Raw genomic sequence first — 105,000 nt, forward strand, 5'->3', positions numbered from 1 at the left:
ATATGGAATTATTGATTAACAGTCGATCAATCCAATTATAATTGACAATGCAAACTAATTAGCAGGTGTTAAACCCGCGTGGTATTAATATTCATTTCGGTTTCGTTAACGTTTTGAAGAATCCGCTATTGTTTGATTTATTTAATGTTCGGCATCTTGGATAGTAACGACATCAAAAAGTAGTCGCTCTTACTCATAGTTGCGGTTAACAAAGAATTCCAAACTGCGAAATGATGTTGCATCATGTGCGCCAACTATAAAACCGGCTCTCATTATATTATTAGCAGACGAAAATGTTGATTCTGATTGAAGATGATTAAAATTCACTTTACTGTTTACCGCATTACCGAAGTGATCGGTGACTGATAAGATAATTGATTGCACTTTTTTATCGGATTATAAACAAGACACGTTGTAGAAAAACACATGGTCAGGTGTTTATCTACGTATTGTCTGTCAAATAAAAAGGGCTACCGCTCTTATAGATTATAGAGCCCGGCGGGCGTCAGCTGGAAAATTTCAGTAGCCCGATTGAAAAAATTCGGTAGCCCCGGGCTCCGGGCAATTGATTTGTCGGACACTGCTATATAAATTGTACGCTGAAGTTTCTTTAGTAATATTTTCTTATGTTGACAGACCATTGACATTGCTGGGGTGTGTGAGATAAATACTTATTATCATCAGGGCACGGAAGACATTTAGACAAAACAGCGTTATCATTACGTAGACAACAGTTGCAAAAACTGATGCGTAAAAGGTAACTCAGTATATAATAATTATGTTGACAACTAGCTTACGTAGCAACGTCCGAAAATATGAAATATCCGACATCTATTTCAATATTTAAAATTCAAGATATAATGAATATGAACTGTTTTACTTTAAGGAAAAAACAGTAAAAGTATGTTTTTAATGAAAATGAAACACAAACAAACAATTTCTATATATTGATAACGGCTAAACGACTTATTATCCCATATACACTGTCATGAATCGCACATTTCAATTTTAAAATTATTCCCCTTGAAGTTATGCATCTGATATAACGAATTCATCAAACGTTATCAAACATGAGTAATTTGCATGCATCGGATCCCACAATATTGTGGATGTAAATCGGATCCGGTTGTTGTTTAGTGTCAAGCTCATTTTGCCAGTGAGTTACTTAAATTACTTGCGTAGTAAAATCGGTAGATTGAACTTTACCGTACGGAGTTGTTCCACTATCAAATCTACTGTAAAACACAAAGATACTTACATAATTCTGCCGTATCTGTCTGAATAAACATCCGCTGCACAAAATATAGACATTTGTATTAATGATTATTAAACACAATCATATTTTTCTGTGTTTATTGAATTAATGACACTGAGTTTCTTTGTTGCGTTACAAGATGGCGGATCTCTAGCGCTGTTTGTGAAGTGACGTCACAATGTTTATTGAGCGCGTGCCCGTTCCCACAAAAAAAGTTTAAACACAAAATACTCGAAAACTTGATTTTTGCCAGGTATAACGCCTACGCCAACAGGTAGATCGCATTCTGGTCCATATACATGTCAAATTTCAGCAAACGTGTTCGGCCAGTTTTCAAGACTCCCAAATCGCGGCTATATGCGCCAGCTTAACGAAACTTAGCCCCCTTAATCATTCGTTCGAATGAACGTCATCAATGATGACGTCCAATACATCACTCATTCCATACTAGACTTGCGACACCTTAAGGGTTTCGCGGGATGGAATGAGTGGGGAGATCATATACAATTTTCAGCTTTCCGGAAGCAAGGACACTCTGGACGTGAAACATCAGCTTTCCAACACTATATGATTCCAGTTCCAAAGCACATATTGCATTAGTTCAATGGGAAGAACATAAAACGTCATATTTACAAATCTCTGAAAAACAAACAGTGCTAAAAAATATTTAAAGTAGTCATTTACTATTTAATTGATTATTTCCTCTGATTGTTGCATTTTAATTTAAATATGTGTTCCTATATGCATTTATTGTTGTATTGACTTAAAAAACTAAAATGGATGCCAATTCTTAGTTTGCTGTCTAAGTCTACCCTAAAATTATACATGTTTCTTGCATAATTGAATTATCAAAAACTGCATACTTGTAAAGGCATTGTCAGAGTTATTTGGTTAAGTTAGAGACAAAGTAAAGCAAATATATTCATTTTTCTTAAAATGAATCATCCTCTGAAGCCCCCACTGGGATTCAAACCCAGATCTCTTTCCTCTGGGAAGGAAAGTATTCTATCTTGAAATACAAGGGCAAGTAAGAGGAAAATTTGCAATTTTAAACCTATAAACATATAAACTTAATTTTTCACATGAACTTAGAAACAACACAGACATCTCTGAATCTGAAATACATTACAGTTACAATTCAGGTTTTTAGTATTGTGCATTGTACATGAATGTTTAAATATTGTATTTATCCTTGGTACACAGAACTGCCTAAAGATGCGTAAAATACCAGTATTCAAATCTGAAAAATATCCCATTTGTTTGTTTCACTCTGTAAGTATCCCTATTTTATTTCAATAAAGAAGTTTTTCCTTCTCCTGAAAATTTAACTAAATGTCAGTTATGCTACTTTTTCATTCAGCAAATGACATGTGTCCGTAATGTCAATTTTGAAAATTTGGTAAAAACAATATTTTTTACCAAAAAGGTAGACTTAATATTATAAACAGTTGATGTATGTCACCTTAATAAAAAAAACAAAAATGGGAAAGAAATAAAATGTTTAAAAATGTCAGTTACATGACTTATAACATTAAGTAGACGATATAGCTTTGATACTTAGGATACGAGTAGACCTTAACACAAATAGGATAAGAGTAGACCTGAACACAAAATTTACCCAAATTTTCAATTTTCTAACTATAAAAAGGGGGCATTATTCTGTCAAAAAAACAGAAAAAAATGGGTACGAAAAAAATGTGTGTACGAAAACAATTGGGTAAGAAAAAATTATGCCAAAAAAATATATGCTAAAATAGCTTGGGGTCTTGACCACCAAAACGGCTTGAATTTTAATTATGCTGAAATAACTCGGGGGTCATGACCACCAAACTGGCTTAGAATTAAATTATGCTGAAATAGCTCAGGATCTTGACCACCAACCTGGCTTGGATTTTTATTATGCTGAAAAAGCTTGGGATCTTTACCACCAAACTGGCTTGGATTTGAATTATGCTCATAGTTCGGGTTCTTGACCACCAAACTGGCTTGCATTTTAATTATGCTGAAATAGCTCAGGATCTTGACCATCAAACTGGCTTTGATTTTAATTATGCCGAAATAGTTCAGGATCTTCACCACCAACTGGCTTGGATTTTAAATATGCGGAAATAGCTCGAGGTCTCGGCCATGAAACTGGCTAGGATTTTAATTATGCTAAAAAGCTCGGGTTCTTGACCACCAAACTGGCCTTGATTTTAATAATACCGAAATAGTCAGGATCTTGACCACTAAACTGACTTGGATTTAAATATGCTGAAATACCTCAGGGTCTCCCCCACAAAACTGGCTAGGATTTAATTATGCTGAAAAAGCTTGGGGTCTTGATCACCAACTGGCCTGGATTTTAATTATAATTTATACCGAAATAGTTCAGGATCTTGACCACTAAACTGACTTGGATTTTTATTATGCTGAAATAGCTCGGGGTCTCCGCAACCAAACTGGCTTGGATTTTAATTATGGTTAGAAAGCTCGGGGTCTTTACCACAAAAATTGACCACCAAACTGGCTTGGATTTTAATTATACCGAAAAAGTTCAGGAACTTGACCACTAACCTGACTTGGATTTTAATTATGCTGAAATAGCTCGGGGTCTCTGCCACCAAACTGGCTTGGATTTTAATTATGGTGAGAAAGCTCGGTGCTTGACCACAAAAATGGCTTGGATTTTAATTATGCTGAAATAGCTTGGGATCTTTACCACCAAAGTGGGCGGGGCCCTGGGGTGGGTAATGTGAACATGGATGGTCGAGACACTGTGTTGTCATAAGAAATCTTAAGTATTAATTTGAAGTCAATTGGTGAAAAATGGTGCGGCAGAGGCCGACGCGTATTCCCATGCCGCATGTTTGACCCAGGGGGCGCCCCAGGGTTGGTAATGCGGCCATGCATGGTTGAGATTGACCGTAACTATTGTCTTAAGAGATTTCATGTGCTTGACAGGTTAATGTAAGCCATCATGGAGACGGGTGGTTTATGTGGGTTGGTGGTAATTTAAAAGATGAAGTTTCAAAAATAATTATAAAAATAAAATTGGGGGGGGGGGGGGATTCTGGGGTGGGGCATGGGGGATAGTTTGGGTGCAGTGCATTGTGGTATGTCAGGTAAGTGTTGTTTTGTCAAAGTATGAATCAAATGTGATCATAAATAAAGAAGTTATGGCAATTTAAGCAAAATGTTCAATTATCTAAGTATAAAAGGGGCAATAATTCTGTCAAATGCTTGATACAGTTTTCTGCTCTTGTTTATAGATTGGGATCATGTTGGTAAAGAAGTATGCAAAATATGAAAGCAATATGGCAAAGGACATAGAAAATATTTGAGGTGGTATGCAAACTTTAACATAGATTTATCAATAATATGCATATTCTAAGTATAAAAGGTTAATAATTCTGTCAAAATGCTTGATTCAGTTGTCTGCTCTTGTTTATAGATTGGGATCATGTTGGTAATGAAGTATGCAAAATATGAAAACAATAAGTCAAAGGACATAGAAAATATTCAAGGTGGTATGCAAACTTTAACATAGATTTATCAATAATATGCATATTCTAAGTATAAAAGGGGCAATAATTCTGTCAAAATGCTTGATACAGTTGTCTGCTCTTGTTTATAGATAAGGGTCATGTTGGTAAAGAAGTACATGTATGCAAAGTATAAAAGTAATTTGTAAAAGGACAAAGAAAATATATGGGGTAGTACACAAACTTTAACATGTGCACGCTAACGGTAACGCCGACGTGATCAGGATAGCTCCATTATATATATTTCATATATATTAGTCAAGCTAAAAATGAGTGAAAATCTCTGACCTGTCTCCACCCCATCCCCTTTAACTTTTGACCCAGGGGTCAGATCAAAATTCCATATAGTGCAGGGTCGCACATAATGCTCATAGCTACCATGTGTTTAAGTTTAAAGGTTCTAGTGCTAATGGTGTAGGAGATAGTGGCTAGGACAGACGGACAGACTGATGGTGGAGATAACCACAATGAACCTGTTAACAGCCAACTAACGCTGCCAACAAAGCACAAGCTTTACGTGTCAGGATGCGGCACTATCTATACAAACTGCATAAGGAATTACAAGACGCTTAGGGTTTGAGGGACACCAAACCTGATTATGAGTCTTCCACACCTTAAGCATCTTAATAACCCTTTGCATGCTGGAAAATTTGTCGTCTGCTAAAATGTCGTCTGCTGAATTTCTAAAATAAGCATTTTCTTCAAAAAATTTTCAAAGAATACTATCAGAATAGCAAACAGTTTGGATCCTGATGAGACGCCACGTTCTGTGGCGTCTCATCTGGATCCAAACTGTTTTCAAAGGCCTTTAAAATTCGGTTCCCGCACTGAAAGGGTTAAATATACTTATTTGCTTGTGTACATGTACCTGATAATAAATTATTATTATTACCTGTTTTGGCATCAACAAGCTTTATCAATTGGCCCACAAATTTTGCACATAAACGCTACACGATCAACCAATATGCCTTTTCATTTCAAGTCGGAAAGCAATTTAGCCCTTATTCGGCCATAATAGGGTGGAGGATCTATTTAAAATACAACTATTCCAGATACAAAAATATGAATTCATTTATTTAATGCACTTATTTTCTTCTCTTTTGCTACGAAATGACCATAAACCAGCTTTCCCAGTCATATTTTGCACTAGCAGATGATATTTCTTTTTTACATATGAAAGGTAAAAAGAAATTCAAGCAGCATTTTATAATATAAATTTTAAAATGCACTCAATCATGCACTTCCAAACAAAATTATTGTAATTCTGTTATTTATAATCATATTAATAATGCCTCATTTTTCTCAAGTTTATGGTTTACTATCTTTTTTTCCCAATTTTATGGTTTATCTTGATTATTTTCTGAATTCAAAAGGCACTGGCTTAAAAAAACTGTCTATGCATGTAACTGTATATTGAAATCTCTTTATGAGTGATTATAAATGCATGATAAAATTCTAACATGTTATGTAATAGATAAATCTATATTGTTTGTATTTTTTCGTAAACATTATTAGCCACCGTTGTTGTCAAACATATATTTTTGTTTTATTAATGACGTTGTTTCACAGATTACTGTAACAGAGCTACAGATAAGGTGGGCATTTGTGCAAATACCCAATGTAAAATTGCCGATTACGCATAGAAAAATAAAACCATGCGTTCCGAAACCCCATTGAAATTGCCGATTACGCATATCATATTTTTCCTTTGCATAACGAGTAAATTTGTCCCGGAAATACCCTGGTCCGAAATACCCGGATTCTTTCCGCTTTGTTCAAGCGCTTTCAGTATAACCTTCAGTACAATAATATGTACGGAAAAAAAGTGTCTTTGTGACTACGTGTTATTGTTGTGAAAATGTCGAAATCGTGAGGCCTTAAAAATGGAAACATCGTATCCTAGGCACAAAGAAACTCAATTTTAAGATATTTAACCGCAGGCAACACAAAATCAGAAGCGGAAAATATAGTGAAACTAATTCTTGACGATATTATGTCGGAGGCAATTGCTGTCAGTGCTTACATTGTAAGAAAACTGGTGGAAAAAATCGTTGAACTTTTTTTTTTAATCAAGACTGTATATTATGGATACATCTACATAATTACACAAAATCTCTGAAACTAATCAATTAAGAGTGGAACTACAACCAGCTTATTCAGATAAGCAGGTGAGAATTTAATACAATGAACATACCCAATTTTAAAACAAAGGTACCCAATTGTCAATTAAAGTACCCGTTGTGGGTACCGACTTTTTTGTACCCAATTGAATATGAAAATACCCAATTGAACTCAAAAGTAGTGGGTATTAACCCAATTACTCAGAAAAGTTATCTGGAGCTCTGCTGTAACGTACAATCTTTATACGGAATTAAGGAGTTTTTATTTACAAGTACACTTTTTGTATTTTTTTGATAGTCTACTTAATTTTTGTTTTACTGTTAAATAAAATAACGCCGCACGCGTCAGACTAATGTCGTTAAAATCTAGAGTTTAAATGAAATTATGTCACACGATATACGTATAAAAATATTTAACTGCATGTCCGACTTGTCGTCATTAAATTCAAGTCGTCATTAAATTCAAGATTTAAAATGAAAATACGTCACAAGATATATGTACTTCATACCATACGAGTTTTTTAGGATATTTTCAGATCTGAATACTGGTATTTTACGTGTTAAACTTTAACTGTAATGTATCGCAGATTCAGAGATGTATGTTTTGTTGTAAAGGTCATTTAACCCAACATATCTCAGACACAAAGAGTGTCCAAATTTGTGCAAACAATTAAATTAAAACTAAGACATTTATCGATTGTCATTACCTGCTGTATAATTTATTTGTGTACTGACATATATTCAATTGTGGTGAAATCAACCGGGATCACCTTGGTGAGAATCTGGTGGAAAAATCACTGCACTAACCTGAGACATCAGTCTGTCATGATTGATTGCTCAGTTGTACATATTTTTCTAATTCTGGCTACCATAACTTTAAATGTCGCTTTTTATGATTTTTGACTGGCGCGACTTATAGTTATGGACCAACCCCATTAGGAAAGTCAACCAGAAAATGCCGAAAAGTCGACAGTTAAAAAAGACCGGTCCAAAACAGCTTTTAATATCACTTGATTGGAAAGATTGACATTTTTCACATTTAACTGATACATTCTTTCACAAAATACTATCTTAAACATTTAAAATTTATCTATTCTGCTCTTACATATCGAGAAAAACAGCGATGTGACAGACTTTCTTGAAATGCGAATCTCCCGAGATTTCACGGTCATATGATGGTATTTCTACTTTTAGTAACATACCATGTGCTCAAGTGTTTTCAAATTCAGAATGACATTTTCCCGGTATTTTAGAATATTCTGGCTTGTTTTGTGAACAAATTGTAGTGTAAATACAAACTCAAAGTAAATATTTAAAACTACCCGATTCACACTGAAATCATTTTTATAATCCACCAGACTTGTTGTTAATCACAAATAATAGATTTCAGAAAACGAAAGTAATGTTTACAATTTCAGCAAAAAATGTCAAGGTCGTTCGAAAGTATCCAAATTAAAACTAGTCTTGGACAAAGCGACAATGGCGTCAAAATTGTGAATTTCAGACTGATGAGAGTTATTTTCATCTATTGTAAGATGCATTTGAAACATTTGAACCTTAAAATATTCCTCGGTGCAGTAATTTAGGGATACAATTCACCAATATATGTAGAAATGTATCCAAGAAAATGAGTATTCTTTGATTTATAGCATGACATAAATATGTTACGACTCTGGTTGACTTTTGATACGGGGTTGGCTTCATCATACAGGTATGTCAATACTATATCAGTGTCCGACAAATTTCTTATTGCATGTTATAGATATTACATGTATGTGCACATGTATGTGTACTTAAATTCGGACAGCACGTTAAGTTGGAAACGTAAATAAAGCGTTTAGATGATCAATACGACTGACTCGTATGGTGTTAATCAATGCAATTGCTCTTTTTAACAACAAATACCGAGTTTCAAGAAATCAAGAGTATTAAATCATTTATTTACTTGTGTCCGACTTTAAGTTCTGTCCGAATTTACGTATTGCATCCGTATGTTACGACACTAGTGTGCAGTCAGTATACAATACAATAATTGTTTCAATAATGAAGGAACTGATACAGTGTAACGGTAACGATACAGCGTGTTTACATTATATTTTATTAAGAGGAAATGTCAATGCCAAATAATTCGCGAGATACCCCGGTACTTTAGTTGAAATTCACAACGAAACTTTTAATGGAAACTAAATGATCTCAATGATGTACCCGCTACGAAATTTTTATTTACAAATAAATACACCCATGCCAATTTGTGCGCCCTTTTTATCTGGACCAGGGGCCTATACGTTTGTATAGGTCCCTGTCTGGACAAAGAAATTCATTTATTAAATGTAGAATTTTGTAACCTAAAATAGCTGTACACAACGTGTGCAAACCGTCGCAGGTGATTTACGCAAGTTGCAATTGAACGGTCCTGATTGGGAGCTTATTTCATCATATCTTTAAATAGAATCATATGCCGAAATTCAATTGACACTTTAGAAAATTTCAAACGTTTGTGTTTATGACTCTCATCGTCTATATTACCCTCCCATAATTTGGTTTAAAAAAAATTAAATTGGGCATATATGGGATTATTGATTAACAGTCGATCAATCCAATTATTAATTGACAATGCAAACTAATTAGCAGGTGTTAACCGCGTTGTTATTAATATTCATTTTCGGATTCGTTACCGTTTTGAAGAATCCGCTATTGTTTAGATTTATTTAATGTTCGGCATCCTTGGATATTTAACGACATCAAAAACGTAGTCGCTCTTACTCATTGTTGCGGTTAACAAAGAATTCCAAACTGCGAAATGATGTTGCATCATGTGCGCCAACTATCCAACCGGCTCTCATTATATTATTAGCAGACGACAAATGTTGATTCTGATTGAATGATTAAAATGCACTCTTACTGTTTACGACATTACCGCAAGTGATCGGTGATTGATAAGATAATTGATTGCACTTTGTTATCGGATTATAAACAAGACACGGTGTAGAAACACATGGTCAGCGTGTTTATTCTACGTATGTCTGTCAATAAAACGGGCTACCGCTCTTATAGATTTATAGTAGCCCGGCGGGCGTCAGCTGAAACATTTCAGTAGCCCGATGAAAAAATTCTGTAGCCCCCGGGCTCCGGGCAATGGATTTGTCGGACACTGCTATATAAATTGTACACTGAAGTTTCTTTAGCTAATATTTTTCTTATGTTGACAGACCATTGACATTGCTGGGGTTTGTTGAGATAAATACTTATTATCATCAGGGGCAGGAAGACATTATAGACATTAAACAGCGTATCATTACGTAGACAACAGTTGCACAACTGTATGCGTAAAAGGTAAATCAGTATATTAATAATTATGTTGACAACTAGCTTACGTAGCAACGTCCGAAAATATGAAATATCCGACATCTATTTCAATATTTAAAATTCAAGATATAATGACTACTGAACTGTTTTACTTTAAGGAAAAAAACAGTAAAAGTATGTTTTTTATGAAAATGAAACACAACAAACAATATACTTATCATGATAACGGCTAAACGACTTATTATCCCAATATAACACTGTCATTGAATCGCACATTTCAATTAAAAATTATTCCCCTTGAATGTTAATGCATATTGATATAACGAATTCATCAAACGTTATCAAACATGAGTAATTTGCATTGCATCGGATTCCCACAATATTATGTGGATGTAAATCGGATCCGGTTGTTGTTTATGTGTCAAGCTCATTTTGCCAGTGAGATACTTAAATTTCTTGCGTAGTAAAATCGGCTAGATTGAACTTTACCGGTACGCAGTTGTTTACCACTATCAAATCTACTGTAAAGTACACAAAGATACTTACATAATTCTGCCGTATCTGTCTGAATAAACATCCGCTGCACAAAATATAGACATTTGTATTAATGATTATTAAACACAATCATATTTTTCTGTGTTTATTGAATTAATGACACTGAGTTTCTTTGTCGCGTTACAAGATGGCGGATGTCTAACGCTGTTTGTGAAGTGACGACACAATGTTTATTTGAGCGCGTGCCCGTTCCCACAAAAAAAGTTTAAACACAAAATACTCGAAAACTTGATTTTTGCCAGGTATAACCCCTACGCCAACAGGTAGATCGCATTCTGGTCCATATACATGTCAAATTTCAGCAAACGTGTTCGGCCAGTTTTCAAGCGCCTCAAATCGCGGCTATATGCCTCAACTTAACGAAACTTAGCCCCCTTTATCATTCGTTCGATTGAACGTCATCAATGATGACGTCCAATACATCACTCATTCCATACTAGAGTTGCGACACCTTAAGGATTTCGCGGGATGGAATGAGTGGGGAGATGAAATAAAATTGAAAACCTATTTCTTTTCGTGCATTTAATGATGGTGACCAAAGTTCTCGCAAAAAAGAATATGCATATCACATGATAGTAACCATAATACTCGCAGACATGTTTATTTTTTCCAGGCCGTTCGATTAGCTAACTTAAAAAGTAGCACTTCAATTCCCATGACTATAATATTAAAAACGTGAAAAGAGCAAACAAATGCAGTGTGTCGGACATCCCCATCTTAAACACTATCGACTAGCATTAAGCCTTTTTCTGTGTCTATAAAATTCTGTGTATTTTATTGAGACATCATTATAGCTTTGCGTTCAAGATAGTGTTGAATTCATTATGCAATGCAATCAGCGCTTTGATTTTATATTACGAAATGTACTACGCAGTACATTGTGTGACGTCATTTCGGTGACGAAACACACTAGTTTTATTTACACTCTCTGGAATTTAAGGACATGTCGCGGACGTGGTGTTTTTTATCTGTAAACTATTTGTTTAAAGCATCGAACGAATGCAAAACGTATTTCGGATTGTGTGTTCATCATGCATAAATGTAAACATAGATAGGTATACAATACGATTGTGTGGTTTGAACTAAGTTTTGATAAGACATGGATTAATAAAGGTGAAAGTGCATATCGTTTCAAATTGTTTGTTATAAACTTTGGATTAAAGTAGTCAACTTCTTGTTACAAACATTGGATTAACGATGTCCTTTAGGTAAGCGTGACGTTTATACTAAATTAAGTTTTTTTATAACTCTTGTTAAAGCTGAAATTGAGTCATCAAATTTCGCTACAAAACGGTGTCAGTTGCAATAGATATTTTAATGTGCTACGTGAAATTATAATTATGTTTGATTATTTTGTTTATTTGTTACGCACTTAATGCTGCTTATGATGTGTTGCTCACGACAAGCCTCGCCGTGTAAACCTTTCTTCAACTCGTCGGACAAATTCAAGTACACGTGATACTTACATTGTATTTTATTTTGTCTGTGTATTTGATGAAGGTAACCAAAGATATCACAGAGATTTTAATATACATGAAACTATTTCAATAAATGCTATTTTGAGAAGTCCGTCAACACTCTATCGTTTGTTATTGTTTATATCTTACTATTTTGCTCCACTATATAAACATTTCTCAAAACCGGCTTTCCGTACTTTATTTTGCATGCAACTGATTGCGCAATTTATGACGTATGTTGTGTGACGTAATTTATTTGTCAAAACAAACAATTGTAAGTTAAATTCTCTGGATGTTTTTAACAGTTATTTATTTGTTTAAAGGATCGAACGAATGCAAAAACGTATTTCGGATTGTGTGTTTATCATACATAATTGTAATTGTTATATTATATTGGATTATTGTCGTCATTAAGGTAAGCGTGTTGTTTATACTCAATTGATTAACTGCTCACGTTTATTTATTGATTCAATAATTAAACCCTAAATTAATAATGTATTTGTCTCATGATTATCATGTATATTAAAGATATTATCGGATAAATAGAATACCATGTTAATACCAGTGTGTACTTACATTTATCCGACACGTCTCGGAAAGCCTCGCCGTGTAAACCTTTCTTCAACTCGTCGCACACAATTACATAGATTTATGTCATGAATATCTAAACAACCACACTCGATCTGCACAAAAGACATGCATGTGTACTTCGTATTGATATTTAAACACAATTATTACGTCGTTGTTTATAGATTTAACGCCTAACTGTATATTATATTGAATTAATAACGTGTAACTTAGTTTCTTTGTTTCTTAACAAGATGGAAGCTAGCCTAAGCGCTTTTCATGACGTTACGTCACAATGTTTATCTACGCGCGTTGTGTTTCGCAGAAAAAAATTTAAACACAAAATACTCGAAAACTTGATTTTTCCCAGGTATAACGCCTACGCCAACAGGTAGATCGCATTCTGGTCCATATACATGTCAAATTTCAGCAAACGTGTTCGGCCAGTTTTCAAGCGCCACAAATCGCGGCTATATGCACCAACTTAACGAAACTTAGCCCCCTTTATCATTCGTTCGAATGAACGTCATCAATGATGACGTCCAATACATCACTCATTCCATACCAGAGTTGCGACACCTTAAGGGTTTCGCGGGATGGAATGAGTGGGGAGATCAAATCAAATTGAAAGCCGATTATTTCGCCAAAAAAAATTGGGTACGAAAAAAATAAATGGGTACGAATAAAAAAATTTGGGTACGAAAACAGTTGGGTACGAAAAAAATTTTGGTACGAAGAAAAATGGCAATAAAATGATTGGGTACGAAAAAATTTGGGTACGAAAAAAAATTGGGTAGAAAAAAAATGGGTACGAAAAAAATTTGGGTACGGAAAAAAATTGGGTACAAAAAAATTTGGGTACAAAAAAAGTGGTTACGAAAAAAGTGGGTACAAAAAAAAAATTGGGTACGAAAACATGTGGGTACGAAAACAATTTGGGTACGATAAATAAAAATTGGGTACGAAAAAAAATTTGGGTACGAAAAAAGAAAATTGGGTATGAAAAAAATTTGGTACGAAAAAAATGGGTACAAAAAACATTTGGGTACGAAAAACATTTGGGTACGAAAAATATTTGGGTACAAACAAATGGGTAGGAAAAAAAATTGTGGGTACAATGGGTTCATGTTAAGGTTTTAGCATGGCAGACGCCGGATGGCGAAAAGACACGACATGACACAATGAGCTGGCTATGACAAAACCTGAGGTTTTTTCCGAAAACAGCCGAGCTCATAATGCATAAATCAGTGAGTAATAGTACTTATACTCAATAGGCACAGGGTATAAAATCAGAACCACTGGGCCGAATCTGCTGAAACTTGGTCGCATTATAGATTATGGTCCAAACAAGCTACAGAATGAGCGCTTCTGGACCTGACAGCGTAAAACATTAACCGATAATGGACAGCACAAAATGGGTCATTTTGTACAAAAAAATACAAACTTAAAGTGGCATTTAAGACATTTTAGACATCAGAAAGTTGCAAATGTTTAATATTCTGCACTCTTCGACTGGTTTGTTTTTTTACAAATTTAGAAGCATTTATCCTTGAGGTGTATATAAACCCTGTTATTCAATGTCAAAAATAGCTAAGCAGCAATGCCCCTTTAACATTATTCCTTATATTTAATTGTATTGTTTAAAGAAAGAACTGTGTATATTTAATGATAATGGCTCCGTATTTCACACTTGATAGGCCACTGCTGGGGCTTGAACCCAGAACTCATCTCACATTGTAAGATGCATTTTTCAATTAAACTACAATGACTGTATCGTGTTAAGTGGAGCCAACATACACCCACATAAGTGAAACGAGAGCGCCGATGGCGTTAAAAGCATAGGTGCAAGATACAGGGAAGAATGGCGTCACGTGGTATAATGTAGTTCGATATGGCCATCCGCGAATTTCTCAAATCAATAATTTCAAACAATTACCGACTATTTAAATAGATAATCTTTCCATTTACATCAGTGTTTGAAACGCTTATGAAAAATAATTACCCAAGCCTTTCAAAATTTAAGCACGGACAGATCTGTATCGAACTATTGTTTTCACAAATGAAAATAGACGCTACCCTATTCGTCTGCGTCAAGAATTTGTCGTAAAACTTGTGGTAAGCGTTAGATGCAGACGTGCACAACAGATTGAGTTCTGAATACAGATTTCTGGATGCAGATTTTTATAGAAACTCCTCATAGCAGTTACTTCCCTTGCTTCGCCCGGTCAGTAACTTCTAGTATAAGGGAGGCCACTGCGTAGGAGATTGAGATTTATAATGCAGATAGAATTGTTTTACGAACGAAATTTGTTTTAGGTTATTAGAAGATTTTTTGACATAAAACGGTCTTAGAAAAATTCACTAAAAACGGTGTCAGCAATATTCTTGGAAGAAAACGTTAGAAAAACGTTTCCAAAAAAAATTTGTAAGAATGACCATATACTAAATTAAATAGATATTTCGTCTGATTTTTGATCAGGTAAGGCTTCATAAAGAGCAACCGATTGATGTGGATTTTCGAAATGTGGTATATACCATAAGCATAGGTGCGTAAACGCACCTATGCTAAAAATCATTATGTCGATATATTTGTCCTGGGCGTTTTCTGACATGTTGCATAACTGTTTACCACAAAAAATGTCTACATAGATAAATATACATACATGTAAATGGGAAAAAAATGAACTGTCTATTTTTAATATTTGCTTCTTATATACACATTTCCTAGCCTGCCATGATTTATAATTATATCATGTTGAAATCATTTATAGACAGAATATTACTGAAACTGCAATAAACAATAAGATAGATAGATAATAATAATGTTTAATTCTATCTAATGCAATGAACAAATGTTCTTCCGATGCCATTTTCACTAAGGTATAGGTATTGAATCCTGATATACGACTAAAACTGAACATCTAAACAGCAGTATTTTACATGAAGATTACTCACAAAACCACAACAATAAAATTATAATACTCGATGAATGAACTGTCCGAAATCCGAAAAATATGTACACTACAATAACAAGACGTTAATAAAAATATGCACGTTAACATTATTCAAGATATGAAAGCAATATTTCAAGGGATATAGGAAATATTTGGGGTGTTACGCACAATTTAACATAAAGTCAGTGTGCGAATTTCACTTTTTAAACCACTAGCCCGTTCGGGCTACCAGATGGATTTTTTCACTATCCCGAACCAAAGTTTACTAGCCCGAACTGTTTATCACAAGTTTTTAAAATAAGTTTATATTTTTGACGGTTCTGGATAGTTTTTATTGCAGGTAGGGTGTAATGATGAGGATTGCAACTAACAGTTGATCCCAATTAGCAGGAAATGTTATTATAATATTTCAATGACACAATACGATTATAATATTTATGTATGACGATATTCGTCAATCAATACCTTACATGCAGTCAAGAAGCAACGTTTTTTTTTATCCAATCTGTAAATAATTTTAGATGTCACTTGTCCCAAATTAGAAATCCGAAACATTAAGCCTAAAGTCTGAGGCCGTTTGATAAAGCGAATAGAGGGCAGTGTCTCCTCCCCCTAGCTTATTGTTCTTTTTTATAGTCTTTCTAGGTCCAATTCTGGTGAGTACAATGTGAAAAAATATCAACCAGACCATCCGTAAAATCGCATGTGTATTCATCATTCTAGATATTTTTTTATCAAGAAAGTCGAAAATAAATTAAAATCGACAGATAAAACCGTATCCGGAAACAACTGTCCGAAAACATATCAATATAAGTCTTTGCACGTGAAATAAAATATGCATATCGTTTAACTGCCTAAACTGAAAACCAGTAAAAAGTAACCAAGCAACTATGCAATCAATATATAATTTGGTTGACATATTCTATTAAAATATGATAGTTCAATGCGTTGATTTGTCAATAGATCATTACAAATCCAAGATGGCGGACATTAAAAACATTTGTAGACTTGTATGGTTTGCTGAAAGTACAGCAAATTGAACAACCTGGGTAGATCCGCATTTTATTCGCACAGTATCAAAAAAAAATTTGTCATTCAAACTCTCGTCATGTCAACATAATCGGAAGGGTGAGGAAACGCGATACGACGCTAAATAAACGCTAGATATGGTTCAAGCGATGGATGAAAATAATATTTTTGAGCATTTTTTATTTCAAAAGTTTGAAAAATCAATAGCCCAATCGGGCTAGTACCCATGGAAATTCAGTAGCCCAAAACGAGATCAACAAGCCCCGGGCTAGTGCAAATTTCGAACACTGTAGAGTTATAAATAATATGCATATTCTACGTGGAAAAAGGGTCATAATTCTTACAAAATGCAAGTGATACAGTTGTCTGCTCTTGTTTTTAGGTTGGGGTCATGTTGGTTAACACGTATGCAAAATATGGAAGCAATATGTCAAGGGACATAGGAAATATTTGGGATGGTATGCAAACTATAACATTTGCACGCTAATGCCGATGCCGGGGTGAGTAGGATAGCTCCTCTATATATATTTCATATATAATAGTCGAGCTAAAAAGTAAATTTACTATAAACAACAAGCTTACCTAAATCACAACTTTAATGCAATGCTTATAACAATTAAGTTACAAAGATATTTCATTGATTAAAACTAACTTATTACTATTGGTTGCCCGCACTGACAACCATCTTTAGTATGTTGGTTGCCCAGATAAAGAATAACAAGCCCAGAATTATGTACATGTGTATATTATACTTTCTTTTAATAAAATAATAGATAATCAAATAAATTTGCTGACATTGCACTTCTCAATGAATGATGTTTTATTATGAGTCTGAGTTTAATCATTTCCTATTCCTTAATAATGAATGTTATTTAACTAGTATTGATCCATGGTGGTCAATTGTTATTCAATTTTTATTGCACTGAATTGTTTTAAGCTTAAAAAAACAAAAACAAGTTGCCCGGCCAGACTATCAACTTTGGAAATTGAGTTGTCCAGGCCAAAACTACTTGCCCCGGGCTCACGGGAAACCACTAATTTTCATCCCTGTATACCCTTTCATTTTCTGTTCTTCCATCCCATTCTCAAAATGAATTTTAAGCCACAATATTTTTTAATAACATTTGTATGAATTGCTAACCATTATCACCCCAAAAACAATTTTACAAAGCTGTAATCCTGTCGTAGAGATTTAGTTTACTATTATCAGTGTTCTCTTAACTTAAATACCGGCAGCCAGTGATTTTGCCGGTTACATTTACTCTTGATGCCGGCTACTTTTCCCAAATATATCAAGTAAATGTCACAAATGCTTTCGTTTTACTGCATAGTTGCCGGCCATATAACTGGCTACTCAATTTTTTCTGGAAAACACATAATTATGCATGACAAACACACAATACTTACATGTACATACATCTTAGATTCGTTTTTAAAATAAATTGACACTTCCAGCTTGTCGTCATTAAAATCCAAAGATTCAAATAATTTTCCACGAGATACGTCAACAATTGTGTAATCAAATGAATAAAAAAATAAACGTAAAGAAAGCCGGAATTTACATAAATTTCAGGTTGATAAACACAACAAGGTAAAGGTAGTCGGTGAGATATAATAATAATACAGTTAGTAAGGCCCAAACCCTGGGTACGGTAAATATAATAAAACATACCGGGGAATTTTAACACTAAATCGGTTGTTGTCGGCTATGTTGTAAAAATGAATTATGTTCACATTTATGTCAATTTTCTGTTAAATGGCATTTATATTATCAAAACTAATTGTTAAAATCATTAATGTGATTTAATTTAAATCTTAAATTGTTCAAAGTCGCATCATTGTATGACGTGGTCAAGTATAATATTTTCTGCGACGTTGCACGTTCACTTTTTAACGCCATAGATTTTTTTAAAGAAACATTATTTGGTTTGCGAGGTCCGTTAAATGGGGAACACCATATTCTGTATTTATATTATGTTTTAACAATTAATTCATGCTGTGTAATAAATATTGTATAAGATATTTCTATATTTATTGAAAATGTTTCAAAATGTTATTTATGAAAGATCTTATTCTAATGAGTGTATGCTATTATATTATACTTTGAAAAGCATATCTGTTGTACTATAATCTTATTATTCATTTTTTATTGTTAATTTCATTTATTGTAGAGAATCGTCAATGTTACATCTAGTCGCCAATGCTTGTTGTCAGTGTTAGTCATAAATGCTTGTGATCATTGTCGTCAATGTTAGTCGTCAATCCTTATCGTCATTATACATGAAGGAAATAAAAGCAGAAACAGAGACGTATTCTTGATTACTTGCTTATTCCTACGGCGTCCTCTCAACACTCATACTAAAAAGCATGTTGATGCAGATTTAAAAAAAAAAGGTTGTTTAAGGTAAACAATATTGTTTTATGTTAATCTGTAGCATGTTTAACATCGGATTTTTGGCGGATATACAACTCGGATACAATCTAATATTTGCGGGTATGTTTAAGTTTATTTACCGTACCCGGGGTACATGTAAGTAAAGTTAAGAGTACCCGGGGTACATGTACCTGTAAGAAGTACCTGAGCCGAGAATGACCAATCGAGCCTTAGTACCAATCGAGCCTTAGTAAGTGAGTGATGGTGTATGGGATAACATGCACTGAGGGTGTATATTTTTCATGAACAAGTCAATTGAAGGTGTTAGAGAGGTATTGATCCATAAGATTAAAAAAGGTAATTAACCACGGGCTTATTAAAATTAAAACGATGACATTACATCGTACCAGCTGTTTATTGTTGTATACTGTAAGCTGGCAATATTTTAAATAATGTAAACAACTTACCTTGTATTAAGTTGGCACATTGTTGTCAGGTGTAGAAACTTTTTATACTTATTTCTGTTAAGTTGCACTGGCTGAAACAAAAGAATTATGTAGTCGTTTCTGAATAATCACGAAACAACCTACTAATGCATATATGCTTGCCAGTTACTGAGTTTGTGCATTTCCATTCATTATACTATCGTCATTGGCAAACATCGTAGACCCAGATAAAACGCCGTGTGATGTCTGCTTTTTCGTTACGCTAAAGATTTCCATATCCACGGGTGTTTTTGTGTCAAATGTTATGGATTTTCAATAGATCGTATACTTATCTACAAAACAGCGAATTAGCGTTCACTTTACATCATTTCTGATGATCTTATTTTGTAAATAATTTATGAGCGTTTATTCCTACGTTGCTATGTCGTCAGCCATTTTGACGGTTGATTTGTTTACTTTCGGTTTCCACTACAAACGAAATTAATTGATTTGCTGCTTGCGTTTTTTTTTTGATTAAATAATAAATTATTAAACCCTAATAATGTAATTGTCTGAATATCATTTATATTCAAGATATTATCGGATAAACAGAATACCATTCTAATACCAGTGTGTACTTACATTTATCTTGGAAAGCCTAGCCGTGTAAACCTTTCTTTAACTCGTCGCACTCAATACGTTGAATAACACATAGATTTATGTCATGTTCATTAAAAAACCACAATGTGCACAAAAGACATGCATGTGTACTACCGATTGATATTCAAACACAATTATTACGCCTTTGTTTATCGATTAAACGCCTCACTGAATTAATAACGCGTAACGTCAGTTTCTTTGTTTCGTAGCAAGATGGAAGCTAGCCTAAGCGCTTTTCATGACGTCACGCGCGCGTGCCCTTTCCCATAAAAATATTTAAACGCAAAATACTCGAAAACTTGATTTTTCCCAGGTATAACGCCTACGCCAACAGGTAGATCGCATTCTTTTTCATATACATGTCAAATTTCAGCAAAATTTACCGACCAGTTTTCAAGCGCCTCAAATCGCAGTGATTTGCCTCAGCTTAACGAAACTTAGCCCCCTTTATCATTCGTTCGATTGAACGTCATCAATGATGACGTCCAATACATCACTCATTCCATACTAGAGTTGCGACACCTTAAGGGTTTCGCGGGATGGAATGAGTGGGAACTAAAAAAATGTGGGTTCGAAAATTTTGGGTAAGAAAATGTGGGAACACAAATTTTGGGTACTAAACAAATGTGGGTACTAGAGTTGCGACACCTTAAGGGTTTCGCGGGATGGAATGAGTGGAGAGTTCAAATCAAATTGAAAATCGATTATTTCAAAATAAAAAATTGGTACGAAAAAATATGTGGGCAGTGGGTACGAAAAAAAAAATAATTTGGGTACGAAAACAAATTTGAGTACGAAAAAAAAAGGGTACGAACAAAATAAAGGTACGAAAAACTATTTGGGTACGAAAAAAATGGGTACGAATAAAAAATTAGGTACGAACAAATTTGTGTACGAAAAAAATTTGAGTACGACATATGGGTACGAAAAAATTTGGGTATGAACAAATTTGTGTACGAAGAAATAATGGGTACGAACATAATATGGGCAGGAAAAAAAACTAATTTGCTTACGAAAACAAATTAGAGTACGAAAAAATAAAGGAAACAAAAAAATTAGGGTACGAAAATTATTTGGGTTCGAAAAAAATTTGTACAAATAAAAATTTGGGTACGAAACAAATTTGGGTACTAAAAAAATGGGTACGATTTTTTTTTATTTGGGTACGAAAAAAATGGGTATGAAAAAAAATTGGGTACGAACAAATTTGGGTACGAAAAAGATTGGTACGGAAAAAAAAATGGGTACGAACAAATTTTGGTACGAAAAACATACGGGTACGAAAAAAATGGGTACGAAAAAAAAATTGGGTACGAAAACAATTGGGAACAAAAAACATTTGGGTACGAAATAATGGGTACGAAAAAAAAAATTGTTACGAAAAAAAATTGGTACGAACAAAAATTTAGGTACGAAAAAAATGGGTACGAAAAAAATTGGGCACGAAAAAAAAGGGGTACGAAAAAAATTGGGTACGAAAAATTTGGATACGAAAAACATTTGGGTACGAAACTAATGGGTACGAATTTTTTTTTAGGTACGAACAAATTGGGTACGAAAAACATTTGGGTACGACAAAAATGATTACGAAAATCGAAAAATTGGGGTATGAAAAATCTAATTTGAATTGTCTAGCCCGTGAATTGTCTCCTGGGGGTGAATTGTCTTGGGGTTGCTATTAAGGCTACGTGTACTTCCGGCCAAGCCACGTGTTTATAGCGATTGCGCACTAAAAAACACCACTTTTTCGTGATTTTAATCAAAAATTAGATTTTTCCCAGTAATAACGAATACGCCAACAGGTAGATCGCGTTATATGTACAGTTAATGGAAAATTTCATAGGGCCATACATTGTAACTCTGTGAAAAATCATCTGACCAGAACCGGCTGATAATATGCATGTCTCCTCTTGGTAGTGAAGCTTCCCATTAAGTTAAATTGAATTCCAGTCATTAGTTGCTGAGAAATAGCCCGACAAAAATTATGCACGGACGGACAGACGAAGCGGCGACTATATGCTACCCCCTTAAAAAATTTGAGGACAGCATAATAAAAAAGTTGTGGCAATTTAAAGGTGGTACGCAAACTTTAAAATAGATTTATCAATTATATGCTTATTCTTAGTGAAAAAAAGGCCATAATTGTTACAAAATGCTTGATACAGTTATCTGCTTTTGTTTATACATTGGGGTCATGTTGGTTAAGAAGCAAAATACATGTATGAAAGCAATATGTCAATGGACATAGGAAATATATTCGAGGTGGTACGCAAACATTCCAATGCGCGCACCTACGCCGGGGTGAGTAGGATAGCTACACTATATATATTTCATATATAATAGTCGAGCTAAAAAGTAAATATACTATAAACAACAAGCTTACCTCAATCACAATTTTCAGCGATTTTCCTCCTTCTTTATAAAGTACCGGTAAACGGTACTTTCCCAATCGAACGAAAATTCCCAAATTCCCAAAACGGTACTTTCCCAATCGAGCGAAAATTCCCAAATTCCCAATCGGCATCTGGAAAAATCCCAATCAGCGTCCGAATTTTTTCTCAAAACCATAGAAAGTTTTGTAAAAAAACCAACTTTCGGCGAGCGAACAAAGAAAATCGTAGTTGTGTGTAACCACGCGCTCGATTAATTTCGGGTTTTATTATTCAGCGCATTCAATCAATAGAGTTGTTACTGTTTCCGGTTCTTTTGCCAGGCAGCCAGCGTACTGTTTTACGTCGGTTTGTAACCTTATCGTAGTTTGAAATGAGTCATAATAGCAAATATTATGCCAAAAAACCAATCGGAACCATCAATCACAGGACACATTGACAGCAATAATGATGCTGTGCAGGGAGGGATGCAAGCAACTGAGTGATGATTAAACATCAAAGATTGTTGAAATTTCACAAAAATGAAAGAGAGAGACATTGCTTTAAAAGAGATTAAAACAACTAGTAATTGATTTGGTGTGTTCTTTATAATATTTTGTTATTTATATAAACTTTATAACTTAATGGTCATTAAGGCATGCCTGCAAATGATTATTTAAATGGGTATGTTCAATTAAGTATGAACTGTATGATGTATTCAATAAGACCCAAACTTCACGACGCGATTTTCCCAATTTCAGGATTTCACGACTCGATTTTTCCCAATTTTGAGGTTTTCACGACTCAATTTTTCCCAATCGGACCGGTACGGGTACTTTTCCCAATTGGACAAGGAAAATCGCTGATTTTAATGCAATGCAGTTAAACAATAAAGTTACAATGATATGCCAGGGATTGAAACTAACTTTTTACTATTGTGGGCAACCATCTTTAGTATTTTGGTTGCCCAGATAAAGAATAACGAGCCCAGAAATATGAACATGTGAATATTATTATACATTTTTTAAATAAAATAATAGATAATTATATACATTTGCTGACAATACACATGTTCAATGCATGAGGTATTATTATGAGCCTGAATTGAATCATGTCCTATTCCTATATAATGAATGGTATTTAACTAGTATTGATCCATGGTGATCAATTGTTTTTCAATTTTTATTGCACTGAATTGTTTTAAGATTTAAAAAAAAACAAGTTTACCAACTTTTGAAATTGAGTTGCCCAGGCCAAAATCTACTTGCCCCGGGCTCATGGGAAACCACTTATTTCCATCCCTGTATGCTCTTCATTTTCTGTTCTTCCATCCCATTCTCAAAATTAATTTTAAAGCACAATATTTTTTAATAACATTTGTATGAATTACTAACCATTATCACCCAAAACACAATTTTACAACGCTGTAATCGTGTCGTAGAGATTTAGTTTACTATTATCAGTGTTCTCTTTAAATACCGGCAGCCAGCGATTCTGCCCGTTACATTTACTCTTACATTTACATGACGGCTTTTTTTCCCAAATATATCAAGTAAATATCATAAATGCTTTTGTTTTACTGCATAGTTGCCGGCCATATAACTGGTACTCAATTTTCTGGAAAACACTGAATTATGCATGAAAAACACACAATACTTAAAATCTTAGATTCGTTTTAAAAATAAATTGACACTTATAGCTTGTCGCCATTAAAATCCAAAGATTCAAATAATTTTCCACGAGGTACGTCAACAATTGCGTAATCAAATGAATGAAAAATAAAAGTAAACAAAGCCGGATTTTACATAAATTCCAGATTGATAAACACAACAAGGTAAAGGTACCTTGTAGTCGGTGAGATATAATAATAATACAGTTAGTAAGGCTCGTACCCTGGGTACGGTAAATATACTAAAACGTACCCGGGAATTTTAACACTAAATCTGTTGTTGTCGGGTATTTTGTAAAAATTAATTATGTTTACATTTATGTCAATTTTCTGTTCAATGGCATTTATATTATCAAAACTCATTGTTAAAATCAATGATGTGATTTAATTTTAAATCTTAAATTGTTTAAAGTCGCGTCATTGTATGACGTCGTCAAGTATAATATTTTCCGCGACATCGCACGCTCACTTTTTACCGTCATAGATTTTTTTAAAGAAACATTATTTGGTTTGCAAGGTCCGTTAAATGGGGAATGGTTAAATGGTATTTATATTATGTTTTAACAATTAATTCATGCTGTGTAATAAATATTGAATAAGATATTTCGATATTGATTGAACATGTTTCAAATTGTTATTTATGAAACCTCTTATTCTAATGAGTGTATGCTATTATATTATACTTTGAAAAGCATATCTGTTGTACTATAATCTTATTATTCATTCTTTATTGTTAATTTCATTTATTGTAGAGAATCGTCAATGTTACATCTAGTTGCCAATGCTTGTCGTTAGTGTTAGTTTTCAATGCTTGTTATCATGGTTGTCAATTTTAGTCGTCAATCCTTATCGTCATTATACATGAAGGAAATAAAAGCAGAAACAGAGACGTATTCTTGATTACTTGATTATTCCTACGGCGTCCTCTCAACACTCATACTAAAAAGCATGTTGATGCAGATTTTTTAAAAGAGAAGTTTCTTTAAGGTAAACAATATTGTTTTACGTTAATCGGTAGCATGTTTAACAATATCGGGTTTTGGGCGGATATACAACTCGGATACAATCTAATATTTGCGGGTATGTTTAAGTTTATTTACCGTACCCGGGGTACATGTAAGTAAAGTTAAGAGTACCCGGGGTACATGTACTGGTAAGTAGTACCCGAGCCGAGAATGACCAATCGAGCCTTAGTAAGTGAGTGATGGTGTATGGGATAACATGCACTGAGGGTGTATATTTTTCATGAACAAGTCAATTGAAGGTGTTAGAGATGCATTGATCCATAAGATTAAAAAGGGTAATTAACCACGGGCTTATTAAAATTAAAATGATGACATTACATTGTACCAGCTGTTTATTGTTGCAATATTTTAAATAATGTAAACAACTTACCTTGTATTAAGTTGGCACATTGTTGTCAGGTGTAGAAACTTTTTATACTTATTTCTCTTAAGTTGCACTGGCTGAACCAAAAGAATTATGTAGTCGTTTCTAAATAATCACGAAACAACCTACTAATGCATATATGCTTGCCAGTTACTGAGTTTGTGCATTTCCATTCATTATAGTATCGGCCTTGGCAAACAGCGTAGAATCAGATGAGACGCTGTGTGGTGTCTGCTATTTCGTTACGCTGAAGATTTCCATATCGGATTATCCGCGGGTGTTTTTATGTCAAATGTTATGGTTTTTCAATAGATCGTATACTTATCGTCAAAACAGCGAATTAGCGTTCACTTTATATCATTTCTGATGATCTTATTTTGTAAATATTTTCTGAGTGTTAATTCCTACGTTGCTATGTCGTCAGCCATTTTGACGGTTGCTTTGTTTACTTTCGGTTTCCACTATAAACGAAATTAATTGATTTGCTGCTCGCGTTTATTTATTGATTAAATAATAAATTATTAAACCCTAATAATGTAATTGTCTGAATATCATTTATATTCAAGATATTATCGGATAAATAGAATACCATTCTAATACCAGTGTGTACTTACATATATCTCGGAAAGCCTAGCCGTGTAAACCTCTCTTCAACTCGTCGCACACAATACGTTGAATAACACATAGATTTATGTCATGTTTATTAAAAAACCACACTGTGCACAAAAGACATGCATGTGTACTTCCGATTGATATTCAAACACAATTATTACGTCTTTGTTTATCGATTAAACGCCTAACTTTATATTAAATTAATAACGCGTAACGTCAGTTTCTTTGTTTCGTAGCAAGATGGAAGCTAGCCTAAGCGCTTTTCATGACGTCATGCGCGCGTGCTCTTTCCCATAAAAATATTTAAACGCAAAATACTCGAAAACTTGATTTTTCCCAGGTATAACGCCTACGCCAACAGGTAGATCGCATTCTTGTCCATATACATGTCAAATTTCAGCAAACGTGCTCGGCCAGTATTCAAGCGCCACAAATCGCGACTATATGCACCAACTTAACGAAACTTAGCCCCCTTTATCATTCGTTCGAATGAACGTCATCAATGATGACGTCCAATACATCACTCATTCCATACGAACATTTTGGTTACGAAAAAAAATGTGGGTACGAAAATTGTGGGTACAATGGGTCAATGTTAAGGTTTTAGCATGGCGGACGCCGGACGGCGAAAAGACACGACACGACACGATGAGCTAGCTATGACAATACCTCAGGTATTCTCCGAAAACAGCCGATCGCATATGCATAAGTCAGTGAGTAATACTCAACAAGACTATTGTCAAGCAAATTATTTTGTCCCCTACCGGCTCCACCATTGTCAGAATTTATTTTATTTTTTTATTTATTGCCATAGAAACCAGAATTTTTTACATAGGAGCAAAATGAAATCACGTGCATAATGTCCTTATTGCCATCTATCCATGTTTCAAGTTTCATGAAAAAATATTAAGAACTTTTAAAGTTATCGCAGGATTCAGAAAAGTGTGACAGACTGACTGACTGACTGACGGACACACAGAGCACAAACCATAAATCCCCTCCGGTAAAACCGGTAGTGGACTAATAAAAGCTAGGCACGGCGTATAAAATCAGAACCACTGGGTCGAATCTGCTGAAACTTGGCCACATTATAGATTATAGTCCAAACAAGCTACAGAATGAGCGTTTTTGGACCTGACAGCGTAAAACATTAACCAATAATGGACAGCACAAAATGGGTCATTTTGTACAAAAAATGTAAACTTTGAGTGGCATTTAATGACCTTTAGACATCAGAAAGTTGCAAATTTTTAATATTCTGCACACTTCGACTTGTTTTTTTTTACAAATTTAGAAGCATTTATGCTTGGGATGTATATAAACCCTGTTATTCAGTGTCAAATTTGGCAAAAAATCACAATACAATCCCAAAAATGGCTAAGCAGCAATGCCCCTTTAACATTATTCCTTATATTTAATTGTATTGTTTAAAAAGATAACTGTGTATATTTAATCATAATGGCTCTGTATATCACACATGATAGGGCACTGCTGGGGCTTGAACCCAGAACTCATCTCACATTGTAAGATGCGTTTTTCAATTAAACTACAATGTCTGTATCTTGTGAAGTGGAGCCAACATACACCCACATACCGGTAAGTGAAAAAATCATTCTGTCCATATATTTGTACTGGGCGTTAGTGAAAGTCTTTTTCCAGGTTTTCCCTGATTTCCAGGTTGGCTGGAAACCATGTTTAACTATGATAAAATGTTCTTTAGATGCCATGTGTATTAATATATAGGTCTATTTTTCTGAGATATTAATGAAAATGCCTTTGGGTATGTGGCGAATATTTAAAAAATCTGCAACTTGATATATGGTGCTAACACGGTAAAATTGTATGAGCCCAAATTATAATAGATGAATGCGTATTATGCTTCTCTGCTTATACTATGACGACATGTTCATACAATGTCATTTTTATTAATATACATGTATATGCCAAATTTAATGAAAAGACTTGAAAATGTGTGTCGCAAGATACCAAGTACGAAAAAAATCAGCATTTTTATGTAGGGTCATCACACGGTAAAATTATTTGTGCCCAAAATAATAATAGATGAATGCATATTAGGCTTCAATGTTGCTTATACTATGACTACTGGTTCATACGATGCCATTTTTATAAATATCTATGCCAAATTTAATGAAATAGACATGAAAATGTGTGTCGCCAGGTACCAAGTAAGAAAAAAATCAGCATTTTTATCTACGGTCTTCACACGGTTAAATTATTTGTGCACAAATAATAATAGATGAATGCATATTAGGCTTCAATGTTGCTTATACTATGACTACTGGTTCATACGATGCCATTTTTATAAATATCTATGCCAAATTTAATGAAAAAGACTTGAAAATGTGTGTCGCCAGGTTCCAAATAAGAAAAAAATCAGCATTTTTATATAGGGTCTTCACACAGTAAAATTATTTGTGCCCAAGTAATAATAGATGAATGCATATTAGGCTTCAATGTTGCTTATACTATGACTACTGGTTCATACGATGCCAATTTTATAAATATCTATGCCAAATTTAATGCAATAGAATTGAAAATGTGATTCGCCAGGTACCAAGTAAGAAAAAAAATCCGCATTTTTATGTAGGGTCTTCACACAGTAAAATTATTTGTGCCCAAATAAGAATAGATGAATGCATATTAGGCTTCAATGTTGCTTATACTATGACTAATGGTTCATACGATACCATTTTTATAAATATCTATGCCAAATTTAATGAAATAGACTTGAAAATGTGATTCGCCAGGTACCAAGTAAGAAAAAAATCCGCATTTTTATGTAGGGTCTTCACACGGTAAAATTATTTGTTCCCAAATAATAATAGATGAATACATATTAGGCTTCAATGTTGCTTATACTATGACGATATGTTCATACAATGCCATTTTTAAAAATATCTATGCCAAATTTAATGAAATAGAATTAAAAATGTGTGTCGCCAGGTACCAAGTAAGAAAAAAATCAGCATTTTTATGTAGGGTCTTCACATGGTAAAATTATTTGTGCCAAAAATAATAACAGATGAATGCATATTAGGCTTCAATGTTGCTTATACTATGACTACTGGTTCATACAATGCCATTTTTAAAAATATCTATGCAAAATTTAATGAAATAGACTTGAAAATGTGTGTCGCGAGGTACCAAGTAAGAAAAAATCAGCATTTTTATGTAGGGTCTTCACACGGTAAAATTATTTGTGCCCAAATAATAATAGATGAATGCATATTAGGCTTCAATGTTGCTTATACTATTGACTACTGGTTCATACGATGCCAGTTTTATAAATATCTATGCCAAATTTAATGAAATAGACTTGAAAATGTGTGTCGCCAGGTACCAAATAAGAAAAAAATCAGCATTTTTATGTAGGATCTTCACACGGTAAAATTGTTTGTGCCCAAATAATAATACATGTAGATGAATGCATATTAGGCTTCAATGTTGCTTATACTATGACTACTGGTTCATACGATGCCATTTTTTAAAATATCTATGCCAAATTTAATGAAAAAGACTTGAAAATGTGTGTCGCCAGGTACCAGGTGAGAAAAAAATCAGCATTTTTATGTAGGGTCTTCACACAGTAAAATTATTTGTGCCCAATTAATAATAGATGAATGCATATTAGGCTTCAATGTTGCTTATACTATGACTACTGGTTCATACGATGCCAATTTTATAAATATCTATGCCAAATTTAATGAAATAGACATGAAAATGTGTATTGCCAGGTACCAAGTAAGAAAAAAATCAGCATTTTTATCTAGGGTCTTCACACGGTTAAATTATTTGTGCACAAATAATAATAGATGAATGCATATTAGGCTTCAATGTTGCTTATACTATGACTACTGGTTCATACGATGCCATTTTTATAAATATCTATGCCAAATTTAATGAAATAGACTTGAAAATGTGTGTCGCCAGGTACCAAATAAGAAAAAAATCAGCATTTTTATATAGGGTCTTCACACAGTAAAATTATTTGTGCCCAAGTAATAATAGATGAATGCATATTAGGCTTCAATGTTGCTTATACTATGACTACTGGTTCATACGATGCCAATTTTATAAATATCTATGCCAAATTTAATGAAATAGACTTGAAAATGTGTGTCGCCATGCACCAAGTAAGAAAAAAATCAGCATTTTTATGTAGGGTCTTCACATGGTAAAATTATTTGTGCCCAAATAATAATAGATGAATGCATATTAGGCTTCAATGTTGCTTATACTATGACTACTGGTTCATACGATCCCAATTTTATAAATATCTATGCCAAATTAAATGAAATAGACTTGAAAATGTGTGTCGCCAGGTACCAAGTAAGAAAAAAATCAGCATTTTTATGTAGGGTCTTCACACAGTAAAATTATTTGTGCCCAAATAATAATAGATAAATGCATATAAGGCTTCAATGCAGGGTTGGCATATTGACCGGTCAATTGAGTATTGACCGGGCCGGCGGTCAATACCTGGTTAAAACCGGTCAATACTGGTCATTACTGGTCGATTGAAAATTGTAGCATTTAAACATTACAAAGGAGCCATTTTATATAAAATCAATAATTATTCTGTAATTGATAAACTTTTTTCTGAGTTATTTATTTTTAAAAAATCTTTAAAGCTGTAAAAAGTTACTTCTTAATTATTTATGGAAACAGCCTCAAATACATAAGGACTAAGGCAATATCTTTATCTCAGTGTATCACATCTGTTACTAATTAGCCGGATTTTACATAAATTCCAGGTTGATAAACACAACAAGGTAAAGGTACTTTGTAGTCGGTGAGATATAATAATAATACAGTTAGTAAGGCTCGTACCCTGGGTACGGTAAATATACTAAAACGTACGCGGGAATTTTAACACTAAATCGGTTGTTGTCGGCTATTTTGTAAAAATTAATTATGTTTACATTTATGTAAATTTTCTGTTAAATGGCATTTATATTATCAAAACTCATTGTTAAAATCAATAATGTGATTTAATTTTAAATCTTAAATTGTTTAAAGTCGCGTCATTGTATGACGTCGTCAAGTATAATATTTTCCGCGACATCGCACGTTCACTTTTTACCGTCATAGATTTTTTAAAAGAAACATTATTTGGTTACCAAGGTCCGTTAAATGGGGAACACCATATTCGGTATTTATATTATGTTTTAACAATTAATTAATGCTGTGTAATAAATATTGTTTAAGATATTTTGATATTTATTGAAAATGTTTCAAATTGTTATTTATGAAACCTCTTATTCTAATGAGTGTATGCTATTATATTATACTTTGAAAAGCATATCTGTTGTACTATAATCTTATTATTCATTTATTACTGTTAATTTCATTTATTGTAGAGAATCGTCAATGTTACATCTAGTTGCCAATGCTTGTTGTCAGTGTTAGTCGTAAATGCTTGTGATCATTGTCGTCGATGTTAGTCGTCAATCCTTATCGTCATTATACATGAAGGAAATAAAAGCAGAAACAGAGACGTATTCTTGATTACTTGCTTATTCCTACGGCGTCCTCTCAACACTCATACTAAAAAGCATGTTGATGCAGATTTTTTAAAAGAGAAGTTTGTTTAAGGTAAACAATATTGTTTTACGTTAATCGGTAGCATGTTTAACGACATCGGATTTTTGGCGGATATACAACTCGGATATAATCTAATATTTGCGGGTATGTTTAAGTTTATTTACCGTACCCAGGGTACATGTAAGTAAAATTAAGAGTACTTACCGGTACATGTACCGGTAAGTAGTACCCGAGCCGAGAATGATCAATCGAGCCTTAGTAAGTGAGTGATGGTGTATAGGATAACATGCACTGAGGGTGTATATTTTTCACGAACAAGTCAATTGAAGGTGTTAGAGATGCATTGATCCATAAGATTTAAAAGGGTAATTAACCACGGGCTTATTAAAATTAAAATGATGACATTACATTGTACCGGCTGTTTATTGTTGTATACTGTACATTGTTGTCATGTGTAGAAACTTTTTATACTTATTTCTGTTAAGTTGCACTGGCTGAACCAAAAGAATTATGTAGTCGTTTCTAAATAATCACGAAACAACCTACTAATGCATATATGCTTGCCAGTTACTGAGTTTGTGCATTTCCATTCATTATCGGCCTTGGCAAACAGCGTAGAATCAGAGACGCCGTGTGATGTCTGCTATTTCGTTACACTGAAGATTTTCATATCCGCGGGTGTTTTTATGTCAAATGTTATGGTTTTTCAATAGATCGTATACTTATCTACAAAACAGCGAATGAGCATTCACTTTACATCATTTCTGATGATCTTATTTTGTAAATAATTTCTGAGCGTTAGTTCCTACGTTGCTATGTCGTCAGCCATTTTGACGGTTGTTTTGTTTACTTTCGGTTTCCACTACAAACGAAATTAATTGATTTGCTGCTTGCGTTTTTTTATTGATTAAATAATAAATTATTAAACCCTAATAATGTAATTGTCTGAATATCATTTATATTCAAGACATTATCGGATAAATAGAATACCATTCTAATACCAGTGTGTACTTACATTTATCTCGGAAAGCCTAGCCGTGTAAACCTTTCTTTAACTCGTCGCACTCAATACGTTGAATAACACATAGATTTATGTCATGTTCATTAAAAAACCACAATGTGCACAAAAGACATGCATGTGTACTACCGATTGATATTCAAACACAATTATTACGCCTTTGTTTATCGATTAAACGCCTAACTGAATTAATAACGCGTAACGTCAGTTTCTTTGTTTCGTAGCAAGATGGAAGCTAGCCTAAGCGCTTTTCATGACGTCACGCGCGCGTGCCCTTTCCCATAAAAATATTTAAACGCAAAATACTCGAAAACTAGTTTTTTCCTAGGTATAACGCCTACGCCAACAGGTAGATCGCATTCTTGTCCATATACATGTCAAATTTCAGCAAAAGTAACCGACTAGTTTTCAAGCGCCACAAATCGCGACTATATGCGCCAGCTTAACGAAACTTAGCCCCCTTTATCATTCGTTCGAATGAACGTCATCAATGATGACGTCCAATACATCACTCATTCCATAATATAGTCCAAACAAGCTACAGAATTAGCGTTTTTGGACCTGACGGCGTCAAACATTAACCAATAATGGACAGCACAAAATGGGTCATTTTGTACAAAAAATGTAAACTTTAAGTGGCATTTAATGACCTTTAGACATCAGAAAATTGCAAATTTTTAATATTCTGCACACTTCGACTTGTTTTTTTTTTAAAAATTTAGAAGCATTTATGCTTGGGATGTATATAAACCCTGTTATTCAGTGTCAAATTTGGCCAAAAATCACAATACAATCCCAAAAATGGCTAAGCAGCAATGCCCCTTTAACATTATTCCTTATATTTAATTGTATTGTTTAAAAAGATAACTGTGTATATTTAATCATAATGGCTCTGTATATCACACATGATAGGGCACTGCTGGGGCTTGAACCCAGAACTCATCTCACATTGTAAGATGCTTTTTTCAATTAAACTACAATGACTGTATCTTGTGAAGTGGAGCCAACATACACCCACATACCGGTAAGTGAAAAAATCATTCTGTCCACATATTTGTACTGGGCGTTAGTGAAAGTGAAAGTCTTTTTCCAGGTTTTCCCTGATTTCCAGGTTGGCTGGGAACCATGTTTAACTATGATAAAATGTTCTTTAGATGCCATGTGTATTAATATATAGGTCTATTTTTCTGAGATATTAATGAAAATGCCTTTGGGTATGTGGCGAATATTTAAAAAATCTGCAACTTGATATATGGTGCTAACACGGTAAAATTGTATGAGCCCAAATTATAATAGATGAATGCCTATTATGCTTCTCTGCTTATACTATGACGACATGTTCATACAATGCCATTTTTATTAATATACATGTATATGCCAAATTTAATGAAAAAGACTTGAAAATGTGTCGCAAGATACCAAGTAAGAAAAAAATCAGCATTTTTATGTAGGGTCTTCACACGGTAAAATTATTTGTGCCCAAAATAATAATAGATGAATGCATATTAGGCCTCAATGTTGCTTAAACTATGACGACTGGTTCATACGATGCCATTTTTATAAATATCTATGCCAAACTTAATGAAATAGACATGAAAATGTGTATCGCCAGGTACCAAGTAAGAAAAAAATCAGCATTTTTATCTAGGGTCTTCACACGGTTAAATTATTTGTGCACAAATAATAATAGATGAATGCATATTAGGCTTCAATGTTGCTTATACTATGACTACTGGTTCATACGATGCCATTTTTATAAATATCTATGCCAAATTTAATGAAATAGACTTGAAAATGTGTGTCGCCAGGTACCAAATAAGAAAAAAATCAGCATTGTTATGTAGGGTCTTCACACAGTAAAATTATTTGTGCCCAAATAATAATAGATGAATGCATATTAGGCTTCAATGTTGCGTATACTATGACTACTGGTTCATACGATGCCAATTTTATAAATATCTATGCCAAATTTAATGAAATAGACTTGAAAATGTGTGTCGCCAGGTACCAAGTAAGAAATAAATCAGCATTTTTATGTAGGGTCTTCACACAGTAAAATTATTTGTGCCCAAATAAGAATAGATGAATGCATATTAGGCTTCAATGTTGCTTATACTATGACTAATGGTTCACATGATACCATTTTTATAAATATCTATGACAAATTTAATGAAATAGACTTGAAAATGTGATTCCCCAGGTACCAAGTAAGAAAAAAATCCGCATTTTTATGTAGGGTCTTCACACGGTAAAATTATTTGTTCCCAAATAATAATAGATGAATGCATATTAGGCTTCAATGTTGCTTATACTATGACGATATGTTCATACAATGCCATTTTTATTAACATATATGCCAAATTTAATGAAACAGAATTGAAAATGTGTGTCGCCAGGTACCAAGTAAGAAAAAAATCAGCATTTTTATGTAGGGTCTTCACACGGTAAAATTATTTGTGCCCAAATAATAATAGATGAATGCATATTAGGCTTCAATGTTGCTTATACTATGACTACTGGTTCATACGAAGCCATTTTTATAAATATCTATGCCAAATTTAATGAAATAGACTTGAAAATGTGTGTCGCCAGGTAACAAATAAGAAAAAAATCAGCATTTTTATGTAGGATCTTCACACGGTAAAATTGTTTGTGCCCAAATAATAATAGATGAATGCATATTAGGCTTCAATGTTGCTTATACTATGACTACTGGTTCATACGATGCCATTTATTAAAATATCTATGCCAAATTTAATGAAAAAGACTTGAAAATGTGTGTCGCCAGGTACCAAGTAAGAAAGAAATCAGCATTTTTATGTAGGGTCTTCACACAGTAAAATTATTTGTGCCCAATTAATAATAGATGAATGCATATTAGGCTTCAATGTTGCTTATACTATGACTACTGGTTCATATGATGCCATTTTTATAAATATCTATGCCAAATTTAATGAAATAGACTTGAAAATGTGTGTCGCCAGGTACCAAGTAAGAAAAAAATCAGCATTTTTATGTAGGGTCTTCACACAGTAAAATTATTTGTCCCCAAATAATAATAGATAAATGCATATTAGGTTTCAATGCAGGGTTGGCATATTGACCGGTCAATTGAGTATTGACCGGGCCGGCAGTCAATACCCGGTTAAAACCGGTCAATACTGGTCATTACTGGTCTTTACTGGTCGATTAAAAATTGTAGCATTTAAACATTACAAAGGAGCCATTTTATATTAAATCAATAATTATTCTGTAATTGATAAACTTTTTTCTTTGTTATTTATTTTTAAAAAAATCTTTAAAAAGCTGTAAAAAGTTACTTCTTAATTATTTATGGAAACAGCCTCAAATACATAAGGACTAAGGCAATATCTTTATCTCAGTGTATCACATCTGTTACTAATTAGCCGGATTTTACATAAATTCCAGGTTGATAAACACAACAAGGTAAAGGTACGGTACCTTGTAGTCGGTGAGATATAATAATAATACAGTTAGTAAGGCTCATTCCCTGGGTACGGTAAATATACTAAAACGTACGCGGGAATTTTTTAACACTAAATCGGTTGTTGTCGGCTATTTTGTCAAAATTAATTATGTTTACATTTATGTCAATTTTCTGTTAAATGGCATTTATATTATCAAAACTCATTGTTAAAATCAATAATGTGATTTAATTTTAAATCTTAAATTGTTTAAAGTCGCGTCATTGTATGACGTCGTCAAGTATAATATTTTCCGCGACATCGCACGTTCACTTTTTACCGTCATAGATTTTTTAAAAGAAACATTATTTGGTTTGCAAGGTCCGTTAAATGGGGAACACCATATTCTGTCTTTATATTATGTTTTAACAATTAATTAATGCTGTGTAATAAATATTGTATAAGATATTTCGATATTTATTGAAAATGTTTCAAATTGTTATGTCAATTTTCTGTTAAATGGCATTTATATTATCAAAACTCATTGTTAAAATCAATAATGTGATTTAATTTTAAATCTTAAATTGTTTAAAGTCGCGTCATTGTATGATGTCGTCAAGTATAATATTTTCCGCAACATTGCACGTTCACTTTTTACCGTCATAGATTTTTTAAAAGAAACATTATTTGGTTTGCAAGGTCCGTTAAATGGGGAACACCATATTCTGTCTTTATATTATGTTTTAACAATTAATTAATGCTGTGTAATAAATATTGTATAAGATATTTCGATATTTATTGAAAATGTTTCAAATTGTTATTTATGAAACCTTTTATTCTAATGAGTGTATGCTATTATATTATACTTTGAATAGCATATCTGTTGTACTATAATCTTATTACTCATTTTTTATTTTTAATTTCATTTATTGTAGAGAATGGTCAATGTTACATCTAGTTGCCAATGCTTGTCGTCAACGTTAGTCGTCAATGCTTGTAATCATTGTCGTCAATGTTAGTCGTCAATCCTTATCGTCATTATACATGAAGGAAATAAAAGCAGAAACAGAGACGTATTCTTGATTACTTGCTTATTCCTACGGCGTCCTCTCAACACTCATACTAAAAAGCATGTTGATGCTGATTTTTTAAAAGAGAAGTTTGTTTAAGGTAAACAATATTGTTTTACGTTAATCGGTAGCATGTTTAACGCAGTGTTCTCCAGAAACATCTGAGAAGCCAGTTATATTTTCAAAGTAGCCGGCGATTAAGCAATAAAACATGTGCATTTGCACCATTTCAATTGATATTTTGGGGAAAAGTAGCCTGCATCTAGATTGAATGTAACCGGTGAAATCGCCGGCTGCCGGTGCTTCCAGAGACCACTGTTAACGACATCGGATTTTTGGCGGATATACAAATCAGATACAATCTAATATTTGCGGGTATGTTTAAGTTTATTTACCGTACCCGGGGTACATGTAAGTAAAATTAAGAGTACCCTGGGTACATGTACCGGTAAGTAGTACCCAAGCCGAGTATGATCAATCGAGCCTTAGTAAGTGAGTGATGGTGTATGGGATAACATGCACTGAGGGTGTTTATTTTTCACGAACAAGTCAATTGAAGGTGTTAGAGATGCATTGATCCATAAGATTAAAAAGGGTAATTAACCACGAGCTTATTAAAATTAAAATGATGACATTACATTGTACCAGCTGTTTATTGTTGTATACTGTAAGCTTGCAATATTTTAAATAATGTAAACAACTTACCTTGTATTAAGTTGGCACATTGTTGTCAGGTGTAGAAACTTTTTATACTTATTTCTGTTAAGTTGCACTGGCTGAACCAAAAGAATTATGTAGTCGTTTCTAAATAATCACGAAACAACCTACTAATGCTTATATGCTTGCCAGTTACTGAGTTTGTGCATTTCCATTCATTATCGGCCTTGGCAAACAGCGTAGAATCAGATGAGACACCGTGTGATGTCTGCTATTTCGTTACGCTGAAGATTTTCATATCCGCGGGTGTTTTTATGTCAAATGTTATGGTTTTTCAATAGATCGTATACTTATCTACAAAACAGCGAATGAGCATTCACTTTACATCATTTCTGATGATCTTATTTTGTAAATAATTTCTGAGCGTTAGTTCCTACGTTGCTATGTCGTCAGCCATTTTGACGGTTGTTTTGTTTACTTTCGGTTTCCACTACAAACGAAATTAATTGATTTGCTGCTTGCGTTTTTTTATTGATTAAATAATAAATTATTAAACCCTAATAATGTAATTGTCTGAATATCATTTATATTCAAGATATTATCGGATAAATAGAATACCATTCTAATACCAGTGTGTACTTACATTTATCTCGAAAAGCCTAGCCGTGTAAACCTTTCTTTAACTCGTCGCACTCAATACGTTGAATAACACATAGATTTATGTCATGTTCATTAAAAAACCACAATGTGCACAAAAGACATGCATGTGTACTACCGATTGATATTCAAACACAATTATTACGCCTTTGTTTATCGATTAAACGCCTAACTGAATTAATAACGCGTAACGTCAGTTTCTTTGTTTCGTAGCAAGATGGAAGCTAGCCTAAGCGCTTTTCATGACGTCACGCGCGCGTGCCCTTTCCCATAAAAATATTTAAACGCAAAATACTCGAAAACTAGTTTTTTCCTAGGTATAACGCCTACGCCAACAGGTAGATCGCATTCTTGTCCATATACATGTCAAATTTCAGCAAAAGTAACCGACTAGTTTTCAAGCGCCACAAATCGCGACTATATGCGCCAGCTTAACGAAACTTAGCCCCCTTTATCATTCGTTCGAATGAACGTCATCAATGATGACGTCCAATACATCACTCATTCCATACGGAGAAATTTAAGAAGAGAATGACTTTCACAATGTTTGTCTTTAATAGGCATCGCAAATTATAATATGATTATAGGTGCTACCTAATTTACGGGCAAAAGCTTTTTAAGTTTTTTTGATAACCATGTATTTTTAATAAATATATGGACATGATTGTGTTCAAAATATGATAATTGTTGCAATAATTGAGTAATGCATCCAAAAAAATCAATCTTAAAACGAGTTACATGTTCCAAGCTTAAAGATCTAGCGACTTATTTTTTTTCTAGCCACAGGAATTTATAGCTGGTTCGGTGTCTGTGGTATAGTGGATGGGGTGTCTACTAACTGGCTTAGTCACTGGGAGGTCTCTGTATTGATCCTTTAAGTGGGATCATTTTTTAGATAACCCTAAAGACATACTATGGCGTACCATTTGGGTTGAAAGTCAAGAAGACCTACACGTTAAAAAGAGAAATGTATGTCAAAGTACAATAATTGTACGTCGACATGAATATAAAATACACTTCGAAGTATATATGAGTACATCAAAGTACAATTTGTACTTCGATATACATGTTTGTACTTCTACGTACACATTTTCTGAACAGCCAATCAAAACACTAGTCTCTTGAGCCGCTTTTCCTTCAGATTTATTCATAATAAATGTTTAAAATCTCTTTTTTAGTTGAGGACAAAATGATTAAAAATATCAGAATGGCACAAAAAAAAAACACATAGAAGTTTCAAGTATTTAATGCATTGAAATAGATTATATACAAATTTGAAGAAGATTCAATTGTTACCTTTTTAAAATTAAAATTATTCAGCATATTGTGTGTATGAAATGATCATGCAGGGCCAGTGATTTTTTTTGCTCAAATTTACAGCCGATTTTCGGCTGCTTCCCAATCGCAAAAATACACTTTTGTCCCCAAAAATCTGTCCAAAATTTCACCAAAAAAGCCCAATTTCCAAAAAAAAAAAAATTTTTTTTTTTTTTTTTTTGGAAAGAAGTCTCATATAACTTAATAATGATTTCTTAAATCTAGATCTCAACTTTATTTTATAAACATCTTACAAAATATATAACTTGAATTTAGTCATTTTTGTCCATAAATCATTCCCAAACATGCCACTTTTATTGATTAAAAAAAAATCCCAATTCGACCAGACTCCTTTTCTAGAAAACCCCTTGAACATGCACTTAAAAACAATATCACTTCTGTTACTTATAATCCTATTTATAATGCTTAATTTTTCCCAATTTCATGGTTTATCGCGCTATTTTTCCCAATTTCACGGTTTATCGCACTAATTTTCCCAATTCAAATGGCACAGGCAAATTAAGAAATTAAAGCAAAAAAAATTACTAGGGGCGGAGTATCACGACCGTCCAGCGCATTACTGTGTAGGAAATTCCCAACGGTAACCAGTTACCAAGCATTAATGGGATAAATAATGTATTATAAACTCCCCGTTGGTCGTATTTTGTGATAACCATAACTAGCATAAGTCAGAGGTTAATTCCGCCACGCCAGGTCAATAAATACGCACAATATCTATGAGTTAGCGGTCGATAGTCGCATAATTTGGTATAAATTATAATAATAATAATGTTTAATAAATACGCACAATATCTATGAGTAAGCGGTCGATAGTCGCATAATTCGGTATAAATAATAATAATAATAATGTTCAATGTCAAAAATCTCTAAAAGCAACAGACGTAAGGTGTCTTCTGATTGGCTAACACTCAAAGGTCGGTGAAAATTGTACGTCGAAGTACATTTCTCGTTCTACTTAGCAGGTCTTGTACTCTTTCGACGTCATGGTACGTCATATAGACACTAAGTACTGGTCCTACCCAGGAAACAGTTTGTTTCATCAAATGTCTCAATTCAACTTGACAGCTTGCTAAAGCAGTTGCATTTAGCATACAGTACACTGATTTAACATAATCAAAATCATGTGATGTGTCGAATCAATTTTGATTGACAAATTTGACAGGATTTTTTTTTTAATCCAATAAGTTTTAGACTGTCAAATAAACACACACTACGTATTGAAAGCCATACCTGGAGCTTTCGTCTGTATATCACTGACTTCATCAGAAGAATGATTTCTACTGTTGGGAAACGTTAACACCACTAATTGTCTTCTTATTTATTATCAATGTATAATTATGTGTAACAGCATAACAACATACTTGATTCGCAATTAAAATATTTAATAAATACAGGTATCTTGCAGGTTTCTAATTTTCTTTCCCAAACTATTGTTGAATAGTTTAAATTTTGTCGCCACTAAAAAACTAGCCATTTTGTAGCAATTCTAAAATCACAGTCTAAACTGCATACACTTAGATACAAAACACTTCACATCATTTATTTGCACATAAAATAATAGTTACAAAATAAGTAAAACTAAAACACTGTCATCAACCTACATTTCAAGAATATTTACGTATATGAAATTACAAAGTGGTGTTATTGTATTACCTTTTACTAAATTAATAGGCATCGCAAATTATATAAAACCGTTAATTTCCTTAATGAGTTCATGAAAGCCCCACATTTGTCTTTGATATTTTCGGCAATTAGTAGATTAATTGCGAGTCACTTAAATACAAAGGCAAATTTTTACACTTTTGACAAACTGTCAAATGCAAAAAAGAAGCAGGCGACTACCAATTAGCAATGCATGTTAAATAAACAAACAACTGCTATCGAGTGCAATAAACTGTCACTTGCCAATATCTCCATAGCGACCGACGAGTCCACTGGTAAGATGTGTATCACGTGACTACGCAGCGTCCTGGCGGCCATTTTGTTATTTGAAAGTTGCGAAATCGTTGATTATTATGATTGCAGTGGTCGTTGTAAGCTATCAAAATGGAGAATGTAAAAGGGTGGTCGTTGGTCTTTGTTCACAGGTGGGCTTTATTCGCAGGTTCAATATATAGTGAAATCGTTCGGGAGGAAATCGGTGTGGTCGTTATTGACTGTTGGTCGCTATTAACAGGCGGTCGCTCGGGCAGGTTGGACTGTAGTTTCTAATATTGACTGGTAGATATATATCAAACGAATGATCTCATCCACTAGGTTCTGGAATGAACTTACTAATTATGCATGTGTTCTATGCTATGCTTTTATGTTATATTAACAATACAGAATCATATATTTTCATTCAACGTCTTATCACATTAAATTGAAAATATTCGATTTAATATCGAAGTAAACAAATCATATTTGTATTTTAAATACAATGTATTCGTGAATGCATTCGATTTAGTTATCCAACAACGGACGGATCGTGTTCCATTTCTTTCAAAAGAAACCCTGAGAAGAACGAGTAATGGCCTCCACTAAGGTATTCTCCCGGATCCACATTTTGTATGGATACTGTGTCGCCTTTCTCTAGGTACAGGACAAAGCTTCCAGCGCTGGTTGCCCACGTTCCACCAGCAACATTACCAACAACGAACAGCTTACAAACCATATTCCCATTGTGGGCCACTTGAAAATGACCGTTGTGGTCAAAAAACGACATTAAGGTATACATGAACACGTATGTACCGGACACTGGAGCAATGCATGCGCCTGCATGGACGTTGTATGCTGAGCCGTGGTTGGTTATAACGTGATCAAATCTTATGTTTTGACCTACACCAAGATTCAGTGCGTTGCTCGTTAGTGCTGCGAAGAATGCAACAATGTCTTTTCCAGCATGACGTCTGTCTATAATATGAATACTCATAATAATAATAATAATAATAATAATAATAATAATAATAATAATAATAATAATAATAATAACAATAATAATAATAATAATAATTATAATAAATAATAATAATAACAATAACAAATAATAAAACATATTTAAATATACAATTATTATTTGTTTAACCCTCAAAGTTCAAACTTTTTTATTACTCTTATGAGCTTTTAATTAATTAAATAACATGCATACAAATGAAGTTTGAAAAAAAAATTGTTTTGAAAAAAAAAAAACATTACCCTTTTCATTCTTTACGAATGCATCGCGTATGTTGCGGCTGACGTTTATCGCGGATGTAGATTTGCTAAAACAATGGTCAATGTTATCATCAACAGCCAGTGCCTCGTCATTGACATTGTATGATGTTTTTTCTAGGCGAACCGTTTGTGATTGTTTAATCCCCTGCATTTCATTCTTCATTACAGCCTGTAACGACTTCATTCTTCTTTCGCATTTTAGATAAGATTTCCGTAATTGCTCATTTTCAAATTGCAGTTTTGCCACAGCTTGTTGAAGTTCGTTCAAGGTTTTATATTGGCGTTTTTGATTTTGATCCATTTCACTGATCGCAGAATCCTTATCGTTTAATTTCTTTCGAAGTTCGTTGATATCGACGTCGTGTTCACCAATCTGCATCATAAGCTTGTTTATATTTGCCTCCTGTCGTATTTGATGTCCACGTAACTCTTTTATTTCATCATCCTTCGCATCTAGACGCTTCAATAGTTCGCTCACTAGGTCATTCCCAATAATGCCATCTTTCCGTTCAGCTTGAAACGAATAGGTATGCGTAGAACATAAGTTATACGCAAGAAGTAGAACTAGTGCACAAAACATCGTATGTTCAATGAGATTCGACTCAAGCTCGCATTGCAATATATACAGCGATGAAGATAAGTAAAGGTCTTTATCGGGATAGCCCGATTCACAAGTATGGAAAATTTATGAGACACGTTCGCTCCTATCCATACTGCAAGAAGACAATTAGAGCATACTGGTTGTAATGGCCCTGATCGCTCATACGGTAAGGACAATTGCGTAGATACACGAGAAGTATACGGTGTATCCCAGTTTGATCAACAAAGCTTAAAAGCATGTGTATTAAGGCCACAACATGTTAATCTGTCTTAACAGTAAACTTATTTGCAAACACGCTGAAGACAGAAATCGGAGGACGGGATGATGCTTGGAGAGAACGCCACACTTTATGTTCAGTTGTGCTGTTCAGTGGACTGATGATTTGATTGAAGCTAATAAGAATGATTTGCGAATCACGGTTAATGTTTAGAAACACAAATGTCACTATTAGACATGTGTATTAAATATTTGTATTTACAGATTGCTTTCTACCGTTCTAAAGTGAAGGCATCAGTTATATTCATTTGTGGTGTGTATTAATAATGTGGTTCTGAATTATATTACGTTCAGCGGAGTTTAATCAACATAAATGTTTGACACCTGTTCTAATCTTATATGCGATGGTATCCGTGTAGTCTACATCGTCTATCTCGGCACGCTCTTCCTTTGATATTTTGTTGGTGTCAATGACGACTCTACTTAGCATTAATATACTGTTAATATTTACTAAGGTATTTGTTTTGCTGAACAAGTTTGTTATAAATCATTTAACTCAAACATGATGATGAATCGCCAATATTTTTTTTATTGGGCTATTTTACTGCGCAATGACATTTCGGATGTTTTTCTCACATCAACGCTCTGAAATTCAAATAAGCAGAGCGCCTTTAATTGCTTAAATGTAATACAAAATAATTAAAAGAGCTTCGAAACTGAGCAGAACTATATATGGGTGAAGACGTGTTTAGACCTTTTGTTTGGATTTGTCGAGAATCGTGTATAGAATTTATTATTTAACTGCTTTGCATTTTCATCGAATTGACTTCGTCATCCACGATGTTTATTTTTCCTGTAGGAAATACTTTGTTTTGGGATAGGAGAGTGTACAGCAACCGGAAGGAGCCGCATGAAAAAATCTTATTATTAAACGTACCAGTCGTTTAACCGCAATAAGTTTGTATTCCAAATCATTTACCCGCAATAATGGTGCCTTCTTAATTTTTCCAACGCTGTAAGTGTGTATACGAATCGTTCATAATATCTACATTTAATTTCCGAATCATTCAAACGCTATTTATAGTTTCTTTTCTAACCGTTCAACCGCGATAAATTTGTATTTCGAACCTTGCAAATGCTATTAATGTTTATTCCAAATAGTTCAAATACTGTATGTTTTCAATTAAAACGCATCAACGAATCAAGTGTTTTTTAATAGACCTATCATTGTTGTGGCTAAAACGTATTTTGTATTTGACAACTCAATACGGACATCCGTATACTATATTAGCGTCTTCCCGAACAAATACTGCAGTTCGTAAACTAAAAGATGGCCTGTAAAACAAGGCACTCACGACAATGTCTGGTAGTAATACTTGTTTTGCATTAACGGCTAGATATCTTTGCTTCTTGTTGGATGATTTATCATGTTATACTTAATTTTTTTTTTTTGATATTTAAGATAGTCCCTTATCAGACTTTTGAGAAACCAACAGGAAATATATTATCCGATATTTTTTTTGGATAATGTATCGTTACACATTAAATAGACTGTCGGAGTATGTTTAGCATGCTCGTAACCTGAAGGATATAGAAAGATAATAAGAACATTGTTAGAGTTCGTTATTTTAATTTTGCTGAAATAACGATAAATGCTTCTTCTAAATACATGAACACACCTGCATTTTGTGATTTGCGTTACTTTATATTAATCTACTGTAATAGTTCATTTATGACGTGAATGAAAGCCGCAAGCACGAAAACCTGCCACAACGACAAAATGTACGACAAGGTTTATAATTGTCGTTTTAGCATACTTCGTGTAGTTCTGGTGGTATATTTGGCGTTCTCTCGTGTTGGCGTGTTTGCCTCTACACGGTCGAATACACTGCACAACCACAGAACGAATGGCCAACGCCCTTATGGTCATAATGGCACCATTTCGTCGTTATTAGATGTATACATGATGTACTCTCCATTAGGCATTTTGGCGGGTTTGAAAGTCGGCAACACGACAAGAGGCCAGAACAACAAATTTGTATGCAATTTGATAAACACTTCTGAACGACGAAAAGAGCGAAACATTTGCATGCACATTCTTAAACCCTGATGAAAGTTAAAAAAGGGCGACAATTTTCACACCGGCTTTCTTTAAAAAAAAATCATTTTTTCGCTTCTATCGTTCATTGCGTCGTGTTGGCGTTTTGACGAGTCTGACAGTCGACAGCACGCATAGACGCCATAACGAAAAGTATACCCGCCAAAACGACAATTATGATTCGGGTTGGTAAATGTGTCATGGTTTCGTATTTTCGTGTTTGCGATCTTTTTCAAACCGGTCAACATTCATAGCTCTTTGCAGACATCGGCGAAGTAAGTCTAGTATTCTTTTTACATTATCTACTTTTCCGATCGATCATTAAATAGTGCAGTATCCAGAAACTGCAAATGAGCTAATTAATATCCATAATTGTGTTTTATTTATCTCATAGGAAAGTTCATCAACATGCTAATTGTTAACATTAAGAATAAATACAGTAGAAATGTAGACGGATAAATAATCTGGATTGTATTGTAGTGTGTTATTGATGAGAAATAATGTCAGGCCATTTTCATCTCAATGTAGTAGCATAGGCAGTAGGGCTTCCGCCAGGGATGTCAGTTCTCTGCTTACACTTTTCTTTTACCATATAATGCAAGAGACCCTAAAAAACTCACACTCCATATCTTTCGGTGGTTGGCCCATCTCTAAATTGAGATTCACTGATGACATTTACCTTAAGGGTGGCACCTGCAGTTTACTCCAAGACCTCAACATAAAAGGGCGGGAGCATACATGATCAATGTCAGCATAGAAAAGTCGAAGATCATGATGAACAGCAAGACTAACACCAGTAGAGACATCACCATGAACGGCGAGAAGCTCGAATAGTTTACCAGCTTCAAGTACTTGGGAGCAAACCTGTCAAAGGATGACTGCCCTAAGAACAATTACGATGGCGATCACAGGAATGGCCAGACTAAGGAAGTTGTGGACAAGCAGATACATCAGCTTCCCCAGCGAGACCTGGCGCTTAAAGCGGACACATAACGAACACAAGTCCCTCGATATAATCTCGGAATAATCCTGCTCATTGTCTACCTAGAGCACAATATCAATTTGTACGTCCGGACCAAAAAAACAGCAATTGTTGTTCCAAAAGAGCCCTTACTAGGGACCATCAAAAGAAGAAAGGTGGCTTCGTTTGGAAACTTAATTAGGCATAGTATTTAGCGAATTGCGAAACATATGAGTATACGAGTCGAAGATCCAACGTACACATATTGTATTCGATATTACAGAAAAGTGTACATGCCGACAATAGCAGATAATATTAATCAGCTTAATAACATGTACGTCGTGTCAAAATGCAGATGAGTAGCAACCTAAACACAATGAAACGGTGGTAATGAGTATGGCTCAGAGATGAATCAGAAAGCAATGTATGATATTAATAGACTATACACATGCGGTGATTTAGCTTGTATTTGTCTCAGGATGTACAAGTACATGGTAATTGATAGTTAGACATTAGTTTAATACCACTTCTCTTAGACCATTGTTTGGATAGAAGGCCCAAATATGAAATATCAGACTACACGTTTGCTTATGCCAACCGATGCCCATGATATTTTATTTAACTTATTAGTTAATGTTGCAATATTTTGTACAAGTATTGTTAGTTGTAACAATTTTGTTAGCGATCGTTTAAGAACGTACAATTTGCCGTTCCGACAACCGCCCGGCGTTTCAGTATATAAAGCAGACTAAAATCTGTAAGTACATACAATACACACAGATTACACACCAAATTAGCAATTGGGATCGGATTTGTATCTAATAGTGACGAGACTCCCTTACGGGAGTCGTTTATGTATTCGTTATACTGATACAACTTTTGCCACTAAGAATACTGTGTGGACTTGCAAACCGGTGTGTTAAAAAGAAAATACATTTAAAAGAACATCTTTTCGAGTTGTGTGCATCTTATTCAACCGAATTAAGAAGTGGGTATTATTGAAGAATAAGCTACGCTTGATTTCGTTATGTGTATAGTGTCGTGTTATAACTTAATATGTAAAAAATAAATCACAGTTTAATTGGTTTAAAACGCTACGATAAATCATGGTGTATCTTAGAATTAAAAAAAAACTGAATGTTCTGAAAAAACTGAGAAGTGGTTTTCCTTTTTTGTAGGATTCGTTCTTTTATTGCAATTTTAAATGAATGACTACTTATGCATTTTTCTTACATGTGGTATATACACCTTTTAATATTTTGGTAAATTATATGTACGCTGTATTGAACGGGCGCTAACATTAAAGTTTATTTGCAGTTTTAAACTTTGATACGTGTTGCAAAACATAAAAGTCGCAGAAATATGCTGAGAGTGTAACGATAATAGTGATACGTATCAGTAATGTATTGCATGCTATACCATGCTTACCTGTGTAACACAACCATTACGAATGTTCGTATTTATATGTTTGAAACATTTTTGGGGTATTCTATAGGCTTCTTTTTCTTTGAATTACAAGTCCGATTATGGTATTGTGTCGCATAAGCTAGAAAATTAAGTCATTAACAAATTGTTTGTAGAAGCTAAGTGTGCTCTTAGTCAAAATGGTAGTTGGAAAAATCTCAAGGATAGATTTAGAGTATTGTTATAATTAAATTAAGTCACATCCTTCTGGAGCAACCTAATTGACCAGTCGCCAAATTATCGATCGCTCCGCCCACATAGTCACGTGGTCTAGTGATTAGAAAACTCCGACAAGCAGATCGCAATTATAGCGGATTACGTGAGGGAAATTCTATATTTGTAATGATGTATTATGCTCTTTTCTATAAAATGAATCATTAAAGCCGCACACTAACCTAAACTGCTTTGTTAAACGTTAATACAATCATAAAAACTTCAGAGAGAAATGGCGTAATCAAAATAAATGAGTTAACGGCAGACTGACTATCAGAAATGTTTCTTATACATATTATATAGGGAGGTGATGAAAAATCCGTTGTAAAAATGAGCATTTATTTCATATTGATTTTGAACTTGTATTCAACCGTCTGACAGTGAACCCGGTGGCTATTCATATATAATTTTGAAAATATTTTTATTAAATGCAAATGACATATCCATATCATGATGGGTTTTTTGTTTATTAAAAATGTTTAGATCTTTGTTTTATTGTGTTATTTTTAAAAAGACACCGATTTTTTTTATTTGGATATAAATTAAATTTTGATTGTAACCATAATTTAATACAGGTCTAATTTCGTGGTTTCATTAACAGATAGTCTAATATGCATTTTATTTCATGTATGTTTAATGCGAACCTGTTACATTTCACTATCAAAAAATGAAATGTTGGTATTACGGTGCTGTTCACGAACATTCGAATTGAATACATTTAGCATATTATGCATTTGCTTATTTATAACAAGATGGCCCTTATATGTTAATTGCAATGTTCACATTTCTCCCCGTACCAATATATGTTGTATTAGAAATGTTGTTGTTGTATTATAAGCCGTACATTTTACACTTGAAGTCGCTTTAAGCTGGCTAATTTAAGCCGCGTTGAAATCACCTTTGTGTTGTTTTTACTTTAGTTAAAACAATATTTAAGTTAACAATTTATAATGATTTCCCTTGTTTATGATCCACAGAAAATAAATATATAATTGGAAATCATTTAAGTAATTAAATAGTTTTCTTTTCTTGTGTACAGTACCTAACAGTGCCTAAATGTTCCTTCATTCTGAGATCCACGCAACATACTGTTATTTATTAATCATCGACAATTACGCTGAGATTAATAAGCACGTGTGGCAATTATTATGTTGCCCAAACTGCTTAATAATATTGTGCATCAAACGGTATAACACGTTTTATAGAACACACACCTGGTGTGGTTAAACTATTTATTGTGTGTTGTTTTCTCATTACTCGTTCATATGTTCAAGAAATAAAGATAAAATAATAACCTTCTATAAAGTATGTATAGCACCGACAATTTTGAATAATGATCGAACAGTAATGATCATGCATTTGATATAAAATCTGTGTAAACTCTTAAAAATTACGTCCATTCCATATGTACAACACGCTTTGTTTGTCGGACCAAATGGCGGCCAGATAAGCGTTGCTGAGGGGTGTGTGAAAAATCGATATCTGATTGGCTGATCGACAAAATGTGGGCGGAGTTGGCGACTGGTCAATTGTTTTGAGCTAACGCTGGTATTTGGTGTTAGGTGTAAACACGAATAGGTAAACACGGGGCGTTGATAGAGCTACTACTTTGTCAGTGTAGTTACACCGATTTTCTCGGCAGATATTTTCTTTCTTCGTGTTAGTGCTGAGACACGGTGTACAGTCAGTTGAACCCGTTTGGGAAAAGCAAGCCTCCATATCATACAATTATGACGCACCGAGCTTAATCACAATCCCGTTCATCATAGACGGCCGTTTTACCCCGGGTATCCACCGGTCGAATCCTGTGCCGGTATAAATTATCTAGATTGCTGTGCTCTGAGCAAGCCGGGTATAGGCTAGAATTAATAATGCATATATATCCGAACGAACAAAGTACCGATATGATATAGCACCTATTAGGGACATGTAATTTCAAATGTTTATTGTTTAATTATTACACATTACACATCAATACACACACAATATTTCGGTTGCATCAATACACGTTATGGCGCCTTTGATTTAAACATTTATATTAAGAATTAAAGCTGTGACGATCTGAATGAAAAAATGTTTTTTTATTATACTAATTGAATCTGTAGAAAGAATTGGCCGTCGTCGTCGTTAACAAACGTCACATACTCTTGATGTTAATATCATGTAATGAAAGTCGTGATTCAATAATAATGAATTTTAATAAAAATGTTTATATTAAACTGAAACAAAACCGACATTTGTGAAATGAGGTTTCAAATATTTATTTCGCGATTCCCATTCTTGTTCTTTGCTCGATTTGTTCTGACAATTTAACAAGGTTACATACTTTATCAAGATAATTAATATAAAGGTTTACATGAAGCATTTCTAAATACAAACGTGAACAAGCGAATTCGAATGTTTGAAGGCTATGTTAATATTCAGTATGGTACCAGACGTGTGTGGTGTTCTATCCTGGCGATATATTATATCATCAGTTATATTTATATTGTATCGCGTATCCAATTTTGTAGGAATTTCTTTGCATGTGTTTTTATGTGTTTGTTTAACGCATACAATGTGTTAACAATATATTTGTCCTAGTCACTTTTTTCTGATTGCACAATGTATGTTTTAACGGGGCCGTCTAACATACTTTGTATTGAAGCTTTTCATTAAATGCTTTAAATGCTTTATATTGATAAATATAAACATTTGAACTAAAAATCTCCAGTAAAAAACAAGAATACAACTTTAAAAAAGGAAAAAAGTAACCATCAACAGGGCTCGAACCAATGACCCCTGGATTCCTGGAGTCCTTGAGTAAAAAGCCTCCAGCCTAGACCACTCGATCATTCATGCTCATGTTGAGAACGGATGTATGTTTTAGCTATATAAGCAATCCTCGTAGTTTCCCAAAATATCGTTTCGCGTCGATACGACTTTATCTGTTGGACGGCCCCTTTAATATATCTTGTTTAAATGTCAGTCAGTCAGATAAAAACGTCAGTCAATTAGTCAGCCAGCTATTAAGAATCACATCCAACCGACCGATCGAGAAATACATTAATAAATGAAGTTTAAACCAAACCTGCTTATAAAGGGAACGCATCAAGTAAGACGCAATTAAGAAACATATTGTTTCTTTCCCTTAACTTACATCCGCCGCAGGCTGGAGTGATTGACTCCGGGAAGGAAAGCATTACGTCGTTTAAAGTTTAACATACTTGTTATCGTTGGAACCGATATCATGTCGTCTAAAAGTTAACACCAAAGTTATTGCTGTGTCCAAACATAATGTAGTTTAAAGTTTAACATAAAGGTTATATTTGCAACCGAGCCTACTTATATGTATTTATGTTCAAAATAAAAGAGTTTAGCATCGTAAAAAATACGACATATGTTTGCAATCAGTCAATGAAACCGCATATACATGTACATTGTTCGGCGGACGAGATTGCTTATGCTATCTGGAAGAACGCGATTCGAGTCTAGAAATCTTGACGACACGTACGCTTAATTTAATTTAAATGTATATGTTTACAAATTGACGAACTAATAAATACATAATGATGCGTATACTGTGATGAAGCGTTCGGATTAAGTGCAAACTTTCAATCAACTCCTTCCAATAAGAAATGGTATTATCAGCATTTATTACTGGTTTGTTTCAAGTCGATATTTGTTGTGATGCATCTGAGTATTCGTGCATAGTTACTAGAATTAAAACCCTCAATATTGTATATACAATACCAGAACTGTACTTAATAGAATTTCCTTTATTAATAATCTTCTGTTTATAAGAAGAGCTTTCCATAATTATTGAACAATGTGAATATCATGAACTTTCTATTTTGCGTCACACATTTTCGAAGTTAAATTGTTTACCGACTAAAATACATATTCAACGGGGCATTTTGTTTTTGAACGGAAGTGCAGTAAGTTTGATTGAAACAGTGTGTTTTCTCTCTTTTACAGATAGTTGTGCATAATAAGCAGGTCGATCTTAATTTGGAATCGTTACAGCATGTTCATGACAATACCACCCGATTGTTTTGTGTTTAAAAGGAATATCATTACTTCCACAATTAAATGCACTCTCCTTACCATTGATGCGATTTTTTTTGTCTCAACATTTTTTCGATGCATAGTGCCACTTTATCCCATTTAAATGTATTTTATTTTCAAGAATATCATATGCAGGTAAATCGCAATGAGCATGAAGTTCTGTGTGTCTAAATAATAGTTGGTCATGTTTTGAGGAATCACATGTTGAACACGTGTACGCAAGTATACCAGATATGGTAAAGTGTCAATACTTATAGGATATTTGCTTTTGAAACAAACATTAGCAACTATGTAATTGAATATTTTATGTATATATACTTATGTAAATTCCTGAAAAATGTGCAACCTATCACTATTCATTAAAATGCACACATTAACTTTAAGCACCATGGATTTATATTGGACTATGGATGTTCGCATATATTTTCAATATTTGTTGTCCCATATTAACGCTGCAATTGTTCGGATTAAGCACGAAAAGAAATAAAACGTTTCGAAAGAAACAGTTCATGGGAGTAGGCTAAGAAAGACTTAAGCTAAGGTGTATTTGTCAATAAAATAAAATTAATGCTGTTTAATAGTGTTGTACATAACTAATGCTGTTCATTAATGCTGTAACATAATCGAAAGCTTAAACGCTGGAGATGCCGTGCATAGTGGTTTATCATGACTTCACGTTCTCTCGCTATTCGTTTAAACCATGTTCGTGCCTGGGCCTCTTTTTAAATATTCGCACCATGGTGGTCCGGATGCATCGTCTTCCGGAATATGTTTCCTCTTGGAACTTTCAAGGTTCCTTTCGGAAGGTAAAACGTTAAAGCACGTAAAACGATCTAAAATTATTGCTTAAATTAAAGCCAATACACACGAATGACACTGTTATACAGAAACGGTAAAAGAAGTAATCTACATAAAAGCCATATACACAATAAAGTGCATGTTGTTTCATTTACTACAGAATTAAGGCGCACAATGACGCCAATGCAAAGAGGTTTACACATGTGTTATTACGGATGTCATAATACTATATGTAAGAAGAAATATCGCGTGACTGAAACTGGTATTCAGATGGTGAATTTAAAAATCAATTTGAAAGTTAACTAACAAATCAGTGTTAAATTTATATTAGTTTAGTAGCATGAGTGATTTTAGTTAGGTTCCTATCATTAAACATAAGTATGGTTTTTACTGAACATGAAGACAGTATACAAAGCATTTAAACAATATCTATGTCATTCCGCCACATCAGATTCTGTTGTATACACTTATTACAATAGTATGCATTACCCGCCTTAGGGGATGGTTTTTATTGCATTTCAAGCGTATTAATTTTCAACTTTATAACTAAACTGTAACGAATACAACCATGCGTAGTGATATAGAATGTCTTTGTTCTCGTACGCAAAATAGTCTTTAAAAAATTCACACAAAAACTGTAAAACGAGAAAAAAATATGACCATATGCCTCGATTCAATTTTACGCAGCATGCCAATTGTAACACATTACGACCGAGAAAAGAAGATTTTGCTTTAATATTATTCATTTAACTTTCGGAAGAAAATGATCAAAATCAAATATGCGGCGATTGCTCCTGGCAAAATGATGTCAATGTCAACACACATGTACATGTAGATTTACACACATAATCGTTCTGAACATAAATAATAAAAACAAAAAATATACTCGCCTATTTTTGTCATTGACGCTGCAGATTTTGATGGCGTCTATATCTAGCCTTCACATCCTGTAGTTTGTGACCGAAACACATGATAATCCGTAATAATTCTGTTAAGCTTTGAAAAACTTGTTGCAAACGGGTTATTCTTACTGAATAGTCTTTCTTTGATGAATGTTATTTCCCTAACGTTTACTTACATCAAAATGCAAAACAATTCGAATAGACTACTGAACCAAAATGCACGCACATCAGTATGTTCTACACACACAATTTCACATCCGAATAGGCACGCAATCAATAACACGAATAAGCTAGATCTACACGTAGATCTAAATCCTTTGTCTCACCGGTTCCATCCAAGGTAAGTAATCCATAGAATATGCATTTTTTTCATATTAACATCCAGGATACATTTACACGAAGAAAATGCGCGTCTTCAATGTTTTATTTCCAGACATCGGCCATCGCATACTAGTTTCGTGTACACCAAAAGATGACATCACATATTATTGGAAAATGACGCAATAAGTATGTCATTTTATGACGCAGTCAATCAGCTGATTCATTATACGGATGGCGAAAAAATATGTCCCTTGACTAGATCTAAAGGTAGAAGGTCGTATAATTTTAAAGCTAAAGTTTTCACGACTCACTCTAGAGATGTCTTCTTATAAAAAATCATTCAGTGGTAGAATAAAAAGTAGTCAGTTCCCGCGACAGGTATATTCAACAAGGTGGGATACAGGCTAGTTTATTCCATGGGGTGTTATACCGTCAATGTCGCAGTGAAGATGGGATACAGAAAATCCATAATGGCAGTATTTACAACTCAAGCAGCATTTTCAATTCGTCTGTAATTAGTACATTAAAAGTTGTGCTGAATGTTAACATCAGTACTTAACACGATTTTGTAGATATACAGGAGCAACTCCTAAAATAGGTTGTTATGTTGTTTAACTTGCGTCTTCTAAATTGACTGATCTTTTCATGGCAATATTATGCAAGAGTGACAATAACGAACTTATAGCTTTGATAGCACATGTGCAGTCTGCATCAGCATGGTATGTACATCGAATGTCAAGGTAAGGGTCACACAAACTGACGAACTCTTTAAAATAAAAGAATCAACATGAAAACATGGGTTTTCGGATAAGCAGTTTATATATACAACATGCAAAATGACAATACTTTTGGGACGCAATTTCGCACACAGGAATCTTTAGTATAACGGCATAGGGCTAGGTACCAATTTAAGGTCAATCATGAAAGCACAATCTTGATAATTTTGCACATATCGTATCCTTGTCAATCAGTAGCAACTTTGTGTAGGTTTCATACTTAAGGAATGCATATTTTGCCTTTATTCGTCACTTCGACCTTTAAAATAAGAAATATGAAAATGTAAATAAAAACGAAACGCGTTAAAAACAATAGGCGATGGAATGAATACTGATGCAATAAGTTTTACGTAATATACAACAAGCCCGAATGTTTGAATTATAGTATTCACGGGCGTCCTTTTTTCACTCGCTATGTGCAAGACGAATTTATGACACCGAGACACATTATTTATTAACCTTTGTATTGTGAATAATCCATTAATTATGTGTCGAAAATATTCATCACTGCAATTAAGCTCATACTAAGATAAATTTTGTAAATATATTTGATTTATGAATTTGCAAATTAAAAATAAAATATTAAAAAAATAAATAATGAGTAAAGTTAAAATCGTACAACATACCCGTTCTTTATTTAAAGTTGTATTAAGTAATATACTACAAGCATCAGTCGTATTTAAATGGTGTTAAATGTGAATAAGATGAATAAATTTCGACGCATAACATTTCTTTCATTAGAATTGTTCTTAAAGAAAACTATACTAAGGTACTACACAATAACTTCGAGATTGAGTAACTTGTACTTATGAAGTCATTATAAAATCATATATATTAATCTGTCTTTATAAGTCGTACAGCGACAACACCGATGACCCATACATTTACACAAAGCGCAGATGTATACTTAATTCCCGATGTATTCATTATTTTGAGATAGAGATTCTTCAGTACGCGAAATTGAATGCAGTCGCTCCAGGTTAGACTATATGGAACGATTGTTTACGTGTACATTCTTTTAGACATGAACTGCTGCATATTGTTATCGCAAAAGACTAGGTCAAACCTGTCTTGGACAGCTACGTCGAAAAACAAACTCAAAATATTTAAATGTCTGTGAACTGTAACAACACTTACTTTAATATACGCTTCCCTGATGTTACATAAATACTGATCATCGTAACTGATTTTGTAACAATTGTTGTTCTACTAGATTCCTTTAAAATCAAATGTAATCACAACTATGCACTTTCGTTGGTTGAAAAGAAACACAGACTTAAATCACAGACATTCCAAAAACACATAAAGTGAAACTTCAGCTGCACCATCAGTAGATAATTATTTTTATACAATGCGGTGCTTTATTCATGGCAAGCAACATATTTAAGAAATAATTCGTGTACATTATAGTTTGTTGTCGAATAACCCACGGCCGGAAGTTTAGATGCGTAGGGATTAAATCACGAGTGCGAAGCACGAGTGATTTGAAACCACGCATCTAAACTTCCGGCCGTGGGTTATTCGACAACAAACTATAACGTACACGAATTATTTCGATTCTAACACGATTTTTACTAAAGATTTATAGAATGTATCTTATTTTTCTTGCATACTATTTTATTTGAAGCTCCGCCCATAAAAATAGCTTTCGGCTGTTCTGTCGATCAGATCTCCGCCCTCAATAACAGCCAAACTGGATGGAAAAAACCCCATTTCATTTCTCATGTTTGGTTAAATAAGAACAACAACAACGTGAGTAAACTAACATGTTTTCATTGTACACTTTAAATTAACGCAAGAGTGTTACATCTACAAGAAAACAACACTGTATATGTGATAATAAATTGGAATAAACTGACGATACTGTACAGAACAAATAACAAATAGTTTTAATTCAACGTCAGCCATTTTAGTATCGAAGCAGCAGACGAACACCGTGGGAAATTAGGTCAATTTTACGCATTTCTGTTCATAGCGTAGTATTTTGTCACGTGACTTTCATTCATAAAATACCGGATTATTACGCTGGTGGAAAATGTATCGGCATGTTTTGTTTAGCTACAGCGCGTTCTTCAGAGTATAAGCTCCGCCCATAATTTGTTGCAGAATAACCCATGGACGATTTTCTTCTTTGTTTATATGAAATTTGGCACGTGCCGTGTTAGAATGCTAAATAACGAATGTTTATTCGCTTCAGAATAAACCATTTTATCCAACGCAAGCTATTTTACTATATTGATATATATATATATATATATATATAAATAAATAAATAAATAAATAAATAAATATATATATATATATATATATATATATATATATATATATATATATATATATATATATATATATATATATATATATATGTATATATAAGTATTATCCGTCATACAAGAGTTATCTTTCATGAAAATTATTCTCCCGCGCGCGTAAGGGCGCTAAACCATAACATATAATAGTCTCCAATTCCACGTGCGTTCTTTTACCCTGTTGTCTCTCTGCTGAGTAAGTTGCATTTCATTATTTATTTCAAAATTTATTTTAAAAAAAACCCACCCACCTCCCTGTGACGTATTAGAATGAACATCGATACTCGCCATTCCTTCATATATTTTCAGCCATTGTTTCCATGACTTCGTGTTCCCTTCGCCTGTCGTCGTCAAGGCTGATCAGAGACTGATTGAATATATTATTGACTTCCGGTGCCAGAGTGCTGTGTTAAGAACTATATCAGTGACTCCCGGTATCGGGGTCTTGATTGTTTTCACAAAACTGTCTTAACGTGACACTGTGTTATTATGTTAAATGGCATGATCCTATTAGGCATGATCCTATTATAACACATCCTTCCGGGGTCGGGGGATATAAGCTATCATAATTGTATTGTATAATTTTTGTTAATGTTTTATTTCTTACAAAAGATAACTATGCATTTGTTGTTTAAACTCAGTCTTGACATATATTTTGCCAAACTTATATAATAAATTAATTCCAAACTTATTGTGCTTGTCGCTGGATAATGAACGTTTTATGTATAGGAGTGCTGCCAAAATAATAAGAACTTTACGTCAAAATTATAAAGTCATGGTGCAAAAACGAGGGGAATACAGACGTTGCCATTATTCACGCATTGTCTTCTTGATGTATTTACACCATACAATGTGTTTCCGTTAAAGTCCATGCTTAGATAAGAAAACTGGCTATCATGATAAGGGCCGTTTGCTGTATATATTGCGAAGTGAAAGTGAGCAGAGTGTAATTGTACACACGATGTTACCTTCGTTAATTCTTATTCTTGTTAAACTTATGTTTTAGTAATGCCTATTCGTTCCATCCGGAACGAAGGGATGCTATTATTGGACATGACTTGCTGCTCGACCTATTGAAGCGTATTGATGCAAAGGATGAGGAAATTAAAGAGTTACGTGGAATTCAAATGTTTCAGGAGGCAAACATAAAGAAGCTGATGATTCAGATTGGTGCACATGATACCAACATCAACGAACTTCGAAAGGAATTAAACAAAAAAGATAATGCGATAAGGGTGATGTATCAAAATCAGAAACAACAGGATGAAAAGCTCAACGAACTTCAGCAGGTTATGTCAATAATCAGCGATTTTCCTCCTTCTTTATAAAGTACCGATAAACGGTACTTTACCAATCGAACGAAAATTCCCAAAGTCCCAAAACGGTACTTTCCCAATCGAGCGAAAATTCCCAAATTCCCAATCGGCATCTGGAAAAATCCCAATCAGCGTCCGAATTTTTTCTCAAAACGATCGAAAGTTTCGTAAAAAAACCAACTTTCGGCGAGCGAACAAAGAAAATCGTATAGTTGTGTGTAACCACGCGCTCGATTAATTTCGGGTTTTATTATTCAGCGCATTCAATCAATAGAGTTGTTACTGTTTCCGGTTCTTTTGCCAGGCAGTCAGCGTACTGTTTTACGTCGGTTTGTAACCTTATCGTAGTTTGAAATGAGTCATAATAGCAAATATTATGCCAAAAAACCAATCGGAACCATCTATCACAGGACACATTGACAGCACTAATGATGCTGTGCAGGGAGGGATGCAAGCAACTGAGTGATGATCAAACATCAAAGATTGTTGAAATTTTCACAAAAATGAAAGAGAGAGACATTGCTTTAAAAGAGATTAAAACAACTAGTAATTGATTTGGTGTGTTCTTTATAATATTTTGTTATTTATATAAACTTTATAACTTAATGGTCATTAAGGCATGCCTGCAAATGATTATTTAAATGGGTATGTTCAATTAAGTATGAACTGTATGATGTATTCAATAAGACCCAAACTTCACGACGCGATTTTCCCAATTTCAGGATTTCACGACTCGATTTTTCCCAATTTTGAGGTTTTCACGACTTAATTTTTCCCAATCGGTCCGGTACGGGTACTTTTCCCAATTGGACAAGGAAAATCGCTGATAATGAAAAACAAAAATGACCTGTTACAGAAATCCTGCTCGGAATGCACAAGAAGAACAGATTCGTTACATGTTGTCAAGAGGAAGTACATCAGGTCAAATGAAAACTCTGAGACTCTTAGTCTAGAAAACACATCACGCTCTGTCTTCGACGAGGCAAATGCTATTGGTGATAAGGTGGAACGAAATAATATCAATTCTACATCAGCGATAACGGTCACCCAAAGCCGAATCAATGCAGTCGGGAAGAATCAAAAGGGTAATTATTTTTAACGTAACATCTTATTGAAAAAACTTCTTTACGATGTATATACTTTAATAAATTATAATTTTACAAAAGATTTAAACAATGACGCATGTAGGAACATGTATTTGCACAGAGTGTAATTTCGATAATTTGGTCGCGGGACTGGAATCATGTTTTTATTAAGGATAAACTTATTAACTTATCATACCAAAAAAATAAATGATGATGACAAGGACGCTAATAAAAATAATAATTTAATAGTAATAATAACATAAGTAATAATGTGGTAGTAACAACAGCAGTAACAGTAGTAGTAGATTTTGTTGTTGTATTTTAAATATAGTAGTAGTAGTAGTAGAAGCATCATCAGTAGAAGTAGTAGTAAAAATAAGAGTAGCAGAAGCGGTAATATTATAAGTAGAAGTAAAAGTAGAAGTAAAAGTAGAAGTAGTAGTAGTAAAAGTAGTAGTAGTAGTAGTAGTAGTAGTAGTAGTAGTAGTAGTAGTAGTAGTAGTAGTAGTAGTAGTAGTAGTAGTAGTAGTAGTAGTAGTAGTAGTAGTAGTAGTAGTACCAGTAGTAAAAGTAGTAGTAGTAGAAGCAGTAGTAGTAGTAGTAATAGCAGGAGTAGTAGTAATAGTAGTAGTATTAGTAGTAGTAGTAGTAGTAGTAGTAGTAGTAGTAGTAGTAGTAGTAGTAGTAGTAGAAGTAGTAGTAGTAGTGGTTGTAGAAGTAGTAGTTATAGTAAAAATAGTAGTAGTAGTAGTAGTAGTAGTAGTAGTAGTAGTAGTAGTAGTAGTAGTAGTAGTAATAGTAGTAGTTGTTGTTGTAGTAGTAGTAGTAGTAGTAGTAGTAGTAGTAGTAGTAGTAGTAGTAGTAGTAGTAGTAGTAATAGTAGTAGTAGTAGTAGGAAGTAGTAGTAGTAGTAGTAGTAGAGTAGTAGTAGTAGTAGTAGTAGTAGTAGTAGTAGTAGTAGTAGAAGTAATAGTTGTAGTAGTAGGAGGAGGAGGAGGAGGAGGATGAGGAGAAGCAGTAGCATTAGCAGAAGCAGTAGTAATAGTCGGAGGAGGAGGAGCTTTAGCAGTTGCAGTAGTAAAAGCAGTAGAAGTAGCAGTAGCATAAGCAGAAGCAGTAGTAGTAGTAGGAGGAGGAGGAGCAGTAGCAGCAGCAGCAGAAGAAGTACTAGCAGTGGCAGTAGCAGTAGCAGTAGCAGTAGTAGAAGTAGTAGTTGCAGTAGTAGAAGTAGTAGTAGTAGTATTTATTGGAATTTATTATTAGTTTTACTATTAATAATAATATTATTATTATCATTATCATTATCATTATTTTAATTATTATTATAAGCAGTAGTAGTATTATTTATTTTTAAGACAGACGTCATTCTGGGACAGATATCGTGGCATTCTTTGCAGCGCTAACCAATGACGTTCGAAATCTTGGTGTAGGTCAGAACGTAAAATTTGATCACGTAATAACCAACATCGGCGCAGAATATAACCCTCATGCTGGCGCATTCTTTGCTCCAGTGTCTGGTACTTACGTATTCATGGCAACATTATTGTCATAATCATGGACACAACGGCGATTTTCAAGTGGTCCACAATGGGAATATGGTATGTAAGCTGTATGTTGCTGGTGCTGCGGGTACAACATGGGATACCAGCGCTGGAAGCTTTGTCCTGTATCTAGAAAAAGGCGACATGGTAATCATACAGAATTCGCACTCAGTCGAAGGACTTTCGGGAGACCATTGTTCATTCTTCTCAGGATTTCTCTTGAAAGAAATGGAACACAATCCATCAGTTGTTGGATAACTGTGTTGTATGAATTAACAAATAAAATCTATGATAAGATAATGTGTCGTTTTAATTTTGTATGATTTTAAATAGAATTCATAGAGAATACTATGTTAGTGTGGTTGTTTACTTAAATTTATCCCACGAGTGAAGAAATGTTTACATGGCGAGGCTTGTCGAGCCTTGTATACCTTTCTGAGACGAGTGGGATAAATTTAAGTACACAATCACACTTACATAATATTCTATGTATCCTACACTATGTTTTTTATTTAATTTATTGATGATGCATTCAAAACAGTAGTATTTAATTGATAAAATAAAAGCAAAAACACATTACATTAACTGAATCTAATATTAAGTAGTAATATAAATTGGGTGGTCTTTCTCGTTTACGGAGCTCGAAATAATACTTACGAATTCCACGCAAAAGAAGAGTAACGAGTCTAAATATCGCTACACGCCTCGATTCAAATGTAATCAGCGTCCCAAATGTTACACACTCAAGTAGAACACAGACGGTTGTGTTCAAAATACAATTATTGTAATATTTCACCACTATTTAATACCAAAAACAAAAATGGTTGCAATTTTGAAATTTACAAAATGTGTAGAAATCTACATGAAGCATGAATCAGCCTTTATCCCCGCCGATATTGTTATTTTTTGTCTATAAACAACTCTTCTTTTTAAACACATTTTACTTACTAACATAAACAAGTAAAATATCTACTGGTTATTGTTTTACTCACCGAAGTTGTGAAATAACCATGTTCATTTTCGTAACGTTTAATTTGCTTTCATGACGAGTTAAAATTCTGGACACATTTCTTTATCGCCAAGGTCATCTTTTCCATTGTGAAGCACTGGATGTAAGCAGGCAATTCTATGTGAATATACATGGTTTGATCGACTGACAAAGGAACGACTCTTTCATCAAAGAAATTACACTTTTAATTCAACACCGAACTCCTTCGAAAAGTCTCAATAATAATTCACTGACACTTTTCTTAAATCTAATCCATTAATTGTTCAACAAAACATCGCGTTATTCGAGTTCATTCGACATTTTAACGAAATCGAAAATGCAGTCTCACCAGTTTCAAACCAGTTTTGTATCCCAACACTGTTATTCACATTCATAATATTATAATAATCCATCGTAAACAGACACACACTCGTTAACTCGTTCAACGACTGCGTACCCAATGACCTGAATGACGCAATCATGTGATTTCGCCAGCTGTGTCGTAAAATATGATCTTGCCAATTCAAAATACGTCGTTTGACGTGTTAATAATGACGACATGAGCATGCGCGCTTAATATTTGTAAAACATGTTTTTTATTTCTAAGAACACGTTTATTTAAGGTAAGTTGTGACATAATAAACGTTTCTCTTTGATGAAATGTTATTTGCCGGATACAATGCACTAATAAACCCATAACAATTAAAAACAATTACGTCGAAATAAAATGAATATGTTTGAAAATCTGGAAAAAGTAAATGAAATTGTCGAATTTTAGGCCAAAACAATTATAATCGAATGTTTTTAATGTTTTAATGCTTGGACTTATGTATTTACCTTTCATATATGTATGGAATAAATTTGATTGGCGTAAATGCTCGAAAACGCAATATATTCGTATATGTTTGGGGCAAGAATATACAAATTGGATAATGACCTAACTAGTGTATGGATTATTCCAAACTAAATGTAAAGATAAAGATCTATGTAAAATGAACACTTGTAAACTATTTCGATATTTATTCAATTGCTGACAACAAAAGCATTTTAGCACATTGTTAAACAATTATCATTAAAAAATGATTTTGTTTTCTTTTCAGGTAAATCAGAAGATAATGGAAAACTACAGATGTTAACTAATATTGTACAGAGTCCCTAAAATGCCTGAAAGAAATACTAATCCATAACACAACTAACCTTTACGAACATGAATTAAAAATTAGAGAACTTACCTTAGATGAAACAAAGGGCAAATTAGGTTATCGGAAAAAATATATGCTGATATTACTCCACAAAACATGGATGTACAACATCATTAACTCTCTTTTGAAAATGGCGTAATCAAAGTGCCCGTGTGAAGAATTGGACTCGAAATAAGAGCTTTGCGTGTATTGTAGTGACGATAAAAACAAAGCGCTGAAGGCACTGACTTTGTTCGCTGTTGTATAATCTTAGACGCAACTCAGTTTTCAAAATTTTGTTATAGCTTTTTATATCGCAAGTTTGAAATGACCACAACCCATTCAAATTTATAAAGAGTGTGTCTTAAAACAGAGGTCGAGATTTTTTTTTCAAATCATTGATACAGCTAATCAGTGTGCACAGGCTAATCTTATTTGACATGCATTAAGCCACGTTTTCACTGAAAGCAGCCAATACGTACAGATTTCAATGATTAACACTAGACTGACCAACGTTGTCTTACAGGCTGTTCAATACACACTATGTACTGTACCAGTGATAACAGGCAGATGCGGTGGTTAAAAAAGACGCTTTTTGAATTCTCTCGTCTGCTAACTTTTACTGGAGTTATCCACACAAGTAGTGACGGGTTACGGTTCCTAGCGTAGCTAAGGCATACTGATTTGCAAACTTCGGTCTGCATTATTTGTGAGCTAACGCTCACAAATAAAAACCATGAGTGAGATAATAAAACACTGCATAGAGCAACATGGTGACAATCCCTTGAAATTCTGTCGTCTGCTAAATTTAACTGGAGTTATCCACACAGGCAGTCACGGTTTACGGTTCATTGCGTAGCTAAGGCATACTGATTTGCAACATTCGGTCTTCATTATGAGTGAGATAATAAAACACTGCATAGAGCAACATGGTGACAAGCCCTTGAAATACAGGGAGTTTGCATTTGATCCCGTGCTAAACAAATACGATGTAATGTTCATACTGTCTCTGCTGATTATAGAATTATTGTGTATTAATAATGTGTATGTTTATATAAAACTCCACTAATTGTATTATGCGAAAGTATTTATCATAACTGGAAAAATAAACACACAACATTTTTAAATACCGATACATGCATTTCGTGATGTATACAATCCTTAGCGAGGGCAAACGCTCAACAATTGAAACAAAATTAATCACATTATTGGGTGAATAAAAACTTCAAAGAATGTAAACAGCTTAGTATCACAATATAATATTGGCCATTGTCATGTATTGTTAATAATAAACTATTATTTCTCGTGCATACCTGTTTTAATTGCCAAAAAAACAAAAAACAAAATCAATCAGCGGTGCAGGTGCCACTTAAACATTCAGCTTCGAATCGAATCCCTTTAACTCAAGTAAATAATAAGTAGGTACATGTTCAAATTTCTATGCTTGTCATGCTATCAAAAATGACATGGAACACGTGTTATGGTATCTCTGTGTACTTGGAATGCAAATTGCACATGCTTTTTTGCTTCTTATCTCAGTTGTATATATATATATATATATATATATATATATATATATATATATATATATATATATATATATATATATATATATATATATATATGTAAGTTCCGTAAAAATTGCTTTCACTAATAACAAATAAATGAATGTTGATGTTCGTTGAAAGTATTTTTTATATTCCGTTATACATATCGCGTGAGGTTTTGGTTATAAATACTTGTTTTCAAAGAATAATATCCAACCTTTTTTTGGAAAACATGTTCAATACATCGCAGTTTGTGCATTACCCATTTTGAGTTTGGTTATTACCCACAGAAATTTTCATATCAGTTTTTATTTATCCATAAACGTGTATACCCGTCCTGCAAACTAATGATTTTAACACAAAAACACACTAGGTGTTAAAAGTAAAATCTTTAGGACAATTATGATATAATTTGGCATATCTCTGTTACAGTTTCGTTCGCTCTTTTGTCAATTAACGTGTAAATAATTCAACACATAGGTCGCATTTCATGAAAATTAGCATTTTCCGATGACAAATTTATCGTTTTACTAGAAAACTATTAAATCATGGCAAACTCAAAACGCATGTGTGTGTCAGAAATTCGTTATCACACGTGTAGAACAATTACATCCTTATAGTTACTAATTAAGCCGAAATGATAAAATAATCACCTACGTTTCAGTTTCAGTTTCGGTCGACATTTTTTCCTCAGTTTGAATTATCCAACTAAGTTTTGATTATCGACGTTCAGGGGGTGTAGCTGTAGGATAAACTAAATTTAGGCGTTCGATGGGGATTGACAAAATGTAACACTATAATTTATACCGATATTTTTAAAATATGAATTCAATGCTTAACATCTAATTTCGTTTCCATTGTCAAATGTAAAAACGTACACGTAGAAACAAATACCTATACATGAAATCCTAGTGATGGTATTAAGATTTTTGCTATGCTGACTGTTTTAGCATTATGCTGTATTGATGTTATTAAACAAATAAATATATCTTGTGCTATCATTTACGTTGCCTCAAAATAATACTATTTTACAAATAACATTGTTCAATTATATCAACCTTGCAACAGTTTAGTAACTTTGTAAAACATAAACAATAACAGCTATTCGTGTAAATATAAATGCATCACGGGTCAAACGTGTTTTGTTGTGTTAGTTCAATATCGATATTTCTATATGTTGACTGTTTCTGGCATTATGCTGTATGCTTTTTAACAAATAAAAATAGCTTGTTCTATAATTTACGTTGTCTCAAAATAATGATATGTTACATTTAACATCGGGCATTTCGATCAAACATGCCACAGTTTAGTGTCTTTGTGAAACATGAACAATCCACCTAACAACTTTGCATGTAAATATAACTGCATCACAGGTCCAAAGTGTTTAATTGTGTTAGTTAAATATCGATATTTCCAAACAAGCAACGAATAAGTAATGGTCATTGTGCTGCTTCTCCTTTGAGCTAACGAGTATCTTGACTGTCCTTTTTACACGAATGCACCATTTGCAGTTTCTTTGCGCACAGACCAAAGCCAAACACGACGTACTTATCTTAAAAAGCGTTATTAAATGCCATTTGCGCAAGGGAATAAACAATCAAATTCCACAAAGGACTAAGGCGTAAGTGTACATCGATATGAAAGTCTTCTGCAAAACGGCTTCAATACAAATCCGTACTGGCTCTATTTTAGGAATGAATGAATGTGATAACACAGATAGCTACAGTCTTTGATCGTCAAATACATGTATATTATTACATGTATGCATGAAGAGTATTTCTTAAATAAATTTAACCAGTTTATCATGATTGCCGCTTTCAGTATTGTTTTAACACACAATAGACGTGGTATACATTTTCCAATCTTCAACTGTGTCTGTTCTTCGAATGTACCCAACCACCTTTTTTTGGTTAAGGTCGTCAATGTATATCATGTTCTAGAGATAAGGAAATACAATTACCAGTGTATGCAAACAATAACGCTTCAAAACTTGTATACACGCCTATTTTTTCAACATGCGCTGTGTTGTTGCGAATTTAAAAACATAAAGCAACAGCACGTTCAAATGAGGAAAGAAGTAACACAGCGGTTTTTGCTGCATATACACAATGAAATGTGCCGCATTTAGATACACTTTATTTACAATTGCTATTTGTTCTATTTGGAATTGCCTAAACCTGTTTCTCTGAATACGCACAGCATTTACACGGATTCGTTTCCTATGTTTCCGAATCTTTATAGTCACATCTTAAATTCTTTAAAAAATACACACACCTTTTTCCGGTTTATTGTCATGTTGAAAACGCTTCCTAAGGGTGGTATTTTATAGAGATGAAATAGGCTTACGTATCAGAAAAATTACTATCAAGCGAAAGTTTATAGAAATATAAGCGAGCATCATGTATAACACATTTAACATTGGTCGTTACGGGTTTTGGTAAAACCGATGACGGGGATGTCGCTGGCATTCAGACTTTGCCAGTGCGCAGATGTTTTAATGCAGAAACCAAACTGTTTTAGTTATGAAACACAATATAGGCGCACTTAATGCGCATTACACGCAGAAAAATGCGAATTAAGGACACTTTTTCGAACAATGAATGATGGTGCTTTTGTTTGCAGCAAAACAGCTTAATTGTAATTATCATTTTTGTGCCCTTATTCTGACCATTATCGCCAATAGCATCTGATCATGACGGGGCATAGGCGGTACTAGATGGCATAGCATTATGGGAACTAGACTACAGATTCGCAGTTGACATCAAGTCGGTCTTTATCGCAAATTCATAACACCGCTGCAGGATCACGGTTACGGGGCATATAGGGCACTTTGAGCATAATTATTTGTTTGCAATTTGGACTTCCAGGACAATAACGGTTTACCGTCCTCAGATACTCACCCGTTTATTGTCTGACCCAGAAAAAAGGCTTAGTCGGAAATGTGTTCGCCCATTAACATGACTTTAAAGAGTGCACGTTATCGAGTAATCGCTAAAAACCCATTGTCTAAAAGGTATGTTAGTCAAAATCGGTAACAATAAACGGTGTGTGGCCTATAAAGCCTTATTATGGTATTGTTTAAAAAAACACAAAACTCTTTTGTTGTTATCTTTGCTGCAGGGTCAATGATAACATTATGGTTATATTATCTTTTACATAAACAGAACATTGCTACAAAGAATCCAGGTGTTAAACGGATAATATGTTTTTGGAACTGTTAAGAGTGTCACTACGGGAATTTATTCATGAATTGTAAAATCCGATCATCGTTTTCTTCTTGTGAATTTCTACCATACTGAGTAAGTATTTACAGTTTAAGAACGTACGAAATTGTAAGCAATAAAACACACGGCCGTTAATAACAGGCCTCTTTTTAGCGAAGCTTTGATAACTGAGCCAATGCTACTTCCGAGGTGGCGCTAAGGAGAACATGTTTTGAAATTTCGCGAATAATACGTCAGGGTTAGTCGGTTTTATATGTTTTGCTTCCACATATTTAGCATTATTTTAAAAATCGGGAACTAAAGTGCGATTCAGTGGAGATTTATTCATCCACAAATGTACCGAAACATACAATCACAACTCATTTGGAAACGTGAGGACCTGTATAAGTTGTGGCATGGTTAAGTTCGATGCAAAATCGATGTAATGTGCCTGTATGACGAGCAAACATCCAACCACCGAAATCGCTCACGACATCAAAACGTCGCTCTGAACATGTACAATGTGTTGCATGCACACACAAAAAACTGGCTTCTTGTCGATCTGATAAATTAGTTTGCATATTTGCAAAAAAGATGGCGTCAATGTAAAGGAGATGGCGCTAATGATAGTAGATTACGCCAATGCACATTTTCAGCTATTTTAATTGTTGGTTGAGACCATACACTGTGTGTGTGGTGTACCAGGTGGAGTGTTCGATCTGTTTTCTTAATTCGATCATAACGAAATATAATTGAAAAGGAAACTCTACAAAATTATGCAGAAAAGCGTGTTGCAAAAATATTTTGAAGACTTCTGGCATTGAATATACAATACACTGGAAAGTAGCATGAATCTAAAAAGGGGTAAACGATTAAAGACGGAGCTATCCTACTTTTTGCAGACGTTAGGGGAAACAAACGACATATTTTAGCCTAATTAAGATTCGTTGACATGTACCTTCAAGTTATTTTAGCATCTGGATAAGAAGATAAAACTGGTGGTTTCCAACAGAAGTAACAGCTTTTAATTACTTCGTGAATTATCATACCGCATTAACACATTTGTTCTAGAAGAATTATTTTAAGAATGCTGGGAATTTAATTATTAGATTAATTGAGTATTACATTCTGTGGGTTCAGATGTGTTTTTGTTTTCTGTTTGCTGACTTTTTAATTGAATTGGTTACATATACATTTACATATGTACTTCCTGTTCATTATTGATTACATATAGGTTCTGTATAGATTTTGTTGAACGTATTTACGGTGAACAAATTCAAAAAAGGAACATCATCTATCAAACGTAAGTCATTTGATGATTCGTATATCGTGCAATTGCGTCACCTCCTGTTCTTAGCATTGGCTCCATCTCTTTGGAAAATACAAAAATATCTATTAGATCTGCAAGAAACTAATGTGTTTGTGTATGCAGCAACTTGTGCACATTGAACGCGATCGTTTGATGTCGCTAACGAATAGCTTGGGTGAAAATTTGCTCGTTATACAACAAAATACAACGATTTGCATTCGAAAACTTAACCATTCCACAACTTATTGAGGTACTCACGTTTCTAAATGGGTTGTGGCGGTATGTTTCTGTACATTTGTGGATGAATGAACTTTGATGAATCATTTCACCGCCCGATTTTTAAAATAATGCGAAATATGTGGAAAAACCCATATAACACCGATTCACACTGAATAATTATCCGTGAAATTTAAAAACACCCGGTTCTTAGCGCCACCTCCGAAGTAGCATTAGGTCAATGATCAATGCATCACAATAAAGAGGTTGCACCCGTGATTAACGGCCAGGCAACATTTCCCGACTTGTTACGAACATTTTGACATATTGTACTATTTTTAATCATATAAAAATAAACTCGCGTCTCTACGCCCCTCGTTTAAGACTGTGTCAGCAACTGTTAATTTTCACGCATGGGGTCTATGTCCAGGTGAGTTTTTTTCAAGACTGAACATAGACGGGTTAGCTTTTGCCCGTGGTAGGTAATAGACTGAACGTAGACGGGTTAGATTTTGCCCGTGGTAGTTAATAGACTGAACGTAGACGGGTAAGCTTTTGTCCGTGGTGGTAAATTTACGGGTCAGCTTTCTTCCGCCATCAAACTTGACTGATCAGCAAATACACTACGAGTTAAGCATTTATCCCGCTGCCGTTCGTTTGAGTTAAGGAAGAAATATATGTAAAAATCCAGTGGTTGCAGCTAAAGTGAATTACTAATATTTGACACGAATTTGCAATTAGAAATTTGCAAAACACGCAAGTCGTTAAACCCGAATTTTCATGTGTTTAATATATTAGTTTGCGACTGCGTAGTATGACTGGCGTTATCGCATCCGGCAGTCAGTAGTTTTGTCACTTCAAACGAAAGCTGCATATTAACGAAACGGTTTTGAAAGAATTATTATATGACATTCGTCAATTTGAAAGTATCAGCATGCGTGATACAGTGCATGATGCACGGGCTTTTTATAAAACAATCAAGATAACATTTAATGATGTACATTAAAATGTATAAGCATGAGTTTTGCACAACGTTGTTTGTTAGTGGTTCCGATTGCAACGATATAAGAAGCTCGGTCCTTGCGAAAATTTAGGTATTAAAAATAAATTTTTATAACTTCGTCGCGATTTCTAGGCCGATACTTCCGATTCCGTCAGTAACGATTCCATACATCTTGCAATTGCGCGACATTTTTTGCGGAGCTATCTATCCCAGGTTTTTACCTGCACTGACCATAAGAACAAGCCGATAAAATGTTGTAAAAAGTACCCAAAATAATACCAGAATAAATAATCAGATTTGTGCATTTGTTAAAAATACCTTTACAAAGCTAAATAGAAACAGTTCTGCATTGACTTTGAAAAGTGCTACTCACAGTAGATAGTTCATGGTATTCACATAAATGATAAACTATATAAGGCGTTTCTTTAAAACAGATAATTGAAATACAAAAGATATTCCACTGTGAATGGATCCGGTATGCAATCATTGGGAATTAATAGCGAGCGATTAGTCGTAAAGATCACATACATTTTGTATGGTTTTAATTCTATAAACAATGCTCGACCAGTTCAGGGCATGGCAACACAATTAAAATATAGCGCGCAACAGTCATACATGTTCATTCTACCAATTCAAAGTGGTAGGAGTTTAAAGACTGTTTGCATTTACGTATATACGATTCTTAGAATTCGTTTGAACTAAAATATCCACCATTATTAAAATTCCAAGTATCTGTACTCTGTACAATCCTGCCGCGTTATTTCAAATGTCATGAAACAATTCAGTTTGTCAATCTGTAAACTCGTAAGTCGTAAAATTAGTAGAAGTACAAGAAAGCATAGCTCGTCAGCTGACCAGTGGAATTGCGATATCAATGCACAAATTGTATACAGCGATTGTATTTATTTACAATGGTACTTGTCTATGAAAAAATTGTATCCTTAAGAAAGAGAGCTTGCAAATGTTACCTTAATGTAAATATTGACCGCACATAATTGTTTTGTTGCAATAATAATGATAATTTAAATGTAACAAGACATGATAAAAAATAACAATAATTTTAAACTTTACACGACGTAATTGTTTGGTTGCAGTCATAATTTTATTTTAAATATTACGACATGATAATCGGTTACACCGATAATAATTATGTTAACCTTTACACGACAAAATGCTTTCTTTGACGTAGTCAATCACTCCAGCCTGCAGCGGATGTTGGTCACCACGTGGCGTCATTGCGGACACGGCAGCCAAGATGCGCAGCTCGACTTCCGGTCGTGTACACCAGCCGACCGTCCATCGGGACGCCTCTAAATCCCCTGTTTCAAAACGATATTAAAAGGAAACTATGTTGATATCACCAAGAGAGAAACCTTCATTAATGTTTGATTATGTTTTGTTAGAGGCATAGTCTCTACAAGACCGTTCAATTAGCACAACACACAACAAAACATTCAAATCAATATTTTCTTAAGTGCGGACGGCTAATGTTAACCAGTTAAAGTTAAAACTCGAACTATGTCATCAGGTTAGAAGTCTGCTATGCATTGTATATTGGTTTCGCAATACAATTATGTTTCAACAGACGGATGCCATGCGATTAAAGAGTTAAGGGTATTTGAGAATTTCAAGGCATTATAACACAACGTCGTCAGAATATTGAAGTATTTAACAGTGAAATGATGATATTTATCAATAATAGCAAATGGTATTTTAACTGTATGACACTGTGAGTTACCAATTTTAGCTAGTAATTAAGCGTTGCAATGATGGAATGATCTGTTTAGTTTTGCCGTCGGTAGTAGTTATTATTATACAATTTGTCTGTTAAGTTTATTCTTTTTCAAACGCGCATTTTACAATTGTGTTAATATCCGAAATGAGGCATATCTTTCGTTCCGAATTATGTTTTGATTAGACTATTCATTTTGAAAATCATGATATTAATTGATAATTCCAAAACATGAAGTTGTTCACAGTTTTTTTGTTTCAATACGCAGCAGCGACCGTTCTAGGAACATTTTTATATAAACGTTATAAACAAGGGATTTTATCCATCAACAATCATTTGTCTTCTATGTTGGCTGTATCAGCCATAGCCCGATACAGTGTAAACAGTAACCAATACAATAGTTAAAGCTTATATAATTTTTACAATAAAAGTATGGTCCAAGATATCATTCAATGGATATGACAGTTATGGAGCAGATACGGTTGAATTACAACCTTGACTATGTGCCGGTATGTGTAATTCATGTCTTCTGCGCATAGTCTGTATTCCTTTCACATTTGAGGCTAGTTTTGTGAAAATCCGCAAAGTAATATACGAGGCAGGCACAGAAATTGTTGCTAAAACATGCATTGTGAGTACAAAATTGACCTTAAACCTGCATATCTGACTCATGCATTCTGCATTTTTTTCTTAATTTCCTTACCATTTGGGGCTAGTTTCATGAACAATTGTCAATGGGTATTTGACATATAGAGCGGTAACAAACGTGTAGTGGACAGACTGACAGACCGATGAATTGCCTGACGGATTAATGTATTTTCCGTCTCGTTGTCAAATACACAGTCAAATCAAAAAGTGGAATAGGCAGAGTAGTGTTTTGTTAATATTTTCTCAATAAGAAGATAGTAAACTCAATTATGAATTATAGCGTATCCCTTTAACTTTCCAGCAACAATGTTTGCTTTTTGTTTAACTTGTCAATAGACGCGCTCCGAGAAAAAGGGGTTAAATGCATATGCGTAATGTGTCGTCCCAGATTAGTCTGTGCAGTCCGCAAGCTAACCAGGGAAAACATTTCCGCGTTGATTGTATTTTTGATTAAAGGAAGACTTTTCTTGACGAAAACACAGTTTAGGCGGAAAGTATCGTCCCTGATTAGCTTGTGCGGACTGCACATCTTGGACGACAGATTACGCACATGCATTAAACCACCTTTTTACAGAGCGCGACTCAATTTCATTTACGTTTAGAAATGTGTCAAACAATTGAAACCAATATGTTTCTTGATTATTTATTTCACGCATCGGTATAAATTAATTTATTATATTTGCCTCTAATTATTTATAAAAGGCATCGACGTAATCCCCTGCGGTCTACTATGAACGTCTTAGTTGTGTATGTATTCTGCGCAATACAATTTTATGAGACAAAAATGCCAATTCACATTGAACGCCTAATGAAATGAATGTAATATTATCAATTTGTTATGGAAGGAAATGAAAACGACACATAATACAATTTTAAATTGTATTTTTGAATTCATGCTATATAGTTATCCAACAACTGAAGGAATGTTGTCCGTTTCTTTCAAGAGAAACCCTGAGAAGAACGAATAATGGTCTCCAAACACGTATTCTCCTGAGTCTAAATTCTGTATGGCAACCATGTCGCCTTTCTCTAGATACAGGACTATGCTAGCAGCGCTGGTGTCGGTCACTGTACCAGAAACACCGGCAACATACATCCTACAAACCATATTCCCATTGTGGACCACTTGGAAATGGCCGTTGTGTCCAATAAATCCCATTACTGTTGACATAACCACGTATGTACCGGACACTGGAGCGAAGAATGCGCCAGCATGAGGGTTATATGCCGAGCCGATGTTGGTTGTTACGTGATCAAATCTTAGGTTTTGACCTACACCAAGATTTCGTGCGTGAGCCGTTAGTGTTGCGAAGAATGCAACAATGTCTGTCCCAGCATGACGTCTCTCTATAACATGGATAATACTACTAATAATTATAATGGTTATACATAATAAAAATATTATTATATGCTTTCCGGTGGTTTATAGAGAAATATCAGTGATTTAAAACTAATAATTTCACTGTTCAAACAGTGAAAATTATCAGTGAAAATTATCGATAAATTTCACTGTCTACTGTGAAATGACGTCATTTTTTTGACGAAATGACGTCATTATCCCAGCGAAATTCTTTTGTTAAACTCTTTAACAATGTATATAAACGGTGAAGAAAAGCATAAAATAAAAAGAAAATTGGTTGGATTTGGTGGCATATCGATTTTAGTTCGCTCGTGATCATAGAAAAAATATATTTTCTATGATCACTCGTGAATTAACATCGATAATCCACCGAATCCAACAAATATACTCGCTCTATTACATATGCAACTATGCAACTATTGTTTGTTTATCCGTCAAGGTTGAAACTATGTTTTATTATTATGAACTTTTATTTAAATAAATTAAATTCATACAAATGAGGTTTGATTTCTTTAAAAATAATGTTTTGAACAAACATTAACCTTTTCCATTCTTTCCAATTGCATCGCGTATGTTGCGGGTGACGTTTATCGCTGATGTAGATTTGCTAAAACCATTTTCAATTTGATCATCAATAGCCTTTGCCTCGTCATTGACATTTCATGATGTTTTGTATGGAAAAACAGTTTGTGAATATTTTTTCCTCTGCATGATTTTTTTTTATTACAGCCTGTAATCGTCTTGCGCATTTTGGATTAGATTTCCGTAATTGTTCATTTTCGAATTGCAGTTTTGCCACAGCTTGTTGAAGTTCGTTCACGGTTTTATCTTGGCGTTTTTTGAATTTGATCCATTTCACTGATCGCAGAATCCTTATCGTTTAGTTTCTTTCGAAGTTCGTTGATATCGACGTGATGTTCACCAATCTGCATCATTAGCTTGTTTATATTTGCCTCCTGTCGCATTAGATGTCCACATAGCTCTTTAATTTCATCATCCTTCGCATCTAGACGCTTCAATAGTTTGCTCAGTAGATCATTCCCAATAATGCCATCTTTCCGTTCAGGATGAAACGAATAGGCATGCGTGCAACATAAGTTATACACAAGAAGTAGAAAAAGTGCTGGCAACATCGTGTGTTAAATGGGATTCGACTCACGTTCGCATTGCAATATATACAGCGAGGAAGATTAGAAGAGGTCCTTATCGTGATAGCACGATTTACAAGGATGGAACATTAATGAAACACGTTGCTTTCCTATCCATACTGCAAGAAGACAATCAGAGCATAATGGTTGTGATAGGAAGGTGTTAAGCAGCCAGAAGGAGCCGCAGGGACAAATCATATTATAAAACGTACCAGTCGTTTAACCGCAATAAGGTTGTATTTCCAATCATTCACACGCAATAATGGTGTATTCTTATTTTTTCATACGCTATAAGTGAGTATTCTGAATCGTTCAAAATATGTAAATTTCATTTTCAAATCGTTCACACGCTATGCATTGGTATTTCAAACAATACAAAGTGTCTATTCCAAATAGTTCAGATACTATACGTTTTTAATTCAAGTTTTTTAGTATACCTATCGATTTTGTGGCCCAAACATATTTTGCATTTGGCAACTAAATACGACAATCCATATTCTATATTAGCGTTTCTTCGAACAAAAACCTCAGTTCGTAAACCAAAAGATGGCCTGTAAAAAAATGCGCTCAGGACAATGTATGGTAGTAAAAATTGTTTTGCATTTACTGCTTGACATATTTGCTACTTGTTGGATGATTTATCATGATCTACTTTAATTTCAAATTAATTTGATATTTATAAAGATAGTCTCTAATCAGACTATTGAGAAACCAACATGAAATATATTATCCGATATTTATTTGATCTTATATCGTTACACATTAAATAGAGTTCGAAATTTTAATTTTGATATACGCTGAAATAACGATAAATGCTTCTTCTTAATACAAACGTGCATTTTGTGATTTACAAAAACGAAATGTGTTGCGTTACTTTAAATTAATATACTTTGATAGTTCTTTAATGACGAGAATGAAAGCCGCAAGTACGAGAACCTGCCACAACGACAAAATGTACGATAAATGTCATATTTGTCTTTTAGCATACATGTACTTCGTGTAGTTCTGGTGGTATATTTGTTATTCTCTCGTGTTGGCCTGTTAGCGTCTACACGGTCGAATACACTGCAAAACCACAGAACGAGCGGCAAATGCTCTTATTGTCATAACGGCAACCGTTCGTCGTAATTAGATGTACATGTATATATGCAGTTCTCTCCTTTAGGCATTTTTGCGGGTTGAAAGTCGCCAACGTGACAGGAGGCCAGAACAACACATTTGTATGCAAATTCGTAAACCCTGCTGAACGACGAAAAGAGCGGAACATTTATATACACATTATTAAACCCTGAACGCTAAAAAGGGCGAAACATGTCATAATTGTCACAATGGCTCTTTTTTTATCATTTCTTTGCGCTAATATCATTCTTTGCGTCGTGTTGGCGTGTTGACGGGTCTGACAGTTGTCAGCAAGCAAAGAAGCCACAACGAAAAGTATACCCACCAAAACGACAAACAATTATGATTCTAGTCGGTTAATGTGTCATGATTTGTATTTTCGCGTTGGCGACCTTTTTCAAACCGGTTAACATTCATAACTATTTATCAGACATCGGCGAAGTAAGACTAGTATTGTGTGTATTGTCTACTACTCTGATCGATAATTAAATAGTGCAATACCCAAAGATTGCAAATTAAGTTAATTAATATGCGATCGTATCCATAACATTTATTTGTTTGTCTCTAGAAGTAAGTTCATCAACATACGTGCTTGTTGTTAACATCTAAAATACATACAGTTTAATGTAGATCTGTACGGAGAAATAATATTGAATATACTGTAGTTTGTTATCGATGAGAAATAATGTCAGGCCATTTTCATCTCTATGTAGTACCAAGCAACATTACGCTGCCAACCTTGCAAGCCATGCGGAAATGGGTGTTTAATAAAAACAAATCTCAGTGTGTCAATTTACATGGAAATATAGGAAACTTGTTATTGAGAATGCTAGATACATACAAAGATAAAATAAATGAATTATCACAACAATGAAGTTTCGGCTTTCCGAATAGAACAAACTGTCATTGGAACGAAAATCGTGGCGCTGAGACCAACTGCTATGTATCTTTTTTTGTTTGTTATGCTTATTGAACGGTCTTTTAGAGAATTTGCATCTAACAGAACATTATCGAACATTATTGAAGGTTTCTCTCTTTATTGTATCAACATAGTTTCCTTATAATACAATTGTAAAAAAATATAACCGCTATATGCAATTTGTGCATTGATATCGCATCTCCACTGGTCAGCTGACGAGCTCTGCTTTCTTATAAGAACGCGGTTTTAGTGTAGAATTATCGAAAACACGCACTACTAATTTTATTAAGACTTACTATTTTACAGATGGACGAACTTATGTTTTTCACGACTTTTGAAAGCACGCAGTGGTATTTTACATAGTACAGATACTTTGAATTTTAAGAATCGTGTATATGTAAGTGCAAATAGTAATTCAACTCCTACTACTTTGAATAGGTAGAATGAGCATGTATAAAACTCCTGCGTGCTATATTTCTATTTGTTGCCATGCCCTGAAGTGGTCGTGTATGGTTAATAGAATTAAAACCATACATAGTGAATGTAAAATTACCGATGAATCGCTTGCTATAATTCCCGATGATGTACCGGATCATTTCTCAGTAGATTTACTGATTCATTTCAACTATCTGTTTTAAAGAAACGCATTATGTAGTTCATCAACTATGTGAATACCATGAACTATCTACTGAAAATAGCACTGTTTGAAGTCAAGGCAGAACTGTTTCTATTTTGCTCAGTAAATGTATTTCTAACAAATGCGAAAAGTATAGTTATTTATTCAGGTATACTTGCGGGGAATTTCTACAACATAAATCTGCTTTTTATAAAGGTCAATGTAAGTAAACATCTAGTTAAGACAACTACGTAGCTTAACTCGTAGTGTATTCTCTGATCCGTTAAGTTTGCTGGTGCAAGAAAGCTGTCCCGTCCTTGTTCACAGACAAAAGCTAACCCGTCTATGTTCAGCCCTTAACAAAAGCTCATCCGGACATAGGCCTACTCGTAAAAATAAATAGTTGCTGACACAGTCTCTGACGAGGGGCGTAAAACGCGAGTTTATTTTGACATGATCAAACTAGTACAATACGTCAAAAATGTTCGTAACAAGTTTAGAAATGTTTACTTGTTTACTCAGTATGATAGAAATTCACCAGAAGAAAACAATGATCGGAATTAACAATTCATGCACGTTCCCGTAGTGACACACTAAACAGTTCCAAAAACATATTATCCGTTTAACACGTGACTTCTTTGTAGCAATCTCCTTTTCATGTAAAGATACTATAACCATAATGCTATCATTGACCCAGAAGCAAAGTTCAAAACAAAAGATCTGTTTTGTTGAAATACAATTCACTTAAAAGGCTTTTACGGCCACACACCGTTTATTGTTACCGATTGTTACCGATTTTGACTAGCATGCCTTTTAATCAATGGGTTCTTGGCGATTACTCATAAAACGTACACTCTTCAGCGTCATGTTAACGTATAAGCAAATGTACGACTGAGCCTTTTTTCTGGGTCAGAAAATAGACGGGCGAACGTCTAATGACGGTCAGTGTCTGAAATGCCAGCGGGATCACCGTCATCGGTTCTACCAAAGCCAGTAACGACCAGTTTAAAATGTGTCATACATGATACTCGCTTATATTTCTATAAACTTTCACTTGATAGTAATTTTTCTGATGTGTAATAATTCAATTACTAAATTTAGTAAGCCATTTTCATCTCTATAATATACAAATCAAAGGAAGCGTTTTCAACATGACAATAAACCGGAAAAGGATGTATTTTTAGAAAGAATTTAAGATGTGGCACTATTAATTTGGAAACATAATACACGAATCCGTGTAAATGCTGTGCGTAATCAGGGATACAGGTTTCAGTAATTCCAAATAGAAAATATAGCAATTCTAAATAAAGTGTATCATATTGCGGCACATATTATTTTGTATATGAAGCAAAAACTACTTTTTTTCTTTCCTGTTTTGAACGTGCTGTTGCTTTATCATTTTAAATGTGTAACAACACATAGCACTTGTTGAACAGATAGGCATATACAAGTGTTGAAGCGTAATTGTTTTGATACACTTGTCATTGTAATTCCTTATCTCGTGAACGTGATTTACATTGACGAACAGACACATTGGAAGCACCTTACACAATATGCTTTTATTTAAGACACCGTTGTGTAAATTATTTTTCTATTACTTTAACACAATTGATTACACAATTTATACCGCGTGTATTGTGTTTAATATACAATACTGAAAGCGGCAATCATGATAAACTGGTTATAGTTAGTTAAGAAATACTCTTCATACACACATGTCATAATATACATGTATTTGATGATCAAAGACTGTTGCTATCTTTTTCATCACATCGACAAAATGTCTATATGTCATTCCTAAAATAAAGCCAGTACGGATTTGAATTGAAGCCATTTGCAGAATACTTTCATATCGATGTAAATTTACGCAGGTAGTCCTTTGTGAAATTTGATTGTTTTTTCCCTTGCTCCAATGGCATTTTATAAGCCATGTTAATATGGATACTTCTTAAATGGCATAGTTACATAATCAAAGATAACTGCAAATCGAGCATTCGTGTCATAATGGAATGTCACAATACACTTTGGCTTGATGAAGAAGCAACACAATAACCATAACTTTTTCGTACTTGTATGGAAATATCAATATCGAAGTAACACAATAAAACACTTTGGACCTGTGATTTATTTATATTTACATGAATAGTTGTGATGTGTATTGTTCGTGTTTTACACAGTTACTAAACTGATGCATGGTTGATCGAATTGCCAAATGTCATATGTAACATACCATTATTTTGTGACTACGTAAATTATTGCTATTTTTATTTGATTTATATCACCAATACTGCATAGCTAGAAACAGTTAACATAGCGAAAATTTTATTACCATCACTTGGATCTCAAGTATAGGTATTTTTCTGCGTTTACGTTTTTAAATTTGACAATAGAAACAAAGATGTTCAACATTGAATTCATATTTTAAACATATCGGTATAAATTATGGTGTTGCATCGAACCTATAAATTTAGTGTTTTCTATTTGTAATCATACAAAACTAAAACGACACATTTTCTTATCATAGATTGTATTCGTAAATTCATAAAACATATTTAACCAACAACTGATGGATTGTGTTCCATTTCTTTCAAGAGAAACCCTGAGAAGAAAGAATAATGGCTTCCCGAAAGCCATTCGCCTGAATCCGAATTCTGTATGGTTACCATGTCGACTTTCTCTAGATAGAGGACAAAGCTTCCAGCGCTGGTGTCGTGTGTTATACCCGCAGCACCAGCGACATACAGATTACAAACCATATTCCCGTTGTGGACCACTTGAAAATGACCGTTGTGTCCATAATATGCCAATAATGTTGACATAAACACGTATGTACCGGACACTGGAGCAAAGAATGCGCCAGCATGAGGGTTATATGCTGCGCCGATGTTGGTTATTACGTGATCAAATTTTACGTTCTCACCTACACCAAGATTTTGAAGGTTATTCGTTAGCGATGCAAAGAATGCCACGATATCTGTCCCAGCATGACGTCTGTATAAAACATAAATCATTATACTAATAATAATACTAATTATAATAAAAATAATAATAATAATAATGATAATGGTAATAAAATTATATTAATAGTACAAATAATAATAAATTCCAATAAAAAAGTTCTACTACTACTACTACTACTACTACTACTACTACTACTACTACTTCTACTGCTGCTACTGCTATTGCTACTGTTACTGCTAGTGCTTCTGATGCTGCTGCTACTGCTACTGCTCCTCCATCTCCTCCTCCTCCTTCTACTACTGCTTCTGCGAATGGTACTGCTACTGCTACTGCTTCTACTACTGCTACTGCTCCTGCTCCTGCTCCTGCACCTGCTACTGCTACTACTAATGCTACTGCTACTGCTACTCCTACTGCAACTGCCACTGCTGCTGCTACTTCTACTACTACTACTACTGCTACTTATTCTACTACCAATAATACTAATACTATTAATAATTATTATACAAAAGAAATTAAGTAATACAAATTAATATCGTCTTTATCAAATTTGAACTAATACACACAACAGATCATCTTAATAAGTACTATAACCGTTCCGCGACATACTCATCAAAAGTACCCCATATGCAATTTGTTGTGTGCATATGTTATTGTTCATCCGATGCTTTACTATTAATGAAAATGTAATACTTTTATAAATACTTTCCAATGATATGTTTCAAGGAAAACTTTTACCATCTCGATTCTTTTTGTTTGAATCGCGGCGGTTGAGGGAGACGGTAATCGCTGATCCAGATTTGTTAAAACCACGTTCCACTGTATCACCAAATTGATTAGGATTAGCCTCATCCTCGACATAGTGTGGGTTTTTGTGTTGACGAACAATTTGTGAGATTTTATTTCTCTGCATGTACTTCTTCATGACAACCTGTAACGATTGTATTCTTCTTTCGCATTTGGGATAATATTTCCGTAATTGATCATTTTCAATGTGTAGTTTTTCCACGTTGTATTGAAGTTCGTTCAACATTTTATCATGGTGATATTGATTTTTATCCATTTCACTGATCGCATTATCCTTTTCGTTCAATTTCTTCCGAAGTTCGTTGATATTGACGTCATGTTCACCAATCTGCATCATGAGCTTGTTTATATTGGCCTCCTGTAGCATTTGAATTCCACGTAGCTCTTTAATTTCATCATCCTTTGCGTCTAAACGCTTCAATAGATCTAGCAGTAGGTCGTGACCTATAATGCCATCTTTTCGTTCAGGATCAAACGCATAGACACGCGCACAACATAAGTTATGCACACGAAGTAGAACTAGCGCTGGAATCATCGTGTGTGCAATGGGATTCGGCCCACGTTTGCTTTGGAATATATACAGCGAGGAAGATAATAATACGTTCCTTATAGTGATTGCCTGATTTTCAAGTATGGACGATAAATGAGACAAGTTGCTTTCCAATACAGATTGCGAACTAAATGAGAGCATAATGGTCGTGATAGCCCTGATCGCTCCTCCGGTAAGGACAGTTAGGTAGATGCATTACAAAGATTCGATGTATTTGAATTTTAATACACCACGTACACACATGTCTATTAATAAAACGATTTATTCATCTGGATTAACAGTAAATGTATTTGCAAACACTAGGGTTCAGAAATCGGATGAGGAGTGACGCTTTGAGAAGACGCCACGCTATATGTTTAGGTGAGCTGTTCAGTAGACTGATAATTTGATTTCGGCTAATTAGAATGATTTAGGTTTATGTATAGCAACACACATGTAAGTACATGTATTTGACATCTATTAAATGGTTGTATTAACGGATTGTTTTCTACTGATCTAACTTTGACAACAGTTTTATTAGGTTATGGTGTTTTTTTATGTGGTTCTGATTTTTTTCCGATAAGCTGAATATAATCAACATATATTTTTACCGTAATGCATTAATTCATTTTGACAAAATTGTTCTAAATTACACAGTTTGTTTTCATAATATTTTATTTCAGAAAACATATATTTAACAGTCATACGAACAAAGTTAAAGATTTGAGAATGCTCGCTCTAACAAATGTTGCTGAAAGAAATATGTTTTAAGAGTATTATGTTGTGGAGAGAAGAAAGAGATAGTCGGTCTAGATTCAGTTTAGTCTACCAATAGTAATATATTTAGAAGATGTGTGTCTAGCGTGTCCATTCGGCCGTTTTTTCTAAGAATGTGCTCCATTGTTGACTCAACAATTTCTATGTACGTTTAAAATGTGATTGTTTTTATTCTTTTTTTAACGTATTGTAGCTCATTCATTGTGGGAATAAAGGGGCGATGATTTCTCATGTACATTTAAAGATAAAGTATTCGGCTTTAAGAATGATACAATTAATGGCATAATACTTTTGCACATGTGTGTCCTTTAGATCACAAAGAGAAATTTCAAAGGTAAGGTGCTTGTTATGTTCCAAACCAAATTTGTTTTGTATCATAATTGTAACGTACGAAACGAAATGTTGAGCGTTATTGCATTTCCAAAACATCTGTTTCAATACATTTTATAATCGAAGACACTCCCTATTATTTGGTTTCATTTATGTCTCTACTAAGCATTTATCTATCGTGCACATTCCATATATAAGTCATTTTCAACACACATCCCAACGGGTTCATTAATAAGATTACCGTATACAATCTGAATTGTTAGACACTACGAATTTTTAATGTTTAGTGTAGTGTTTAGTGTCCTCGTATTAAAATGCATAATTATATTTATATGGTCGTAAATATTTAGCTTAGAATATGATTGAAGAAGAAATACAACCAGAAGAAATGTCTCGCTTAGATTTAAGCGATACGTATACATGTAGATGGTGACAACTGTGAAAATACGATTATGCTCATATAGCCTCTAATGTTCCCAACACATATTCTTACAGCGGGGGTATGAATCTGAGATAGAGTTGGTGTCAACTGCGGGCATGTAATCTAGTTCCCATAAAACTCTGTCATCTCGTACCGCCTTTGCCCCGCCGTTATCACGTGCTCTTAGCGATAATGGTCAAAATAGGGGCACCAAAATGACAATTACGATTTAGCTGCTCAAATGTTTGTTGAAAACCAAAGCACCAAAATTCCTTTTGCTGCGTATTATAAGCATTAAGTGCGTTTTTAGTACTTTGTAACAAACACAGCGTTCTTTTCTGCATTCATAAAGCTTTGCACTGTCAATGTCAGATACACATGTAATTGGTTTTCCTTATCTGGTGAACGAGAGATTCACTGACGACCTTTACCAAAAAGGTGGTTCGGTACATTAGAAAAACAGTTAGTGACACAGTTGAAGTACCTTACAAAATATGTTGTTTCTTTAATTTTAAGACATCGTTTTGTAATTATTATTGTATTACATGAAGCACAATTGATTGTACAATCTATTCCACGTTTATTGTCTTTCGAATACAATAAAGAAAGTGGCAATCATGATACACAGGTTATAGTTATTTAAGAAATAATCTTAATGTGTAGATGTAATAATATACATGATTTGACGATCAAAGACTGTTGCTATCTGTTTTATCACACGCAACTAGTCCTTTGTGAAATTTGATTGTTTATTCCCTTGATCAAATGACATTTAATAATATAAATTATAATACAGATACTTCTTAAATGGCCTAGTTCTATAAGCAAATATAACTGCAAATCGTGCATTCGCGTAAAAAGGACATTCACGATACACGCTATTTTAAAGGAGAATTTACACAACGACTCTTAATTTTTCGTTGCTTGTATGTGAATATCAATATTGAAGTAACACATTAACAATTTTTGACCTGTGATCCATTTATATTTACATGAACAGTAGTTAGGTGTATTTTTTATATTTTACAAAGTAACTTAAATGTTGCATGGTTGATCGTATATTGCCCAATGTTATATGTAACATATTATTATTTTAAGACAACATCAATTTTAGCACAAGCTAATAAAAGTATTTGTGTTTGTTTAATAGCATAATTACAGCATTATGCCAGGAACAGTCAACATAGCGAAAATCTTATTGCCATCACTTGGGTCTAAAGTATATTTTTTTCAACGTTTACTTTTTTAAATTTGACAATGGAAACGAACTTAGCTGTTAAATATTGAATTCATATTTTAAACATATCGGTATAAATTATGGTGTAACATTTGTCAATTCCCATCGAACTCCTAAATTTATTGTATTATATTTGTAATCATACACAATAAAAACAACACTATATCTTATCATAGCTTGTATTCGTAAATTCATACAGCATAGTTATCCAACAACTGATGGATTGTGTTCCATTTCTTTCAAGAGAAACCCTGAGAAGAAAGAATAATGGTCTCCCGAAAGCCATTCGCCTGAGTCCGAATTCTGTATGGTTACCATGTCGCCTTTCTCTAGATAGAGGACAAAGCTTCCAGCGCTGGTGTCGTGAGTTGTACCCGCAGCACCAGCAACATACAGCTTACATACCATATTCCCGTTGTGGACCACTTGAAAATGACCGTTGTGTCCATTATATGCCAATAATGTTGACATAAACACGTATGTTCCGGACACTGGAGCAAAGAATGCGCCTGCATGAGGGTTATATGCTGCGCCGATGTTGGTTATTACGTGATCAAATCTTACGTTCTGACCTACACCAAGATTTTGAAGGTTATTCGTAAGCGCTGCAAAGAATGCCACGATATCTGTCCCAGCATGGCGTCTCTCTATAACATATATAATAATGATAATAATAATGATAATAATAATAATAATAATAATAATAATAATAATAATTATAATAATAATAACAATAATAATAATAATAATAATAATGATAATAATAATACTAATAATAATGGTAATAATAATACTAATATTAATAGTACAAATAATAATAAAATCCAATAAATAAATTCTACTAATACTACTACTACAACTACTACTACTACTACTACTATTACTACTACTACTACTACTACTACTACTACTACTACTACTACTACTACTACTACTACTACTACTACTACTACTACTACTACTACTACTACTACTACTGCTATTGCTACTGCTATTGCTACTGCTACTGCTACTGCTAGTGCTCCTGTTTCTGCTGCTGCTACTGCTCTTGCTCCTGCTCCTCCTCCTCCTCCTCCTACAACTGCTTCTGCTTATGCTACTGCTACTGCTTCTACTACTGCTACTGCTACTGCTACTGCAACTGCTCCTGCTCCTGCTACTGCTACTGCAACTGCTACTGCTACTACTACAACTACTACTGCTACTACTAATTATACTACCAATTATACTATTAATAATGATTATACAAAAGAAATTAAGTAATGCAAATTAATATCGTCTTTATCACATTTGAACTAATACACAAGACAGGTCATCTTAAAAAGTACTATAACCGTTCCGCGACCTACTCGTCAAAAGTACTCCATATACAATTTGTCGTGTGCATATATTATTGTTCATCTGTTGCTTTACTATTATGAAAAATGTAATTTATTTAAGTACATTCGTAATAATGAAGTCTAAATACTTTCCAATGATATGTTTTGAGGAAAACTTTTACCATCTCGATTCTTTTTGTCTGAATCGCGGCGGTTGAGGGAGACGGTAATCGCTGATGTAGATTTGTTTAAACCACGTTCAACGGTATCACCAATAGGATTAGCCTTATCATCGACATAGTATGGGTTTTTGTGTTGACGAACAAGTTGTGAGATTTTATTTCTCTGCATGTACTTCTTCATTACAGCCTGTAACGACTGTATTCTTCTTTCGCATTTGGGATAATATTTCCGTAATTGATCATTTTCAATTTGTAGTTTTTCCACGTTGTATTGAAGTTCGTTCAACATTTTATCATTGTGTTTTTGATTTTGATCAATTTCACTGATCGCATTATCCTTTTCGTTCAATTTCTTCCGAAGTTCGTTGATATTGACGTCATGTTCACCAATCTGCATCATGAGCTTGTTTATATTGGCCTCCTGTCGCATTTGAATTCCACGTAGCTCTTTAATTTCATCATCCTTTGCATCTAAACGCTTCAATAGATCGAGCAGTAGGTCATGGCCAATAATTCCATCTTTTCGTTCAGGATCAAACGCATAGACACGCGCACAACATAAGTTATACACAAGAAGCAGAACTAGCGCCGGAATCATCGTGTGCGCAATGGGATTCGACCCACGTTTGCTTTGGAATATATACAGCGAGGAAGATAAGAAGACGACCCTTAAAGTGATAGCCCGATTTACAAGTATGGACGATAAAGGAGACACGTTGTTTTCCAATACAGATTGCGAACTAAATGAGAGCATAATGGTTTTGATGGCCCTGATCGCTCCTCCGGTAATTTTAAGACAACGTAAAACATGTATAATAATGAAACGATATATTCACCTGTCTTCAAAATAAATGTATCTGCAAACACTCGGATTCATAAATCGGATACCGAGTGACGTTTTGAGAGGACACCACGCTTTATGTTCAGGTGAGCTTTTCAGTTGACTGATGATTTGATTTGAGCTAATTAGAATGATTTACGTTTTATATAAAGCAACACAAATGTAACTATTTGATATGTATTAAAGGTGTGTATTAACAGATTGCTTTCTACTAATCTAAAGCTTTGACAACAGTTATATTCAGTTGTGGTGTGTGCTTATTTTGTGGTTCTGTTTTTTTCCGATAAGCGGACTATAATCAACATATATGTTAACCTTAATTCATTTTGACAAAATTGTTCTAAACTCAAATGAAAGGTTATCCATGTAGTCAGCAAAGTTTATTTTCATAATATTTTATTTCTGAAAACATTTATTTAACAGTCATACGAACAAAGATAAAGATTCGAGAATGCTTGCTCTAACAAATGTTGCTGAAAGTTATATGTTTTCAATGTATCATGTTGTGGAGAGAAGAAAGAGATAGTCGGTCTAGATTCAGTTTAGTCTACCGAAAGTAATATATTCAGAAGATATTAGCGTGTCCATTCCGCCGTTTTTTTTCTAAGAATGTGCTCCATTGTTGACTCAACAATTTCTATGTACGTTTAAAATGTGATTTTGTTTATTCTTTGTTTAACGTATGGTAGCTCATTCATTGTGGGAACAAAGGGGCGATGATTTCTCATGCACATTTAAAGTTAAAGTATTCGGCTTAAAGAATGATACCATTAATGGCATTATAATGTTGCACATGTGTGTCCTTTAGATCACAAAGAGAAACGTCAAAGGTAAGGTGCATGTTATATTCCAAACCAAATTTGTTTTGTATCATAATTGTAACTTACGAAAAGAAATGTTGAACGTTATTGCATTCCCAAAACATGTGTTTCAATACAGTTTATAATCAATACTTACTATACTCCCTATTATTTGGTTTCAATTATGTCTCTACTAAGCATTTATCTATCGTACACATTACATATATAAGTAATTTTCAACACACATCCCAACGGGTTCATTAATAAGATTACCGTATACAATCTGAATTGTTAGACACTACGAATTAATAATGTTTAGTGTCCTCGCATTAAAATATATTAAATATATGCATTTGCAGAATACTTTCATATCGATGTACACTTACGCATTTAGTCCTTTGTGAAATTTGATTGTTTATTCCCTTGATCAAATGGCATTTAATAATATAGATCATAATACAGATACTTCTTAAATGGCCTAGTTCTATAAACAAAGATACATTAACTGCACATCGTGCATTCGTGTAAAAAGGACATTCACGATACACGCTTAAAGGAGAATTAACACTACGACTCTTACTTTTTCGTTGCTTATATGTGAATATCAATATTGAGGTAACACATAAAAAACTTTTGACCTGTGATTCATTTATATTTACATGAACAGTTGCTAGGTGTATTGTTTATATTTTACAAAGTAACTAAAATGTTGCATGGTTGATCGAATATTGCCCAATGTTATTTGTAACATATTATTATTTTGAGACAATATCAATTTTAGCACAAGGTACTTTAAGTATTTTTGTTTGTTTAATAGCATCATTACAGCATTATGCCAGAAACAGTCAACATAGCGAATTACCACCACTTGGATCTAAAATATTTTTTTTCAATGTTTACGTTTTTAAATTTGACAATGGAAACGAACTTAGATGTTAAATATTGAATTCATATTTTTAACAAATCGGTATAAATTATGGTGTAACATGTGTCAATCCCCATCGAACTCCTAAATTTAGTGTATTATATTTGTAAACATACACAATTAAAACAACATTATATCTTATCATAAATTGTATTCGTAAATTCATACAACATAGTTATCCAAAAACTAATGGATTGTGTTCCATTTATTTCAAGAGGAATCCTGAGAAGAAAGAATAATGGGATCCCAAAAGCGCTTCGCCTGAGTCCGTATTCTGTATGGATACCATGTCGCCTTTTTCTAGATAGAGGACAAAGCTTCCAGCGCTGGTTTCGTGTGTTGTGCCCGCAGCACCAGCAACATACATATTACAAACCATATTCCCGTTGTGGACCACTTTAATATGACCGTTGTGTCCATAATATGACACTAATGTTCACATAAACACGTATGTACCTGATACTGGGGCAAAGAATGCGCCAGCATGAGGGTTATATGCTGCGCCGATGTTGGTTATTACGTAATCAAATCTTAAGTTTTGACCTACACCAATATTTTGAACGTCATTCGTTAGCGATGCAAAGAATACCACGATATCTGACCCAGCATGACGTCTCTTTATAACAATAATAATAATAATAATAATAAAAACAATAATAATAATAATAATAATAAAAACTACTACTACTACTACTTCTACTACTACTACTACTACTACTACTACTACTACTACTACTACTACTACTACTACTACTACTACTACTACTACTACTACTACTACTACTACTACTACTACTACTACTACTACTACTACCACTATGATATTCAAACGAATTAACAAACAATAAGGTCATCTTAAAAATAGTTTTAACAGTTCCGCGACCTACTCATCAAAAGTACCCCATATGCAATTTGTTTAGTGTATCTGTTACTTTTAATATGTGGTGTTACTATTATGACCATGTAATTCATTTAATTATATTCGTTGTCAGGAATGTTAAGTACTCTCTAATATAATGTTACCTTCTTGATTCTTTCTGACTGAATCTCGGCGGTTGAGAGAGACGGTAATCGCTGATGCAGATTTGTTAAAACCACGTTCCACTGTATCACCAATAAGATTAGCCTCGTCTTTGTCATAGTATGCGTTTGTTTTTAGACGAACAATTTGTGACTGTTTATTTCTCTGCATGTACTTTTTCATTACATCCTGTAACGACTTCATTCTTCTTTCGCATTTGGGGTACGATTTCCGTTATTGATCATTTTCTAATTGCAGTTTTTCCACAGCTTGTTTAAGATCGTTTACGGTTTTATCCTGGCGTTTTTGAATTTGATCCATTTCACTGATCGCAGTATGCTTATCGTTTAATGTCTATCGAAGTTCGTTGATATCGACGTCATGTTCACCAATCTGCATAATTAGCTTGTTTATATTTGCCTCCTGTCTCATTTGATGTCTACGTAGCTCTTTTATTTCATCATCCTTGGCATCTAGACGCTTCAACAGTTCGCTCAGTCGGTCATCCCCAATAACGCCATCTTTCTTCCATTCAGGATGAAACGAATAGGCACGAGTACAACACAAGTTATACACAAAAGCAGAGCTAGTGCTGGCAACATCGTATGTTCAATGGTATTCGACTCACGTTCGCATTGCAATATATACAGCGGGGAAGAAGAGTTCATTAACGTGATTGCCCGATTCACAATTATGGAATATTAATAAGACACGTTGCTTTCCTATCCGTTCTACATTAAAACAATGAGAGCATAATGGTCGTTATAGCCCTGATCGCTCCTCCGGTAAGGACAGTAACGAAGATGCATGAAAAGGATACGGTGTATTTCAGTTTGAAAAAACAAACTAAAAATCATGTATACTAGTGACACGACATGTTCATCTGTCTTTATAGTAAAATTAGTTGCAAACTGAAGACAGAAATCGGAGAACGGTTTGATTATTGGGGAGGACGCCACACTTTATGTTCAGGTTGACTGTTCACTTGACTGATAATTTGATTTGAGCTAATAAGAATGATTCACGGTTTACGTATAACAACATAAAATTAACTATTTGACATGTGTATTAAAAGTTTATATTTACAGATTGCTTTCTACCGTTCTTAAGTGAAAAACGTTTTTCCAAATACGTATCCCGAACGCTGCTTTAATAAGATGACAATATACATGACATATTTTTTAACAATAACGCAAAACGGTTTTCGAGAATTAAACATACATAATTATATTTGAAAGGTCGTAAAGATGTAGTGGTTTCCCAGATCGTTTATCTGACTTAGAATCTGATTGAAGATGGAATACAACCTTGAGAATTGTTCAAGTTAGAAAACACTTCCTTTATGAAAAGAAGGCAACTAATGTTACATAATTTATTGTTTCAATAAGTCATCTACTAAAGATACCTGTACAATAATAAAATAAACTTAAAGGAAGTGTTATTGATGTGTCTTAAAAGCGTGTACCGCGTGGAAAGGCGAGCTTATAAACACTTCAATATGCGAGTTAATCAATATAGTAAGACTATTTGCACATGCACATTTTGCAACGTCACGTGTTAGGAACATCTCAGGTCGGTTCAGTCTACATACAACTAATGTGTATTTTTTCAAATTCAAGTCGCGTTACTGTAATTAGTTAAACGTGTTCCTATATGTCTACAGATTATTATTCCTGTAGGCATAAAGCGCAACAAATCTTTGTTTAAAATTGCCATTAATGTTGGAGAAAATGTGCGAATAAAAACGTTAATATGGGTTATTGTTAAGTGTTCATGCAACGTAGTTGTTTAAAAACAAACAACACATATTAAATTGAATATCTGATTTATATACCGGTACTCAGATTATTTGCTGAACAATTTTGTTATAAATTATTTTAACTCAAACATGACGATGAATCGCCAATGATTACAATTCGGTTCATTTTGCTGCGCATGGATGTTTTCATCATGGCAACGCTCTGAAAAAAGAAATAAGCCTTGCATTTTTTTCAATATAGGAAATAATTAAAGGGGCCTTTTCACAGATTTTGGCATGTCTTGAAGTTTGTCATTAAATGCTTTATATTGAAAAAATGTAAACATTGGATCTAAAAAGCTCCAGTGAAAAAAAAAAGAATAAAATTTAAAAAAAAAGAAAAAAAAGGTAACCCTCAGCAGGACACGAACCACTGATCCCTGGAGTTCTTGAGTAAAAAGTCTACTCATAGACCTCTCGACCATTCTTCCTTATACAACCAAAGCTGTATGTTGTAGCCGTAGTCGTAGTCGTATCCTCTTAGTTTCACAAAATATAACGACAACAACAGAACTCTCCAAACTAACTTAAACGAAACTTTGCAAAAATGAAACAACTTTTTTCAATTTTGTCAATTAACCAAAACGTGAAAAGGCCCCTTTAAAAGAGCTTCTAAACTGATTACAACTATACATGGATTTTAGACCTTTCGTTTGTTTTTTTGTCGAGAATTGTGTACACTATTTATTATTTAAATGCTTTGCATTTTCATCGATTTAATTTCCTCATCCATGCTCTTTATTTGTGCTATAGAAAATACTGTGTTCTGAGATAGGAAAGTGTTAAGCAGCCGGAAGGAGCCGTAGGAAAAAATAAATAAACGTACCAGTCGTTCCACCGCAATAAGTTTGTATTCAAAATCATTCACACACAATAATGGTGTATTCTTATTTTTTCAAAGGCTTTACGTGTGTTTTCCGAATCCTTCAAACGCCATTTATAGTTTGTTTTCGAATCGTTCACACATTATACATTGGTATTTCAAACCGTGGACATGCAATAAGTGTCTATTCCAAATAGTTCAAAAACTATAAGTTTTCAATTAAAAACGCATCAAGGTTTTTAAAAATACCGATCGTTTTTGTTGCTAAAACTTATTTTGCATTTGGCAACTAAATACGAAAATCCGTATCCTATATAAGCGTTTCTCCGATCATATACCGCAGTTCGTAAACCAAAAGATGGCCTGCAAAACTATGCGGTCAGGACAATGTCTGGTAGTAATACTTGTTTTGCATGTACTGCTAAATATCTTTGCTTCTTGTTGGATAATTTATCATAATGCACTTTTATTTCAAATTAATTTTATATTAATATGTATGCATTCGTAAACCCTGCTGATCGACGGACAAAGCGCAACATTTGTATACACATTCTTAAACCCTACTGTACGTTAAACAAGGGTGACACATGTCATAATTGTCACATTGGCTTTTTTTAATCATTTTTGCGCTTATATCCCTCATTCCGTCGGCATGTTAACAGATCTGACAGTTGCTAACAACGCACATAACGCCATAAAAAAAAACCCGCCAAAACGACAAAACATATGTTTCTCGTCGTTATATGTGTCATGTTTTCGTATTCTCGTGTTGTTGACCTTTTTTCAAACCGGCCAACATTTATAACTCTTTTGCATACGTCGGCGAAGTTAGTCTAGTAATTGTTTTATCTTTTCCGATCGACGATTAAATACTGCAGTAGCCAGAGATTGCACAAGAGCTAATTAATGAAGGGCAGTATCCCTAACATTTATTTATTTGTCTCTAGAAGTAAGTTCATCAACAAACGTGCTTATTGTTTACATCGAGAATAAGTGTTATGTAGATCTGTACGGAGAAATTAAATTGAATGTATTGTAATTTTTTATCGAAGAGAAATAATGTTAGACCCTTTTCATCTCTATGAAGTACCATGGAAACGTAACGTTGTACACCTTGCAAATCAACCCGAAATGGGTGTTGTATAAAAAAACTTCAGTGTGTCAATATACATGGAAACATAGAAAACTAATAAGTGCGATTGTGAGATATATGCAGATATGATATGATATAATATGAATCATCACAACAATGAAGTTTCGGCTTTTCGAATAGAACAAACAGTTATTGCAACGAAAAACGTGGCTCTGAGACCAACTACCGTACAGATGGCTGTTTCTAGATAGATGTTTATGCAAAGTTTTGAAGATTTACTTAGTATTTGGATACAATCGTATTTCATTATCTCATGAACGTGAGGCATGGTCACGACTTTCAGCCCCAAACTTTGTAGTGTACATTAAGAGAACTGACAGTGACGCACTTAAAGTTCTTTATAGCATACGTATAATATTCGATAGTATAATGCACCGTTTGGTAAAACGGTCTTTGAATACATTAAGCACCATTAATTGCACAATATATGCTCGTTTATATATGTTTAAAATACAATGATATACGTAAGGATCATACTTAATTGGTTATAGCTATGTAAGTAATACCCATCATACATACAGGTTACCATAGCTTTTACATTCAAGGACTGTTGGTATTTGTATTGTTTATTCCCTTGTTTTATAACGCATCTTTATTTGAATACCTGAAACTGTCTCAACTATGTGAGTGTAGATAGGTATCGATGGTGCAATTGTGTTAAGAGCAATAATCAAGATACAGACCGGCTTAAAGGAGGAGTAAACAAATTGCAAAAATTATCGATTAAAAAAAAAAAATATTAGTTAGATTTATTGTTTAAGTTTGACCAAGTAATTTAAACGTTACATGTTTTATTTTATTGTCAAATACTACGTGTAAAAACAATTTTGTGATACTTTGCCAATCTTGTCTTAAGCTGTTTTTCATTGGTGCAATAGTATGAAGATATTAAACGTCAAAAACAGTTTAAATTGCAAAACTCTTACTGGTGTAATTTGGATTTATATTGTATCATAGATTTACGTTCCGATCTTATCAGACAAATAATGCAAAAATCCTGTGTTAGCCATTATAATTTTTTCATATTTTAAACGTAACGATATAATTTTTTCTATGTTTGATTTTAATTATGATTTTTCTTCAACTAAATGTTAAGTTTTTTTTTTAAAACCTAAGGGTCGCATACATTCAGGCGTGTACTTAATTTGATGGACTCCTTGTGTATGCAATGCGTGTATGACACATTTAGAATTGGGTTGTTCTTGAAAATTCATCTTTGATGGTATTGTTTATGGTATTTTAACACAAAAAATATATCGATGCCCATCAATAGATTGTAGGTTTAAAACTAACAACTATACAATAAATTAGTCAAATTGGAAGGTTATTGAGATATTATACGATAACCGAAATAGGAATGGCATAATGCCAAACTTCACTTGTGTAATCAAGTGATAACGTAATGCCTCGGTCACAATGTCACGAATCAGAGCTACGAACGAGCTACGAATACTTTTCGGCACAGTTCGTAGCTATCCTTACTGGACCGTGGCTCTCAGTACTTGATCCGAGATCAGTCGTAGTAGTTTTTGGATGTCCGTAACGACTCTTGACAAATTTTGAATATGTTCAAAACATTGCTACGAATGTATCGACCGTAGCGTATCCGTAGCAGTCCGTAATAAACCGTACTGATCCGTACTAGTTCGTAACGACACCGTAGTCGTCCGTACCTTTTCGTAGGCCCAAAGATTTTCAATGACGTCTACGGATTGATACGACGAACTATGGAGCGGTACGGTTACGCTACGTATTAGCTACGGTTATTCCACGGATATACTACGGAAAGCCACGGTACTAATAAGTTGTACTACGGATAGGCAGTAATTTGCACGATCTTGTACGATGTACTACATTTCAGCACGAAACAGTACGGACATGCACGGTCCACTACAATTAATTGCTACTAAAATATTCATTGAAATTATAAAGCAACCGTACTTGCATTTGTTTAGTTCACAATCATGAACCGCCAGCAAATTGCGTTTGCGATACATTTGTTACACTTGGCACAAAATGCAGAGGCCGTTGTCGAGCTGCTTGACGAAATACACAGAGGTAATGATTCAATATCGTTTAACTAGTATAGCTTTGTGCTAAAGGATACGTATTTTGAAAATATTAGAATTTGAACTTACTATTAATACTTTTTTTATTTGCAGGTAAGTGTCTGCCTCATATGCCTTTTAAACTTGCTCTTACTTTTACGTGATTGAATAATTGTTAAATTAATAGCCAACATAATAAAATACAAAATTAATCATACTTTCTGAAGCATAATCTATATTTGTACGTCAATAATTACATACTTTCTCAGGTCAGAGAAGAAAAAGGATGTGGTGCATAAGAAACTGGCTTTAAGACGACCCGGCTCTTGGTTTTGGCTGGAGGAGGTAGAATCTTCCCCAGACACGGCTGATTCCATTATTTCTGTTACGCGCTGTTGCTGCCGCTTGCATGTTCTCTTTTTGGGAATCATTATGTGTATGGCAATACAAGAGGCTGTGGGCGCAATGTTCAATCGTAGTTCGTTCCTACCAGTCCATCGCAATTCCCACTGCTTCGTAGCGGACCGTTCTAGGTCGTACTTACCCATACTAGACCGTAGTGGATAAGTAGTTAGATCGTACTGATTTGCGTAGCATCGTACTGAATCGTACCAGACCGTAGCGGATTCGTAGTTTGATCGTACCGATTCGTGGCGCTCCGAACTAAATCGCGTAGATCAGTAGCAGTCCGTACGTTTGCTTGTTCGTTTTCCATTATTTTGACGGTAGATTCGTTGTGCTGCGTACTGAAATTGTAGCGGCCTACACATTTTGACAATTTCGTAGTCATTCGTAGCCGATTGATTAGTGACAGTGTGACCGAGGCATATTCCAGCTGAGTACGAATTCAAACAAGGGAAAGAATGTGTTGAAATTTAAAAAGCAAAGACAAAACTATGACAAAAGTTGTTGATGATGATGATGATGATGATGATGATGATGATGATGATGATGATGATGATGATGATGATGATGATGATGATAATCCTTATCATGATCATGCAAATGCAATGTGTGGCCAGACGAGCTAGTTATACATTTGGTGTATAAAACGTGACAGATAAAATTGTATATGTCTCTATTAGGACTATTTGCACTGATACATTTTGCAATAGCACGTTTTTAGATGATGATGATGATGATCATGATCATGCAAATGCAATATGTAGTCAGACGAGCTAGTTATACACATAGTGAATAAACGTGACAGATAAAATTGTATCTGTCTCTATTAGGGCTATTTGATACATTTTGCAATAGCACGTTTTTAGAACATGCCAGATTGGTACAGTCTTTTATCGTACAGTTAATGGGGGATCAGAGCTCTAGATAAGGATTTAGTCTAAAGGGTATTTTACCCCCTGAAATTATTGTTAAAGGGTATTTTACTCCTTTGTTTCAGCCATAAAGGGTATTTCGGAATTTTGAGGTGTATTTTCCATTTCCATAGAAAACTGACATAGTACATAGCGTGTTTAATCTAGAATTATTATTATTTGTTAATTAATAAATTCAAACAGAATACATTATCAATGATGATATGAACAGACTTTCTTTAAAATGTGCAACTTACATGTGTTGTATCTCTGCCTTGATTGGGTCTTTCTTGCATATAGTATTCATGTAGTACACCACGAACGCCATTTCGCAATTAAACTAAGTTATGGCACTGATTGTGCAATGAAAAATAAAGTCACACTATATGTGGTCTATGCAAGTTAACAATAAACGTCTTCAACAATGAGATCGCTTAAAATTATTTAAAAAAAATTCTAGAAGCATCATAAGATTTATGGCATATTGTAATATACAATTACTTCCTGCAGGAGCCGCTGTTCGATTGAAACGTATCTTTTTCGAACCTAGAACACAATGAGCCGCCATTTTTATTTCACTGTTCTTTTGATTGACTTACTTTTGATTCAATAGTAAACTTACACTAAACCCTTAACAGGATTATTTGTTAAACCGGCTACGCACTTTAATTGATCAAAATTGCGTACCGAGATTTGTATTGCGTAATGTTACGCACTGTGCCGATTTTTAAAGCGTTTTTTTTATTTTTCAATGCGTAAATACGCAGATACGCATCTTATCTAGAGCTCTGTGGGGGATTGTTTTCAAATTAACGTGGTGTAACTTGCACTGCATGTCGCCAGTGTTCTAAAAATATGTGTTCCAGTATAAATTAAGAGCAACCGTTCTATATTTGGATTCGTTAGAGCACGTTCATGAAAGAACAACCAATAAAACAAAAGAAATATAAGTGTTCCCAAAAATTGAAATCAAGCGTTTACGACTTAATCGGTGCACGACGCCGTTATGAGTTAAATATTTTCCCTTCATGTATCTGAACAAAACAAATGTTACATTATGAATATGGCCATGCTCATGGTAATTGCCTAATATTCATTTCAGACAAATATAACATTGCTCTTACAGTGCCATTTTTGGATCCGATCCGATGATGTAAGGCATGCATATATATTTCACTAATGCAATGATGAACAAATGTACATATATAAACGTTAAAGATATACACTGATATTGTACTGTTTTTATTTAAATTAATTGCTGAAAAAGTTGATTATACATCATTACAATTGAGAAATGATTAGGATTCGCGAAGGCTTCTTTTTTGGCAGTTTTTAAACGCACATACATTCGTGAGGGAAGCATAACGCTGCTATAACGGTCTTTCTATATGTAGACTCGATGCGGATTGATATGGTCATAACTTTTTTAATTATATTAAGACCCTATAAAACAGCCTGGTATCGATTTGGCGCCGATTTATAGGGATCCATCACATGTAAAACTCGAATTTAATTTTGTTATCGCCATGTGAAAGTTGTAAAGACGCAGACGTATAGGGGACCTATAGTACAATTTAACAATACATACTGACAATACTAGAAATACGTTTTGATGAGCAGACGTAAAAAAGAAATCAATGCATTAATTTCATTTAAATCAAATGAGGTGGCTTTGTTTTTAGATTACATGTTGACGCATAGATTTACACTCGTGCTGAGATTTTAATTATTGCCCCCCGTCCCCCAAACAACAACAAAACCTTCAAACTTCGAGTATACGAGTCGAAGATCAAACGTACACATATTGTATTCGATTTAACAAAAAAAAACATGCCGAAAATAACAAATAATATAAATCAGCTTAATAACGTGTACGTCTTGTCCAAATGCGATGAGTAGCATCCTAGACTAAATGAAATACAACCAGGAACGATGGTAAATAGGCTGGGTAAGTGGTGAATCAGAAAACAAGGCATGATATAAATATGATATAAATAGACTACCCATATGGTGATTAAGCTGGCATTTGTCTCAGGATGTACAGGCAAATGAATGTTAGGCGTTAATTTAATACCACCTCTCTAAGACTTAACCATTATTTGGATAGGATCCCCAAATATTATACAACATTGGACTTCCTGTTTATGTATGCCAACCAACGCCCCTGAAATTTCATTTAATTTGTTAGTTAATGTTTCGTCGTATTTTTTTTTTCAAAAATATATGTAGCGTAATCTTAACATTTGTTGACAAAAATTTCAAGTTACACAAACAGAAAATTATATTCTCCTTTACAAGTCAGCTTTAACTTAATAACATACCGAACATTTGTTGATATACGCTTCAAGTTATCAGAACAGCACTATATATATATATATATGGCGACCGAGTCTTTAATTAAGAAAATAAACATTGATTACATCAGCTGATTCATTGAAAATATTCATAGTCCATACCATATCTTTCAGCCAATGTTTCAACTATTTAACTTAATTTGATAAATTTGCTCACTGTGTAAACTGATATATAGTTATTCTGTTAGCCCAGGCTTTAATAACAGTGCATGTTTATTGTGTCATAATGTGACCGGGGGTGTATAGTTTTGCCTGTTTCTGGAAATGCATGATATCTGAATGTTATAATTCAAAACATTATTTATGGACGTTTCTGTGCATTAACTTTTTCAACAACTCAATTTTTATCATTCAACGTATTTATTTATATATGTTTCTGAAAACATATATTTTCTGTTATCCTAAAATCGCCCGACAACCGTCCGAATTTCAGTATATAAAGCAGGCTAAAATCTGTGTACAAAGTGCATGTAGTACACATATAGTACACACCAAATTTGCAAGTGTTATCGGACTTCTTAAAGTGGCGGGACTCCCGTATGGGAGTCGTGTATGTATTCGTTAGACTGATACAAATCTTGTCACTTAAAATACTTTGTTGACTTGCAAAGCGTTTTGTTTAAAGAATAATACATTTTAATGAACAGTTTTTCAAGTTTTGTGCATCTAATTCAACCGAATTAAGCAGTGGGAATAATTATTGAAAATAAGCTACGCTTGATTTCGTAATGTGTATATTGTCGTGTTATAACTTAATATGTAAAACTAAATGACAGTTTAATTGGTTTAATACGCTATGCATCTTAGAATTAACCAATTATATCTTAGAATTAACAAAAACTGAATGTTCGGAAAAACAGAGAAGTGTTTGATATATATATATATATATATATATATATATATATATATATATATATATATATATATATATATATATATATATATATATATATATATATATATCCAAACGAACAAAGTACCGATATGATATAGCACCTATTAGGTACATGTATTTTAAGATTATTGTTTATTGTTTAATGATTTCACATTACACATTAATACACACATAATTTTTCGACGGCACCAATACACGTTATGTCGCCTTTGATTTAAACATTTATATTAAGAATTTTAGCTGTGACGATCTGAATGAATTAAAAAAAATATTCAAACTGTAGAAATAGTTGGCCGTCGACGTCGTTAACAAACGTCACAAACTATTGATGTTAATATCATGTAATGAAAGTCGTAATTCAATTATAATGAATTTTAGTACAAATGTTTCTATTTAACTGAAACAAAACCGACTTTTGTGAAATGAGGTTTCCAAGACTTATTTCGTGATTCCCATTCTCGTTCATTGCTCGATTGGTTCGGAAAATTTAACAAGGTTACATACTTTATCAGGAGAATTAGTAGAAAGGCTTACATATAGCATTGTTCAATACAAACGTGAACAAACGATTTCGCAATTTCGAAGGCTAAGTATAAATGCAGTATGGTACTAGACGTGAGTGTTGTTCTACCCTTTCGATATATGACATGATCAGTTATATCTATATTGTGTCGCGTATGCAAGTTTGTACGAATTTCTTTGCATGTGTTTTTATGTGTTTGTTTAAAATACAATGTGTTAACAAATATTTGTTCTAGTCACTTCTTTCTCATTGCACAATGTATGTCTTAATATATCTTGTTCAAACGTAAGTCATTCAAATAAACTCAGCACATTAGTAAAACAGCTAATAAAAACCACAGCCAACCGATCGATCAAAAATACATCTATAAACGAAGTAGAAACCAAACCTGCTTATAAAGGGAACGCATCAAGTAAGACACAATTGTGAAACATAGTGTTTCTTTCCCTTTCATTCTGCAAATACAAACTAGTTAAGATTTTGTTGACATGTGTCCTGTGAGTTGTTAAAAATTATAGAACGTACTAAATGTATCATTTTTTGTACTTTTGTGCTGATAACTGCATGCTCACGTTAAACGTATGATAACATTGTTTTTGCTTTGCATCTAGACGATTTATACAATCAAGAAAAAAACCGGGTACAGCATATTCAACATGCTGTGACCTTTTGCTTATTTCTATTATTGTCTACCTCATTCACATTTGGTCTTTTAAAGAATTTATTGAAAATATGGAAACTGAACAAGACTCATAGCGACCTTTATCTTGTCCAATATGAAAATAAATTGTAAACACATTTAATGTAAGAGCTATAATATATAAAATGATGTTAAACTTTTTGTTGTATCAACACAAATGCGTTAATGTGCAAATTACGTGGTATTTATTGTGTTGTGCATTCTTATACTCAGTTATACAAACATAAACTATACTTTCAGATTTGTGCTAGAACCAGCTATTTTGCTTATACAGCATGAATACGACAAGAAATGTGGGCTGCCAAATGTAGTTTTAGCAGTGGACGGGTCCCTTATTCTCATTTTCAAACCAACTGAATCCGAAAAAGCGTATTCGCCCTTGATGAGTTGCGATGATATTGACCATTAAAATTATTAAATTAAGCAGTGTATTTCGATTGTTGTGTTAAATTCTTATTATATATATATCAAGAAAATCACTCTGTCGACTTAACATTTTAATATAAAACACAAATAAGCGTGTTTATTTGTTCAAAATACGGGAAATACTTTGATACTATTGCTCTCCATATCAAATTGCTGATTAAGTTAAGTGATGCATACAGTGGTTGGGGAATGTCTTTCAAACACACTCGAAGTATATTTGATTGGTAAAATTTTTGTTTCGGATATTTGTGCAAGTTGACATTCAGAGCAGGCAGTTCTATATTTGGATTCGTTACAGCCCGCCCATGACATTCAAGCACACCCGATTGCTTTGTGGTTAAAAGAATGCCCATGTTTGCCGAATGTAGCACAAAGAGAGTTGTAGCACAAAAAGAGTAATCAGCGTATATTGCCGTGTTATATTGGCAAAAGTAATATGTGTCAAGGTGATGTTATAATGGACATAATGGTATTCGCTACGTTCTGATCCCTTATGCAGTGAATGGCATGCTATTAAAATGACATCATCATTATTTGCTACTATTATAGGACATACAAGAGTTGCCATTACAAGGTAATCCGCCAAAGAATCTCGTTACAATCATTCACAATTTGTTTAAAAGGTAAATACTGCACAAATCACAATTCGTGTATCTGGTGTTAAATGAATAAATTGTTTGATTATCTTCTGTTCGTTTCCATCTAATGAGCCCAATTCTGAGATAACAATAGGTTAGTCGTCAAGTGAGAAGATTGAATATGAGAAAAATTTATCCCATAACTTAACTAACATTAACTTGTAGCAACGATAGTTCGAAATAACATGTATTATGGTATATGTAAACGTGCACATTGCATTTATGGGGACATGATAATATATGTCACGTTATATTTGATGAACGCAATTAGTGTATCACACGTTAATTGTTCAACGTAAAATAATGCACATTTTAATGATCGCTTTACAGTTGAAATGCGTTTACAATTATAGAAAATACCAAATATCCGACATTATCTAGAATGACACGCATTTTTTTGCGATCCAATCTTTCTGACAGTTCATCTTTTCCAAATGGATACATTCTTGATACCAACGCGGCATTGGTTAATAACCATTTGCATATGCCGTATATTTGCGTTCGAAAACTATTTTAGTCAGTTTTGTATAAATGGGGATTGTTTGCCATCGCAAGCGAACATTAAAATTGCAACACTACGTTGGACAAATGCAAGCAATCGCACATAATACCAAATGTATTGTATTCGTTAAGGAGAGTTGTATAGTGGCGGTATACCGTTTCAAATGCGTATGTTTTTGTAACATTCTTTTTAAATCGGAAAGACATCAGATTCACCGAAACAGTTGACACACAAATCACAAATCTTAACACCGGAAATTTATCTGAGAAACTGGAATACACATTGTTACTCAAAATAATGTTTTCAGAGAGCGACTTTATTTCAGTATAATTATGTAACTTTGATGTGCGTCGTCGTGCACAAAGTCCCTTTCGTATATATAAAATAACAATAATTTATATCGAAGGATAATTATGGAAAAGCAAGTAAGGTTTTCTTGAAGATATACATATGACTGATCAATATTTGACACTATATCAGTTAGAGATTATTTTGAATATGTATTTTCAATCCTCCATAAAACTGAAGGAAGACCTTATCAAGAAAGAAAATGTCAACATCGGCCTATACTGTTCTTGAGGATGAATATCATTTTTTTACAATGTCCCTTACATGGTTATATTAGAAAAGTGTATATAAATAGGAGGGATGGAGGGAGGTTTAGCTTTGAAAGCTTATACCAAATTATAGTCCCCACCAAATAATTTAATCCTTTGGTGAAATCAACAAATATTGCATACACTCTTGTAAGATCGCTTAATATAATTTAATAAAAAAAATGTTCCCATATTTGTCTGTACAGTGCGTGTACCTGTATGTTGACATAATAGTTATTTGCCAAATGGTTAAG

The 105,000-nt window shown here is 33.9% G+C and overlaps 2 protein-coding genes and 2 long non-coding RNA genes across 7 annotated transcripts; 1 reads left to right on the forward strand and 3 right to left on the reverse strand.

Moving 5' to 3' along the window:
• Positions 1 to 25,791: 25,791 nt before the first annotated feature.
• On the reverse strand, positions 25,792 to 33,372 carry LOC127836289 (uncharacterized). The gene is made up of 2 exons (XR_008028697.1): positions 32,846 to 33,372; positions 25,792 to 25,900 (listed from the first exon to the last, which is right to left on the reverse strand). It is a non-coding gene; the product is annotated as an uncharacterized LOC127836289 (long non-coding RNA).
• An 8,351-nt stretch (positions 33,373 to 41,723) lies between these two features.
• LOC127833685 (complement C1q subcomponent subunit B-like) lies at positions 41,724 to 91,607 on the reverse strand. 2 transcript variants are annotated; one of them, XM_052359097.1, is made up of 2 exons: positions 90,977 to 91,607; positions 41,724 to 42,887 (listed from the first exon to the last, which is right to left on the reverse strand). In XM_052359097.1, the coding sequence occupies exons 1-2, from the start codon at positions 91,176 to 91,178 to the stop codon at positions 42,442 to 42,444; spliced, it is 648 nt and encodes a 215-aa protein (XP_052215057.1). In that variant the 5' UTR covers positions 91,179 to 91,607; the 3' UTR covers positions 41,724 to 42,441. The 2 variants fall into 2 exon arrangements, with proteins under 2 accessions (XP_052215057.1, XP_052215056.1); XM_052359096.1 differs by lacking the exon at positions 90,977 to 91,607 and adding an exon at positions 43,170 to 43,771 and having other exon boundaries at positions 41,732 to 42,887.
• LOC127833687 (uncharacterized) lies at positions 60,042 to 62,805 on the forward strand. The gene is made up of 2 exons (XR_008027543.1): positions 60,042 to 60,294; positions 61,650 to 62,805. It is a non-coding gene; the product is annotated as an uncharacterized LOC127833687 (long non-coding RNA).
• LOC127833684 (putative leucine-rich repeat-containing protein DDB_G0290503) lies at positions 81,335 to 88,041 on the reverse strand. 3 transcript variants are annotated; one of them, XM_052359093.1, is made up of 3 exons: positions 87,887 to 88,041; positions 82,524 to 83,028; positions 81,335 to 81,819 (listed from the first exon to the last, which is right to left on the reverse strand). In XM_052359093.1, the coding sequence occupies exons 1-3, from the start codon at positions 87,983 to 87,985 to the stop codon at positions 81,377 to 81,379; spliced, it is 1,047 nt and encodes a 348-aa protein (XP_052215053.1). In that variant the 5' UTR covers positions 87,986 to 88,041; the 3' UTR covers positions 81,335 to 81,376. The 3 variants fall into 3 exon arrangements, with proteins under 3 accessions (XP_052215053.1, XP_052215055.1, XP_052215054.1); XM_052359095.1 differs by lacking the exon at positions 82,524 to 83,028 and having other exon boundaries at positions 87,388 to 88,011; XM_052359094.1 differs by lacking the exons at positions 81,335 to 81,819; positions 82,524 to 83,028 and adding an exon at positions 86,052 to 86,533 and having other exon boundaries at positions 87,388 to 88,010.
• Positions 91,608 to 105,000: the final 13,393 nt, after the last annotated feature.

This window comes from Dreissena polymorpha, chromosome 6, assembly GCF_020536995.1.
Source record: "Dreissena polymorpha isolate Duluth1 chromosome 6, UMN_Dpol_1.0, whole genome shotgun sequence".
In the NCBI taxonomy this organism is placed as follows: Eukaryota; Metazoa; Mollusca; class Bivalvia; order Myida; family Dreissenidae; genus Dreissena; species Dreissena polymorpha.

What these genes read in the sequence shown, in the direction of transcription:
- LOC127833685 (XM_052359096.1), bottom strand. Translation starts at nt 43,767, where the DNA reads ATGTTTTGTGCACTAGTTCTACTTCTTGCGTATAACTTATGTTCTACG. An exon ending in ATTCGTAAAGAATGAAAAGG is followed by an intron (nt 42,888 to 43,169) that starts GTAATGTTTTTT and finishes TTCATATTATAG; the next exon opens with ACAGACGTCATGCTGGAAAA.
- LOC127833684 (XM_052359093.1), bottom strand. Translation starts at nt 87,985, where the DNA reads ATGATTCCGGCGCTAGTTCTGCTTCTTGTGTATAACTTATGTTGTGCG. An exon ending in ATGGAATTATTGGCCATGAC is followed by an intron (nt 83,029 to 87,886) that starts CTACTGCTCGAT and finishes ATAGGTCACGAC; the next exon opens with CTACTGCTAGATCTATTGAA. An exon ending in AAACAAAAAGAATCGAGATG is followed by an intron (nt 81,820 to 82,523) that starts GTAAAAGTTTTC and finishes TTTATGTTTTAT; the next exon opens with ACAGACGTCATGCTGGGACA.